This window comes from Ochlerotatus camptorhynchus, unplaced genomic scaffold (assembly GCF_037179485.1).
Source record: "Ochlerotatus camptorhynchus isolate MF236.1 unplaced genomic scaffold, CSIRO-AGI_Acam_v1.1 ptg000036l, whole genome shotgun sequence".
Taxonomy (NCBI): Eukaryota; Metazoa; Arthropoda; class Insecta; order Diptera; family Culicidae; genus Ochlerotatus; species Ochlerotatus camptorhynchus.
In genome coordinates, this window is record NW_027040527.1 from 852,501 (window position 1) to 972,077 (window position 119,577).

The following is a 119,577-nucleotide window of genomic DNA, read 5'->3' on the forward strand; positions in this document are numbered from 1 at the left end:
GCGAAAACAAATTGGAGGGCTAAAACCTAGGATAAAACTTTTGTTCAAACTGCACAGTTTGTTTACATTTAATTTGATTCGACATTGCGATTTCCAAATGCGGGATCAGTTTGTTTAGATGCTTAAACATACAAATAGGGGTAATCATGTATACATTGTTGCTTGACTTAGGGTGGCCAGTGACTTTTCATTTTGAAATTCCTGGGTTTTTCCCGGTTTTCCCGGTTCAAATCTTAAAAATTTCCCTTACAAAAAACGAAACAAAAACATGGCCAACTGTAAATTTTCGGAGGTTATCTGTGGAGGTTGACACAGAGTTCTAAAAGTATTCTGCCGATCAACCCTAGTGTGAAAGATTCATCACAGATCTCCAACAAAATTTGTTGCAAAACAATTGCTAATAATTAGACAGAAATTCTTTAAAATACTCCAAGGGGTTTCTAAATAAAATTTGGAACGTATTATGCTGTTTTGAATAGAGTTAATAAAAAGTTTGAATAGAATTTCAAAGAAATTAAAGTTTCCGAGGTTCAAGGGAATTCTGCGACGGACTCAAATCAAATTCTTTGAAGGGGTTTCAAGGAAATTCCAACAAGAATCGTGTGAATTTTTAATTTAAAACCCTGGAAAAGAATAGTACAGTTTCAGTTTTTGCAAATATTTGTTTCTTAAGTACAGCATCTTCAATATTTTGTTTTAAGGTCCATGCACTTTACATCTGAAATAGAAACGGCAAAAATCAATTTGAAATATTGCTGAGTGATTAAATTCTAAAACCAATAAGACGGAAAATGAAAAAAAAAAAATTAAGCAGCAAATAGAGAAAGACATTTATTTGGTAAAGAATGCTTTAATAGTTTATTCTGAAATTTCGATGTAAAAATGTATTTCTATGGCATGGTTAAATTTTTTTCCAGTCTCTCAACGAATTCCCGGGTTTTTCCCGGTTACTTTTCAAATTCCCGGATAGCGGCGCCGGTGGTGTAGTGGTAAGCGTGATTACCTTTCCCCCCATCAGGCCTGGGTTCAATCCCAGTCGGCACCGCCGGGATGTTCTGAGGCATAACATCTCTGATCACGCCTTCCTTCGGAAGGGAAGTAAAGCCGTTGGTCCCCGGTTCCCTGGTGTCGATCAAGGAAAATAAAAAAAACCGGATATTTCCTGGTATTCCCGGCTCGCTGGCAACCCTGTTGATTGCAATATAAAATAAAGTGATTTCATAACATACAATTGGATGTTAAGTGATTAAGTCCGACCAACACAATTGTGCAGCGTCGTCCCGAAAGGGCTAGTCAGTTGTGGAACTTTACCTGCAGTGATCCTAATCGCTCTCTGCCTTCTCTGTCCGTGCACGTGGAAAGCTGTGGAAAGAAAATGATGATCACAGCAAGCAATGGAAATACAACTTTAAAACATAAACATTGTAAATCACACCTTTGTGCAACATTAAAGAAAACCATGCTGTCATCGGAGGAGCAATCCGTTATCCTGAAGTGGGTATTGAATTTCCGGCTATCCTGTCCCGTCAGGAAGCTCAGCCGAGATCTAGCGGATGGAGGTAGGTTCAACCTATAGTTGTGATTAGAAATCCATCAACGTTTACTATTTCAAATTCCAGTACTGGTAGCGGAAATTCTTCATCACCTTTTTCCTCGCTTGGTGGATATGCACAACTACACCAAAGGCTTCGCCATCGTCCGGAAGCTGGACAATTGGGACACGCTGAATAGGAAAGTCCTTAAAAAGTTGGAAATACACCTTACTCCGGACGTTATACACGCGGTTGCGAATGGAGTACAGGGCGCTATTTATGACGTGCTACTGGAAGTTATGATCAAAGCAGAACAGCACGGAACAGAAAATGAGGCCTTTTCGGAAAATTAAATTGAAATTAGGAAATACATATATTTGTTCTCGATTAATAACCGTTCAGGTGTTCTTCACTTTCTTGCTATTCTTCGCTTTAGGTGAAATGAGGTTTCGTTTCTGGTCTTTCGATTTGTGCTTGGTTGATTTTTCGCAAAATGCAGTTAAGATTTTGTAAATGATGTAAGTAGAGAGTACTAGAGTGCCAGCGAAAAATGCAACCACGTCCCACATCAAGTACTGCCACCAACTGAGGTCCACCGATGTAGCCTTTAAATGTTTGGCACCCTTGTGACGAATGACGTACTCGATCCAGTGCATGGCTTCCTCCATCGGGGGGACGAGATTATCCCGGAACAGTTCGGAAGCTTTCTTCCCCAGCCGAGTGTAAGTCGGGTTCGTGAGCAGCTCATTGATTCTCGATCCCAACGTGATGGCATTAACATCGGCAAAGTTCAGCGTCAACGCGTACCCAGCCCGTTCCGCCTTCAAGGCATTACGATGCTGGTCTCCGTAGAATGGAATAAACAACATCGGCACTCCTCGGAAGATTCCTTCCTGACTACCGAACATACCACCGTGGGTTATAAACAGTACGATTTTCCGATGAGCCAAAACGTCACTTTGCGGCAACCACTTTCGGATCATCACGTTCTTCGGAACATTGACCATCGATTCGTCCTCGAATTTCCACAGAACCCTTTGCTTTAAGTTTCGAAACACTTCGAAAAATGCCTTCAGTTTGTCCTTGGGCATGTCGGAACTCTTTACGTACGATCCTAGGCTGAAGAAAATGGCTCCCTCGGTGGCACCGTCCAGGAACCGTTGGATATCCACCGGGAGCGGTTTGGCTGGCTTGATATGAGCACCTGCTACGTTTACCAGGCCGGTTATCGAAGGTCGCGGTGGTGAGGTTGACATGTGACTGTTGATTAGCATTACCGAGATGGACTTTTCCAGTTCGTACACGGAGGGGAAGGATTCTGGGCCTGGAGGGTAGACATATTTTGTCAAAAAAAAAGAAGTGATGATTATATTGCAGACCTACCTTCGATGGCGGCAAAGTACTTCTTGGCCAGTTTATCCTGCCGCGGTAGATAGTAGAACTTGCGTATCACAGCATCGGTCAGCGATAGTAGAAAATTGTAGCACCTCTGACTGAATGTCATATCATCCACGTACAGCAAGATCGGATGCGGGACGAAGGACCATGGGGTCAGCAGTCCCATCGCTCGGTCCATAAAGTCCGCATGACCTAGGGTTCCTAAAATTCGAGCCAAAGCCATTATTTACTCAAACACCTCAAACCAGGGCAAACCTATAGTCACGATGGGGGCCCGGTATTTGTGGGCAAACATCAGGAACGCCTCCTGGTAGAACTGCTCCGAAATGACCAAATCAAAGTCAGTGTCATCCTGCTCGATGAACTGCTGCACGTTGACGTTTTCCAGGGCATATTGCGTCGTGGTGAGGCCCGCCTTCCAGTAGAGCATCAGATTCGACCAGTCACTGCTGTACTTGGAGTCGAATATGTCCGATATGGGAACTGAAATACAAATTTCATTGGTTCAGCTTCAGAGAACTTTAAGCATTACGCTTGAGGCTAGGCAAACTCACAGTAGTGCGGTATGTCGTAGGGTGGATCGATCAGTATCTCCGTGTAGTTGGGATTTCGGGTTTTGGAGGGAAAGTTGGTAACGGCCGTTACCTGATGGCCACGGTGCAGCATTTCTTGGACGAAGTGATCCAACCAAAGCCAGTGGCTTGGCGCAGGAAATGGAACAAGCACCAGTATCTTGGAGCAGCTCGTGAGACGACAGCCAAATGCAAGCAATGCGAGTAGTAAATATTGAATCGGTGTGAAATGCTGCCGAAATGCAAATAATTATAATAACGGAGATAAGATATGTGACACAAGGTATGGTATGTTTAGGTCGAAGAGGGTGCCGAAGAGATATAAATGGAACCGCATGTATTGAAAGAACATTGGTTGTGAATTAGGGCAGTAATATTATCGAGTGCGTTATTGGAATCAAAGCTGTAGTTTATAATTATTCTGAAATTTAAAATTTAATCTTATAATATGGTACAGTTGAAACATTTTCGCCACTCTTTATGGATTGCCATCCTATTTATACACGTATTGCAAATTAAACTTTTAACTTTGACTATCAATAAGGTTGAATTTTTGACATTTTCTGCATATGTTTCATACAACAAATGCAACAAGGCAATTCTTAGAATGGACTGCAGCGTACAAGCAAGTTTTTCAAGAATGTATATTTTTGAAAAAAAAACCTTCATGATATGATTTTCTAGACGCAATGCCTTTGGGGACACGAAAATTAAGCTAACATAAAAAGCCATTTCCCCTATGTGCTTTCATTACAAAAAGCATGATTGCTTGTTCACAATCAGTAAGCTTTAAGACGTCCACAATCGAGGTCCCTTGTCCGCTTAGTAGAACGGAAAGGAAATTAGATCAAAAAGCCTTTTGATACATTTATCGTTAGCAACCATTAATTATGTATATAGTCCAGACTTATTGAAGGAACTAATCTTCAGATCCATGGACCAACAATAAAGAAATGTTTTACATGTTTAATTAGTTGATCCAATTTTGTCACATTTTTTGTCCCGCACGGCTTAGCTTCTGGTTATTCTAGTGTAATTATGGGAGCCGAAAATCATTTCCTCATTTAAACAATCATTGAATTTTGTCCAATAACCTAAAATGGGACCAAGCTACAATAAGTTCCATTTGAAACGCAAATTCCGTAATAAAAGAAGAAGAAACAAATCAATACACTTGCTTAAACACACTGATTTCGTTATGTTTTTATAATTTCAAAAGCGAAAGTTTGCTTGACTTGATTTCATTCATGTTAAATTCACCGCTAGCTTGAGAAATTCCTGCACAAAGTTTCATCACGACCGTAGCCAAAACATGGCGTTAGAATACAGCTCGGATTGTAAACAAAATGTCTAAAATTAAGACGACCTTCTAAAAATACATTGATTTGCAACCGCAACGGGCGTGATATAAAACTTGGCACCTTCTTCACATTGACCCCATTTCCAAGCGGTGAAACCGATTTTTATTTCACTGTCATTGTCATCGCTAACACACACTTCAGCTGCAAATCTTTTTAATCTTATCACTGCCAGAAAACTTTACCCGGTCCCTTAATTACGTACCATTTTGATGAAATTTGTTCCCGATCGCACGACGCTAAACTAAATTAAGATCACCAACGCAGCCAAACCGTTGCACTCTCTTATATAACCTAAAAAAAAAAAACAGCAGCAGCTGTGTACTTTACGGTGGCGGCGTAGACAGTTTTCGCTGATTTTGCCGGATCCGTCGCTTCAGCAGGCTCACGATGCACTGCCGCCAGTGGCGATGTCATCAAATTTATGACGATTAAGTTGCACCTTATGTTGCCGCATTCAACGGACATTTCGCATTCATCACAATGTCTGCCGGTATTTGATTTGCCTGAGCTCTAGACTGGTTTAGTAGGTTGCGATAGGTCAAGAATCAAAACTTCCACGAGCCCGTCTACCTCGCGACGATCTCGATTTGATCAGTAAACAACGCTGCGTCTCCACCGGAGAGACTACTTCCAGGCACCAACGTGCTAAAATCAATCACCCGTGCAGCGTTTTCACTGGTTAGTGATGCAAATGAGTGAAAATCACGTTCGATTGTTTCCACACGTGCCGAATTTGCTTTTGAATAATCGAAGGTTGCAGAAGCTATAGCAGTATTTAAATGTCTTAATGAGATTTGTTATCACCCACAAGCGTTCACTCTTATTAGGAGGAGGGCAAAAAAAAAAAAAATAGTTTTAAGAAGTGAGATTTTGACGATGTAAATATCCGTGGTGTTCTTCGAACGACGGTTGGCACTTGACTGTGTGCGCGGTCAGAGAAAGATATTTGCGCTTGCCGAAACGAGCGATGTGGTTCTGGGATGATAGCGATCTAAATCGAAAAGGTTTGCATTCGGTAGAGAGCTGTTCATTAAGTAAATACATTGAAATGGGAGGGCATACATTTTACCAACAGATAGACTTTTGGTGAACAAGTTCATCTCAACGAACAGGCTATTCCGAATGAAAACTGTTCAAGTTATAAAATGGACATAAACTTTAAGTCCTATCTTTTTTATTGGACTACTAGCTTAACGCTTTCTTCGGCAGGTTTTAAGCTCCACTTGTTACAAACAACGTTTTAATTGACTTTCTTTTCGCTTCGAAAAGATCGATTCAAATCGGCTTGGAATCGAAACAGCAATATTCGAGCACTTTTTTTGGATCAGTAGCGCCTCTGGTGGTCAATGTAAGTACCACTATACATGCCTATCAAAATGCATTCCTATAAGGACAGTTATCTTAAGTGAGGAGCACCAAATTTTAGACTGATAAGGGAACTCGCGTCGATTCTAGTGTAAGATGACTCTGCAGAAGTAAAACCCCAATCAATAGGTCCTTTCCAAGTCAGACAGCAACCCATGCGGACGTAGCCCCAAATTGAACAAAAAAAAGAAGCGATATCGAGGAAGAGTTGCTAGCGGTTGGAGTTCATTAGTACACCGTTACAGAATTTGGAAAATTTTATTGAATAGTGTAGAATTAGATTAGGCCCAGTGTACGGAAACAAGAATTTTCGAAGTAAGTCAATCACACAGGTAATTGAAGGAAGAAAGGGTGATTGATTGGGTATTCGTCGGTTCGTTCGAATCTTATGTTCCCGATTTAAGTCGAGTATCGTCCTACTCGTAGGTTTATTGGTCGGATTTCGATTAGGTTTTTCTTTTTAAATTTGAAGGACTTGCCCTGAGTCTCGCCGGGTAAACAATCTTGCTGCTTCACATGCAAGCGATCTCGATCGTCTTGCTTGGCGCTAAAGTGAAGTAAGTTAAAGAAAAATCCAGAATCGGTTCCAACCTCATTTTGACCCGTTTCATACTTATAAGCAGCATAGTAAAAATAAGTTCATAAAAATGATACGCACCAACTAAAATAAATATGAATTTCGGAGAACAACGATTTTGCATTATTTTCGGTGTCATTTTTCGTTCCACGTTTACAACTTTGCGAAATTGACAATAATATCTCTACAGTTTTGATACTTCCTGTCACTAATTAGCTAAACTTACAGTATTAAAGTAATTTTTGATTTAATTATTGATTGATTGATATATGAATGAATGAATTTTTTTTTTTTACTTTTTTATTGATATTTCTATTAATTAATTAATTAATTAAATAATTAATTAATTAATTGATTAAATAATTTATTTATGTATCTATTAATTTATCTATTTATTTAGTTAGTTATTTATAGATCTATTAATCCATTTATTTATTTATTTTTTTATTTTATTTTTTCTTTGTTTATGTATCTATATATTTATTTTTTTATTTTCTTTTTATTTATTTATTTATTTACGAAAATTGGACAGACGTCAAGAAACAGCGAAGTTGCTGCGATCGTTTAAAATTAAAAAAAAAAATCATAGTTGAAGATGCTTAGTTTCAAATAACAGACTTAAAGCGGTCATTTTATACTATCGATGAGGAGACGAAGGTATAGAGTTGATAGTTCCGTTAGAGTTCGGCAGTGTGAAAATTGTATACAGAGAGAGTAGAAAGCGAGCAAGGACAACTTTGAGAAAGCTACGGATCGGGTTGATGAAGTTTTATTATTGCTCATATATAAACACAAAACAATGCTGGGATTTAGAGCAGTCCTGTTAATTTTCGTATCATTCAATTGAAGATGAACCAATACAACCATTCAATCAATTAAGTGAAAACAAATTCTCACATGACCATATTTTGAAGACCCTTTTTCTCATTCGAAGCTCTTCGTCACTGTAAATTGAGTCACTCACTATCATTGGATATACAACAGTGGAGTATGGAAGAAACCCAGCAAAGGTCCCGAACAGACAAGTCGACCCGATGTTGGATCAATGTAAGGCAAATTTAAGGTCGATGTTGGCCCAATGTCGTGTTGTTGTCGGGTCAATTTTGGGTTTATGAGAATGTTCCATGCCTTCGTCAAATGACTAAGCAACTGATATCGCCCATTCGAAGGAGGTCCCTTTTGATAGCGGATAGCTGTATTTCTCATTTTCATCAAAAATGTTCAATTGATTTTGAGAATTTACAGCACTGATTTAGAGGGACCGTCAGGGCACCTGATTGAAGAGATTTGGATGGGGGAGAGTGGCAATGTCAACTCCCTGTTGATAAAATTTCGTGGATAAAGGGCGGGTTCTTCTCCCCACTCATTGGGACATCTTTCTGTTTGTTGTGCGATCATGTTGCTGGAAGGAGATTCTTTTCTGTCCCCTAGAAGAATTCGTGAAAAAATAAATGGGAATAGGGGAAATGTATGTAATGTCGGCCTAAGTGTCCCTAATTTGGGCCCATACATAAATTCAGAAATCGACTAAATTTTCAATAGCAACCAAAAATATCCATTAGTACCGCGTTCATCTAGATAAAATTGATCAATAGCAGATTTTTAGCGATGGGCCCAATGTTAGATCCATAGGTCAACATTAGAGCCATTTCCCCTAGATTGCAATTTTTTCCGAGCAATCGCCGACATTTTCGTTAAGATGCATTATCGAAGAAAAATTGTTAGATTTTAATTTGATTTTACTTTTGTTACTACCGTAACATAGGTATTAGAATCGATTTCACACTTCTTGCCGTCTGTGACCGATAGCTATCCACACAAGCTATCTCATCTGTATAAAACATTCCCAATCGATAGAACTCAGCTCGATCTGGCTAGACAGTTTGATTGCGAGACCGTAGAATCAAATTGAACATGAAAAATCGACCCGGCAAGATGAAATTTTTCAGAGACATTACCCAATCTTTAACCTTCAAATACCTTGGAGTCTGGTTTGATTCAAAATGCACTTGGGGTACCCATATTACGTATTTGAAACAAAAGTGTCAACAAAGGATCAACTTTCTACGATCAATTTCCGGGACATGGTGGGGTGCTCACCCGGAAGACCTCATTAAACTATATAAAACGACTATTCTTTCAGTTTTTGAGTATGGCTCTTTTTGCTTCCAGTCGGCAAGAAAAAGCCACCTAATCAAATTGGAACGTATTCAATATCATTGTTTACGTATTGCCCTTGGCTGTATGCATTCAACACACAATATGAGCCTAGAGGTCCTAGCGGGCGTAAAACCCCTGCAGAACCGTTTCTGGGAGCTCTCATTAAGAATATTGATTAAATGTCAGTAACAACCTTGTGATTGAAAACTTCGAAGAAATGCTCGAATTGAGCATCCAGTCTAGATTCGTGCGAATCTATCTTAATTATATGTCATCGGATATTAGCCTTCCGTGCTATAACCCCCCTCGTGTACGCTTTACTAACTACAGTTCCCCCATTGAATATGATCTCTCCTTGAAACAGGCTATTCAAGGAGTTCCAGATCAACTTCGACCTATCTCAATTCCCCGCATTTTTGCTGAAAAGTACCAACAAGTCAATTGCAATAGAAGATTTTTCACTGATGGATCACGCATTGATGGATCCACTGGCTTCGGCGTCTTCAATGAATACTCAACCGCCTTTCGGAAACTTCAGGAACCTTGTTCCGTTTATGTTGCTGAGCTAGCAGCAATCAACTTCGCATTGGGGATGATTTCCGATATGCCCATAGACCATTACTTCATCTTCTCGGATAGTCTCAGTCTCGGTCGATGAAACAAGGTAGGCACTCATCTTATTTCCTTTCAAAGGTAAGGGAGCAGATGAGTTTGCTGGTCGAAAGATCATATATGATTACCTTTGTATGGGTCCCCTCACATTGCTCAATCCCAGGCAATGAGAAGGCAGACTCTCTCGCAAAGGTGGGCGCACAACAAGGCGAGATTTATGATAGAAGAATTTCACATGATGAATTTTTGAAACATCTCTATAGAATAAACCTCGTTGACAGCAATATATGTAGGTGCAGAACCGGTTATGATGACATCGATCACGCAGTTTGGTATTGCCCGGGTAATGACGCCTCCAGAGCACAACTATTGGATATCCTAGTGGCCCGAGGTAGACAACCCTTCAGAGATGTATTGGGAACACGTGATCTTCCCTACATGCAAGCGATCTACGAATTCCTTTGTTTGTCTGATGTTAGAGTTTGATGTGACTATCCCCTCCTTTCCAAACAATTTCCCGCCATTGTGTCCCAGTCTTATTATCCTCCTGTTCCTGTGCTACTTGCCCCTGCCCAGCCAGGATTTGGTCAACCGTCCGAGAGTAGTATCTGAAGGAGGCTTCAGAAACCAGTTTCCTACCTAGATCCTTCCAATTGAAATTGTTACCTATTAACCTCGAGCCCGCCACGAGTAATTGGTACCCAATACTAACATAGAAATACTGCTATTTAAAATATAAATCAAACATTACTGATTTTGGCTCCGCAAAGTGTCACACACGACTGAGCCTAGTAAATAAACGAACTAGTAAAAAAAAAAAAAGATGAAATTTACTGATGTCTGTATGTACGTCTGTGGACGCGTTTCATCTAGGCAAGCTTTTTTTTTTCGAGATGGCTTATCCGATCAATATGGTTGATATCTCGTTTGAAAAGCCCCATTGCGCCATTGATCGCTATTGAATTTTTTTTCTCGATCTGACTTCCGGTTCTGGAGATATATAGGGCAGTAAGGTTTTAGTTAATGATTATTTTTTTTTATATCAACGGTAAACATCATCAATATGATTTTTTTCATTGTAGAAAGACCTCATCCACATCTAATTGTGAAAAAAATTTCATACCGATCTGACTTCCGGTTCCGGAAATTTACAGGGTATAATGATTTTAGTTAACGGTGTTGGAGATTCCCGCTTATTACCTTTGTTACTACCGTAACATAGGTATTAGAATCGATTTTCACACGTCTTGCCGTCTGTGACCGATAGCCATCCATGGTTGATACAAGCATGTCGTTTTACCCCGTTTTTTAAGTCAGCTTATTGTTTTGTTTGGGCGTTATCATCTGAAGAAGAAATCTCGCGTCACCTTTTAAGTAGACCAATCTACATTGATCAACTCTCGGAAAAGATCAGCTGGTATTCCCGTGGACGTCACCTACGGTAGTAGAAGCTCCACCACCGACACCGCTTCTACTGACCTTTTCGCTGACTTTTTCCGAAGTGTTTTCGAACCCGATCAAACTCCTCCACCGCAGCAATACATTGATCAGCTACCAAGATAAGACATTCACCTGCAGCAGCTCATCTTCAGTCAAGACGCTATTCTCAAAGCCCTTTGCTCAGTCAAGCCATCGAAAGGTCCAGGCCCGGACCGTATTGCACCGTCTTTCGTCACGAACTGTGCAGCATCGTTGGCCACTCCCGTTATGTCTATTTTCAATCGATCGCTTAAGGATGGCGTTTTTCCTGATGCCTGGAAGCTCGCCTCAATTACACCAATCTTGAAGTCCGGTAACATGCACAAAGTGGAAAATTACCGACCTATCTCGATCCTGAACTGCTTGGCCAAAGTTCTCGAAAGTTTTCTGCATGAGAAGTTGTATCCAGCTGTTCAACCCATAATCTCAGAGTTTCAGCATGGATTCATGAAAAAGCGCTCGACAGTCTCTAACTTGATGACTTACACGAACACTCTTATAGGTAGCATCGAGAAGCATCAGCAAGTGGACTCCGTTTACATCGACTTCTCTAAGGCTTTTGACAAAGTCCCTCACGACCTAGCCATTATGAAGCTAAACCACCTTGGTCTTCCATCGTGAATCGTTTGTTGGTTGAAATCATACTTATCATCCAGGCAAGCTTTCGTTAAGATACGTGATTCCAGATCCGAGGTATTCAATATACCATCGGGGGTTCCACAAGGGAGTCACCTCTCATTTTCGTTCTGTTTATTAACGACATGTGTGCTATGCTAAGTTCCTGTAAGTTGCTATATGCAGATGATCTTAAGCTGTACCGTGTGATCAAATCGATCGTGGATTGTTGCGCACTAAAAGCTGATATAGAGCGATGGTCATCCTCGTGTCAGATGAATGGAATGCAAGCCAATGCTGCCAAATGCAAAATGATTACCCTTACCCGCTCTCACTCTCCGATCATTTTTGATTACTCTATGAATCAATCGCCACTGGAAAGGGTTAATGCCATTAAGGATCTTGGGCTCATCTTGGACAGTAAACTACGGTTAAACGAGCAAATATCCATGACAGTTGCAAAGGCCAACTCCATGCTAGGATTTTTGCGCCGCAATACTGCACAATTCGACGACGTGTACGCCCTGAAAGCGCTGCACTGCTCTATGGTCCGCAGTGTTCTTGAATATGGAGTACAAATTTGGGCTCCATATAATGCTGTTCATGTACTGCGCATCGAGAGAATCCAGAAACAGTTTATAAAGTTTGCATTACGACGTCTGCCATGGACAAATCCAGATAGCTTACCTCCGTATGAGCATATATGTGCGCTTATTGAACTGCAAACACTAACAAATCGCCGAGTCTTTCTCCAGAGGATGTTCATATTTGAAATGATTAGTAATCATATTGACTGTAGTTGTTTGCTCGGGAACATCAATTTCCACACTCCAGCTCGCCGTCTACGCAACTATTACTTTCTGTGGACTCCCGGACATCGTACTGCTTACGGTTATAACAATCCTCTCGATAGATGTTGCAGACTGTTTAATGATGTGTGTGATGTTTTTGATTTTAATATAAGTAGACCAGTTTTTAAGAATAGGATTAAGTCACTTTAAAATGTCAAAGATGGTAGTTAAATAAATAAATACAATGATTGATTCTCTTCATAGACTTTCTCTTTAGTTAATAACTCGGCTCCAATAACATGCTTATTGTCCAATACGCTTAGTAATACTTTCTTTTAACAGGCTATATAGAAAACTAGCACGCAATATGAATGAAGGAAAGTTATTAACGAAAGAGATAGTCGATGAAGAGAATCGATCAATGTAGATTGGTCTATTTGAAAAGTGACGCGAGTAATCGTACGCATTTGTATCGTGTTGATGCCAAGAGTTTTCATGTTTACAATGTTTTTAAATAAGACCAGTTGTATTTTGTCCCTTTAAATTTGTGCACAACCGATAAGATCAACCCAAATTATAGTTCAGTTTATTCTTAATCGCAAAAAGTGCAGGAACTCACCGATAAGTTCATTATCCCCATGTTTAAAACCTCAATGACCTATTGGAAAATGAGAAAAAACATATAAAAATACCCAATATTGAGCAAACAAGATTGTAACTGACAAGATAACAAATTAACATTCGGATTCAGGTCGATGTTGTTCATTCGTCATCTTGTCAGTCCCAACTTTGTTTACTCAATTTTGGTGGATATGAGTAGATCCTACTCAAATTTGGGTTGTTTCGAAATAGCTTGCACCCGTGCATAAACTGAGCAATTTGCATAACCTCGCTAAGCAGCGGATGTTACACATGTCAGTATATTAACAATAATCGTATTCAACTTCAATTTTGACCTAGGACTACGTCTGTGATTTCTATATGGGGGTAAACTTTGTGAAAACCGAAAATGGAACATGTAACAAAATTATGAAAGATTTTGAACGTTAATAACTGAGCTGCCTCTGGACCAATTTCAATAAATCTATGACCAATCGATCAGAAATATTTCTACGCATCTGATAAGTTAAAGACTTTATCATTTTTCAAAATATCACTATCGAAAATTGCACGAATGTGCAATTGTTGCTATGAAAATAAAGATTATCACAGATTTCCTGTGAAACCCAATTTCCCTAACACAGATTTCAAAGTTGAATTCTAGCCGGTCTCACCAAACGGTTTTTATTCAATCACCGCGTGGTGAGTGGTGGTGTTCTCCAGTACATAATGAAAGGCTGCTGCAAGCAGCGAGCTGGAGCCAACATGAGCATTAATAGAAGGAGGAAGAAGCCACACCGATATTGATCGGAATCAGTAGCTCTTTGTGAGTAGCTGTGGGCCATCTATGTCAAGCGCATCATACTAAAGAGTATAAACAGAGAGAACCGCTCAAATTCCTATTCCTACGCAAAACACAAGCTCCTGCTGCAGTTAACAAATAAGATTTATTATATAAGACCACGTAGTCCTACGTCACCATTGCGTACAACCCCATAGGGCTGTTCCTGGTAGTTTTTTTTTCTCAATATTTGAAGATTGATAAAATTAATGACAGTTTAACTTTATGCCATCAATATTTTTGACAATATTTCCCTAATTTTTGTATGGATTTATTCATAAGTGTAACTAGCGCTTTGAATCTTGGTCTATACATCATCCTCATTCTTACAATCGCTATCAGAACTGGTAATTCACGAACAAAACTAATGAGACATTAGCGTGATTACCTCTCACCCCAGCAGGCCTGGGTCCAATCTCAGTCGGCGCCGCCGGGATGTTCTGAGGCATAACATCTTCGATTCGAATAGCTGGCACGTCTAAACATGGCTGCAGGGACACTTGTCTTACCAACCAGACTAAGGCCTTGATGTCTCCACTTTACTCGATCCATGACCACATGTAGCCAGCCTTGTAGTCTTCGAAGGGTCCGCAGGTCGCCTTAAACTTGGTCGATCCACCTTGCCCGCTGCGTGCCTCTTCTTTTTGTTCCTGTTGCTTTCGAGAACCATTTTTACTTTCGACGTGCCAGCCCCCCGTAGTCGCCCAATTTTTGCAGTATGGACGATGGATGACTCTCCTAGAAGCTGATGCAATTCTTGGTTCATTCGCCTTCCCACGTTCCGTCATCCATCTACACTTCACCGTACTCAGATGGTACGCAACACCTTCCGTTCGAAAACACGAGCATAGTCTATGTCTCGTGGCCGTAGACGACCACTGGTCTAAACAGCGTCTTGTAAATAGTGCACTTCATGCGGCGGCGAATTTTATTCGACCAGAGCGTCCTCCGGAGTGCAATGTAGGCACGATTCCCTGCCGCAATGCTTAATGTATCATTTTTGATCATCACTAGTGAGCCCACATACACGAACTCACACGAACTTGACCAGCTCAATTTCGACACCGTCAACCTGAGCTAGAGGTGGGAGGCTAACATGGTCTTCCCTAGAACCTCTTCCTCTCATGTATTTCGTCTTCGATGCATTGAAAGCAAGTCCAATCCGCCTAGCTTCAGTCGTCAGTCTGATGTACGTTTCCGCCATCGTCTCAAAGTTCCTTGCCATGATGTCGATGTTATCGGCGAAGTCAAGAAGCTGGATGGATTCCCTGAAGATCGTGCCACTCGTGTCTTTCCCAGCTCTTCTTATCACACCTTCTAACGCGATTTTAAAGCAGACACGAAAGTTCATCACTTTGCCCTTGCCCTTTGTCTAAGGGACCCTGATACTCGAACAATGCACTGCCCATCACTCGATCCATTGTCGCCTTGACCTATCAGGTCAGCTTATCCGGAAATCCGTACTCGTGCATAATCTGCCATAGCTGATCTCGATCGATTGTGTCGTATGCGGATTTGGTGTTCAATTGTAAATATGTGTATTAAGAAGAGAAGAAGAACACGATGAAGATCGATCATCTTAGAAGTAAGCAGGATATCACATTGGCGATCCTGCCAAATATGTATTCCCTAGGATTAGTCATGTTTAATTTACTTCCCAACTAACCATTTTAGCTGCAGATTAGCTTATACAGCCAAAAATTGGCTTATACAGTTAATTTTTGCCTGTATAAGCTAGTCTGCAACTAAAATTGTTTGTTGGGTTGTAGCTCGTAATGTTCATGAACTAGATCCAGTCCTCTATCTAGGAATAATATCAAAAAAGAGATTATACTGTTTAATAAAGGTTCTATTCACCTGCCCGGTGGATCAATATGGGTTTTTACGTAATAAACCTGCTAGGTACCAGGACGAGAATGTTCGTTCTCAACAATGATCCAACCGATTTTCACAAAACATGACTTGTATTGAAGGAGAATAGCTTTGTTCCTATGCGTTAGCTCAAAACAAAAGAAGTGCTCCTGCTGAATCCCCTTTTTCTACGTTTATCCGTAGGACGAAGAAAATCTAATGGCGTTTCAATGCGTTTGGACGGAATTGAAACTCGTAGGACGAATTTAGAATCAAGAAGCAGTATTAGATTTTAAACAATATCTCAACAATTTGTGACTCTTTATCAAATTCCACCCAAGGTATGGAAAGGTGAATAAATAAAGAAGTCGTCTTTGACAGAAATATTGCATTTTTGTTCAAACCGGTTGAAAAAAAAGGTAAAACGCGGGTTGTGCTTAGTATGACGGAAATTAGATCAAAAGCCCTACTTGTGAGGGCCCAGAAATAGAATTTTGTTTATAACATTATGATATCCCATTGACAAACCCACCAACAATAGAAGAAATTGAATGCATTCTGTATTCAACATGTGCCGATGAATATTCAATTGAGAGATTAGTAGAAATAATGCAGGATGCGTACATTAGAGCTTAGGGACCTCATAGCCTAGTCAGTAAAGGCACGGCACCACCAAGCCGGAGGCAGCGGGTTCGATTCCCGGTACGGTCAAGGGAATCTTTCGGGTTTGGAAATTTTCTCGACTTCCCAGGGCATAAAGTATCATTGTGCTTGCCACACAATATACAAAGTCATGCATTGGTATTGGCATCGAAAGCTTTCAATTAATAACTGTGGAAGTGCATTTAGAACACCAAGCTGAGAACACGCAATTAGTTAATGTGCACTGAGCAATTAGCTTGAAATGCGAATAAGAAGAAGAAGAAGAAGAAGAAGAAGAAGAAGAAGAAGAAGAAGAAGAAGCGTACATTAGAAATGAAATGACTAACGAATGGAAGAAAAAAAAACCCAAATACCAATTCCAAAGAAAGCAGGGGCATCAGAAGCAGACCAATTCAGAAGAATATCCGTAGCTTATAAAATGTATGCTAAGTGGATAACTGAGCAGCTAAGGAAATTTGCAGGTGAGCCAGGATTGCATCAGGCGGACGTTTGACGTTGTAACTAGAGACCGAGTCTACCTCTGCATTTTCCACAATTGCCACAGGAAGGATAGTTTGTTAGTGGGTTGGGTTAATTTTAAAAACAGTAGACTGTTTTTAATTTTATTTAAATCTAGTGGGGATAGAATAAGGCATAGTGAAAAATTGCAAGAAAGGGGACTGGCCTGGGATTGAACTCCCGGAACTTCTGCTCAGTGAGCAGAGACGGTAACCATAAAGCTACCGAGCCTCAAGCCGTCAAGAACCATCTCTTCATTATTAAATCAAAGAAGGAAATGCTCCTTTTTCTATCATTTGTTCAAAAAATACTTCTGTCTTTGTTAAAGTTAGTTAAAAAACATTTGTTTACGAAAGAACTAGATGCAATTAAAAGGAGGAATTACTGATTGAATATTATCTCTTAAATACCAGGTCCCTTATACCAAGTGTGCATTGTGTCAAATGTACTTATGCCAAACGAACCAGATCCCCTCGCAGGTCTCCACTTATTATAGTACTCAAGCAATCACGTGCCATTTTTTTAAAAATGTTCTTCATGCTGCGGTAGACGATTTTTTCTGACAGAACAATTTATCTTTCATTACTATAAGTATTGTTTAAGGAATATCTAGTACTTTGTAATTCGAGAATTTAACTTAGTAAGTAAGAATCAAAAATATGCTTTACCTATCGCTAAGAAAGTGTTCATTAATAAAAGGGAATATTCCCTTCCTTGGATCTCGAATACAGAAGGGAATATTACTGTTTGTGAATTGGCTTCAAATATAGCGGCGTTATCAACACCTGTAACTGCGAATGGACGACTTTGGATGACCCTTGACGCTGGTAGCTGTCCAATTTTCTGTTGTGCAAGGACCGGACGATGACGTGAGCAGCGGAAACAGTTCCTGATGATGCTTTTGACCAGATTTCTGCCATTGAGAGGCCAGTATTCCTCGCGTATCGTGGACAACAGCAGACGCCCGTCACCGTGGAGAAGTTGACGGTGGTAATGCTCACCGATCAGCCGGGAGAACGGATGATTCTTAGGGAGGAGGGCAGGGTGTTTCGATTGGTAGGGAAGCTGCGAAAGATTGAGCCGACCACCAACGCGCATGATTCCCATTGGCGTCGAGTGAACGAATGCTTTGAAACGGGATTTCCTCGTTGGAGCTCCCTGATTTCTTCCTTCAACGCATCTTGTTGGGCCAAACCGACAAGAAGTGTATTGGCATTGGCAAGCTCTTGAACGGTAAGCATTTCTGGGCTAATGTGGCTCTCTTGGGGGGATGCAAGTGGCTGGGTTATGGCTTTAGAACAAGTTCTGCTTGCGAAGCGAAGGCAGTAACCGATTGTGTGTAACAGCCGTGTGTACGTTGACCACCGCAGAAACCATGGATTAATGCTGGGTATGGTTTGAACTAATACGACAGCGACATTTTCTTCCAATTCTTCCTCAGGTGCGGTGACTGCATCCGAAATTGGCCAAGTTTGCTGAGGATGCGCCAACCAGGCTGGGCCATGCTTCCAAACTTCGCTGCTGATAAATTCATCGACTGACATCCCACGAGACACTAGATCGGCCGGGTTTTCCGTTCCAGATATGTGATGCCATCTTCCTCCATGGGTATAGTGCTGTACTTCAGACACTCTATTCGCGACAAATGTCTTCCATGTGCTCGGTGGTGCGCGAAGCCAGTACAGACACACCGCTGAGTCGGACCAGAAGTACGATGCCGACACGTGTACGCCGATAGACTCCTTCACGCGATGATGTAAATGCGCCGCTAATACGCAAGCATATAGTTCTAGCCAGGCGATGGACAGCCGTTTCAAAGGAGCGACCTTGCTTTTCGAAGCTAGTAATCTTATTTTCACTGTTCCCTGGGTGTTTGTACAGCGAACGTAAACGCATGCTCCATAGGCAGTTGTCGAGGCATCAGCGAAGGTGTGTAGTTCCACGCTGGCGTCTGGTAGGAATGCACAACGGTCAACTCTGTAGACGGAGATCTTCGGTAGCTCGTTCCGAAACTGTTCCCACTTCACTCGAATGGCATTTGGCACCGGATCATCCCACTCACAGGCAAGCGACCACAACTCCTGCATGAGAATTTTTGCTTTGACGACGACTGGTGCAATTAGACCAACAGGATCGAACAATCTGGCGATGTCAGATAGGATGGATCGTTTCGTGGGAGGGTCGTCGCGTGTCTGCACTTGAGAATCGAAGCGAAGTTGATCCATCTCAGGTTCCCAACGAATGCCCAGTGTCTTGATGGTTTCGTTTGGGCTGAATTGCAGACTTGATTGCGTTCCGATCTGGTTGCTTTCGAGGCCTTGAAGAACTTCCAAAGGATTTGAGGTCCACTTCCTCAGTTCTAATCCTCCTTTGTTGAGTAGTTAGATAGCTCCCCCTTCTTCTTCTTCTTCGCATTTTAAGCTTATTGCATATCGCATATTGGATTATTGCGTGCTCTCAACTTAGTGTTCTAGATGCACTTCCACAGTTATTAATTGAGAGCTTTCGATGCCTGTACCATTTTTGCATTGACATGATTGTGTGGCAAGTCCAATCATACTTCTATGCCCAGGGAAGTCGAGAAATTTTCCAACCCGAAAAGTTCCTAGACCGGACCGGGAATCGAACCCAGCCGCCTCCAGCATGGTCTTGCTTTGTAGCTGCGCCTTTACCAACTGAGCTAAGGGAAGCTCCCCCCGAAGCTGGATAGCTTCTTCGACCGTATTAGCACCTCCGATGAAGTCATCAACATAGAAGTTCTTGCGCAGCGATGGGCCACCCAACGTATCGCATGGCCTTCGTCCATTGCGAGCTGTTGGAGCGTACGGGTTGCCAGAAAGGAGGATGGAGCTAAGCCGTAGGTTACGGTTCGCAATTCGAACGTTTGGACGGGAGTATTCTTGTCAAAACGGAACAGTATGAGCTGTAAAGGACAATCTTGGGGATGCAGCAGCATTTGTCTATACATCTTTGCGATGTCTCCAACGAGTGCCACAGGATAGGTAAAAAATCGCAAAATAATTGAAAGAAGGTCATCTTAGACCACCGGACCCACACATAGGGCTTCGTTCAATGAGAAGCCAGTCGAAGTACGAGCCGAACCGCCAAAAACGACTCTGACCTTGGTGGTCCTGCTTTCTTCTTTTATAACGGGGTGGTGGGGTAGATAGTAAATGTGTGAGCTAGATCCGTCGTCCGTCTCGACCAGTCGCGTATTGCCGAGGGAGAGGTACTCTTTCATGAAACTGTGGTACTCTTCTTTCAACTGTGGATCACTGTCACCTAACGAGTCTTTTCCATCTTGTCAGCCAACGCAAGTAGGTAATCAAAAATGGCCGATACATCTTCCCATCTGAACTGGTTGATCATCCGTGATCACAACGCTTTCTTGCTGAAGCGCCGAAACATCAATAAGCCGTTCAGCACGATACGAACACTTCTTTATAGGAGGCCAACAACCTGATCAACCTGAGTTCGTACCGCTACAGCGGACTGGTTCACAAGAAGACCCTAGGAGTCGTCCCGGCCGATAAGAGTGTCCAAGTTGTGTACAAGCGACCAAAGTACCAGAAGAAACAATTGGACAGCTAATCACCTGCTGCCCGATAGATCGAGTCTTGTATGTATTCAATCCGCCGCCAGCAGTATGGCGGGAGCAAAATGGCAGCGCCCAGTAGATCGTCCCACGTGCTTCGACGGATGCTGGATCCGGGACGGTGTCGACGATCCTGGTCACGGCACCATTATGATCGCGCACGGGTGGGATCCCTACGTTGTGTTTTGATACGGATAAGTACGGATAAATGAAATGAAACACACCGATGTGCTTGGCCGTCCTGCCATGGCGGAGGCATACGAACTATATTGTTTTCTATATTTCTGGATCGTTCAGACCACCCCGATAGGGTACTTATTTTACAACGGCTTTCTTTCGGTTATAAAACAAACATTTTTTAAACCTAGGAGCCAATTTATATTCAAGTTGTATTCATGATGTCTATAGGGCTTGGAACTATCCATTTAGTTAAACAACATTTGAATTTATCACTGAATTTGGTATCATTAGTGATGATTTTCTTAAGATATCCGTCTTGCTCTTCATAGTTTTGAATTCGTACCACCTACGATATTGTACAACTTGTTCGATGCTAATGCTAATGCTAAATTAGTGATGATTTTCTTAAGATGATCAAACTTTCCCACTTTCCCCTATTCGTATGTATATCATCCTACTGTTCAAAGCTTCTTCTTCTTTTCTGTCTCCTTATCAGAATCTTGTTTGAGACCGCATATTTTAATAAAGACTTGTGCTTGGCCGTCCTGCCATGGCGGAGGCATACGAACTATATTGTTTTCTATATTTCTGGATCGTTCAGACCACCCCGATAGGGTACTTATTTTACAACGGCTTTCTTTCGGTTATAAAACAAACATTTTTTAAACCTAGGAGCCAATTTATATTCAAGTTGTATTCATGATGTCTATAGGGCTTGGAACTATCCATTTAGTTAAACAACATTTGAATTTATCACTGAATTTGGTATCATTAGTGATGATTTTCTTAAGATATCCGTCTTGCTCTTCATAGTTTTGAATTCGTACCACCTACGATATTGTACAACTTGTTCGATGCTAATGCTAATGCTAAATTAGTGATGATTTTCTTAAGATGATCAAACTTTCCCACTTTCCCCTATTCGTATGTATATCATCCTACTGTTCAAAGCTTCTTCTTCTTTTCTGTCTCCTTATCAGAATCTTGTTTGAGACCGCATATTTTAATAAAGACGCATTTTAAAAGCCACGCAATAGCATATAAAACAACAACCGCTACAGCCACCACATCCAACAGCAGATATTGATACCATGGCATCCTCACCGCAGCCGACTTCAGATGACTGGCCCCGTGATGTCGAATGATGTACTCGATCCAGAAAACGGCTTCCTCCAGCGGATCGGTTGGATTGTCCCTAAACAACCGTGACAGTCGATTCGCACTGTGCTGGAAGCTGGGATTCTCCACAATTTCCCGTACCTTTCCCTGAAACTCGTCGACCGTCACGTTCGCAATGTTCATCGTCAGTCCAACTCCGGCCTTTTGCAGTTTCAGCGCATTCCCATGCTGATCGCCGTAGAAGGGAACAAACAGCATCGGACGGGCCCAGTAGACGGCTTCCTGGGCACCGAATATGCCACCATGGGTGACGAAAAGCTTCACGTTCGGGTGGACGAGGACGTCATTTTGCGGTATCCACTTCCGCAGAAGGACGTTCGGGGGAAGATCTGGCAATTGATCAGTTTCCCATTTCCAGAGGAAGTTGTACTGTGGAAGATTTAGAAATACCTGAAGGAATACGTCCAGTGTTTCCCGTGGCATTGCCGAACTGCGGAGGAACGTTCCAAAGTTAATGTAGATGGTTCCGGATGGGGACGAGTCGAGGAATTTCTAAAATTTATGGATGGAAAATTATTGGAAATTTCAAACATTACATTCAAAGCTACCTGTATGTCTTGCGGCAAACCATTCGGTGGTCTTATATGGAGTCCAGCAATGTCAACCATTCCGATCATCTTCGGTCTTGGCCTGAACGACGTGATGTGATTATTGGACAAAATCACGCTCACATTCCGATCCAGTTCTTCCACTGAAGGAAAAGCTATCGATGGATTTTTCCGATCGCTAAAGTACTGCCTTGCCATGGAATTGTGTTTCGGTAGGTACACGAACTTCCGATAGGCCCAATCATAAATCGTCAGTACCACGTTGAAGCAGCGTTCGTAAAAGTTCATTTCATCGGTGAGCTCCGTGAAGAAATGGGGCACGAATGACAACGGCGTTATCATCCCAAACGAACGGTCAATGTAATCGGTGTAACCTAACGTGTCTGTAATGAAATAAAAGTGAACGTCTTGAATGCATTTGGCATTGGAGCATTCACACTTACTAATGGTGACGATCGGAGCCTTGTACTTATGACCGAACATCAGAAAAGCCTCCTGGGCAAACTGCTCGGCAATCACCAAATCGAAACTCAAGCCATCCTCACGCATGAACCGTTGCACGTTTTCACTCTCGAAAGCATGTCGAGTCGTTGCCAGTCCAAGCCACCACAGAATCTTCAGTTTGTAAAATGGATTCGTAAAAGACGACGTACGATAGTACGACTCCATCGGAAGATCAGTTTCGAAATCGAACATCGGTTCGATCAGCACCTCCCGGTAACGATCGGTGTGATTCGAGTTCTGAAGCCGGTAGTTTGTTATAGCGGTGATTTCGTGTCCCCGTTCGAGCAGTTCATTCACCACATGTTCGAACGTCAACCAGTGGCTCATCCCGGGGAAGGAAGAGACGAGCAAAATTCTGGCACCATCGACGCTGGGGGCCTTTCCAAGAAGTGCAACGATTACAGCCGTAAGCGTCGGCCATAAGGGCTTCTAAAATTGAACGTTTGTTACTTTCTTCATAGTAAAAGAGTCTATCGATAAACTTACCATTCTGGTAGGACGGAATGCTTATGAATTAAACCACAGTTGATTGACCGAAATCTGCACTGCAACTGACCTGCAGCTGCTAATACGCTTTGATTGATGAACGAGCGAAATCGCAATGGCTAGAAAAGAGTGGTTTCTTCGTTCTTTCCTTTCGATCGTCTTTTGGCTGTTCATTGTCTGAAACATATGTTTCAAGATGTGTATTAGTGGTAGTTGATGATCAATGATCACTTCGTCTGTGTTGAACCGGCTTTATGCTGCCGTCGCTCTATGATGGTGTGTTTCTACAAGAAACTAGCGATGTTCATGTACCTTTAGATAACAAGATCTAGTTCGGAAGAGAAGGATGAATAAAGTTTCGAGAGGAGTAATAACGGATGTTCAATAAAAAATTAGAATTTCTTCAGTCATATAGCCAGTAGAAACAATTTTTTTTTCAAAGAATTCAGTATTTTTTATTAAAAACATAATGTTTATTCTTCAAAAAAACGTCAATGAATATTGGAGAAGGGGCTCTGGTCAGCGGTACGACGCTACTTTAATTACTTTAATAACTTTAATTACATAAAGGTATTGAAATCATTCTCATTTCTTATTAAACACCCGTTATTTCAAAAGTATGAAGACAAAATTATAAAAAAAAATGTATTAATGCTATTAATTCGGGTTTCTTACCTTTCATAAAAAGGAGTTGCCAATGAACGTATGGCAAAAATGTTACCATCGAATAATCCAAATCGACCATATAAAATGTTTATTGAATCGAAAGGCCCTGTGCCAAATTTGGGCTCAATCGGATGCCGCAAACAGTGATACCATATTTTTCATCTGTATTTTCGGCTCTCCATAAATATTTTATATGTTCAGCCTCAAAAATCTGCATAAGTCTGTATCACTGCGAATTTGTGAAAGTTTGAGTTTTTTGATAATCGAAAAATCACTCAAAGGGGAAGGAGAGGTTTACATGAAATTTCGGATTATGATTTATTGTTATGCCAAATAACTTTTTGACGTCTGTGATTTATATATGGGGGTACACTTTATGAAAACCAAAAATGGAACATGTAACGAAATTTTGAAAGATTTGGAACGTTAATAACTCAGCTGCCCCTGGACCAATTTCAATAATTTTATCACCAATCAATCAGTAATATAGTAGACATACATACACATCGGTTATAATTTTTTGAATTATCACTATTGAAAATTGCACGAATGTGCAACTGATGCTATTATAATTAAAATTATTACCGATTGACTGCGAAAAGCGATTTCTCTAACACAGATTTCAAAGTTGAATTCCATCCGGTCTCACCAAACAGTGTTTATTCAATCACCGCGTGATGAGTGGTGTTGTTCTAGAGTACACAACAAATGGCTCCCCGCAAGCAGCCAGCTATCAAGGCTGCCCTCAACCGCTGATCGGATTCAGTTCCAATCACCGTGTGTGGTCGTCGGCATCAGCAGCAGCAGTGCTTTCGGTGCGTGGCGTTGAACATTTCTCTCCAGTACACAACGAAAGGCTACCTGCAAGCAGCGAGCTGCAGCCCACATGAGCATCTATAGAAGGAGGAAGAAGCCGCACCGCCATTGATCGGAATCAGTAGCTCTTCGTGAGCCGCTGTGGGCCATCTATGCTAAGCGCGTCACCCTCATTCCAAACAACAATCAGCTCACCAGCCTCATCTGTGTTCAACACCCTAATAGCTCAGCATTATCATCTTTTTAGTACCAGCATACATTTGTTCAAGAGTAGTTTTTAGGCATTTGTCAAGGTCATCAATCGGATGTCAGTTCCCCTATGTTTAAATCTAACATACTATGGATAGCAGACCCAACTCATAGCGTTATACTTATAAGGGTCGAATTCTTCCATAACCCTCGTCAGTCATCGGTCCATTGCACTGGTATGTCACAATTAGACGTTGTACTACAAAACAAAAGAATCATATTTCAGAGTCATTATACTCATAGACTTAGTCAGAGGGGGGCAGTGGGGGTGGAACTGACTCCCCGCTAAACTCAGCAACACAAAAGCTTTCGGTGAAATGGCATTCGGTAAAATTTTCCATAGTAATTTTTTTCGCCCCTCCCTAGCTCGAAACCTGGCTACGCCCTTGATTATACTATGGCTGTTCCAAACCCACCGGCAGCGCATTAATGCTGACTGTGAAGTCTCTCCCATAACCCATCGTTTGGTTATTGGTTAATTAATACATAAAACTTCAAGTGCCTCCAAAATGGTACCTTAGGATAAGTTAACCAAATGAAATAAAGCGCACTCTCATTCTAACCGTCACGTATGGTGTATCGTAAATCTAATGACAATCAGTGACAGGGATCGTAAAACATTTCGATGAACAAAATAGTATTACAAAGGTTTTTATTCAATCACCGCGTGGTGCGTGGTGCTGTTCTCCAGTACCCAACGATAGGCTTCCCGCCAAGCAGCTAGCTATCAAGGCTGTTCTCAACTGCCGTCAACTGCCCAACTAAAATCCATATCAAAAGATTCATTTTAGGGCAATCATAGGCCGCATACTAAAAAGTATAAACAGAGAGAACCTCGCTCAAATTCCTATTCCTACACAAAATACAAGCTTCTGCTGCAGTTAACAAATAACATTTATTATATAAGACAACATAGTCTTATGTCACCCAACGATGGCGAGTTCACTATGTTATATTTTCATTTTATTTCAGCAACCTTATCTTTCAGCAGATGATCCGGACAGCAATTTCAACATTAATAAAAAAAAACTACATATGCCAGCAACACTGACTGGGTGTATCCTATGGCTTACCTTCCCTACTAACATAATTCCTAAATTCCCGAGACATTTATGAGGGGTCGTAGAGTTCTCTGCATCTCTCTTAAGTAAATGTTGGACTAACATACCTTTCCTATCCCTACCAGTTGTAAGGACGTGGCCAGGACAATCCTTAACTGTTGGAGCGGGATATGTCTTTATCTGGGAGATAGTAATTACTTCCTACTTACTATCTGTCCAGTAATAGATATCCGTCTTGCTCTTAATAGTTTTGAATTCGTACCACCTACGATATTGTGCAACTTGTTCGATGCTAATGCTAATGCTAATGCTAAGACAACATAGTCTTATGTCACCATTGCGTACAACCCCATAGGGCTGTTCTTGTTGTTTTTTTTATTTATTGTTCGTTTATTGGGAAGGCTCAATCGCGTTAGCTTTACGGAACCAATAATTAATTGTTCATTATTTTTAACAAAATTCACGCTAGACATTCACTAGACATATATAGTAGTAGTTGGGCCGAATTATCGGCAGTACGAACGGTATTGGGGTTCTAGATTTGTCTGGAATTCGACCGGTCATGGTGACCAGTGGACGACGATGAGCCGCATCGAGATGGGAGGACAAGACAAATAAAAACTGAAGAGAGACAAAATACAAAAGAATTAAATTTGTATACCTACTAGACATTTGCAAAACACATAAATCGACTGCATATAGCAGAGCTTGCGAGTTCCCAACACGTCTTTGAAAGGGAGGGCCTTGTGCCTCGAGTGTATTCAAAAGTCGCTCATTATATTGCCAAACTGCTTGATCTATGTCATCGGAACTGTTTCCACACCGACAGATGTCGCTGTCCAAGAGGTTTATTCTATGGAGATATGCATCTAACGAGAAGTGGTTGGACATAAGTCTACTCCCATGCTAATTGACTTATAAATGCATGATACGTTCGAGATATGATGTTACCTAGAAACTGAAAATACTGCTTTAATTTGGTTTCTGCCATTGTAAAGCCAATAGTTTCACAATGCTTCTCGAATGACTCCCCATCGCAAGCAGAAATTGAGCGAGCCGCCGTGATGTGTCAACCGACGTCGTAAACATGGATGTTTTGCCGTAGATGTACAAATGGTTCTCTCTGTGATGAGTAAAACCAAATCATCAGTTTCACCAGGTCCGAGCGTTATTCCATCTGGTGCTCCGATATCTTAGCTGCTCCGTTGTCCTTGCTCTTCAACCTGTCACTTCGTCAGCGGAAATTTCCCGCACTATGGGAACGCTCTACTATGTTCCCTGTTTTCAAGAAAGGAGACAAACGCAATGTGGAAAACTACTGTGGGATTACCTCGCTTGAGGTTGAATCTAGGTTATTTGAGGCGCTGATAAATGAGAGATTGTTTGCTTCCTGCAAACATGTCAACATGGCTTCTTTCCTGGTGGCTCCGTGGGAACGAATGTAGTCAGCTTTACGTCGTTCTGTATGGAAAATGTATGCAAGAAACTTCAAGTGGATGCCATATATTTACACTGATCTTAAAGCTGCGTTTTATAGGTTTGTGTATGACGTTCTACTAGCAAAGCTCTAAAAAATTGGATGTTCTGCTTCCTTCTGTAGCTGGCTTAGATCGTATCTCGTGCAACGTGAAGTTACTGAATGCATTGGAAACTCCGCATCGTACTGTTTCTCGAACAGATCAGGAGTTCCACAGGGTAGCACTTTGGGACCACTGCTCTTCTCTTTATTTGTGAACGATGTAACTGCGTGGAGGTAAATTGTTTTTTGCCGATGACTTGAAGTTTTACCTAGTTGTTCGAGGCTATGCTGACTGTTTAGAACTACAAAACCTTCTTGAAATCTTTAATGATTGGTGTGAACGTAATTTTATGGTCCTGTGCGTCTCAAAGTGCTGCGTAATTAGTTTCCGTCGAACTATGACTGTCGTTTTGTTTGATTATAACGTCGCTGGGACTGCAGTTCAACGTGACGATCACGTCAAAGACCTCGTTTTTATGTTGGATGAAAAGCTCACATACACTCGCCACTTCTCAACCACGATTGACAAAGCAAATCGTCAGCTTGGATTCATGTTCAAGATTTCTAAGGAATTTCGTGATTCTCTGTGTTTTAAAGCCCTTTACTGTTCATTGGTACGCTCCCTACTGGAATTCGCGTGTGTTGTCTGGAATCCCTACCAAGCAGTATGGAGTGGACGATTCGAAGCTGTTCAACGCAAATTCGTTAGATACACACTGCGCAATTTTCCTTGGAGTGACCCGCTGAATTTACCACCGTATGCTGACCGCTGTCATTTACTGGGTTTGGATACTCTTTCTGAGCGACGAAACGTATCACAGCTCGTCTTCGTTGCTAAAGTCTTGTTGGGATGAGTTTACCAACTCTTTATAGCTAGACTTCGTGGGTTGTGTGTTTGATAGCTTAAAGCTGCAATTTAGAGTTTATTTCAGTAAAGATGCGTAACTTATTAATTTTATTATTAAGACTTACAAATTTGGTGTACTTGCTCTGGAAGTGGTATGGCTCGAATTCCCACTCTACTTCTTCAATTTAGACCGTACAATAATTTTAATTTAATACTAGCGTTAAATTCAATTTCCGTTAATTTCATCCGTACTTACAGTGTTTATAATTTATGATTAGATTTAAGCACTATACGGCACATAATGTGAATATTAGATAAGTAGAATAATATAATAAGGATAATAATAGATCAACAACTATGTCAACTTTTGTTCTTCGTGTTTGTTTTTCCTCTTTTCGTTTGACGTTATTCTAAGTTCCACCGGTGACGTTTCCCACTGTCATTTGATTCACCGTAAATGCAGGGCCGTAGCATTTGGAGCGCCGCCGCGATGAGGGGTCTCGTCGTGACATACCCCCGCCCGTAAACCTTGGTGAGGGTTCGAAAGGTCTGGGGTACCGAACCCGGGTTTACTGTTAAACTCGACGTCCAATACAGCTAACTTCACTGCTGGTCTACGTAGAATCCCCGAAGATGTCCGGACCAACGCTTGCCATACTCTGCCGTCCCGTCCTGGGAAGACCTGCTCGATCCTTCCCCGTATCCACTGGTTCCTCGCCGTTCCATCAACCACCAACACCAAGTCGCCTACCGCCAAATCCTTCACGTCCTTAAACCACTTGCTTTTTCGCGTGGTTACGGGAAGGTATTCCTTGAGCCACCTGTGCCAGAAATCCTCGGTGATGTACCTTGCCAACTTCCAGCTGCTTCGAAGCGTTGAGCTGCTATCCAGCTGCTCGGTGGATAGGAATTTTTTCCCTGAAGAATTTCCCAGCAAAAAATGGTTGGGTGTCAAGGCCTCCTCATCCGCAGACTCCAATGGGATAAAGGTAAGTGGTCTGGAGTTGATCATTCCCTCCGCTTCCAAGAGAATAGTCTCTAATGTCTTGTCGTTTGGTTTTCGCGGACCGCCTAGAACTGCTTCAATCGCCACCTTCACCGAACGTACGAGTCGCTCCCACGCACCTCCCATGTGTGGTGCCGCTGGTGGGATGAATTTCCAAGTGGTTTCCGCGGTAGTGAACTTTTCGGAGAGAGCTTTGTGTGTTGCTTTCCTTTCGCCTTCAACTCGTTGCTGGTGCCTTGAAAACAGGTGGCGTTGTCGGTCCAGAACTCCCTCGGTATGCCTCTACGTTCCACGAAGCGTTGCACTGCCATAATACACGATTCAGTACTTAGTGAGTGAACTACCTCCATATGCACCGCTCTAATCGTGAGGCATGTGAAGAGGGCCACCCAGCGTTTTACGTTGCTTCTGCCCACCTTTACGAGCACTGGCCCGAAGTAGTCCAACCCAGTGAATGTGAAGGGTTGGATGAAAGCTGTCAATCGCATCTCGGGAAGCGGAACCATTGCTGGTGGTCTTGGAATCGCCTTCGTTAGGTGGCAGAATGCACACGCTCGTTCGACTTTATCCAACAGTCGTCTCAGTGCAGAGATCTCGAAGCGTTGGCGAATCTTGTTGAAGATGGTCTCTCGGTTGGCGTGACGGAAGCGGCGATGATACCAGTCTACAATGAGGAAAGTAATTAGGTGTTGATTGGGAAGAATGATCGGAAACTTACCTTCGGTTGGTGCTTATGGTGCAGCACTGATTCGGCCACGGCTGCGCAGAATGTCGTTCTCATCCAGGAACGGACACTTAGTGTAGATAGAGCTGGATTTATCCACTATGGCACGGCGATTCTCTGGTGGTCCTTGAGTCTTGACGAGTATGGCGATTTCTTCTGCATACAACTCGCTTTGACCCGTCTTCAGAAGTGCCCTTTCGGCCCGTTGGAGTTCGTCGCTGGTTGCCGAGTTCCATATTATCTTTCGTTCGACGTCTGCGGAAGTTCTCGATGCAGCGAAAGACATACGCTGCTACGCGATGCATTATAGTACATCGATCGAATCTTTTGAACACCATAGCTGGAGCAAAGTGGACGGCGTGGAAATGGGTAGGACGGAGTTCTTCTTCAGTTGGAGTAACCGTTCGCTGCTTAGGCCAATGTTCTTCCGGCTCGTATAGGAAGGCCGGTCCTCGGAACCAGGGATTCTCCATTGTCATCTGCGGACCATTGTTCCACTTGGTGGCAAGATCTGCAACGTTATGCATAGACGGTACCCACCGCCACTCCGACTGTTGTGTAGATGACAGGATCTCGCCAACCCGAACGGCAACAAACTTGTGGTAACGACGATGGTCGGTTGAGCGCACCCACGCGAGAACCGTGTTTGCATCACTCCAGAAGTAGCGCCGACTGACCGTGTGCGTGTGATACCTCTGGATAGTTTCCATCAAACGGATGCCCAGAACCGCTGCTTTCAGCTCGAGTCGAGGAATTGAGAGTGTCTTCAGCGATGCTACCTTCGTTTTAGCTCCAACAAACGCCACCTCTGCACCACGATCGGTTTCCAAACGGAAGTATACTGCACAAGCATAGGCAGTTTCGCTTGCATCGACGAAGAGGTGGATTTGCAGACGAGCGTAGTCCTTCGATGAATGGAAATAGCATCGCGGTATGCGTAGTAGATCTAGCTGCTGAAGTAAGTCAGCCCATTGTCGCCAGTGTTCGTTGATGTTGTGGGGAATTTCTTGGCCCCACCCTATTCCTATCGCCCAGAGCTCCTGGATCAGAATATTACCATGGACCAGAAAGAAGGCGATGAGGCCGAGCGGATCGAAAAGACTCATGACCACCCACGCTACCGCATGCGTGGTAGGAACATGGTCGTTGTTCAGAATGCACTGCAGATCTTCTCGCATACCGAAGGCATAGATGAATACGTCCTCGTTTGGAATCCATTTCATCCCCAATACCGACTCGGACTTCCCATCACGTTCCAGATGTAGATTTTTAACTTCAACTTCAGCCTCCTCACCTATTCCTTGAAGGACTTCAGGTTCGTTAGACAGGAAGCGCCGGAGAGTGAAACCTCCTTTGGAGTGTACCAGTTTAACCTCGTTCACCACTGCAATCGCCTCTTCGATCATCTCAAAGTTGTCCAAGTAGTCATCGACATAATGTTTGTTTTTGATGGCTGCTGCAGCTCTCGGATACTCGTGGACGAACTGCGCACTGCGCCGATGCCGGTGAGCAGTACGATCCAAATGTGGTGACATCCATGACGTAGACTTGTGGTAGGTCTGTTGGGCGAGGACGGAATACGAAGCGTTGCGACTGGCAATCAGGTGAACGCATTTTGAGTTGGTGGAACATTTCCATGACATCGCCACTGACCGCCACTGGATATTGACGGAACTGGTATAAGATTGTCGGAAGCGGAGTCAGTAGATCGGGTCCCTTCAGGAGTCGGGAGTTGAAAGAGACTTCACCCACCTTGGCTGCCGCATCCCAGATCAACCGAACTTTCCCAGGCTTTCTGAGGTTGGTCACAACACCACACTCGGCTTGCCTCAACAGAAGTCAATTCGGCCAAACTCGCCCGGTGTGCATAACCTTTCCTTTCACATTCCAGGAGCCTGCTCACGTACACGATCTTGTAGCTTTGGTTCTCGTTGAAGCCGACGCTCTAGTGACTCCAGACGTCGGACAGCCATGGGATAACTGTCGGGAAACCCAAAAAACAATTTGAGTTGATCAACAGCTGAATAAGCAATTTTTTAGCTGAAGAAGCTTGTTTTTGCTTGAATAAGCTCTTATTCAACATTCAATGTTTGTTGGGAAGTTAGGGTTGTCAGTGTTCCATAACAGGCCGGTTTCGAAGTTCGAGCCGGCAGGCGTGCGTCGGGTTGTCTCCTTAAGCAGTTGGATTGCACGCTTCTCGTCAGTCGACTCAGGAACTTGACGTGGCTCAGCTACTCCAGCATCCTCGAGGGTGAAATAGTCACGAAGCTGTTCGTTTAACTCGCGTTCACGATCGGATACAGTTCCGATGTGGAAGCCGACAATCGTTGATTGGGTCGATTGGTTTGGAACGTAGCCATAGATGCTCCACCCCAGCCAAAATTTTGCACCGACAGGATGGGATGGCCCTCCTTCTCGTAGCTTTAGAGGGGCGCATAATCTCAGGTTGTCAAGACCAATGAGTAATTTGGGCTCGATCGACTCGTAGCCGTCGAGTGGGAGACCACGTAAATGAGGAAAACGTTTTGAATGGTCCAGATACTTCATGCTTTGCGTAGGCAGAATGAAATAGCTAACCGTACGAGCATTGTGAAGTGTGTGTCGGGCATTGGTACTTTTGCCGGAGATGTCGAGTTGTACACATTGTGACTTTGGCTCGACTCGTGTCACGTTTCCGGTCCACTTCAGAGTGAGTGTTTCTGATTTCCCGCCGACACAAAACCGTCTCGCAACAGATTCGTCCAAGAGAGTGTAAGACGACCCTTCGTCGATGAAGGCGTAGATTGTATGGGAGGTATCTTTGCCATGTAGAATGACAGGAAGAATGCGGGAAAGGGGCCACCGCAAATCACCGGATGTTACGTGGCTAGAAGAAACATTCATCCGCTCGGAAGGTGTGGTGGAGTGCAGTAGAGTATGGTGCTTCTGACGACAACCGCTGACACCGCAACCGCTCCAGGATCTACATGGCCACTTGCCGTGACTGTTGAGGCATGTTCTGCAGAGTCCTTTTTGTTGAACTAGCTTCCAACGATCATCCACACTGGCACCATTGAACTGATGACATTCAGCCACTCGATGGCCCGCTCGTCCACACGATACACATTGCCTTCCTGGTTGAGTGTTAGTGGGGGTACTGGTTGACGTGGGACTTGGAGTTTAATCTGCGGAGTGAGCTTGATTAGCTATGTTTCCATCCTTCTGTTTGTTGCTCCGGGTTTCCGTGAATATGACAGACCTTTGAGTGGAGCTTAATCCTGGGAGGGTGAAGGAAACTTCGTTTGCTGCTGTCACCAATCTTGACATAAACTCACCAAAGGTGTCGAGTGTTGCGGGCTGATTCTGGTTTTTGTAGATTGCCCAATCGAGTCGCAGCGAACCTGGCAGTTTCTCTACCAGTTTTTGCATAAGTACCGGATTCGCAAGGTGGTTGAACTGCTGTGCTGCTTTGAGATGGTTGACCAGGTTTTGCACTGCAAGACCAAAGTGCATGATTGTTTCTAGCCGGTCGTGTCTCGGTTGAGGGATTTGAACGATTTTGCCCAATAACGACCTAATGAGGAGATCCGGTCTTCCGAATAGAGTACGCAGGGTCTGGACGACGTGCGGTACTCTTGCTGGCAAGAGCAATCGGCTTCTCACTGACTCCATGGCGTTTCCTTTCAAGCACCGTTGAAGGCGAACCAGATTTTCTGCATCCGAGTAACCACAGCTGTGGCCGTAGACTGCTCAAAGTTACTGATGAAAATGGGCCAGTCTTCCGGATTTCCACTGAAAACCGGCAGATCTTTTCCTAAAACCTGTCTCGCTGCGATTTGTGTTTGCGACAGTGTTCAAACGGAGGAAACGGGAAGTGTCGGCGCAGGCCGTAGCGTTTGCAGCGCCGCCGCGATGAGGGGTCTCGTCGTGACAGTCTTGCTCGCAGAATTTGATGTTCCTGAGTTACTGGTCAAAATTAATCTGTATGCTCCTGCCCGAACAGTCCGTCCGAGAGCCTTGCTACAACCAATTATGCTACAAACAGTTCGTTTGTTGCCATGATTCATCAATTCAACGAAGTATCTGACCTATTTGACTTTGACATCAATGCCTCAATATTTCGTCATCGTTTGCTGTCAGTCAGATTTAAGTGTTTTATTGAGACTATCAATTAGGGTTTTATGAGGGTTCTGTAGACTATGCATTAGACTTGTAGCATGCTTTAAAACCGTGATAAAACTTGCAATGTTAAACTTGGGTTGAAGAAAAATTAATTCGATTTCGCAGTTGCTGAGAAACGATTTCACAAATATGAAATTTCCAATGGGTAAAATGGATATATGTTCAAGTTTTTTTTTGTTTTAAAGTGTGTAGAAATATCAGCTTGTATTGATAGAAGGATTTAAAATTTCATTCATTTTCAATTTCAAGCAACCATGGACGCGAAAATGGAGCATGCCATAAATCTTTATAAATTCGTGTGTTATCTTCTAGAAACTGAAATCTCTTAGAAAGAATGAAACATTTTTTTTTGTATCACTGTATAGGTTAAAAGGAACCATGCGTGAAAAATCTGTTCAATATCAGAGCCTAGACGCATCGCTGGAACCCAAAAGTACTGGAACCAAAACGTGCGTGCCAGCTGTGGTTCATTTTCGTGACAAATCTGACTGGTAATTAAAGGTAAAAGGTGAGAGCTCCAAATATTCGCGTAAAAAGTGACATCACAGTAATTCATCACACTTCACTCGATACCAGCTTGAGCTATTTAGCTTGATTTCGTTCATCCCAACTATCGATACGAATGGGGAAGGATTATCCCACTTCATCACACAATTTTCACCAAATGCGCATGCCTGACAGATGCCTTTCCCGTCAACTCGGCCAAACGGTTCATCCCGATCTTCAGTCGTAGCAGATCGGTCGGATCGAACGGACGCGCTTAAACCCAAAAACGAATATCCGAATTGTACTCAAGCGAGCGGAACCGGCGGCATTCCTCCTCCTCCATCGACCTCCAGCCCACGCGCGGTTCTTTGAAAAGTGTTTTTGTTGTGCTCTCGGTCCTTTTCTGGTGCACGCGGTTCGTGATCGATTTTTCCCGGGGAACCCGTCCCGTTCGCGCCCGTTGACTTACTGGCTGACTAAGCCGGCTTAGTTAAGTGAGTGTCGCGAGGGGAGCGCGTCACGCACGACTGCACACCGTCATCGAGATATGTGCGTGTGCGGTTTTATGAACGGCGGCGGCTGGGTGCACTATTGAAAATTATTGCAGGAATAGTTTCCCGTTAATGTGTGTGTGTGTGAGTGTGTAATGTGCTGCATCAGAAAGGCAAGGCAATTTGTTGGTGAAATGTTATGAAAATGTGATTGAAGGTGAAATTGAAAATGAGTCAAAAGGAAGTTTCAATCAATTTTACAGTGCTCTCGAGTGCTTCCTGGCTGCGCGCACACAGTTCCCCTTCAATAAATGCGAAGAAGCGCCAATGTGTAGTACACACATGATTCCATCATCACCGGATTTTTATGAATAAGAAAAACGAAGAAAATAAACATCACCACACTGCTGTTTGCTGCTGCTACTGCTGGGAAGGAGCCAACGAACGGTCCTGCAGGGGGAGTTGATCGATAGACTGATCCAAGAAAAAAAGAAAGAAACATTGAATTTATCAACCTGTGATGGAGATCAGACCTTCACAACTGATTTGTATGGGGATTAAAGTGATCGGCGAATGTGGCAAACCAATGTACACACACACTCACGCGCCAAAAAATCATTCCAGCTTAATACTTATAAAAACCCCTCAAACGTCAATAAATACTATGCACTGATGAAAAAACAATAACGCCAAAATATAATCATTGCATTGTGTTATGAACTTGAAAACTCATCGGTGATTTTTGAGTTTTGGTCCTATTTGATACGATAGCCCCATTTGATCTTTCTATTAAATATAACAAAAATATGCACAGCATTTAAATGAATTTTTAGAAGAATAGATGGAGATCTTTTGAATACTTCCTGATCAATCTACCATTTACGAATATCAAAGAGTCGACATTTAAATGTTTTGACGGTTTAAGATTTTCAGCATAATGTTTGTAAAATAACCTACAATATGGGTATTTTCAGAACAGAGATGACCAATTAAGTTTTGTCTAAAACTAATGGCCTCACATCTTGGATTTAAAAATTGCAACGGATATCGATTTTCGGCCTATACACATCATCCTGGTTCCAAGAATATCCATAATGTAGGGTATTTGACAGTTTTGCTGAAACCAACGGCCGCCATCTACATGTCATCCCAGTTTGTAAAATATCCATATTGTAGGGTATTTAACCTCGAGAACAACTTTGCGAAAGTCAGCAAGTTCCTAGATTTCGAGATACATTACACCGAAATTTTGATCATATCAGTGGAATTGATAATCTCTGATCCCAGATGTACACTGATCATGATTCCATTTACTAGTGTATTTATCGTCGGTAAGGATCTGAGTAGGGTAGAGAACTACTTCGGCCTAATCGCCCATTTTGGGCCTATCGAGCGGCAAACTTCAAATAAGTCCATGATTTCAGAGTAAACAAGTCAATTATGCGTTTGGTACGATACTTTAGCTAATAAGCTATCAGAGTCAATGAGAACGCGTGGTATGAAGGTTTGCCCCCATTATTCCCAAAAACAAAAGAAGCGCTCCGACCGAATCATGTTTCATCTTCATCCGATACGCCGAAGTGAGTTCATTGGCGTTTCAGTGTGTTAGGCCGAGTTTAGAATCCATAGGCCGAATTCGGCATCAAGAAGCAGTGTTAGACTTTTGACAATATCTCAACGATTGGTTTCTCTTTATCAAATCTTACGGTACATACGGAAAGGTAAATAAATTTGAAAGCCATCAGTAATAATAACATTCCGTTTGGTGCTAAACTGCGCTAGATTAAGAAAGACTTAGTGCGGGTTGTGCGTAGTAGGCCAGAAATGGGGTAGTTAACCCTATAGGATTTTCTTGATTCCCTGGATATGACACGACATTTGAATGTTTGAACAGTTGCAGGTATTCCTCTTTCAGTCTTGAGAAATATCTACAGGACATTATTGATATCCTATCGTAAATCCGTGAATATCAATGTAATTATCTAAAATTCTACGAAGTTTCTTGTATTTCTACGAAAGATCCTAATCTTCCACAAATTTTCTTGAGCTTATAGTCAGGGTCATGAATTCAAACGAAGTGCTTCGAGAATCTTTCCAATCCGAAGCTTCCGTAGCTTCTATGAAATTTCTTCAACTCGTGAATAGTGTCACGATTTTTTGGGAATTCCCATCAACTTCTACGAAGTTCCCTGAACTTCTACGAAGTTCCCTGAACTTCTACGATTGATTCATGGTTCATACAAAGTTTCTCACATTTCTTGGAAGTTCACTGAATTTAAATCAAGTTTATTAAATTGAAAAACTTTCTATTGCTAATACAATTTTTTCAGAACAGCAACCAAATTCCATTAACTTCTAGAAAACTTTTCCCAACATCTGCAAAGGTGCATGAACTTATTTCATGTTCCATAATTATTGTTTTGTAAGTTTTCTTAAGATCTATCTGAACATCTTTGAACCATTTCAAAACTTTCGGAATGATTCTCATCATTTTTACGTATATCTGGAAAGTTATCTGGAGTTTCACGAAGTTCCCAAAACTTCCGAAAATTTCATTGAGCTTTTCTGAACTACGATCTCTGACAAACTGCTACGACGTTCTTTAAACTGATGCAAAGATCTCTGAAATTCTAAGAAGCTTGGTGACCTTTACGAAATTTGTTTTGCATTGCATCAATATTTTTCCAGATCCTCCAGAATAAACTCTGCTTCTCCTTTAAATTTATTAATGTATTCCTATTTACGGCTGGAAGATTGACATCATGTTTTATTTATGTTTTTGCTACACGTCTTCTTCTTCTTCTTCGCTTTTTCAAGCTTATTGCATATCGCATATTAGCTTATTGCGTGCTCTCAACTTAGTGTTCTAGATGCACTTCCACAGTTATTAATTGAGAGCTTTCGATGCCTGTACCATTTTTGCATTGGTATAATTGTGTGACAAGTCCAATCATACTTCTATGCCCAGGGAAGTCGAGAAATTTTCCAACCCGAAAAATTCCTATACCGGACCAGGAATTGAACCCAGCCACCTCCAGCATGGTCTTGCTTTGTAGCTGCGCCTTTACCGACTGAGCTAAGGGAGGCCCCCGCTACACGTTCACATCTCATAAACAGGTTGATTCCACGGGGGTAACAATGGAAAAATTTCATCGTAGCTCTCTTCAATGTGATGCATACAGGAGGTAGAATGACTGCAAGAGACTACTCTCTCTAGCATTCAACACTGCAATGCAAGTGTGAAAGAGTAAAGGCTCACGCACATTAGATCCGGATCGGACACGTTGCGGCAAAGTGACAGCTAAATCTATCGTCTAACTGTCAAATTTACATCAACGCAACGCAAACGGATCTAATGTGGGTGGCCCTTAAGAAGTTTTGCTCTGGCATAGTTTCGTCAGTTTGTCCAAAAGTGTCAGATTGCTCAAAAATGTCAAAATTTTGTGAGCTATGGTGCATCTATATGTAGTTGACAGGGATTGAGTCTCCCTGGTTAATTACCTTCAGTGTAGAAACGATACACGTTGATGATGTTGTTTGTTGAAATTTATAAATGTGAGTACCATAACTTTGATATCTTCGAATTAAGTGCAAGGTTGATAGAAACCACATATGATTGCTATCATGATTGATTTAACAAGGCAAATCAGCCATATCAATGGCTATCTTTGGATTCCATCAACCTTGTCCTTAAGCCGTAACTGTTTATCGCGCTTCCTATTGGGAGGATTTGAAATACTATTATTTAGTAATTTTAGAATTTAAGTTTTAATGGCACCAGTGGTGTAGTGGTAAGCGTAATTACCTCTCACTCCAAAGGGCCTGGGTTCAATCCCAGTCGGCATCTCCGGGATTTTCTGAGGCATAACATCTCCATGAGTTGATTGATGGGTCGATAGGTAGGGTCCAGGTGTGGGAGCTGCCTCCCTGACGTCGATAGCATTGGTGCTCAGCACGGAAAACAAGGTCGACGGATAACAGTCCGCATCGTGCTCTCTTGCCGTGCGGATCTATTTGCTTTTTGCTTAAGGAAGTGTTACTACTACCTAAAGCTACAACAAATTTAAACAGCACTTTTCAGTGCTCAACCTGTAAAAATTTTCTACCTTGTTCAACTCCTCTTATTCCTCTTCGATCCTTGTTTGGACCCTACCCGAGGTAATCCTTCTTGGATATCGATTTGGAAAATTCCTCTTCGATCCTTCAGATTCTTATAGTAATCTGCTTGGAAGTCGATTTGGATAAAAAATTTACTGCCGCCATGGCGCCTAAACGCAAAAGAAAGGGGCAAACTCTTGACCCCCCTTCTGAAGAAATTAATTTGAGTAATCAATTTGATTTGCTCACGGATGATGAGAATGATCCATCATCCAAGAAAAATTCAAGTAAACTTTCCCGGCTTAATGCCAAGAAGGAAAATATTCCCCCTATTGTGATAACCACTACCGATTTCCATGCTCTTCGCATGGAACTTTTGAATTTCGTGAAAGTTAAGTTTTCACTACAAATTGGACGTCGGGGTGAATGCCGTGTATTGGCTGAAACCTTGGACGGATTTAAATGTCTTCTCAAGTATCTTACTGAGAAGAAGCACAAATTTTTTACTTACGACACCAAAACTGAACGTGTGTTCAAGGTTGTCATGAAAGGACTGCCCAGTGGTGAATCCCTGGATCAGATCAAAGATGAACTGGCAAAATTACTTGGAGTTGTGCCACTCCAAGTAATCAAAATGAAAATGAAATCCCGTCCTGGCGATTCGCGCAACGGGATTTCTAATGATTTTTATTTAGTTCACTTCAAGTCTAGTGAACTAAACAACCTTAAGGCCTTAGAAAAAGCTAGCCTTATGCTCCATGTCCGAGTGAAGTGGGAACACTTCAGGAAGACTGGAGGAAATTTCCAAAACCTCACTCAGTGCCGTAAGTGCCAGGGATGGGGTCACGGAACTAAAAATTGCTACATGCCAGCTAAATGCATGAATTGTGGTGATTCCTCTCACGCAAAGGACGACTGTCCTGTGAAGGAAGATCCTAAGAAATTTAAATGTTCAAATTGTGGTGAAAACCACAAATCCAATTTTTGGGAATGTAAGACTCGCAAAGCGATCCTACAATCTCGTTCTAACCGACAGGTAGGAAACGCTCCACGTTTTCGACCAGGTACAAATTCCTCTGCTGTTAACAACGGTCAGCGAGGAACAAATTCTACATTCGTACCTGTAGGTACAAATATCACCCCTGCTTCAAATGTTTCATCTGTACCTACTCCCCTCGCTGCTAACAATGTTCAGCGAGTTAATGGAGCTACCTATGCTGCTATTGCAGCGGGTAGAAATCAAAATACTAACCAACGTTCTAACGGAAATTTTGACAATTTTGACTTAGGAAGCATTACTGCCCCTAAAATGGAATTTTTACAGAATTCATTAATTGACATGATTTCTGATATGCTTAAATCTAACTCCATGTTTGATGCTATTCAAACTGGAGTAAAATTTGCTAATAATATTGTCATGACTTTAAAATTCAGTAATGGATTTTAAAGCATTAAACATTTTAAATTGGAATGCTCAATCTCTTAAAGATAATGAAGACGAGCTATTTAATTTTTTGAGAGTTCATAACGTGCATATTGCCGTTATAACTGAAACGTTCCTTAAACCTGGCCATAAGGTTAAGAAGGACGCAAATTACTTGATTTATAGAAATGATCGTCTTGATGGACCCTGTGGTGGCGTTGCCATCATTATTCATAGACGAATCAAGCATAAAATTCTTTCTTCATTTGAAACCAAAGTTTTTGAAGCTTTGGGAGTTTCTGTTGAAACAAAATTTGGACAACTTACGTTTATAGCTGCCTATTTGCCATTCCAATGCGTAGGCCAGCAAAAGAATTTTCTCAAGGGTGACCTCCAGAAACTTACCCGTCATAGGTCTAAATTCTTCATTATTGGTGATTTTAATGCAAAACACCGCTCATGGAATAATGCTCAAAGCAATTCCAATGGTAATATTCTGTTTGATGATTGTTCTGCAGGTTATTACACTATTCAATATCCAAACAGCCCAACATGCTTTTCTTCTGCAAGAAATCCCTCAACTATTGATTTGGTCTTAACTGATTCATGTCATCTTTGTAGCCAATTGGTTACCCATGCTGACTTCGGTTCTGATCACCTTCCAGTAACTTTTGAAATATCCCAAGAAATAATTTCTAATCCCAACAGCTTTACTTTCAATTACCATAGGGCTGATTGGGAGCAATATCGAACATTTATGGAATATAACTTCGATCCAAACATTCCTTTGCAAACCAAAGATGAAATTAATTATGCTCTTGAATCTCTGACTACTTCTATAGTTGAAGCAAGAGCTGCCTCAGTACCAAAATGCGAGGTTAAATTCGATTCAATTATAATAGACGATGATCTTCAGCTCTTGATCCGTCTTAAAAATGTCCGTAGGAGACAATTTCATAGAACACGTGATCCTGCCATGAAAGTTATCTGGTGGGATTTGCAAAAAACAAATTAAAAAGTGATTCTCTGCCCTGAGGAACAAAACTTTTGAAAATAATGTTTCTAAATTAGACCCGAGTTCCAAACCCTTTTGGAAACTCACAAAAGTTTTGAAAAAACCTCAAAAGCCAATTCCAGCGCTTAAAGAAGGTGGTAAAATTTTGATCACAAATTTGGAAAAAGCTCAGAAACTTGCTAAGCAATTCGAGAGTTCCCATAATTTCAGTTTGGGTCTTACTAGTCCTATTGAGAATCAGGTTGCTCGGGATTTTCGGAATATTTTCTCTCGGGAAAATATTTTTGATGATTCCTGGGGGACTGATTTGGACGAAGTAAGGTCTATAACTAAAAAAATTCAAAATATGAAAGCTCCAGGTGATGATGGAATTTTCTATATCCTCATCAAAAAACTCCCAGAGAGTACCTTGTCTTTCCTGGTAAAATTATTTAACAGATGTTTCCATTTGGCATACTTTCCTGATAAATGGAAAAATGCAAAAGTTGTTCCAATTTTGAAGCCGGATAAAAATCCAGCTGAAGCTTCTAGCTACCGTCCAATAAGTTTGCTTTCTTCAATAAGTAAACTTTTTGAAAAAATAATTTTGAATAGAATGATGCTTCACATCAATACGAACTCAAAAGTTTTTAGACCGGCCATGCTTTACGCTGTGCCAATATGGTCTAGTTGTTGCACTACCAGGAAAAAAGCACTTCAAAGGATTCAGAACAAAATTCTGAAGATGATTTTGAAGTTGCCTCCCTGGTACAGTACTTCCGAAGTACATAGAATTTCAAATGTTGAGACTTTAGCACAAATGTCCAACAAAATAATTAATAATTTCCGGCAAAAATCGTTACAATCCTCAAATGCAATGATAAATTCCCTTTATACTTAGATAAGATTTAGTTTTAGTTATTTAGTTTTAAGCTATCAATTGTTATACTGACATGCAGGTTTAAAAAACCTGTTTAAAATACTGAATTGCCAAGACAGGAACAATGTAAAAACACTTAGATATATATCATAACAATTAAGGCTGGTAAGTTACTGTAGTAACTGGAGCACCTAGGTTAAAAATGAAATGTAATTTATTTTGAATTTGGAACAAATAAAGAGTTAAAAATTCTACCGACCTGGTTGTCGTTCAGATCTCTCTCTATAATAACAGTCGACTATGTACACTTTTTATCTACGTTTCATAAAAATGTTCATGGATAAAAGCCGGAGATTTGAAGTTACCGGGAAAAATCCGGGAGAAACCCGTAAATTTCAATGACAAATCATGGAAAATATAGTTCATCCTCTTTTAGAAAAATAAATCAGATATTGGGCATTGCAATATTTCAAGACCAGTCTTGGGCATATCCAGCGAGGCATCTTTCATATTGCTCGAAATCTCCGACACCGGCGAGAGACCAGTAGCCGAGCACTTTTGCAAGCGGAAAACTTGCTAATTCACGGCAACGTCGGCCACCGAATCACCACCAAAACACGCGACGGGCACATTATCAACACGTTCCCGGGCTAATTCACCAACCGCATGGAGTTCAAACTCGCCCACGGCGACGAATCTTCCAATAGCACAAAACTACACACCGAAAGTGTGGCATCTGAACTCGGAGAACCGGACTCCCGGGAGATAATGAAAACCGACACCGAACAATGGAACTGAAGCCGCGTCTTAGATTTTGGAGGTTAGATTCACGGTCAACCGAGTCACTCAAGGCAAACACAGGCAAAACACGATATGCCACTAAATGATAGCTTTGTGAACAATTTAAACTAAATTTCAGCACACAAATTAACAAATTGAAAGCAAACAATGTTTAGTTCGCTGACATCAGCTTTCAAGCGCGGCTTACTGCGATTCCTGAGCATGTAAAATATATTTGTGGGAAAACTAAAATTATATAACTCATAAACGAGTCATCGTAGAATAAATTATTTTGCGTAAAAATAAATTACATTTTCTCAGGATTCCGGCAAAAACTGACATATAGACATATTTTTTCCATAAATCGTTGGTAAAACTTGTAACAGTAAATGAATGAAGTAATTCCCCTCCAAATGGTTTATGTCTTGTCAGCTAGGGCCATGGCTCGCCCTCAGGCCAACATCCTAGTTATGGCCTATGATATGATTTAAAGATTCATCCTTATTATGAAATACCAGTTCAGTTATCGAAATAATAGCAACCGATGGAAACTGGCGATTTTAAATTGGCTCACTACTTGACTAGCCTATTGGTCCCAAGCAAATCGATTAACGTACCCCATTCTAGTATAAATTCTACTACTACACTATGTTTGTTTTGATTCACTATGAAAGTTTGACAGATAAAATGAGGGGTTCGTAGACTTTCCTATGTTTCGAGGGGTGCATCGATTAGCTTAGGACCAAAGATAGTACCAGAGCTGAGCCAAAAAGTTGAGCACATTTCTTCGGGACCTTCTAGTCTTAGAGTTACCTCTTTGATAATATCTTCCAAACTGTTTTATAGTCCGACGTTCAGTCGCAGCCGAATAAAATAGTTTGAAATGTTTGATAGAGCTAAATTCAACGCAACTTCCAACTTTCTGATCCAGCCTAACGTTTATCCCCCTCACGGGACGACACGCACAGTACCGTTTTTTGCTCTCTGGTTCTCTGCGTCGACGGGGGAAAAGCTAGCTGAAACACACCAACCTCAACGTGTACGATGTGGCTACGGAAAGAACATCGCTACGAGCGAGCGGGCGCAATATCTACTTAAGATTAAGTGGAAAACTGCGGGCGCGTCGCCAGTCGTTCTTCGCTCGACGACGGCACTTATAGTGAATTTATTTTTGTCCCCCTACAGTAGTGGCGAGGATCGTGGTTCGTGGTGAATGAGCATATGAATTCTGACCAGTGAAGGTGAAATTGGTCGCCGATTGTGATAGGGATAAATCGTGTTTTCCCCGATGCTCGAACTAAGTTCCAAGAAGGGAAAGCGTCATCCAAATAGGACAAAATGCTGCCCACGAAAATAGATCTTTAAAGGCAAGGCAGACAAAAACCAAGTGAAGGAGCATTATGAATCATATCGTGTGGAGCAGGAAAATGAGAATGTGAAATTGAAGCGTAGTCTGTGACAAATTTTGCAGATCAAAAAGAGAGGCACTTACTGTGAAGAAGGCGTATTGTGAAGCTCAGTTCGTGCGGTTGAAAGAGCTGTTAGTGTATTGGCACAGTATGACACACATGATGGGTTTTGTTTTGTCGTCGTTGGAAGGGAAATTTCTGTTGAAGAAGATGGGATTTACGAAAAAAATAATAATAATTACCCGATCACATAAAATGGTAATAGCACAGATAAACAGATATAGCTCTTCGGAAGCTGTTCATCGTTCACTAATTTAACGGTTGGTTGCTGTGGAGTTTGATGTTTGAACACTACCGTCATCTGTTGAGTGCTGTACCCACTAGAGTGTGGCCAAAAGATGGTGATGGTGATTTACGGACGATGCCTTACATTCAATATTATTCGCATAGTTATGGCTGTTTGCCTGTGTTAAGAGGGTAGCGCTCTAACCTATGTCACAATATTCACGTAAGAATTGATAATTTGGATTTCAGTGCGCTGACTATTCTCAAGAATATGCAGTCAGGGAGGGATCTTACATTGTGAATTGTTTGTTGTTGCTGCATTTCTTAATGCTGACGCACCGGTAATAACGATGCTCACAACCAGGACTGTGGAGTCGGAGAGGATTTTAGGCTAAAAAGATTCGGAAAAGAGTACCGACTCCGACTATTATGAACAATAAAGTTAGACCAGGACGTTGAGTTTATCTAAGTGAAATTTTGGGCTCACGCCATTGTGAGCATTTTTAATAAAAAAAAGTAGAAGGGGCACGAACGAAAACTTGTCGTAGGACCGCTAGTGGACGGAACAAATGTGAACATTTAGTTCTTTTAATTGATCAATCATCAATTATCTTAACTCTTTCCGTTTTTATTTGTAAGCGTATCAAATTTGTAGTTGTTATTTCAAAGAGAAAGTTGATGAAGAGACTCCAAGGGACTATCAACTAGAGTATTTTCGATTCATCTACCCGACTTTAAAAGGTGTATTTTGATTTTTTTGTGTTTTGTTTTTTTCACCCCTCATAGGATTTCCTTTCGAATTATATGAATGGGGCCTTGGTGGAAGGTATCGTTTGTGCAGAATATGTAAAAAAAGGAGGCACTTCGAGAAATTGAACTCGTGAGAGCTAATTTTCTCACAAATTAGATTTTATTGGCTTGCTGGGGACTGAATATACACCCAAAGCGAATTATTCCCACTTCTCTCAAATTCTATATGGATTTTTAACACTTCCTACCAGCGTGTTCTGGAAAATGGCGGACGATGATTAATCTCACCAATACATTCGGGCCTACAATTCCACACCTTATATAGAGACCAGGTTGAGCCTTGATAGCTAGCTGCTTGCGGGAACTGATGACATTGACAAATGTCCAAATAATACTCTTAATAAATTTATGGAGGTCCTGAAACGGACCATTTTGAAGTGATGGTTGAGTAATGCTGAGCTGAGCACGACGAGCTACTGATTCCGATCCTAAATAGCCTAGCGGTGGAACTTCTTCACCCTTCCCTATGGTTGCTCATATGAGCTCTGCAGCTCGCTGCTTGCAGGCAGCCTTTCGTTTCATATGTAAGCGCTGATTGAAACAATCTTTTCGACGTCACTACAAGGGTGATTGATTAAACGAAAGAAACGAATCGTGTGGAATGAAAGTCGAGGAAAAATTAATTGCACCAAAATATTCAGGCCTACAATTCCACACCTTCTATAGACAGGTTGAGTCTTGATAGCTAGCTGCTTGCGGGAACTGATGACCTTGATCAATGTCCAAATAATACTCTTTAACAAATTTTGGTGGCCCTGAAAAGGACCGTTTTGTAGTGATGGTTGATTAATTCTGAGCTGGGAGTTCAACACGGATGAGGCTGTCGAGCTGTATGTCGTTTGGAGTGAGGGTGACACGCTTGGCATAGATGACCGACCCGCAGCGACTCACGAAGAGCTACTCATTCCTATCCATAGCATAGCGGTGCAGCTTCTTCCTCCTTTGATGGTTGCTGATGTGGGCTCTGTAGCTCGCTGCTTGCAGGCAGTCTTCCATTGTTACTGGAGAACAATTTTCAACGCCACACGCCGGAAGCACTGCTACTGCTGCTACTAATTTCGACGACCGAACACCACCACACAGTGGTGTGGTCGTTGAGAGCGTGTGGTTCTGAATATGGCGATGAGTGTGCAAAATATTACGCAATTCCATCCTCCCTATTCGCACGCGCCCGAGGATCGAAGGCGAATGCCACTTCAACTTGTTTCGTCTACTTACTACTCTCTGACGACTGTGCTGGGGAAGCAGCATATGCATGTAGGTAATTGGTGGATTTGTTAGTTAATTCGACGTTTTTGGACAATGCTGGACATTTACCAGTTTTTCAATAGTTTCTTGTTGAAAATCAACACTCGGAAGCATTGTTATCGATGCGTAGCCATTTTTCTGATCGATTGGTTATAAAATTATTGAAATTGGACCAAGGGCAGCTGAGTTATTAACGTTCAAAATCTTTCTTAATTTGTTACATGTTCCATTTTCGGTATTCACAAAGTGTACCCCCATATAGAAATCACAGACGTAGTCCTACGTAAAAAAAAATACAAATGTTCTTTTGTCTTTTATTTTTTGTATATGAGAGTGGGTGACTTCGCGTTATTTGACATTATAACTGTTCTCCGGCTTTGAAAACGTATATATAAACATTTCACACCGCTGTACTTTACATCCACGCTAGCGCCACATAGTTAGACAATTGTGAACTAATCTTACATCCGAAAGGTCTTGATCTACTGAATAACTTTCCCGAAGATAGTAACCTTCTATATGACAAGGATCACGAGATATTTCACGTTGGAACCAATGAAGTCTAATTCTCATGGGCATTAGACTGATGCAAAATTTGAAATTTCCACTCCAAAGTGTTCAATCAATTCCAAATCGGGTCCTGATTAACCTCCGAAAATTTAAAATCATTTTGTAATAAACTGACTTGGCACAAACCATTTGAAGTTTATATGAAAATGTCTTTGGGAAAACCTAACTTTTTAAACATTGCATTCTTGCCTTTTACAAGTTTCATAGCTATTCTTATGGTAAATTTTCTCAGCTACAACTATGCAGAAGATCGTTTTTCATCCAAACGTCAAATTAAATAGTTATTAATTGTTTAAGGGGGAAAGTACAATTAGAATTTTCGAAAAAAAATTTGTTGGCTTAATTTACTCTATATGTATCTGGGAATAAGCCTTTAAAAGCAAATCGCAAAATCGCCATTATTTATTTATTGACTTGGTTAAAATAACAACAAGTGAAATTAGTATCAAACAAGATCAATTATTCTCAAATAAAATTATTTTGCGCTATGCAAAGCTATACACTCTCCATTAAACCAACTTTAAAACTAATTGGTTTCATTCGAGGTTTTATAGAAATCTTGAATAAGAAGACCCAGCACGGCGTGAGCAGCAGTTTGACAGCTGTTTATTTACGTTTGTACCTGTACGAAACTTTTTCTACGCGTCGTCAGTTTTCTTCATTCAACCAGGTAATATTTCAGTTATTAATGAGTTCCAGCGAACACTAACTATGTTTCTTTGTTCAAATGATGCCTTTCAAGGTTGTGCAAATACCCGAAAAGAGTTGTGAGAGACATTTTCCGATACCTTGATGCCAATATTGGCCATCTCCATAAGGTAGAACAGAAACTTCCTGAGGAGATTGAAGGAGTGTTCTAAGAACTCTTTCACTGATTCCAGCGGTTCATCCTCAAACATCTGCCACTGGCACTGGTCGGAATGATTATCGAATAAGGGGCTGTCCATAAACTACGTAGACAGATTTTTCTCCATTTCCAACACCCCCCTCCCCCCGTAGACAACCGTAGATATTTAGCAACTCCCCCCCCCCCCCCCCCTACCTGTCTACGTGGTTTTTTCCAATACTCCTAAATACGCTGAAAACCGAAAAAATAGAATTCTTCTGAAAAACAACAATTCAAATTTTTATTTTTATACGTACATATAACTAAAATATAACAAGAAGAAAAACTCAAGAGTAAAGTAAGAAGTAAAGAAATATAAAAAAAAACCCTAATAGTGACTCTCCATATAGTCTTCAACAAAAGGTTGCTCAAACCAAACGTTGGAATTGTCAATCACCGGGAACTCCATGTCTGAATTATTGAACAACATTTTATCAGGAGGCAACTCAACAGAAACGTTATCCAGCCAGACAACTTCCATGACATCTGCTGGGCCTGCAACCACACAAAGCACTTCCTCCGATCGCTAATTCAATATTTTAGGTGGCCGTGCCTTGAATTGACTGCCAATCAGTTTGTGGAAGTTTTTAATGTGAGCTGCCACATTGCTCTTTGATGCAAAGTATAGGCCATATACAGTGCACACGCGTCCTGGAAAAAGGTAAACATTAAGAAAATAATCGATACCGATTGTCGTTTGGGCAAATCCAGACCAATGAGCTAAAATCGGAATTTCAGACTCGACCCTTTCAGATTACCGTGAAACTTTGCAAATTGTTCAATAAATCAATAAATCATTAATAGTCCCGATAAAAAATTTGGGGGTACCCCCCAAATAACATACCATTTAACGTAAAATTTCCATAGTTGAAGATGCTAATTTCAAATAACAGACTGTAGTGGTAATTTTTATACGATAGATGGAGTAGATGAAAGCATAGAGTTGATAGTTCCGTTAGAGTACGGCAGTGTGGAGATTGCATATAGATATTAGAATAGCGAGCTAGAACAACTTTTAAGGAAGGTACAAATCGGTTTTTCATCTCTCTTTACCAAACTCCCCCTTTGGAGAGGGATGGTGGGGGGTGTCCCCCCCGCCACCACTGGCAAAAAGAGATGAAAACCGACCCGCTCAAGTACCAACTGTGTGTTTGAAACAGTTCTACCGATTTTTACCGCACTTCAGTTGTTATTTGAAGGAAGACATCCAGTCGTAGGTTTGGAAATTGCAACTATTGTTTACCCCTACCACGATATGTGGACACCCCTCACCATCCCTCTCCAAAGGGGGAGTTTGGTAAATAGAGATGAAAAAACCGATTTGTACCTTCCTTAAAAGTTGTCCTAGCTCGCTATTCTAATATCTATATGCAATCTCCACACTGCCGTACTCTAACGGAACTATCAACTCTATGCTTTCATCTACTCCATCTATCGTATAAAAATTACCACTACAGTCTGTTATTTGAAATTAGCATCTTCAGCTATGTAAATCGTTGACTTCACGTAGAAGTAATACTAAAACATATAGTCAAAGTAAAATTTCCATTTTCTGTGTGAAATTTGAAAGATATGGAATGAAATTTACTTCGTAAGTATTTGGATCCATAAGTTTTGTAAAATAAAACTTCACCTAAAGTTACATTTTCCCAAATTCACATTGAACAATCATGACTGATTTTCTCAGAATTTGGTTGGCCAAATTTTGAAATTAAAGTGGTAGTAGCACCCTTATTGTATACCAATCAAGCACCGTTCATGATTTTTTTATTTTGAAAATATTTTAAATAATTAAAATAGTTAATTATATATAATTAATATAATTATAAATATGTCATCGCTCACAAGTTTGGAGTCACCATAAAAAAACTGAATACCTCGTACTTTGATAATTTATAACTCATTGTAGGAATGACGTTGTATAGAGAAATGATAAGAAAATTATTTCATCAATACATTCAAATAGCAATCTATCTATCTGAAAAATGTTTTCAACGGCATTTATCACAGTGGAGGAAAATCGAAAGAAAAATCAGGAAAATCCTTCGCCAGGTTTATGAAAATTTTCTTATGGTTTAATACATCCTTGAATACTTCTTATCTTTCAGTGGTAATACTAACGACCGGCCATAGGATCTCTAAGAAAACTATCATTTTCTTGTTTAATGATTTTCTTAAAATGGCCCATAATCGTCCATTAATTTTTCCGATAATTACTTTAAAACGGTAAAATATACCAGAAATTTGCAGCAGTAAAAGATAAGAAGTAATGTACACCGGGGCAAGTTGAAACGGTATTTTGAAACTTGAACTTTAAGCCTCTCTGGAACAGTAATTAATTTAGATACACCAGATGTTTTTACACCAACAGTTTCATGAAAGAGTTTTCCAGAAGCATATTTGTTAAGCAATTAATAATAGTGTGTATTATTTCATGTTACCCCATATAGTGGGGTTAGTTGAAACACTTATTATACAGCAGTTTATCGATGAAAATTGTAAAAAAAAATCCTTAAAACACGTTTATTCATGTATAAAATAACCCTTTGCGGATATTATAAACCCCTGGCGGGATTAAAAGTATCTCCCAAAGTGCACGGTTTATTTTTTTCCTCGTCGGGTATTTCCATCACTGCGACCATTTTTCTGATCTATTGTGATATATTCCCCATTTTTTTTTTCTTTAGCTATATATAGATGCCGTATCACTATTATTAGGAGTGATCGCCATCGCTTGACTAATAGCATTATCCCAGCACGGCATTATACTTCGAATAAAGTGCACTGCTGTACTGGGAGTTGTTCCCCAAATGTCAAAGGGTTTTATCAGCCCCTTGCCGAAGAACTTACGCCTTTTATTGAAAATTGCCGGACAGTGACATAGCAAATGTTCCGAGTTTTCTTTTTCTATGCCACAGAAGCGACATACATCATCTTGAAGTTTTCCAATCAGCTTCAAGTGATAACGGCTCGGACAATGACCTGTTATAAGACCTGCATATATACTAAGATCTTTCTTAGAAAGTTTCAGGATTTTGTGGGTCACAGAAATGTTTGGATTAATGAATCGCTTCGAATGCCTAGCAATAGAAGTGTTCTTCCAGTTTTCCTCCACTTTTGAAGATTCCTACGCTTTTAGCCCCATTCTAAGAGATGCAGCCGATAAGCCACAAAAGGGCTCTGGCCCGATGAACTTATGAGAAGATCCGAGTCTTGCTAGTGCATCAGCTCTTTCATTTCCCTCAATCCCACAATGACCAGGAACCTTCATTATGACAAGACAATTTTTGAAGTGATTTAACACACTCCCAGACAAGCTTTGATGTACATGTCGCCAACTTTAATGCATTTAGAGCAGCTTGACTGTCGGACATGACGCATATATTTGAACTCTTATAGTTTCTACGCAAACAGTGGAACACTCTAAAATTGCTTGGATTTCAGCTTAGAACACAGTTGGCCATCTGCCCATAGGAACCATATTTCTATCCCTGGGCCAGTTACTCCTGCTTCCACTTGATTGTTCAATCTTGAACCATCTGTTTAAAAAACAATCGATCCTGGACAAAGAACTGGGCCACCAAATTACCATGAATTACGCCCAGGGTCAACTACTTGAAAAAGTCGATTGAAATTGTATCTTTTCTCCATCCAGTCTTCGTTGTTCCTTACAAGAGAGTTGATACTAACAGTTTTTAGAATCCTAAGATGTCCTCTAAGGTCTCCTTCAAAGAGTTTCACTGACCTTGTAATCCTTAGAGCACACCTTTCGGCTTCTAATTGTACAAATTGATGCAATGGTAGTATATAAAGCAAAGCATCCAATGCCTTCGATGGTGTACTTCTCATTGCACCTGTTATTGAGAGAGTGGCTAACCGGTGGAGTTTTTCTAACTTTCTCTGAGCAACACAGATATTCGGTGAAAAATTACAGGTAATCTGTGAAAAATCACCGAACTGTTTACCGAACGTTCAGCTGTTGAGATTTCGGTGAAATAATCTTAGTGTGTAGGATATTATAAAATCGCAACTTACATAAAACCAATATTACTCAATCAAAACCGCCCGTGCACGTTATATTTTCAATTCTTACAGAAATCAACTATAAAAATAGAATAAATCAAATTAGCTTTGGGAATGTTACTTGGGTATTGCCTGCTAAACAGTTGATTGAGCATTTTCATAAGACATTACTGACTTGATTCGTTAATAACTTTTGTTCTTTATGAAGTAATGAAATTGGGTTGTTAGCGGAATGCTTAAATAAATAGGGTTGTCTTTCATTTAATTCCACATTAATAATTTTGGTATCCATGACAGATACGTATTTCAGATACAATGTGCAGTCTTCATCAGTGTCATACCCACTAAAGACTTATTATTTAAGTGGAATTAAATGGAAGATAACCCTCTTTTGCAGTTTTATTTTGTTTACTTTTAATCTAAATGTGAGCTTGAACAATGTTGTAGCTGAAAAAATTCATACAAGTGAAAAACAAAGTGATGTGGTGAATTTTGAGATAGATATGAACTTAAAAATGTGTTTTCCTATAGTAATTTCCATATCAAGTTCATAATTTTTGTGTCAAGTCAGTTTATTAATAAATTAATTTTAGTTTTGGGAGGCTAATCAGAACCCAATTAGGATTTGTTTGAGCACCGTGAAGCGAAAATTTCAAAATTTGCATCAGTCTAATGGGCATGTACCACTTTTCCTCGCAACGCAAGAGCCATTGTGTTAAGTACCAAAAATAAATTGTTCATAACAGTTACTAGTTGATGCCCTGTATGCAAAATAAAAATCAAAATTAATAAAAATGGATTATGTGCCACATTCGCTCGCAACGGTTCAATTGAACCAATAGTTTACCTTTTATTAATTGTATTTGACCTGTGTGTGCATTATGCGTGAATGTATGGTATTTTGATTTTTTTTTTTATTAAAAAAATGTTCAGCGTTTTCTTAATATCATCCGGTAATCCTTACATACTGTTTATAACACTCCTTAACCTACGAAATGGCGATCATGAGTTCACATACAACACGAACAACAAATAATGGAACCGTTAGGGAGCACCTAGATCTAGCCACAGTATGCCCAATAGGTAGTAAACCTTGAGGGCACTCTCAACTTGCTCTCTCCTGGTCCTATATTTAGCGACAAACAAGGAGACACACGTCCGTCGTTAAAGTCGTGTTGGAGATCGTTGCACTCATGATGCACCCATGCTCTTGTAAGTTTTCCATCGGCTGCAGATGTGGATTCGTTCAATTAATACGAAAATTTCCACATTCAATGCTCGTTTGCAGATGATGATTGAGATGATTGAAGAATTTGTCCATTACCGTGCGAACGTTGACGGGATCGGATCAATCACGGTGAACAAGTGTTCCCTTATGGAGCAGTGGAAGGAAATTCCCCTCAGACATGAAATATTACTCTGACACAGTTGTGGTTCGTCGTGACTGATATAAACCTAAAAACCTCCCAGGCAATTTCGGAAAACGTCAATCTTCGCCTCGTCTTTCACGTGTCACTGCTGCGGAACATGGTAAACACGGTTTGATTTGTGGCGGAAGTGCAAAATAGCACGTGTGTGACTACGATGGCACTCAAAAAAAAAATGGTGAAAATGAATCATGCTCTTGTGTGGTATAGATACGAGCAGCTAATGGTCAAAGCCCCAAGAACATGGAATTGGGACGCTACTGATGGAAACAAAACAATGACAGTATTTTTCTTAGTCACTCAAATGTGACGACAAGAAACCTTTTTTGATCGTGCTTATTGTTTTCAGCTGCATATGAAAATGGAGCATGACATGAAATACTATTCTCATTTACCTTTTGTAGTGAATAAAACACCCTATGCTTTTAAAATCTAATAATTTAGTTACCTAATTTTGTAGCAAGACTTAAATCAAGATCATAACTCACAAGCTACAAAAAAAGAAGCCCTTACACATGTTGCAAGTAAGTTGACGACGATGACTCCGGTAGCGACAGAGCAGACAGTGAAGGGATAAGAATCTACGGAGATTCTCCCGCCGCGTGCGCGCAGCACGTTTATGAAAGATTAGTGAACACACATAATCACGTTGTTTGTTTATGCTGTGCTCTGAGCACCATCAACGAATGCAAACCAGTAGGTGTGGCTGACTGGCGAAAACAAACGGAAGGCGGCTACTCAAGAAAAGAAGAACAAGAGTGTTGTGACCAGAATGCGACAGTGGGTGATTAAGGTCGTGGATTGATCGGTAAACAGAGAATTTTTCTTGCTTCGTGCGACAGTCTAGCCCCATTCCGAGATGACAAATGATCGGAGCTTATGTGGGTTTTAATTGATTTATATTCGTGTCTGTGTGATTCCAGTGGCAGCATTGTTCCGTCAAGTGTGATCGGGGAAAAGTATGACGAGAACGATAAAATGCAAACGGAAACCACGAGATGATTACAGTTCAGTGCAATTGGACGGTGAAGTGTGGAAGAAAAGTGAAATTAACCGTTGCGGGCGGAAGATAATCGCAGAATAAGTATAGTTAACTCAATTGACACGCCAAAGATCATCATAACCAAAGATGGATAAATTTAATGGACGACTCTGGGCGATCATCACGCTCGGTTTGTTTCTCACAGTCATCGATGCCGTTAAGGGTAAGTGTGTTTCGTTTATTATATTAGAGAGGGTCTTTAGAGGTGAATTTGTACCAGAATTTACACCGGCTTTGAACATGAAACATCTATTTGAATATTAATGAAGCTCATTTGTTGTCTATTTGAGAGAGATTATCTCACCAAATCACTGCTGGAGTTAATCTGTTAGTTTCTTTTATAATATGGTCAGTTTAACACTCTTGCGTCATTTGTGTCTTGTCGATGATATTTGAAATCGTAACTTTGTCGTGAGAGGTATGAATGTTAACCACTACGCCGCATAGTGGCCAGAGCCTGAACAAAACTTCTTTTTTTTTCCTTGATATGTTTTCCGTCGATCTTGTTTTGCGTGCTGAACACCAATGCTACCGACGCGCCAGGAAGGTAGCTCCCACACCTGGACCCTACCATTGACCCATCAACTCTTGAACCGGGGACCAATGGCTTTACTTCCCTTCCGAAGGAAGCCGTTAATCAGAGATGTTATGCCTCAGAACATCCCGGCAGCACCGACTGGGATTGAACCCAGGCCTGCTACACAACTTTTGATAATTATCTTTTTATTTCTGTTATTTACATTTTGTATAGGTTTCCCACACATTGAATAACGTTTTTTTTATTTTGTGATTATTGGATAAGATTTAGATTTTTGACAACACTTCGAAAGTTTGAAAGTTTTTGATGGCAAACATACTTTTGAATATACAAACCAATAAAACTTACCAAACACCCAAATGATCCGAAAAACCCAGATGAAAAATCCCTAGAAATGTGTAAATTATCCGTAAAAAATATAAGTATGATCCATTTTGATTATGATTATGTATGATTATGTAAAATTTAGCAACACAATTGTAAAAAATGTACTGCTAAATTTCTAAAGAATGGTCATTGAAATTGTACGAATTATCCATAAAATATTGCAAATGATCCATAAAACATTCAGCAATGAAACTTAAACTGAAGAAAGTGATCCATAGAAAACCAAGTTTGCGCACTTAGGCATGATCCATAAATTAAACGTATGTACATTATTAGTTTTTATAATTCTATTTTTTTTTAATTTGATCCATAAATCTTGGAAAATTTCTGCGTAGCTACTTAGATATACTGTCCTGCTCATGTCTTTTTTAAGTAGTGGTGCGGAGCGACGGGCAAGCTTCTAGAATTAGCTTCAAAAAGAAGCTTCTATAATAATCCGCAGATTCCTTTGGATCTTTTAGAAGCTTGTTTTACAATCTTCCTAAGAAGCTTATACTAACTTAACGACTAACTTATATGCATTCCCTTAAAATACATATAAGTTAGTCGGTAAAAAAATGGGTTTGTACAAGCACACATTTAATTTTTTTTTTTTTTTATTTGTTTTCAGCACATCAAAATATATTCAAGTGTATATCAAACAATTTGAAGACATATGGTAACAAAACTGCTGAAATATTCTTATTGGAAGTTAGTTATTTTTGTATTTCTTTAGAACATGACATTTTTAATCCAGCTTGGTCATACACACGAAATACATCTTGTGAGTCTTTACCTCAAATTTCATAGTTGAAGATGCTTATTTCAAATAACAGACTAAAGTAGTAATTTTTATACGATAGATGGAGGAGATGAAAGTCTAGAGTTGATATAGTTCCGTTAGAGTACGGCAGTGTGAACATTGCATATAGATAGAAGATAGCGAGCTAGGACAACTTTTAAGGAAGGTACAAATCGGTTTTTTTCATCTCTCTTTACCAAACTCCCCCTTTGGAGAGGGATGGTGAGGGGTGTCTATCCTATAAAAATTACCACTTTAGTCTGTTATTTGATAGCATCTTCAACTATGTAAATCGTTGACTTCACGCAGAAGTAATACTAAACATATAGTCAAAGTACATAACTCTGGATGGGAGCATACCATCAATTACTGTCATTGGTCGAAAGGTACAGTAGCAGCATCTACCCCACCCGTGTCCTCTCGAGATCGTCAAGTCGACGATGACAGGTGCACATACCGTGGTAGGGGTAAAAAATAGCTGCAATTTCAAAACCTACGACTGGATGCCTTCCTTCAAATAACAACTGAAGTGCGGTAAAAATCGGTAGAACTGTTTCAAACACATATTTGGTAATTGAGCGGGTCGGCGTTCATCTCTTTTTGCCAGTGGTGGCGGGGGGCACCCCTCACCATCCCTCCCTAAGGGGGGAGTTAGGTAAAGAGAGATGAAAAAAATCGATTTGTACCTTCCTTAAAAGTTGTCCTAGCTCGCTATCTACTATCTATATGCAATTTTCACACTGCCGTACTCTAACGGAACTATCAACTCTAGACTTTCATCGCCTCTATCTATCGTTTAAAAATTAGCACTTTAGTCTGTTATTTGAAATAAGCATCTTCAACTAGGGGAATTTACGTATTCTCGGCAACCTAAGCAGCGACCTTCTTTCTATAGCCTTTTTCTCTAAGGAACGCACACATATGCAGTATTGGTTTGTTTACAATCTTTTGCTGCCAGCTGGTCTAACAATTTCAGTCGAAAGAATTGTCAAAAACTGTTTTGAAACGCTTTTACAAAACTCCAATCTTCTCTAGTGAGAGCGAGTATTGTCGGCAACCAGTTTTTCTTCGGCAACCGTTCCATTTGAACTGCATGTAAATCTGCTGTTCTATTATCGGCAACTCGAAATCAGCTACAATTTGTAGTGCGTGTGTTGCATTTCAAGAAAACCTTGCTAGATTGCTTTTTCTCAGTGGTAAAATTATAGTCAAATTGAAGCTGAAAGCATAAAGAATCGATTGCATGCATTCAACGAAGTGTTTTCGTAAGAAAATCCAGTGAAAATAGTGTTTCAATTTGGGTTGCCGAAAATAGTCTTTCATGCCGAAGCCGTCATTTCCCCTATGTAAATCATTGACTTCACGTAGAAGTAATACTAAACATATAGTCAAAGCTCAAATTTTAGCCAATTTGGTCCATTCAGTTCTGAGATATCGTGGGACCCGTAAATCAATGCCGATTACCTTTATGTCAATCCATATTTAGAACTCAATTATTTACAAACAGCAACATCGTCACAGCGAAGCAAAAATTCGTTATATCTAGACCAAAAATTGAAATAGGCGGTACAGCAAAACGTAAACAATGGCTTTACACACAAAATTCTCGAGAATCAAAACACTCCCACACAGCAAAAAATTCTGAATTTTAATTGTTATGTAAACATTTATACACGTAAACTTGTGTTTCATTAAACGCAAACGAGCAATTTGTATACAATGTTGTTTACAAAGATGGGCTTTTGTATACAATATGTGCAACATTTCATGAAATGTCTCTGAACTTTACACGATTTATAATGTAAACTTATATGATATTTGACTAATAAAGCCATTCGATAAAGGAAGTTTGTGCTATCAGATGATGGTGTTAGATTTCTTGGATGTGCATTGAGTTTCGAGAAATTTGCGTTTAAAGCCATTGTTTACGTTAGGTTGTTCCGTTGCCGTTGACCAACATCTAGCGCGTATGGCACAATTAAATATGCGGTTGCAATGTGTAGTATTGAATGAAAGGTATTGGGTCATTGCTTAAATTGGTAACCGCGTGACACTAAGCAGTCGGTAACGCCACTGAATATAAAACTATGATCTATTCAATTTTAAGCAATCTAAGTAATCAGTATGTGAAACACATTTTGATGCGTTTAATTAAGAAAAAAACGTAAGCATAATCGCAGGTGGTCGGCAGTGTAGAAGAGATCTTCCAACGAACTCACTATGGCGATTTCTGCTAAACTGTGGGTATCGGACAGGAGTTATGATCTGCGAAGTCACATATACCGGTTACAGTATTGACCAGAATTTGTCTGCCTCTGCACACATCAGCCTTATCGGTAAATCATTTTAATTTTGCCGTAATTCCAAATCTTTCTCATGCCTTTCTCTCTGTGCTATAAGACCACTGAAAAAGAGCGTGGGTTTCAAAGTGTAGTATAAAATATTTTCAGAAAGGGAGCCTGCATTACTAATCCAAGGAAATACTAGCAGTGCATTTGCACTGCAAATTTTTCTCTGGATCTACATAGGGTGTAAATAAATAAAATGTCTTAAGAAACAAGATTCACAATATAAGACATTGGGGTGGGAGGGGGGTTTTATCCCAGCATATTGAGGTTCATAGCTCCAAAACTAAAGTCACAATTTAAAATCTCATAAATTACGAATGATCCAAGACTGTTAAAGTGACTATAATAAAACAAAAAATGGGTTGTTTTTACAGGTTCTATATCCATTTGTCAATAAAAAATAGCGTGATTCGCTTTCGCGATGGATGTACATTACAGTATCTTCCCGTTTTTGGTAACGCATAATTTTCGAATTTTTTTACTTTTTTAGAAAATCCGTCTTATGTTAAATTCGTATTATGATTTCACTTGACCATTCTTTGTGGATCCTTTCTTGTGCAACATATGGGAATCTGTGGTGTCTGGGCAGAAATGTCTCCGAATTTGTTGCTTACAGATAGAGTTCATAGTTTTGTGTACGAAAATAAATTTAAAAAAAATCGGGGTTTTTAATTTTCCCGAAAGTTTTCGTTGAAGTTCACGTACATTGAAAATTCATGACTAATGATCCAATAATCGTAGAATGAATGTTATGTAAAAATATAGATAAGTTATGTCAGCAATCCATAAAAGAGTGGCGCCGATGGTGTAGTGGTAAGCGTGATTACCTCTCACCCCAGCAGGCCTGGGTTCAATCCCAGTCGGCGCCGCCGGAATGCTCTGATCACGCCTTCCTTCGGAAGGGAAGTAATGCCGTTGGTCCCCGGTTCATGAGTTGATGGGTCGATAGGTAGGGTCCAGGAGTGGGAGCTGCCTCTCTGGCGTCGGTAGCATTGGTGCTCAGCACGGAAAACAAGATCGACAGAAAACAAATCAAAGAAAAACAAAAAACAATCCATAAAAAAATATAATAAAAAAAAAATCAACGAAAATTTTCATAGTATATGAAAATAACAAGAAAAATAAGGAAAATCCATAGTCAGGGTGATAAAAATGTGTCAAATGATTTTTTTCATGGAGTAAAACTTCTGACCTTTCAATGGTGAAAATTTCAGAGTGGTGTTTTTGACAGGCCATTAGTTTTTCGATAATTACTTCATCAACTTTTAGGCAAATTACCTTCTGCCAAAATTTTGCCCCATTATTTCAGCGCCTCTGTGGATTAACGGAGGCAGAGTATTCTGGGAGATTTTCAGACCGCACCTTCCCATTCTGGATACCTTATGGGAAAGTTGTGCTCCGTTACAATTTGCAACGTACCCAGGAGCACATCACTCCTAGGGGTGTCCGCGGCACTTATATTCTTTTTTTAAATTCCATGATTCGTCTTGCTCATATCGCCAACTCGTAGCACTCGCCGCGAGTATTAAACTTACTCACCATGAACGCTCATTGAGGCCTGCACTATTATCCGATCACACCAGTTCGTAAAGAACGATGAGAATGAAACGAGAGTCAATGGACGGCAGCACGAATACTCTTCGCACACAGGTCAATCACGAAGACTCACGTTAATGGCATCGTTCGGTTCGTTTAGGAATGTATGCTTTGCTTTCGTTGTTCCAAACGCGTTCGGAGACGGTAAGCGCTTTTGAGTCGTACGATGCGAGTATCAGTAACCTTGATGCGAATACGTGTTTACTGATGCAAATACTAACACGTGTTTACTAATACGACAATTTTTGACAAATTTGAGTAAAACGGCTCTAAAAGCACAAGTTAAAAAGATACGTCTTTGAGTTTTTGGCAGTTGACTCAGAATACATTTATCAATTATTGGCTCAGTGTTGAGCATGTTTGGTTGAGTGTACAGAAAGTTAGAGCAATAAAAAAAAAGCATTTTTCTTGGAAATCCTTTTTTTAATAAAATGATCGTAACTTCTTGAAACTGCTCATTTAAGGCTCTAATAAAGATCATTCAAATGCCACTAATTTTACTAAAATTCGTTCCATAGGTTAAAAGTTAAACATCGAGCGTTTTACTAAAACAAATCTTACTTCATAATGGCTCTTCTAATAAAGACCAAAACAATAGCAATAAATCACGATTTAAAAAAATATATCTATTCACCATGTTTCAAAAAATTGTCCACAAGGGTGTAATTCCTTGATTTTTTTTAGAAGCTTCTTTTAGAAGCATCTTTTAAACCATTTAAGATGCTTTTTCTAGACGATCACCCATCGCTCCAGTCTTCTAGCAAAAAACAAAAAATCAAGGTAAAACAGTAAACCTGAATAGCTACGCAGTAATGGATAAATTTTCCATGGTATATGGATCAACTTTAAAAAAAAAGTGCTCAAAACATGAAAAATATATGCATATTGTATTAGACTAGCCCACATTTATGGGGGAAATTTTTTATTTTTTATCATTTTTTTCAACGGACCAACCCCTAGATTTGTAAAAAAAAACACTTTTTGAAAATCTTAGCTCATTTGGATGTAACACGAGCTGGCGCTTTTGATTTAAAATTTATATGGGGATATTGATTGAAATTTATGGAGAAATAATATTCCTTCACTCTTTCGCGCATAGAATTGGTTCAGCAAACTCGCTCAAACTCTCAGTGATTAAGCACAAAATTTCAGCACATGTAGCTTAAACCATAAGGAACAAGTTTGCCGAAGACAGCATCACGATTCAAGCTAGTATTACGGAGATATTAATTAATTATGTGCATTATGCTCGTATACTGCAACAAAATACAGGCTGCTTATGCAACGTATCAACTAGATTTCCACTAAAAAATACAAGTTCATATTTTCCACAGGCCAACATCCAGTTTCGTGTCAGTAGGTGAGATAAGCACTATCTGAATGTTTCAGCTCTTTTTGACGCTACACGGGCTGGTGTTTTGGGTTTAATGTTCATATAGGAGATTTGGTTGAAATTTTAATACACAAAATGCTCATGTACATTCAAATGCGTATATCTCAATAAGACTAACTGGATTCACGACGCAATCTTCAGGAAAGTTATTACTCATAAACTGAACTACAAGTTTTTAAAATCTGAATCAAAACGGGAATAAGGAAACTTTTTTATGATCGATAGCGTCTAGGAGTGTCATTTTGTCATGTATTTTATCAAAATTCCCCATACAAAGTTAAAATTAAAAGCACCAGCCAGGTCCCAACAAAGTCACTTTCAATCGAAAATCGTCAAGCGACGACGAAGGTGTCAACCATCACTTTCAATTGAAAGTCATTCTGTCTTCTCTTCGAGCAGATCCTCTTCAACATCAACAGAACCGCTTGCGATCAGTTTTCATGCTGTTTGTGTTGGCTTGATTCGTGTTCATTTAGTCTTTCATTGTCAAACGAACTTGCTTTCGCATTGAAGCGAAGCTATTCGATCCAAAGCAGTTTTTCTTACTTTTGTTTATGGTTCACTCGGGTCATTTAAGCACATGCGCATTGATCTGTGCACGTAGGCGTCAAATTCATCATCATAGGGTGGTTTGTTTACCTATAAATATGGGTATTTTTGGAATCGGAGTTACGTCTTGAGGCCGGAAATCGATGACCGACGCCATTTTGAAATCCAAGATGGTGGCATCATATTTCAGACAAAGTGGGAAATACTGACAGCAACCCGATCAATATTGGTATTTTTGGAATGGGAATGACGCCTAAAGATTGAAAATCGATTTGTGACGCAATTTTAAAATACGGCGGCTTGCAGTTAAAAAAATGAGGGAAATACTGTCAAATACTCATTAATATAGGTATTTTTCGAAACTGGATGACGCCTAGACTGAAAATCGATATCCGATGCTATTTTGAAATCCAAGATGGTTGCTTTCGATTTCAGATCTACGACGCGTCTCCGTTCCGAAAATACCCATATCTTAGGGTATTTGAAACCTTTTGTGAAACCCGATGGCCGCCATATTGTAATGGCGTTGGATATAGATTTTTGGCATCTTCAGAAAATGTCCATATTTTAGGGTATTTGACACTTTTTTCTTGATTCCGATGGCAGCCATCTTGGATTCCAAAATGGCGTCGAACATCGATTTTCGGCACCTCCGCGTCGTCACCGTTCCTAAAATACCAATATTGTAGAATATTTGAGACTTTCCTGAGCCCGATGGGCACCATCTTGGAGTCCAGAAAGGCCTCGTTAGTTTAATATTCGTTTAATATAAAATATAATTTTGTTACTACATATAATCCGGATGCCATGCCTATCGGCCACCGATATTGTGCGGATACTATCCGGTTACTATATGTTGATGCCTGACGACGCGACGTGTGACAAGTCAAATGAGCCCCGAATTGAAGTGAAAGCGGAAAAAACGAAGGAAGCAGTTTTCGAGTCATTCATTGCATCAATTGAAACAAGTTTTTGCTTCAAATGAAATGAAGCGATATTCGAGTCATGTTTGACAGGAGGAATGTTCATCGTGACTCGATTGAAAGAAACACAATGACTTACACGAAAATGATATTGTTCGAAATGAAGCGATTATGCGGAGTGTTCATTTTCTTTTCTTTGTTTCGAAAATGTAGAACCCTGGCGCCAGCTCCTCTTAGCACCAAATGTGCTGAAACTTTCGGTTAATGGTTTTCTCACCTAAAGGCACAAATCTAGGGGTTGGCCCGTGGAAAATAAGAACTTTTATTTTTGTGAGCCAGTCTGATAGTGTATGGATCATATCTAGGATAGGAGTACCAGTTATGGCTAGACGTTCCTTTTAATGGTGTGTTCCATAGGTCATAATTGGATAATAGGAATGTATAGCCATCTACCCTATATTTTAAGGTGCGCAAGTTTGATTTTCTACGGAGCAACTTCGTTAGTCTATGGTCCATTATTGAATATTTGATGGATCATATGCAATATGTTTATGATTATGACTATTTATGACCAGTGTTTTATGGATCATTTGGGTGTTTTCAAGGAGCGTTTTTCAATGGATCATTTTATTGATTTTAAAGGTGCATGCTTAGAACTGCCGATTTTGATGATTTGTGTATTCAAAAACCAAAAAATTAAGGCTCGCTCAATATACCTGTTACACATTGAATTTTGAATCAATTTGATAACAATAGGTTTAAATTTGATGGTGAGTAAATAGATTTGTCTCGGTTGCTCTAAACTACGAAAAAAAAATAATGATATATGTTAAGTGGTGATGGACAAACCAATATTCTTTTTGTTAATGTAAACTGCAGTATTATTTTTGTAAATGCCATTTAATCATTTCTGAACCGATTTTGATGAAATAACTTCAAATCTAGTTGGAATTGATTCTAGTTCTTGTATTTCTAAACAACAGTTTTAACCCCACGTATTTCTCAAATATGGTTGATACTCGGCCAGAATTATGATCTAATATTACAACATTAAAAACTTGAACCAATTCCTAACCTATTGAAAGCTGTGTTATATAAATCGGTCAAATCTATTTTGAATATTTTGACCCAAAATGATCATATTTTAATTATTTTAAATTGAAGAATGTTGATTGCACTAAATTTTCACGGAAAAATATGAAAACATATTGCGCCCTCTGTCTTCAAACCATGAAAACCATGAAAAACCAATATAATCAATGTTTTCATCATTATTATTTTGTTCTAAACCTTTTAATATATACCTATATATATATATATATATATATATATATATATTTTATATTTTAAATCGGTACAGTGATTCAAAAGTTAATAATGTTTTTAAAAAGTGATTTTTGAAAAAAAAAATGTTTTTTGTACCTCCCTTACATGGAAATGACTAATGACAAAATAACAGTTCAAATGTTTTGCGATAAAGAATAAAACTACCTATTCTTACGAAATTCTGAGAATCACTATATTGTTTTGCTATGGAATGGCTATATAAGAGTACTCAGTATTTTTTGCCAGTTTGAGATAGATTGATAAATGTGCACACGTGTATTTAGTCTCAACACTATAATTTGGATGCTACGATGAATTTTATAATTTTGTTTCTAATAAAATTACGCTATTCAAATAGCTACATTGGAGTACTTCATTTTGAAAAATGTGATGAATTTGTGATAGGTCACCATCCAGTTCGATTCATGACCCCAAAATATGAGCCTCGGCAAAAAATCGTAAATATTGATGATGGATTAGAGGTCGTGCAAATTATTTGAAGTTTAAAGTTTGCATCTCTCTTTTTAAAAATGTCTTTTTAAAAATGAAATATCTATGAATATTAAACAAGGAGTTATTTAGATGTTGAACACTATTTTGATTTTTTTAATGTATTGAAAAAAAAAATGCAGTGTGTATGTTTTCCTAGAAATACTTTATGTTTCTCTACAACTTTGTTTGAGACGTCATTTCGACTAGCAGTGACATTTTCATACTACGATTTATTGAAAAATGTCAAACATTCTAAACCTTTCACCCATCACTGTTAAAAATGAACTGAATCATTCCGTTCATTCATCTCCCCCTCTACAGTGAACGATGAAGCCTTCCATCAGGCGGTGGCGTACTCTTAAAACCATCGTAAACAACATAGCAGAGAAGTGCGATACACAAGTCAATAAGCAGAATAAAAATAAACAAGCAGCCAGCAATAGCTAGGTTATGGGGGAGAGAGAACCAACTCTCTGCCTTTGAATGAGCGTAGTGTAGGAAAATGAAAAATATGAATACAGATCCTCCGGCATCAATGCGGTCTGCGTTATGCTAGAGCAGTTTTTCGGCGCGATCTCAATGGTGAGGATGATGCATTCGTACTGTGGTAGTATGATACAAATTGATTGTCGACGATTTTTTTTATGGTCTATACCATATGTGTTCTACAATTAAGGCGGTGGCTTAAGTTCATGTTCGCCGGTTGTAAACGTTAATAACGCTGGTGGGTCGCCCCTCTGCAGAGATCTCTTGATTGCTATGGTATTTTTAAAGGCTTACACATTTCGGTAATGGCCTCAGTCCCGCAAGAAATTTCAACCATTCGATGAATCATGGCGACGGATGCTTTCGAGAAGGAATGGTGATCCCCTTTGGATTGGTCCAAGGCGTCGTCGTCGTTGTCGGATGGAATTTGGTGTTTTGTTTTCGGAACGCGACCAATCACCGCACGTGACTTGGCAGAACGAATTCCAAGCAGATGCTACATTTGCCACTAATCCAGAATTTATTTGCCGTTGATGTGCGTAAACCTTGGAAAAAGCTAATTTGTTTTCCCGTTCTTCCGTTTCTTTTGCAGTCTCATTTTACGGTGCTAGTCATATAGCGATGCCGCTGCAGGAAGCCAAAATATCCACAAACATTCGGTTGCGATTCCGATCGCGGCAAGACGATGCACTGCTGCTGCTGACGGCTGGACGAACGGATTACTCGCTGCTCAGCATCGATGGCGGACGGATTCGATTCAGCTTCAAGATTGATGAGTACCACACCGATGTATGGGTATTTGGGTGATAGCCGTTGATTGTCATTACAGAGGTTTGGTCTTAATTTTAGCTATGGTCACCGGTGACACTGAAGTTCAACGATCTACAGTGGCACGACATCTCGATATCGAGGTACGCAGCGAATTTAACCATGCAGATTGACGAGTACTTTGCAACCAAGACCTTACCGGATAATGTTGCGGAGTTGAACGTGCACTTTGGGGTGTTTATCGGTGGGGTTGGAGCGTACTCGGCCTCATACTTGGGGACGATGGACAACTTTAGAGGATGTATCGCTGATGTAAGCTGCGGCTAATGGTGGATTGTTCGGTAGTTTAATAAAAAGCTTTCGTCAATTTCAGATCTTCTACAACAACATCAACATCTTCAAGCGAGCCAGGGAACGCACCGGTCATGTGACGAACGAGCGGGTCTCGTGGATCTGTGCACCGGAGTTTGACGCGGACGTCAGCACGCCGATAAGTTTCCTGGACGACGAAAGCTACGTAATACTGCAGAAGGCACCGTCGCGATCCGGTGATCGCTGGAGTATGGAATTTCGAACGAACGAACCTTACGGAATGTTGCTGAGCAACATTCCCACGAGTGCGAGGTACGACTTCATGGCACTGGAGATCGTCGAGAGCCAGGTGCGGTTGCTGGTCGGAAAGGGATCGAATGCCGTGGAGTTGATACCGGACCGTAACGTGTCTGATGGCAAGTGGCACAACGTTTCCGTGACCTACACTCCGATGCTGGTGGATGTAAGTGTGTTGTGGGAGGGGGGGGGGGGGGGCAACATGGTTGGTTAATGTCATTAAATGCTGCTGAAAGCTTAAGACTGCCAGAAAAAGCAGGAACAGTTCGCTTTGGAAGAATACTGCAGAAATTTAGGGAAAGCTTTTGGAGAGCTTCAAAGGACTTTCTGGATAAATTGGGATTAATTTCAAACCTGGTCAACGATGTTCCACGGTATATTTTGGTTATTAAAAGGACAATTCCAACTAATTTTGCATGCATGTTCAAAAGAGGTTAACAAATGTTCTAAAGGATTTCCATAAAGTTTGCAGAGTAATTATTTGGAATTTGAGCTCTCGTAAGTAGTGTTAAGAAAATATTTTAAGATCAAATCTCATCAATGAACATGATCTCAAAAAATCAACAACAACCTGGAGCTGCATCAGAAGTTCCGGATTTTTTTTTTAATAATTCGTTTATTTTTCCAGGCTCATTTGTTGTAGCTTTGCGGAGCCATGCGAAGCCATGCGAAGAAGAAGAAGAAGAATAAAAGAGAAAAAAAGAAGAAGGAACTATGTAGATGTTCATCGAACATTCCATTAGTTCTGAAAATTCATGTCCAGGAGACAGAAAGTTTATATAAGCTATGGATAATTTATCCAAGAAGTTTGGGGAGCTTTTTGAAGTTCACAGCTCTTTTTCAAAGTTTGTGAAACTGCGCTTCGGATATGCTCAATGGATTCGAAAAAAGTTCAGGGAGCTTATTTTGAAATCAAGAAACTTTATGGAAGAACAAGAACCTACATAGAATTTTAGAGAACTTTGTTGATACACAAGGATTTTCGATAAGATTAAAAAAAACTCCTCTTGATATTTTTAAATACATTATTATTATTCTAAAGATCGACAATTTATCGAAAATTTATATATAGCTTCTCAGATGTTATTCCAATACGCCAGGTTGATTTAGACGTATTCGAAAGATCTCCAGTTGACAAAATAATTCTCGATATTTTCCCAAGACTATCAAGAACTCAAGGTATTGAAACATTTATATGTGGTCTCTTAAATATTCTCCAAAGTTGGCAGGTTGACCAGGGAGTACTGAAAATATTTCCAGCTGATCGAAGGATTTTTTCTGGATATCTTTTCAATTCTTCAGGTTGATCGTGTATTATTAAACTTTTGAAAAATTGAAACGATGGCACTCAGATATTCTCCCAAGATTTAGAAGTATTCAAATTGCAAAGTTCAGCAAATTTCTGTGCATTTTCAGGTCAATCAAGTACCAACATTTCCAAGAAGGAGCATAAAATACGAACTCAAAATTGTCATTTCGATAAAAAAATACTTCACATATCTGCTGAAAATTTAAGAAAATCCTTAAGAAGTCTTCTTCGATTTCAAAATGTCTGCGGAAAATAATATCTTCACAAAATTTCAAATGTCTTCAAAATTAAGACATCTCTTCAAATCAGGCATCCCTGCTCTATGCCCAGAGAAGTTGAGTTTTCCCCTTTAAAAGTTCCTAGACTGGACCGGGCATCGAACCCAGCTGGTCTTGCTATTTACCTGCGCGTTTACCGACTGAGGTAAGGCAGGTAAGGCCAGAACTTCTAGATTTCCAGCACCCATTTGAAGCAGAGCTGTCAAGTCGACAGAGTCGAATGCGTTTTTCAAACATGTGGAGTCTAAATCAGTAGTATTTCTATCGTTGTACCGACAACAATATTTCAACTCTGACTCCGAGCACGGTTACAACCCAAATTTCCTCCAGCTCGTAGCCCTGCTTGGAGCTCTAAAGATTTTCACGGAATTAGAAATTCTTAAAAAAAAAAATAAACCTTCCATGACTTGACGAACTTATGAAAATCCTAAATTTAAAGATCTACAAGAAATACATGAATTTATTTAATTCCAGTAGCGTTCGGAGCTGCCAGGATATTCAGATGAAATTACTCTAAACACATGAAATTCTTGAAACTGTTGAAATTCCTGAAGTCCCTGAGAGCTTTAAGCAGGACTTCAGGAACCTCTCAATCTAACAAAAATTTAACTCTTGGGAATATCACACACATTCAAGTTCTCCACCCACATTAGCTCCGGATCTGACGCGTTGCGACAAAGTGACAGCTAAATCTGTCCTTTAACTGTCAAATTCACTTCAACGCTACGCAAAGGGATCTTATGTAGGTGGCCCTTCAGAACTTCTTCAATCTCTGAGACTTCAGCTAATCATTGGAGCTCTGGTTTATTTTTCCTTTGGTTTGTTTTTTTCCGTCGATCTTGTTTTCCGTGCTGAGCACCAATGCTACCGACGTGCCAGGAAGGCAGCTCCCACACCTAGACACTACCTATCGACCCATCAACTCATGAACCGGGGACCAACGGCTTTACTTCCCATCCGAAGGAAGGCGTGATTAGAGATGTTATGCCTCAGAACATCCCGGCGGCGCCGACTGGGATTGAACCCAGGTCTGCTGGGGTGAGAGGTAATCACGCTTACCACTACACCACCGGCGCCGTTAGGAGCTCTGGTTCACTGAGAACTTTCAAACGTTCTTAAGAACTCCCGTAATATTAAAAACCGTAAGAACTCTTAAGACCACCAAGGTCTCCTGAAAATCCAGTAGCTCTTTAACATTTTTGGAACTTCAATAAACTCCGACTTTTTGGAACTTTGAAAATTTTCTAAACATTCACAAACACAAGATCTGTAGGATTCCAAGCAGTAGGAAAGCAACGCCTTTCAATGCTCAAGAAATTTTACGAACTCCAGCAATCGATAGAGCTCCTGAAAACCAAAAATAAAAACTTTCAAAACATCCAGTGACTGTTAGAAGTTCAATCTTAACATCCCTAGAACTGTTATGAACTTTAAGAAATTTTAGTACTCTACGAATACAAGAACAGAAGCTTCTGGAACTTCAGAAACTCTCATGGCAAGAAGTCTCAGAACATCAGGAGCCTCCGCAACTTCAGCAACCCTAAGAACTTATGATAACTCTGGTACACTGAGAACTTCAAAAACTTTCTATAGAACTTCCGGAATATTCCGAATCACAAGAACTTTTTGAACTCCAGGAACTTCAAGAGCTCGAGCAATCCGTTAATTATTCAAGAATCTCCAAAACTCTTTGAATTAAAAAAAATCCAGCAACTCTTAGAAATCAAAGAATTTCTGGACCTTCAGAGACCGTTTGAGCTTTAGGAACTCCAGCAATCCATTGAACTACTGAGATATTAGTGAACTTTCAAAACAGCGATCATTTATACTCTTGGAAGTTTCAAGAAATTGTAGCTGTTCGGACCCTTCAAGAACGCACCTTGGACACCCGTTTTGCTGCAAACTTCTGTTTCGGACTTCGGTATAAAGTCTCGCTTATGGCCGTGGAATTGTCGAGAAACGTTATTGAAAGAAAACACTCGCGAAACTGTATTGTTATAATTTTACGGCAACGGTGACCGATCGACTTGGCGTTTTTATTGGTACTGACTTAGGCAAAAAACCTATCAACTAAAAATACAATATGTGTGTAGATCTAATTGAGAAGCGTTACAATTCAGTATCAATAGCTTTCCCGTGTAGACATCCAAGAGAGACAACCGAAAGCAAGAGAAGTTATGCTACTCGAGGGGCGCTCGGAAGGAACGCATCTGAAGGTTTTTTGTAATGTACCTAAATTCTGTTAAGGGATTTATGAATCCAAAAATCTTAACTAAGCTGCTTAAGATTAAAGATGCTGGAAGTTTCACGATATGATACTGTATTCTTCTCAGGAACTACGTTGCACTTTCCGGGCTTGCAGCGTTTACATCCTTCGGGGTTGCACCTGACGGTTGAGAATAGCAGGTGTTGGTGGGCTGCCCAGTCAAGGCCTTCTCGAATGGCAGCAAACAGATACGTGACGCCTGTCGTTTGTAGATGGCACCGTTCGGTGTGCGTACCTTCACTACCCTGATTACACCGTCGGGACCGGGATAGAATTCAATGATTCGGGCTAGAGGCCACTCGATGGCTGCGGATCCATCCTCCTTCAGGACCACCATTTGACCCACCTTCAGCAGGGTTGCTTGAGGGAATCGTTGATTCTGGTTGTGCAACTGTGAGATGTACTCTCGCCTCCATCGCTTCCAATGCTGCTGTACTAGTTGTTGTAGTTCCTGGTAGTGCTGTAACCGGTTCGTAGGAACCTCCGTGTAGTCTGGATCGGGAATCGCCAGCAACGATGAGCTGGTTAAAAAATGTCCGGGAGTGAGCACGTCTAGCTCATCAGGATCTTCCGACAGTGGCGTAAGCGGACGAGAATTCATGGCCGCTTCTATCTGGGTGAGGATGGTGGTCATATCTTCGAACGACAATTTTCGTTGGCCCAAGACTCGGAGCAATGACGTCTTGGCAGATTTCACGGCGGCTTCCCAAAGGCCACCAAAGTTTGGTGCTCTTGGTGGGATAAATTTCCAAACGATGCCACGCTTAGAAGTTTCATTAGCGATTTCTGAGGTTGCAACTGGATCGGATAGAAGGTCGTAAAGCTCTCGTAGATGGTTGCTAGCCCCTTGGAAGTTCAGACCATTGTCCGAGTGGATCTCAGTAGGTAACCCTCGACGGGATACAAATCGTCGCAGCGCAGCCATGAAAGCAGCCGTGGTGAGGTCCCCTACCAGCTCGAGATGGACCGCTTTCGTGCTAAAACACACGAAAACTGCGATGTTGGCTTTCAGCGCAGCTGCTCGACGATGTGCGGGCTTTAGGTAGACTGGACCACAATAATCCACACCAGTGACCGCAAATGCACGAGTGGGAGTTGTACGAGGTTTTGGGAGTTGACCAGGTGGTTGGGATATAGGGACAGGGTTGCTTCGAAAGCAGCGAATGCAGTTTCGGAAAGTATAAGTTGCCAGTTCCTTACCCCGTAGGGGCCAAAATTCTTGCCGTATTTGAACGAGCGTCATTCGGGGGCCAGAATGGAGCGATAGGTTATGGTATGCGACAGCTACCTGCCGCAAGAAATAGTGGTTACTAGGAATAATCATGGGGTGTCGGACGGCGTATGATTCATCGGCGAGATTTAGCCGGCCACCAACGCGAATTATGCCTTGTTGATCTAGGAACGGATGGAGCAGCTTCAAGGGTGAGTGAGCAGGTTTGGTAATGGCTTGGACCACCCAGCAAGCGGAACAACGAGACCACTAAGAACTTCAGGAGCATCAGCAACTTCAAGCAACCCTAAGAGCTCATGACAACTGCGGTACTCTGAGAACTTCAAATACTTTCTTCAAGACACCAGGAAAATTATGAATCACGAGAACTTACGGAACTCCAAACGCAAACCTTTAATAATTCAGGAAACTTCGAAACTCCGAGATCTATAAACATCTATAGCAATTCCAAGAAATCAAAAAAAAAAAAAAACTTCTGCTACTTCAGAGAGCGTTTTAACTCTTTGGAACTCCAAGAAATGCCGTAATTCTGAAAATGTTCATAACATCCACAAGTACCAGAATTCCTATACTTTAAAATCTACAAGAATTTTCAAAATACTAGGCACGTCATGAGGACTACGAGAACTTTCTAAACCGTCAGTGGGTTCTTATTCATCGAAATTGTCAATATTTGAGAAATTATGGGACTTTAAGATAACAAGTACTTCAGAAGCATCAAGAATGTCAGCAATCCTTAGAGGTCTAGGAACTCTGTTAAATACGTAAAACTAAAGAACTATCGGAACACCACGAATCGCACGAATTTTCAGAACACTAGGAACTTAGAATTTATGGTACTCTGTGAACTTCTAAATCGCCCTACAATTCTCAGATCATCAAGAATGTCTAAATCTTCAAGCGCTGTAGAACTTAATGAAAATTAAGAAATTTCTCACAGTTAAATACTGAGGCCTTGTACCACAAAGCATTCTTGAGATTCAGTAACGTGTTCCACATGTCAATTCTATGGACTTTCCAAGTAACCAGCAGGCACAATAAAGTTTGAACCTTAAATTTCAAAAAGGAAGATGAGTGGGCTATTAGCATAGAGGTAACTCTAAGACTAGTAGGTCCCGAAGAAACGTGTTCAACTTTTTGGCTCAGCTCTGGTACTATCTTTGGTCCCAAGTTAATCGATGCACCCCTCGAAACATGGGAAAATCCACGAACCCCTCATTTTATCTGTCATACTTTCATAGCGAATCAAAACAAACATAGTGTAGTACTAGAATTCCGACTAGAATGGGATACGTTAATCGTTTGCTTGGGACCAATAGGCTAGTCAAGAAGTGAGCCAATTTCAAATCGATAGTTTCGTATTGATTGTTGCTATTAGTGGGTTTGGTGGGATTACGTGGGTTTGAGCAACTCTTGTGGGTTTATCCAACAACAACTGAAACATCTATAAATTGCCTATGTAGCTTATGTACAGCCCCTAACTTCTTTGCACTTGTCCTTCAAGTATGTTGTATTAGATTTGGCACTCAAAAATCTCACAAAATGCGAAATCTACAAAATGAATTCAGTAGACACACCACATCACAATTCCTTTGGTAGCCTTTCAACTTCCTTTAACTTACCTTTGTACAGAGGTCAACCAACCCATTCATCCACGTTGCTCAGACATCGAACCCCGCTAAATCATCTATATCGAACCACCCTCAAACCACCTCCACCATTGCAGATAACGATCGACGAAGTGACGAGCAGTGCAACGTTTGCCAACGGAAGCAGCCAGGTGATCGAACTGGAAGAGGAATTTTTCATCGGTGGATTCGATCATCGGAAGAAGCGTAAGGCCTTCCTGAAGGGAGCCCGTGCTACGGAATCCAGCCTGAAGGGTTGCATTCGGGACATCGTTCTGGACGACCACACGGTTGGGTTTCCCAACTTCAAAGTCACCCAAGGAGTGACCGTCGACTGCGTCTGGCGGTATCCCTGCATCGAGAAGCAGCCTTGCATTCCTTCGGGCCAATGCCACCATCAGGGTATCAATGACTTCATTTGCTATTGTGATCAAGCTTTTTGCATCAAAGCGGACTACTCGGACAGCTACAAGCTCTTCTCGCGGTCAGATCTGGTAATCGAGAAGGAGTTGATGCTGATTAGTCCTCTGGAGGTGCTGGAGGGAGGGATTGCCTTTCTTGCTCCGAAGCACATTGAAGTGCTTTTCGATTATAGCAAGTTGGGCGTTCAGGAAGCTGGAGTAATTTTTCACGTGGTCCAGCCACCGAAGCATGGCAAGATCACTATCCATTCGTACGGCGCGGAAGGCAATTCTTCGGCCACGCAGATGAAGTTCTTCTCGCACATAGATCTCACCACGGATAAGGTCAAGTATACCCACAATGGAGCGGAGAACTCCAACGATCACATGACGATCGATATGCATTTGGTGCCATCTTCTCGGAACACCCTTCCAAAATATCTCGAGGGAAAGCACCGCTTTGTGCTCCACGTGAATGTAACTCCGGTGAACGATCCTCCCGTGCTAAAATTGCCACAAACCAAACTTCTTCGCGTAACACAAGGCATACCGAGGGTGATTGGTCCGGACTTTCTACAAGCGGAAGACTCAGACAGTGCACCCGATGCGTTGATCTACACGGTACTGATCAGCCCCAATTCGGCGGAAGCTCAACAGGGTCGTATCGAGTTGGGAGGAAGAGCCGTCGCAACCTTCTCCCAGTCGGATGTCAACGCTGAATTGGTGACCTACCTGATCAACAGCAAAGGGACGGATGACTATTTGGAGTTGAACGTTCAAGTCTCCGATGGAATGGAAACAAGTCCAGCCAGCTCGATACGGGTTTCCGTGCTTCCACTACAGCTCCGTATGATGAACAATACGGGCTTGGTGTTGATCCATAAGTCATCGGCGTTGATCACACCGTACAATCTGTCGTTTGTGCCGAACTCTGACGAGGAGAATGTGGATATGAGGTGAGCATCTTCGTATATTTTATAACACTACTCTCTGAAATGCTTGTCTTTCACAGATTCGATGTAGTTCAGTCACCTGCCTATGGCAGTCTTCAAAAGCTGCGATCCGTAGATTCTTCATGGATTTCGGTCGACTCCTTCAGCAGTAATCAGCTTCTGCTAGGGCAGATAAGGTACCTGCACTCATCAGAGCTACCACTTCATGACGAATTCAAGGTAAGCTTTCCCATCCCAGCATTGGATCGCACTAATTTTCCCCTTCATTTTCAGTTCACGGTTACCCTCGGACCCGTGACCACCCCAACGTACGACTTCCGCATTTCTTTCACCAAGCTGCGCATCGGAACTATCCGACAGAACAACATTTACACCAACACTAAAGATAACGTCATCCGCGCAGACTACCTGTTCCATCAAACCACTCCGATTGCAACCTTCGCTCGGAACATCATCTACACCGTTGTGAAGCCGCCCAAATTCGGAATTATCTACGTCGATGGCCACCCGGAATACGCCAAACCCGGTGATTCCTTTACCCAACAGGAAGTCGACAAGAATCTGATCAAGTACCGCACTTACCAATCGTCATACGGAAACTTCATCGACACGTTCGAGTTCATCGTCTCCGTCCCGGAGTGCGAGGACGTTCAGGGTAAAATCGACTTCATCTATTCACCACCGGACTACCTGGCTAAGCAGATCATCTACCAGAAGCGGGAGAAAGTCTACGTTCACGAAGGCAACAAGACCGCCCTGTCGAGGACCAACTTTGAAGTGCTGTTCAACAAGTTCAACTCGTTGACGTTCAATCTGACGCACTTTCCCAAGCACGGATCGCTCTGCAAGGTGAATCCTCGGACGTTCGAGGCGAAGGACATATCTTCGTTCACGTTGCAGTACCTGTACCTGGGGGATATTCACTACTGCCACGATGACTCGGAATCGACGGAGGATAACTTCCGGTTGTTGATTCTGTCGGATAACGAGACGGACTTCCAATTTGTCTGTGAGATTCAGGTGGAGATTACACTGTTAAATGACAACGGGCCGTATCGGGTGTTTGACAAAGTGTTTCATATTGTGAGAGACGAGACGAAGCTGCTGACGTCGGGAGATTTGAAGTACGCTGATCCGGATATTGAGACGAGAAATTTGGATATCGAGTACAGGTCGGTGACCTGTACGAATGGGGAGCTGCTGAGGAATGGAAAGTACGTGGACTTTTTTACGCAGGAAGATCTGGACAGTAGAAGGTTGTTGTTCCAGCACAATGGAACGGACCAAGGCAGGCTATCGTTCATTGTGACGGACGGGTTATACGAAGTTCCGGGATCACTGGAGATCGAGGCTTCCGATCCGTTTCTTAAGATACGCGAAAGCAATGCATCGATCGTACAGGAAGGTCGAGCGGTGCTGTTGACGCTGAACGATCTGAACGTAGACACGAACTTGAATGCTAAACCGGAGGAGATCGAGTACCGGGTGTTGAATGAACCTAGCAATGGGGTATTGAAGTTGTTCCGAAGCAGATTTAATGCTACGCAGTTACACAAACTAAGCAATGCAACTACCACGATGAACTTCACCCAAGCGGATATAGTAGGGGAGCGGTTGGTCTATTGGAATAGGGATGTGGCTTCCATGGACAAGGTTAAGTACCGGGTCACGACAAAGGGCGTATGGGCGGAAGGGGAGATCATGGTTCGGATCTACCCACCGGCTTACTGGGAGCCGCTGAGGATTCGACGCAATCAAACGTTGTTTGTTGAAGAGTCTACGAGTGTGATCATATCCAGGGATATCTTGGAGGTAAGGCGATGGAGCTCATCCGTGATGCATTCATAATTCAAAAAATTCTTGTTACAGATCGTTCACCCTAACATCTCACCAGGGGACATAACGTACCTAGTAACAACTCAACCCCAACACGGCTATTTGGAAATCCAATCGATCACCTCCGATGACGAGTATAATTCTAAGGTGTTCGATCAGTCCACGATCAACTCGGAGAAGATGTTTTACATCCAGGCCGGGGTGAACCAATCGTCCGATTACTTCACGTTCGATGTGACCAATGGGATTACATGGTTGCGAGACTTGATCATGCGCATCGTCATCATTCCGGAACATCTATACATTCGGACGAACGTCATCGTTGTGGAAGAAGGTTTGACTCTTGATCTCATTGGCTCGGATAAAAAACCAAGTGATGATTGTTTGAACTTTATTTCAGGAAAAAGCGTCAAGATACATCCAACCGACATGGTACCTTATTCCGAGTACTACACCGGAAAAATTCTAGAGTACAAGATCCTCGAGCATCCTCAACATGGAAGCATCAAATCCGGGAAGTCTTCCAAGGTGAACCGATTCACACAGAAACAGTTGGAGGCCGAGGTGATCACCTACGTTCACAATGGAAGTGAGAATTCTACGGACACCATCCGATTGGTAGCTCTAGGACGGAACAAGGAAAGCGTTCCCTTCAATCTACAGATTCAGATTCTGCCGATCAACGACGAAGTTCCACAGGTGGTGACCAATACTGGGATGCACATGTGGATCGGTGGAAAGAGTATGATCCAGAGTTCGGATCTTAGTAAGTGTGTTAAACTTCTCTTCTGGTGATCGTCTTATTGATCGTGACTTTTTTTTTCAGTGGTTCAAGACTATGATACTTCCCCGGAGAATCTCACTTTCCACATCCAGCAGATGATTGGAGGCTACGTGGCTTTGAAGGACGCCTACAGCAAAAAGCTTCATACCTTCACCCAGCAGGATATCAACCACAATTTGGTGTACTTCATCCATGACAGTAGCAATCAGAATGGAAAGATCGCTTTCTATGTAAGTGATGGACTTCACAATACTACGGAGCAAGTGCTGCACATCGTTACCAATCCCGTTGCATTGGAGCTTGTGAAAAATGAAATTCTACATGTATTTCCTCTGACTAGAAAGCAGATCCTTCCGGAGCAACTGTTCTACAAGTGTTCCGATGATGATCGAGACGTGAAATACGTCGTGACCATTCCTCCTCAGACGGGAAAACTGATCTTCGAACACGTAGAGTATGGTTACATGAATGAAATCACTGAATTTACGCAGCATGATGTGGAGAACGGTAGAATCTTCTACGAGCATACCCATCACATGGTGGAGCTGAAAACGAACGATTCATTCTACTTCGACGTGACAGCCCCATTGTCGAACAGTCTTGTGGATCAGATCTTCAACATTGACGTGTCTGTTTCGTCTGGGGGTTTGTTGAGGTTCCTTCCGGTTCCTCGAATCAACCTGGATGAAGGTGATTCCGGTACAATCAAATTGGATTTATCCAAAGTGCTGGAGTACCTGGAAACTCGAGCTGGCATTCAGAACCCAGAGCTGTTCATTGATGTTCACCCTCCGGCTCACGGAACTGTTGAGCTGGAAGATTCGAATACGAGTGCCAATCGATTTTCGTTGAACGATTTCTACGAGAATAAGGTATTCTACAAGCATGATCACTCGGACACGCTGGAAGACAAGATCGCGCTGGCCGTTTACTTGGTACCGGGGAATTTGTTTCTGTGCAACATCACCATTCCGGTGACGATCAATCCCGTCAACGATCAACCCTTCCAGCTGGTGACGGCCTCTCCCCATATCTCGGTGATCGAAGGCGAGAATCAGACGATCACTTCATCCCACCTACTCACGGAGGACGCGGATACGGATCCCAAGGATATCATCTACGACGTTATCAGTGGACCTAACTTGGGAGTTTTGCTTAAGATTTCCGATGAGGGTTACCCTCAGGACATTATAACCTACGGAAATCAGTTCACTCAGGCAGATATCAACGAAAATCGGATCATCTACACGCACTCGGGTAATCCACAGTCAACGACGTTCTACTTCAAGGTGTCCGACGGAAAGTTCAAGCCAGCTTACGAAATTTTTAACATCAAGGTTCTCCCGATTACGATCCTACCCGGATTCAACAGTCAATCGATCATGGTTCAACAAGGTACCAATCTTGGCGTGTTGGAACCAAAGCATGTATCGGTTGAGACAAATGTCCAGAAGAGTCGAATTGTTTACAATGTGACCAAGAATCCGATGGGAGGGATCATCATCTCCAACAACAAGCCTGTTTTGAAATTTACGCAGCGTCAACTGGACGACGGGAAGATCAATTACATGCAGACGGACATGACACGATCCAATGACAGTTTTCAATTGGACGCATTCATCCCGGACACAACTTCCGCTTGCATTATCGAAGTCAACGTGATCGTGCAACCGTTCATCATAATCAATCCGATCACGATCACCCCTGGGGAACGAATAAGGTTGAGTTCAACGTTTATCTTTGATAACCCTGCCCAGTTGAAACTCAATCGGTATAATCCGAAGATCACGATTACTCGCAGGCCGAAGTATGGCCGCTTGCGGAAGATCGTCCGCAGCTCGGGACTTGACTACATTGAGCAACCTAGCGATAAAGACATTATCACATTCACCTACAAGGAACTGAAAAGTGGTGTGATCTACTACGTGGCTCGAAAGTTCAATCAGGACTTCCAATCCATCAATGATAACTTCGAGTACGTACTGTCAACCAAGACTGCCCAGCCCGGTCAGGGCACCGTTCCAATTGAAATCTACTCTCCGTCGCGGGGCTCTCACGGTAGCAACGACGTAGATATTGTAACGGCTGACAGTGGACTTCCACTAGAGTACTTGATCGCTGCCTGCGCTGCTGCCGCGATCATCGTCATTCTCCTCATGACAATCATCCTACTCAAGTGCCGATCGAACAGTTCCCACAAAGACCACCCGGATAAGGATCATCCTCCATCCCTTCCACGACCTCCGGACTTTATGACCCTAAACAACCGGATGTACACTCCGTCCGAGAACGAGTCTCTTCCGGTGACGACGGCCTCAACTCCCCTCCCCATCATCAGCAGTATTCCACACTGCAAAGTCATCCCCATCGGTTTGGATAACTCACTGCAGTTGGACTCCGAAACCGAAGAGGACATGATGGACATGCATGGGGATCTGCTTCAAAACCCCAACAACTTGAACTACCCGTACGGGGATGAGGGTGACGAATGGAGTTCCAGCTGTGAGGTAGGCCCGGATGTAAACTACTCAACCATCGCCCAATCGCACCATCAGCAGCAAGCTCAACAGCAGCAACAACTTTTGCCACATCAGCTGTCAACGCTTCAACAACCGAAAGCAAACCCTTTGCTCCGAAGGAATCAGTATTGGGTGTGAGGGTCCAGGGAATTTCCCATTACTCCTAGTTACTTAAAGGAATACGAGCTTTTGTACAGGTTCCGTGTGATGTAGTACTTGATTTTAATCTGTCTTAAACCTACTTAGTCTATCGTTTCATAAATTTACTTAAATCCAATGCTCTTACTTTGATCATTTTTTTTACTGATTAAGATTCACTTGTTGCTTAGATAATCAATATTTACAGGCTTGATAAAACTACGGATCGATTCGAATTGCCATGCAATTTTACGTGTATTGCCAATAATAGACTAAAGAAGGTAATCAAATACCACAAAGTTAGTGCCATGTGTGCGAATGATGTAGACGAATAAATGGGTGAGAAGGTTTGTCCTAAATAATATCTAATTCGAGTTGAGTTTGTTTTAATACTTCTTTCCATCTGGACAATAAATACGTTTGTAAGGAACGATCTCGTCTCTCTGTGTATTAAGTAAGTGGTCCGAAATGTTTCAATTTGGGAACGGAAGCTGCCGCCGCTGGTTCATCTTAGCTTCCACGTACTCGTAGGTATTTTCCGTGGGAGTGATGGCCAGTCCCCCGTTGTCGTAGGCATGGTTCATCCGCCAGTCTTCGGCCGGGTAGCGTGCACTAATGGGCGTGGTGACAGTTTGAACCGAAGAAGCTCCATCGGAACCCATGTAGGTGCTGGGAGGGCCAATTGTGGACACCTGCGGCAACGGTGGGAGGCCTGTGCTGTTGCTTCCGGCTCGGGTGCTTAGTTTTGGACTCTTGGTATGCGGGTTTTCGTGGGTGTATTCCATCGTGGGTGGGTTGGATTTTTCACGTGCTATGAGACGCTTCAGAAAGGACCACGAGAAATGGCTGCTTTTGCGGCACCACCGAACGATGATTACCACCACCGTCAGGGCTAGCAGAAGGAGAATGATGGCGAATATAATGATCGTGGTGTAGAGGTTGTTCTCCAGGGTTGCGATCCTCTGCAGGATGAGGTAATCTGAAATGGGAATTGGAGTACATAGTGATTCATTAGAATGTCTGATATGTAACTGGGGGAAGTTTGCAATTGCTTGTAGAAAGTTTTAACAGTACATTATGCTCAGATTGTGAAATGCGATAACTTAAAAAAAAAGTGCTCAAGTTACATTGTAAGTTTTATCAAGGTTTTAACGCAGTCTTCAACTCTAAATCATTGTCTACAAAGCCCCCATAAAACCCACGAGTCTCGATGACGGTAGCTAGCTTGATGGTGGGAAACGGTGAGGCTGATGAAGACTCGGTGAGAGCGTCTGGCGACGCCGGTCGGTGAGCACAATGACGGACTTTGGCGAACTTGGCTCCACCGAGTGTTTTTGGTTCCAGGCCTGGATATGGCGGACTTGGATTTTACGGGTGTGTGGAGAACTGCTCGGTACAATTTGGGGTGGAACTCGAATCCTAATCTTCAAGCTTCCAACCCTTTGGTCGGGAAACTACGACCGGTATAGCGCAACCACGCGGGATAATTAAACAATCACTCCAAAACGAAGAGACGGTCTTAGGCCAGATTGTGACATGTGGCCACTTCAATCCCTATTCCATACCTGATTCTCTCTCCCTGATACTACAACACTCTTACTTTACTTCACTTTACTTTTAACGGTTTCAGCTTATATTACTGCTCTCGTTTAAGTTTACTTGGCCAGTGGCGGATGAGGTTTCTGTGCTACTCGCCGTTCCCTTTCCCTGTACTTATCGTACTTATTCTCCTGTTTTCCACTGAACTCAACTTGTTGGCTCATCACCTATTCCAGCAGTTGGTAGTGTACTGTGGTATTGTATAGTGTTAAACTAGGAGTATCTTTATAGCAATTATAAATTGAATTTAAACGGAGACATGCAAAATTCGATAAACTAACATAAATACAACAACAGATGTTACAAACGGTAACAAGGTAACAATTTGATGCTTAACAAGTGTTGTACAATCGATTTTAATTCAGCCTTAGTTTGAATAATTGTTGTACATAGACCACGTTAATGTTTGTACACCTTTTAAACATCTAAATCTGGTGATTTAAATCAGCCAAAAGCTTAACAGTTATATAAATTATAAGCTTTTTAAAGCATTTTATAACAGTCTTCTCCACCTCTTGTTCAGCATTCGAGTTTCATTTAGAAAATAATAATAATAGAAGACCGCTTAATATCTTTTATATTTAAATGGGACTACAAGGTGCTGAATAATTGGATTTACATATTTATTTGTTATTATAAGTCTAAAAATTATCTCTGCATTTCGGAATTCGAACCGACAGTCACTAATTCACAGGCATCAACCATAACTACTGGACCACTTAAGCATATGTGTGGCAAAAGGTATGATCATCAACTTGAAACACGTCAAATTTAAGTTGAATTACAGCTACCGGAAGAGTATCAAACAGCAATGCAGAATTGTAAACAACAACTGGTGATAGTAAAACATTTCTATCACTATCAAGCGTAGTTAACACAATGTGGACACAAGTGCACGATTGATTTCGATGGTCATGTGGAAGCTATTTTAGTGCCATAATTGAGTTATATTTTTGGAATTCTATCTGAAATTTCAGCTCATAATAGCAGTCAAAACACAAAAATACAAATGTTAATACTTCTGACGTCATCGCAGCTCACTTATACCTGAAGCTATTCCTAAAACGCTCCTCTACCTTGTCTCTACTGCTGCCGTTGCTTAGGATTAGAAAGGTAGGCAGTAAATTTAGAAGAACTAAAACGTCGGAAATGCAACGAGTGACACTAATTACATTTAACAAATCAGGCTATCAGAATATTTGTAGTGCATTGCTGATTTGTGGAGCAGTGTTACGCTAAAATAAGGCTTGTTCAATCTTTAGATCAGCTAATTTATTGAGGTTGAATTATGGGGACACAATTATCTGCATGCACTGCTAATCAACTATATATTCAGTCTGCTGTTAATCAGCTTTGTACACCTTAAATCAACCACTAATCAGCATATGTTCTTACTGTTCAGCTTGAATTGTTACTTGGGAGTGTAGATCAAAGAACTTCAAGGCAGTTTTAGGGTTGCTTCCACTCACTTGATATAAAAATTGTAGATGTTATAATGTTACAAAAAGGAGTTGCACAGTATATATTTGACTCAGGTTTTAGTCAATTTATTTACCTGTAATGATTTGTGAGCGTTCATTCATTATAAAATCGCTGTTTATGACTCTCTGAAAGAGTGGTTCCATACTTATTCGCTAATCCATCGCTAAATTAAATCAAGCCTTATTTTTTTTGGACAGGGCCTATAATATCTGTCCCATGAGGACAAAATAATCGCATATCAGTCCCATCCTAAAATTCAATCGTTCATAGTTCAAGTTAAAGTTCTGCTTTTTAAATTGCCATATTTTTCGCTGATATGACAAAACATACAAGCTTCATTTCAACTGATTTTATCTTGAATATATTATCAACAAATTTAATATGATTTTTCAAATATTTACATGACTTCAACGGTCATTTTCTCAATGCCTACTTTTCCATATGGGGCTGATTTGCGATTATAGGCAGTGTAGAAGACATTAAGCTTATGTTCGGAAAACTGTTATTCGAAAATGGTTTGTCCGATCGGTTTGGTTCCTTGAGCAATGTTATAGGTAATGGTTGGAACTATTTAAAAAAATATGTACACCCTAAAAAAAATTGTGCCATATACAAACAAAACCTTAAATTTTTTTTCCTAAAAAACTGATAGGGTAGAGAACTACTTCGGCCTAAGCGCCCATTTTGGGCCTATCAAGCAGAAAACATCAAATAAATCCATGATTTCGGCGTCAACAGGTAAATTATGCGTTTGGTACGATACTTTAGTTCAAATGCTACCGAACGAAGTCAATAAGAACGCGTGATATGAAGGTTTGCACCCAATATTCTCAAATACAAATGTAGTGCTCCGACCGAAAAAAATCTTTATCTTCATCCGATAGGCCGAAGTGGTTTCATATGCGTTTCAATGCGTTAGGCCGAATTTAGAATCCGTAAACCGAGTTTGGCGTCAAGAAGCAGTGTTAGACTTTTAATATTATCTCAACAATTTGTTTCTCTTTATCAAATCTTACGGTACGTACGGAAAGGTAAATAAATTTAAAAGCCATCAGTAATCATAACATTCCGTTTGGTGCTAAACTACGCAAGATTAAGAAATAATAATTGCGGGTTGTATTTAATAGGCTGAAAATGGGTAGTTAGCATTATTCCAAATTTGATTTTTTTTATATGTTTTTGTGGATAAAAAATACCATCTTTTGCATTATAGGTCATAGTAAAAAAATGATACACAAAAAAGTTACGGTTTCTTGAAAATCTTACGTTTTTGCAAAAATATAAAAAATGACATATTTTTCTGTCGATTTGATATAATGACAAGTATTTTAAATTTACAGTAAAAAAGCTTCTGTATAAATTATTTATAAGTTGCACCGCTTTCGAGATTTATTTATTTATTTATTTACGATCACCGCCTTCGACTAAGTCGCACAGACTGAACTACTTAATACTATTTTCTAGACTTAATTCCTAATCCTATGTGAAAATACAGTTTTGGACATGTTAAAATCGAATTTGTCGTCAACTTCATTAAAAGCCCAGAGACACGAATCAAGTCGATTGTGATGTCCATAGTTCGTCCTGTGGTACGGAATTGCCAGTAGAGGTGAACTTCGGAAGCGACGTGGAGGAATGTTGATCGGTATCTGCTCAAGAAGTGCAGGACAGTCAATACCTCTTGTGATGACATCAAACACGAACATACGCTGCATTTTAATTCGCCTCGATGACAGACTTTTTAAGATAACACTAAGATAAAACTTTGAATTCTATTTTATTTTAAATGTTGACAATATTTGGCATTTTAAAAATGTGGTCCGCGACTACAAGAATATTTTTTTTCAAAGATCAATTTTTTTTAATGGTATGATCAAAATAATCCGACCCATGTGTATATTTCTAAACAATGGGATTTAATTTTATTCAAACTCTTTTTTCGATGGATAATACATACAAAAAAAAAATATTGGGATCTTTTGAAAATTATTTGATTTAGCTGTTATTTTACTTCAAACTGATACAAACAATTTTATTTCCACCATGACAGTTAAAAAAAATGTCAATCTACAATCTGATTTGTGGAAATAGGAATATATAAGTAGTATTTTGTGTCAACTTTTGCGTTTGGTTCGTTAAGTTCTTGATTTTAAATGTCATATTCTTCATTAGTTGCATCAGGCAAACATACTTTTGAATATAAAATCCAATAAATGATCCATAAAAAATTGGAAAACGTTCTATATTTTATGTAAAATTTAGCAATAAAAATGTAAAAATGTACCGCTAAACTTCTAAAGAATGAGAATTGAAATTGAAGCAATTACTCATAAACATATTGAAATTGATCCATAACACATTCAGCAGTGAACCTTAAACTAAATAAAGTGATCCATAGAAAATCAAGTTTGCGCACTTAAAATTATAGCCATTTTCGGATTAATGAAAGCAACTTCCTCAGAGCAGTCTCGTTTTGAGCAGCTTGAAGCTGAAATAGGTCTTATTAAACAAATATAAAATCAAAACCAATCTTAATGCTTATAATAAAACCTATTTCCGCTTCAAGCTGCCCAAAATGAGACTGCTCTGAGGAAGATGCATTCATTAATCCGAACATTCTTGAAGAACAACATCGGATATAATCTAAAAATGTCAGAGGGATCAACACCACCGTTGAGTGAAGAACTGAACAGCGATCGAAACTGTACGCTTTGTGAAGGCCACGTAGATGATATGGTCCAGTGTGATGTCTGCGATTTCCGGACCCATAATAGTTGTGCTGGTAAGACAACAGCTGTAAAGAAGGTTCCGTAGACGTGCTCGAAGTGCAAAAATATGCTGAAGGTGCCAAAAGGATCCGAATCTGGAAAAGTATGTACCAATGAGGTCAGCCTGGAGGAATCCCTAGACCAGTTGCAGCAGTAGAAAAGCGCAAAGGAGAAAGCGCTGGAAGAAGACACGAAAAGCGATAGGAGGCCGAACACGAGGGGGCGACACATCTAAATCTCAAGTTTAGATGTTCAACAAATCTCACGCTAACGAATCAATCTTCGAAAAATCTTCTTTTATTTGTCGCATCTACTTGCATCGCGCATCATCTTTTTGCAGGAAATCTTCAGAATCGTTATCAATCTACTTTCTATCTACTCAGCGAGCGCGCAGCTAGCCACAGCAAAACACAATCTTCTCTGCATTGTAGATAGAGTCGTCCCCATCGGCCGAACAAGAGATTTTTCAAACCGAGCGTTATCTTCCGTCATTCTTTCAACAAAGATTTTGCTAGATTTCAGATTTAGGTATTCAAATATTATTTTAGTTAGGCACGCCAACGATGTAGAATGAGCTACTTACTAGTTACTTAAGGTTAATCATGTATATAGCGTTTAGGAACAAATTGTAGGTTACCAGATTTTAGGATCAAATTGTAGTATCTAGATTAAGCAAATATATGGTTATTAAATTCAATACTTTCACGAATTTCACCTCCAACTAACGTACTTCAGTAGCTAGTTCACTACAAATCACTACAATTTAATTAAACGATAGGTATTGCAGCAAATTCAGGCAATTAACTTAATTAAGCAGTAAAACGTGTGCTAGATGGTTTGGAATTGTATCTTCTTTTCCTCTTTTTTTTTTCGTTCTTACTCCGACCCTGGGATGCCAGATGATTTTTCAAAAGTCTGTATGAGTGTCAAAGAATATGTCTGTATTCATTTGTGCACTAGAAAAATCGCCTCATATCGCCATATATTTTCACATGTATTTTGGCTATTAAATTACTCGCCACACACTAAACTGAATAAATAAGTATTTTTGTACTTAAAATAGTGCGGTTATGTGTTTATTTTTAATTTTTATTCCTAATACAAAAAATACGAAGTCGAAACTTAAAAAGCATTTTGCTGTTGAAAATCACGAGATTTAAAAAGATAAATATCTCATTCGAGATCCATGTAACGAACTATCGGAATAAAGTAAAAACTTAAAAAAGTAACAAGTGGATAAAGCTATAAAAAAAGCAAATCTATTGTTTTAAATAATAGTAAATGAGAAACGATCAGAACTTACCGAACAGATGTTATTATTTAGTCTTACATGCTGCTTTAAACAAAGTCAAAAAAGTAGTCTGTATTGGGTCTGTACGAGACTTCAAAAATTTGTATAAATACAGACATATCTGTTTATCTGGCACCACAGCTAAACTCAAAGTTCCGTTGAAACAAACCTGACGTCTGTCATTTCTGACAGCGACCCGTACCATAGCTCTCCGAATCTCCCACAAGGTTGTTGCTGGGCTTGAAGATATTCCGAACAGATTAATTAGACGTATATTATTCACGTTTCGGACACTATATTATTAATTTTGATACATAAGACATGAAAAATTGCTCAATTACTGCGTAACTACTTAGATTTACTGTCTTGCCGTGTTTTTAGGTAGAGGTGCAGAGTGATGGTCAAGCGTGTAGAATCAGCTTCCAAAAGAAGCTTCTATAATAATTTTCCTAAGAAAATAAGAAAAATAAATGTTAATTTTATGGATCATACCTAGTGTAGGCGTTCCAATTATTGGAAGACGTTCCTATTATGGTGTGTTAGAATTATAGTACTGTACTGTTTTGCCCCTGTTTTTTTTTGTCAGAAGAGCGGAACGATGGGCGAGCGTCTAGAATAAACTTCTTAAAGAAGTTCCTAAATGAAACTTCCATAGGAAGCTTCTTAAGAATATTATTATAGAATCTTCTTTTGGAAGCTAATTCTAGACGCTTGCCCGTCACTTCGTACCTTTACCTAAAATACACGGGCAGAACAATAAATCTAAGTAGATATGCAGTAGAGCAATTTTTTAAGGCTTATGGATCAAAATTAAAAAAAAAATAGTGTCCTAAACATGAATAATTTACGTCTAATTTATGGATCATGCCAATATTTTTAAGTGTACAATCTTGATTTTTTATGGATCACTTCCTTTAGTTTAAGGTTCATTCCTGAATGTTTTATGGATCAATTGCAATATGTTTATGGGTAATTCGTACAATGTTAATGCTCATTATTAAGAAATTTAGCGGTACGTTTTTACAATTTTATTGCTAAATTTTACATAAAATATTGATAATATTGATATTTTTTATGGATCATCCACACTTTTTAAGGGATTTTCTCCGATGTTTTATGGATCATTTGAATGTTTTTAATGGAACGTTTTTGAATATTTTATGGATCGATTTTATCAATTCTAAAGGTGCATACTTAGGGCTGCCGTTGCATAACAAAAGAAAACTTTAGTTAGTTTTATTTTTTCCTTGATTTGTTTTCCGTGTTGAGCACCAATGCTACCGACGCCAGGGAGGCAGCTTCCACACTTGGACCCTATTTATCGACCTATCCAACTTATGAACCGGGGACCAATGGCTTTACTTCCCTTCCAAAGGGGAAGGCGTGATCAGAGATGTTATGTCTCAGGACATCCCGGCGGCGCTGACTGGGATTGAACCCAGACCTGCTGGGGTGAGAGGTAATCACGCTTACCACTACATCACCGGCACCGCTTCCTTGAGTTAGCTGTTCCTCGTTTCCGATCTGAGTCCAATCGTATAGTTTCGATGCATTTTTGATCAGATATTCAGGTTCTCTAGCTAGACTTGCTTTAGAAGCCATACGGTTCAGTATTCCTCTTATAACATTGGTCCATTTCCATGTGATGTTGTGAAGATATGCCATTCAACAAGCAATATTGAATGGTTTTATGTCTCATACAAATACGTTGCATCCTAGCCTAGCAACTTATGATTACTAATTTTCATCATAATCTCTAATGAATTCATAATTCCGAAAGGAATTTTTAATTCCCATGTGAGTGAAAAATTGCAGGAACTTTCAAGGTGTTCCAAGAAAATATAAGATAGGGGAAGTGGATGTAATGTGGATAATAATTTGGGCCAATTTATAAATTCAGCAACCAACTAAATTTTCAATAGCGACCAAAAATATCAATTACACAAAATTTATAAATAGCAGATTTTTAGCGATGCGGCCCAATCTTAGATCCACAGGCAAACATTAGAGCCATTTCCCTTATTCCGATAATTTCAGGAATGTTCAGAAACCTTCAGGAACATTGTGGAATCCACAAGGGAGTTTTAGGTATATCAGCAAAACACAACATTAGAAACTATAGGCAAGTTCAAAGAAGTACCACAAATTTCAGGGAAATCCAGAAAAGTTCAAGAAAAATAAGAGATTTTACGGGAAGTTCGGCAAGTTTTAACACAGGGAAATAACAGGAGCTTTAAAAAAATACTGATAAATTCAGGAAAGTCTAGCGAACTTAGCTAAGTTCAAATATCTATTGGGTAGTTCCAGAATTAATCCAGAAAGCACGTTAAACATCAGGAAAGTTAACTTCATTGAAAACCTAACAACTACATTAATTATTTCGTTCTTATTTCAGGAAAATTATGGAAGTCCAAATTACTCCAGGGAAATAATAAAACTTCAGGAAAACTTGAGAACTTCAGAGCAATACAGAAAACTGTAAGAAAACTTCTGGAACTTCATTGAAATTCAGAAAACGTTGTGGAATATTCGAGAACTGCAGAGAGAATTTATGGACAGTTTCATTAACATTAGGAAAATGTAAAATTTTATATTAAGTGCCGTTGAGAGAGCGTCAGGGAAGATCATTGCAGTTTAATTAATTTCTGAAAAATTGCGAAATTTTTTGAGAGGTTCCCAAATTTCCTAGAAATCTGGATTTTTCAAGGAAGTTTAGGAACTCTTAGGATAGTACCAAGAGTTTCAGTAGAATTGGAAAATTTTAAAGAATGTTAGAATAAAACAGGGACGATCAAAAAACCCAAGGCACTTCCATTTACTTCAGGGAAATTTCGAAAAATTTGAAGAAGTTCAAAGATCTTCTGAACATTGTTAAAGCTTCAAGAGTTTCCTAGGATTCTAGAAAATGTCAGGGACTCTGAAGTGAGCCATGATCGTTATGAAAATGGAGAGAACTTTAGGAAGGTTCAGAGAAGTTCAGGGAAGTACAAATGTTTTAAGGGAAGTTTTGTGAGCATCGAGGTAATTTTAAAAACTTCAAAAAAACTTCAAGGCAGTCCGATTAACTTCAAGAAAATTGCAGCATCTTTGAGAAGAGAATTTTATGGCAGCAATTTTTAGTCCAAGGTTGCTTCTACTTCTTCTTCTTCTTCTTCTTCTTCTTCTTCTTCTTCCTCCAATTTCAAGGTTTTTACTGATCGCCAATTAGCTTATTGCGTGCTCTAAACTTAGTGCATCTAGAACTTCCACAGTTATTAATTAATCATATCGTCCGGCCATTTTCCACAGAGATGGCGCTGTTCCGCTGGTATGAAGTGATAAAATTCTCCATATAGAAATATTCAGGTTAAAAAAGTGAACGACAGCCTAAAGAAATCATTCATGGGCTTTGTCCTTTACTTAGTTTCCGGAAATTATTGTTCAACAAGCTAAAATTAAATAAAAATTATTTTTCTCCATACAGTTTTACCACCTTTATGACCAGTCCCCTAAAGAACTGAAAAAAAAAAATAATTTGAGAGAAAATTCACTCTCACGAGCTCAATCTATCAGCATGCCATGTATATTGATGAAGCTGTATTTGTGATTTCTCTCTCACAGACTACAAAATAGAGTACCTATCACTACAAAACATGTTTTGTACCTCTATTTATGCATTTCGATTAGTCCGAAGTCCCACTTTTTTTACTTATTCTGCACAAAATATACTTTCTGCCCCACCCTATTCATAGAAAATGGCGGGAAATCCTGTCAGGGGCGGGACTTAGAAGGTATTTTTTGTGCAGAATAAATATGTAAAAAGGAGGGGCTTCGGATTTTAATCCAACTGAATATATAGAGCCACCATACAGGAACTAAGTGTATGGGTAATTTCGGATAGATGTTACCATAAAGAACAGCAGTGACATCTGATGGAAAGTTAACGCAGAAGCATGGTAACATGATTAATTGAGAGCTTTCGATGGCTGTACCATTTTTGCATCAGTATAGTTGTGTGGCAAGTGCAGTCATACTCTATGCCCAGGAAAGCCGACAAACTTTCCAACCCAAAAATTGGGAATCGAACCCAGCCACCTTCAGTATGGTCTTACTTTGTAGCTGCGCCTTTGATGACTGAGCTAAGGGAGGCCCCAATTTTAAAATCTCTCTGCAGCATTTTTTTGTTCATTAATTTATTTGATAAGGCTCAATCTCATTAACTTTACAGAGCCGAGGATTCTTGTTCACTATACAATACATCTTGAAACTATAGTGAAAAGGTACAACACAATAAACGCTTTATCTTTCGCTATCCAATAAGCCTCCTCCATCAGAACAGGATCCACTTCTAGTAGTTCCATTGTATGGCAGTATCACCAACGAGGAGCAGAGTGCTTCGATTCCAGCAATGGACGCAAACGTGGTCAGCACTCACACACTCATCACTAAACGATTGATTTCCTAAATCGGCGATGCATCGACCGAAAGAACTGCTTATGAAGAACAATGAAGAGGACCACACAATGGTTGCTGTCGATCGCATGACACACATCGAGAGTGGCCTGCTTCTGTCGACAGCCGATTGAACACTGGCTTTGCAGTATTTGAAAGGCAATGAATTGATCTTAATTCGCTGCTTTGTGATTAATGATATGATTCAATTAATTTATACTGAAATTCCAAGCAAACTTACAGCAGTGACAAACCATACTGTGAGGTGACCCCACACTTTTGATCGTCTTCAAAAATAATTTGATTGATTTAGAGCATATTCTTTATTTCTCAACCAATCTTTCACAAACGTATCTCGATGGAGTTCTCCTACCGCTTTCATTGCAAATACTATTCAAATGCCACGACAATTTTATTAGGATCCTATAGTGTCGTCCATGTTCATCTAACATAATTATTATTTATGTTGCCAAGTGGGTGTTATATTTAATTAAAAATGGAACGTCCAGATTAAAAGACTGTCAGGTATTCGGTGCATTACGGTACATGTATTTTGAGAGTGACCCCAATTTTATGATTGGGTGTGTAAATCTCCTGTGACCATGAATTGATTCATTTTGGTATTGAAACAATGTTGCTCTGAGGATAATTTAATTGTTAAAAGGAAATTGTTTATCTTTGCGTCAGACTACTATTCAATTGGACGTGAAGTAAATAAATAAATAAGTGAGTATTTAAACGTTAACTGCAGTAAGGCCTTATTTCTTAGAGTATCACAGCAACATTGTTGCAATCATTTACATATTTCCAAATGAATGCGAATCATGCGATAACAGGTTTCCGAAAAAAAAACCTATGCCCCTCGATGCCACACAGTCCTCGTAACGTTTTATTGTCCTACTGATAACGGTTCACTGTCCTGTCGGTTGACTCGTAAATTTCAATTTTATTTCAATCCATCATCAGTTGAGTCCGTGCCTTGTCGAAGATGAGTTCGAAAGCCTTCGTTGGTCTGCTGCTGATCGTTATACTCGGTATGACAACAACGGTCAGTAGTTACAGTGTACTATTCTTGATCCCATTTCCCGGTTCGAGTCATTGGCTAATGTTCAAGCACTTTATACGGGAGTTGACCCAAAGAGGACACAAAGTTACAGCTATCACAAGTTACAAGTTTGGCGAACCGATCGATAACTACACCGAAGTGCTGATCGATCCGAGCTATCCGATTCTGGAGAAATGTGAGAATATGTGAGGATAAAAAGTTCCGATTTGTGAATGATAAGTTTTTTCGCAGTTCCGATTTCAGCCATTTACAGTTCGCAGGACTACCAGAATGATTTCAAAAACTTGTTTCTGTACTGGCGTTTGGGTTTGGAAACGAGTCGCTACGCTTTGGAGAACAAAAATGTTCAACAGTTTATCAAACGACAAGACTTGCATTTCGATCTAATCGTTAGCGAGCAATTCTTCCAGGAAAGTTTGCTCATGTTTGCCCACAAGTTCAAGGCACCGATTGTAACCATCAGCACCATAGGTTATTCGGACTACATGGACCGAGCGATGGGACTACTGACCCCGTGGTCTTTCGTTCCCCACATGCTGCTAGACTACGAAGATCGGATGAACGTCTTCCAGCGATCGTACAATGCTCTTCTCTCGACGTTTGATTACATCGGACGAGAGTTCCACTATCTTCCAGAGCAGAATAAACTGGCGAAGGAAATATTCAACGATCTTGGTCCCCTTCCCACCATTCAATCATTGGAAAAATCCATTTCAGCTATATTGGTCAACAGTCATCCAACACTAGCCAAACCACGCCCGTCCATGGTTGGACTTGTGAACATCGCCGGTGCTCACATCAAACCACCGAAACCTCTATCGGAAGATCTACAACGGTTTATGGATGGAGCCAATCATGGAGTCGTCTACTTTTCTCTTGGAGCGTATCTGCAAAGCTCTCAAATGCCCGCGGAGAAACGATCCATTCTGCTGAAGGTCTTTGGAAAACTCAAACAACGTGTAATTTGGAAGTTCGAAACCGATGACCTAACGGACGTTCCAGAGAATGTAATGATTCGCAAGTGGGCTCCCCAGAATGACATCCTGGCTCATGGAAATGTAGTTCTATTCATTTCGCATGGTGGTCTGTTCGGGACATTTGAATCGATGCACCACGGAGTGCCTACGTTGTTCATACCGTTTTTCGCCGATCAGCCACGGAATGCAGCACGAGGAGTCCGAAGTGGCTACGCTCGGCAACTGCTGTTCAAGGATATCACTGAGGATTCATTCCTGGCGAATATTGAGGAGATGGTTCAGAACAGTAGCTATTCGAAGAAGGCAAGGGAAATTTCCGTAGTGTTTCGCGATCGGCTGACGGATCCGATGAACGAATCGATCTACTGGATGGAGTACGTCATGCGCCACAGGGGAGCGAAACATTTGAAGTCCAATGCAGTCGATCTTTCGGTGGTTCAGTATATGATGCTGGATGTGGTAGGTATTGCGATGGCAGGCGTTATGGTGTTTGGGGTGCTGCTGAATATTTTCTGCTGCAGAATACTTTCGATAAAGGGGACAAAGCTAAAGCGAAGTTGAGCTGTGTCTGGTGGTAGTTCTGAGTGAATAAATAGTAATGCTAATGTTTTTTTCTTTTTTTACTTTATTGGAGAGATTAACCCAAAGATATCCCAATCTTTCATTTACTAAATCGATCGAACTGATCACGCCTTCCTTCGGAAGAGAAGTAACTCCGTTGGTCCCCAGTTCATGAGTTGATGGGTTGATAGGTAGGGTCCAGGCGTGGGAGCTACCTCCCTGGCGTCGGTAGCATTGGTGCTCAGCACGGAAAACAAATCAAGGGAAACATACATTTACGATGTATTTGCAATGGTGTGGTATACCATCATTAATTTACTGCCACTACTTACCACTACTGCATACAATAATGCATCAATAATAGACCTGTTCATTTTAAACGAAATGTTCGGAATGTAACGGGTCAACCGTGATTACTGTTCGTCATGTTAATTTGTACTTCTGTGTAAATTTTCAGCAAAATCGGTGATGATTTTGAGGTGCTTCAAGTTAATTTTATGTTTTTAAGGTAATTTACGGCTTACAATATTTGTATCTCGAGACTGGAATAACGAAAACTGCTGTAACAACTTTCATAGCAAAGTTTAATGTGTCATGTATCAACTTTGTGACCAAAGGTTGACTATTAGAAGTGATTTTATTGAAGTTTGACTTAGTTTCATGTTCGAAGATATCTTAAAAAGTGAAGAATTTTAAAGTATTTGTTCTACGAATTTTCCACCCGTATGATATAAAAATGTGTAGTGTACGGCATAATGTTCCTCATATTGTTCTAAAAGTTTCATTCCAACATAGTTTTCGTGTTTATTTCATAGATTGAGAGATAAAAATCAGAAAAGAGGCCGTTTTAGCTAAAATTCACAAGACAACAGAACCAATAAAAGTCAATTAGATTGACAGAACATAGTTGCATTGCTTTTCAATGACGACCGATGACTGTTTCATTGATATATGATTTTTTCATAAATATGAATCCTCAGTAGACGTGTTTTTTTTTATCAAAGGTAAGTGTCACTCGAGCCATTCAAAATATTCGTTATTTTATAAATTGCTGTTATGGTTCGAGTGACACTTGCCTTTGATAAAAAAACACGTCTACTGAGGATTCATATTTATGAAAAAATCATATATCAATGAAACAGTCATCGGTCGTCATTGAAAAGCAATGCAACTATGTTCTGTCAATCTAATTGACTTTTATTGGTTCTGTTGTCTTGTGAATTTTAGCTAAAACGGCCTCTTTTCTGATTTTTATCTCTCAATCTATGAAATAAACACGGAAACTATGTTGGAATGAAACTTCTAGAACAATATGAGGAACATTATGCCGTACACTACACATTTTTATATCATACGGGTGGAAAATTCGTAGAACAAATACTTTAAAATTCTTCACTTTTTAAGATATCTTCGAACATGAAACTAAGTCAAACTTCAATAAAATCACTTCTAATAGTCAACCTTTGGTCACAAAGTTGATACATGACACATTAAACTTTGCTATGAAAGTTGTTACAGCAGTTTTCGTTATTCCAGTCTCGAGATACAAATATTGTAAGCCGTAAATTACCTTAAAAACATAAAATTAACTTGAAGCACCTCAAAATCATCACCGATTTTGCTGAAAATTTACACAGAAGTACAAATTAACATGACGAACAGTAATCACGGTTGACCCGTTACATTCCGAACATTTCGTTTAAAATGAACAGGTCTAATCAATAATAACATTTTTTTTTTTAAATGGAAGCAATTTGACCCTTATGATTTTACATATTTGTTGAAATAGGTAAGATTTCTAGAAATGAACTATGTCAAAAGATTTATATTCCTTGTAAAGGGCAGACAGAGGCGTAATGAGAGTTTGTTACGCTCTCGGCAAACCGTGAAAATGACGCCCTTCCTTACTTATTAAATATTGCTGATGATGACGATGATCCTGCCACTTACCCCATACAAAGGTTTGAGCTAGATGATTCATCGTTATGTTAATATATATTTCAAAACATCCATTTCAGTTTTGCAGAAAAACAAACTACTGAACTACATCTACAGATATAACTTGTTCAATTGCTTCACAGTGACATAAGTGTAATAAATGTGAAAAGCTGCTATTATAAAAGACAAAATTGATAAGTCCTACAAAAATGTTGTCAAAGGATGATTTGTAGGAAAATATTAAAAAAAAAGGTATTTCTATTCTGAAAATAAAAACTACTATAACATTTTAAATTGAGTTTTCTCAAAAACTTCTCCGAAGCAAGGCGTGATCAGAGGCTTTATGCCACAGAAAATCCCAGCGGCGCCAACTGAGATTGAACCATACTCTAACTTTTGTGGACTCCTTTTTTTTTGCCCTGGTTTCAAACAAAGAAGGGTATTTTTTGGATTCTCAATAGCTTCACTTTTGAGATTTTAAGTTTCAGCTTTAGCTTTAGTTAGTATCCTAAACATTATTTCAATGCTGGTTTTTGAATTGAAGTTCACTTTAGAATTTCTTTGGAAAGTCTCGAATCACCTTAAATGTGTTAAAGAGATTATAAAACATAAAAAATGATCCTTTGGAATCATCAAATGCAGATTCCTGTAGAAATCCCTTGGAATTCCTGTGAGGATGCTTTAAATGTTTTTGAAAAATTTCTTGGCATACTCATTAGAATTTCTTTGGAATTATAAGCAGAATTATTTCTTAAATTCTGGTCGAAATTTCAAAATTTTTGCTAAAATTTTCTATGAAATTCAGTTTCAAATATTTATGAAATTCTACTTATAACTTCTACCTACTATCCCTTGAATTCTCACCAAGAGTCCAAACTAGGGGCGTTTCTTATTTCATATTGAATGCTAGAAATTGTTCTGAGAAAATTTCCAAGGGAGTTTTGGGAAGAACTCTAAGAGAGTTTTAACTAGAATTTGAAGTTTAAAAGTGAGTTTAAAGTATAATTGTTAAGAAGTTCTGTAAAAAAAATCCATGATGATTGTGAACAGGATTTCAGGATCCACAAAAATAATTAAAGGAATCGAATTTTGAGTGGACATTTCCAAACGAGTTCTCATAGGATAATTTGTCGCATAGTCGAGCAGTTTTGGAACTACTTTCTACCAGAGATTATAATAAAATTAGGCACCTAATAGCTGATATTTTAAGGAGAAAACAAAATCTCAATATAATGTTGCAAGGCAAAATTAGAGTGGTAAGATACGCCATGTTAAATTGCATTGCAAGGTCATCTCAATAATAATTTCCAGACTATTCTAAGGAGAATTCCAAGAAAATTTTCTAAATAATTTAAAAAAGAACATAGCCATAAGTCAGAGAAAAATGTCTATGAGCTTTATTTATTCATTTATTATTTAGGCGTATGTTGACTAGAAGCGAGTTTCAACAAGAATTATTGAATGAAGCTTCTGTGAACTTCTGTAATAATCATGAAATAATTGATGAGAATCTTAGGATGAACTTCATCATTTCTTGTAGTGTTGTGTAGACTGTTATGTAGAGATAAAGGGACTCCCAGAGAGAATCTTCAATATATATTAGAAAAATTAAAAAAAAAAACGCTGTGAAGGGGGATGAATTAAAAGAAAACTCTTAAGAACATTTCAATACAATATTGTAAAGAGTTCCTAGCTAATTTTCAAAGTAACTAAAACTTAGGAAAATTTAGAGGACCGAATGCAGAAATAAATTCAGTACCCTGGAAAAATATAACTATGTCTGTAAGATTTCTTTCCTATGGCTTTCTCATTCTAGGGTAATCCAAACGGTCAGTTATGCATTGTCCGGCGTTTCGGCCGTTTATTGTGGCCTTTTTCAAGGGTAAAACAAACCACCCTTTTTGACGTAGGATTACGTCTTTCGGCAACATATTCAGAGTGCAATTTAAAAAAGCCAAAATCGACCGCATTACGAAAAGAGGTCAGGTTTTGACCACATATAACTCTGTCAATAGCAGATGGATTTTAATTCTTAACAAGCCAATCGATTGGAAATTTATCTAGCAATCTGTTAAAATTAATACTTTATTAATTTTCATTAGGTTGCTATTGAAAAATACGCACATGTGCAAGTGTTGCAATGGTGATCAAAATTATCACCGATTGCCTGCAAACAGCGGATTCCCTAACACAGATTTAAAAATCGAATTCGAGTCTGTCTCACTGAACGGTGCTCATTCAATCACCGTGTGTGGTGATGTCCGGTCGTCGGTGTCGGCAGCAGCAGCATCAGCAGTGCTTTCAGCGTGTGGCGTTAACGTTGTTCTCCAGTACACCACGAAAGGCAGCCTGCAAGCAGTGAGCTGCAGAGCCCATATGAGCAAGAGGAGCCGATCGAAATAAGTTTCTTCGTGAGTCGCTGACCCTTGCTCCAAATAACATACAGCTCACCAGCCTCATCTTTGTTGAACACCCTAATAGGTCAGCATTAGTCAACCATCACGATAAAACGGTCCTTTTAAGGACCACCATAAATTATTGTTGTTTTAGAGGTAATTTTCATTGAACGGTATTAGGTATTAACGAACGGTAGCCCATATCGCCCCGTATGGTCTGCTTGCCCCCATCCCCCCATACATACAAAGAATTATTCTCGTAATGACCGAGTACCACATGACCATGTCAATTAACCAGAGACACTCCGTAAGGTTTTCTCCAGGAAGCTAGAAAAAGCAAAAAAACTCGAATTTATATGATTGATCGCGATTGGAAAAAATTAAACAAGAAAATCCTCCAATCAATATTTGGTTTTTTTAATTATCTATTGAGTAAAACAAAAATTCCGTTTGTTTTGTGCACGTAAAAGTGGTTTCCCTAACACAGTCGCCGAATATTTATAACAAGGACTGAGCATACCAGACGGTACCGATCTTTATGCCTTTTGGTGTAAATTTCAAGCCCCTCCTATTAAGAGCATTATGCCAAAAAATAACCTTGCCGAATTCTCTTAATACAAGGGGCTTAAAATATGCATCAAAAAGTATAAACGAAAGTAGGCTTATATTCTGTGATTGATATGTTCTCCCTATTAGGGGAAATGGCTCTAATTTTGGCTTATGGATCTAAGACCCATCGCTAAAAAACTGCTATTTTCAACTTTATCTAGATGAACGCGTCATTGGGACGGTACTAATGGATATTTTTGGTATCCATTGAAAATTTAGTCGATTGCTGAATTTATGTATGGGCCATTTAGGCCGACATTACTTTCATTTCCCCTAAATATTTCATTTCCGCACTGCTATCATTTCCAAAAAGTAGAAGGGTCTGTGCCTAGGGGCACGAACGGAAGCTCGACGTAGGACCGCTAGTGGACGAAACAAATATGTTGATCATTTAATTCTTCACTTTTCCCGTTTAAGAGATGAACTAGCCTATGGCTAAAAATCTCTATAATAAAGAAAAAAAAAAAAAAAAAAAAAAAAAAAACTTTTCCCGTTTTTGATTTAGTGGCCCTGAAAAGGGCCGGTTGTTTTACAAAAGGTGGCCACACCAGTGCAAGTCGATGCCGACCGAATGATGGTGGCCTTGTCATCCTATTGCGGGAAGGCATTCCTCCGGTCGATGTGAGTGCTTTCTTCGTCGTCTTCGTATTGGTGCGGTGCGTGCTGTTCCACTCATACGTCGTTCTCCTCCCTTCCTTTCATTGGTGAAATGGTGAGCGGTGGTCAACCGACCATTAAGTACGCTCATGTGAGCATGTGCAATGTGTTCGACTTGCGCTCTATCGTTGCGTCCGTGTTTGGGATTTTTGGTTACATGTCCGAATTTTGATTTTTTAATGTGACCCGCAGTATAAAAATTATTCCTATGTCAAAACATCGTGGAAAAATTTTCACAGCATTGTTCTTAACTAGCCTCCAAGCTTCCAACCCATCGGTCATTTTCAGGACCAAAAATGACTAATAAAAGAGTAAACTAAAGAGTAAGAGAATGAATCCAATACATATCGACCAGGATTGGCTTGTACTACATGAAAATCCACAGAGCACCTCACAAACAGGACTCTCAAATTGCTTCCGTATTTCAACCTATCGAAATTTTTCACTGATAACGAGCTAAGAAATCAATTGAATATTTACTATACTTTTGCTATGACATCATAACTACCTTTCGTAATCCTACGTCAAATCTGCGGTCGTTTTTTGGATACAACCTCTTACTTTTTTGTTAAAAATTTGTTTGTTGCCACAATAACAACAAACAAACAAACAAAATTTAACAACAAATGGTAGACTGTTTTACCCTTGAAAAAAGCCACAAAAACGGCTGAACCGTCGTGAAATGTATAACTGACCGTTTGCATTACTCTAGACTGAGAAATCTAATAAAAAGAAATCTCCCTACATATCAGTCGAACAACCTAATAAATGTCTTCGAGCAGTCCAAGTACAAAAAGTTGAAGGACAAAAGGTCGAGTCATAAACAACTAATAGGACAAGAGGTTGAAAGAACAAAAGATCGAAGGACCGATGGTCGAAGGAACAAAAAGTTGAATCTTCTAAAAACTAATAAGACAAAAGGTCGAAAGGACACATGGTAGAACCATAAAAAAACAGTACGACAAAATGTCGAAGGGACAAAAGGTTGAAAGTAAATAAAGTTTAAGGACAATAGGCTGAACCATCAAAAACCAGTTGGACAAAATGTCCAAGGGACGAAAGGTCGAAGAAACAAAAGGTCGAAGGAAAAACGGTTGACAGTAGAAAACGTCGAAACGAAAAAGGATGAAATTGTAAAGCATTAAAGGCAAAAACAATTCGTGTAATTTGGAGCAATCAATCTTATCCGTTAAAATATGTTTCTCTCTCTTGGAGTTGACTCATTCTTGCAAACCTGAGAAGTTCTGTGAAAGATAAAATCAAACGAACAATTGAATCCTCAAAGAGTTGACTCCTTCTTTTAAACAAGAGCAGCTCTTATTTGATTTCCATGGCGAATCACTTCACTGTGACTGACAAGTTGTCTCTTTACTTTACACCCATAATAGGGCCTTAGTTTCATCTTAGTTGTTTCACTTTTGGATCGATTCGACCTTTTGTCCATTCGACTTTTTTGTCTTTTCGACCTTTGTCCCTTCGACCTTTTGTCATTTCGACCTTTTGTCCTATTGGTTTTTACATGATTTGACCTTTTTTCCTTTTGACCTTTTGTACCTTCAACCATATATAACAGAACATATGCAGGATCTCGATCATCAAAAATCGACCTCATTTCAGTGATTTTAAGTGGTATAGCAGGGCATCAATCTGTCAAACTGATTATACCAGCTGTTAAATGAGAAAGGAGATCAAGGGGGTAGTCAAATAATAACAACGTGGTTTTTGATTCTATGTCTTCTTAGCACTCTTGGACTGATGTCTTTGTATTGCCTTAATCATTTACGTTATTTATTTATAATTATAAAGCTAGCTTTAACAAATGCATAATCTTGCTTCGCACAGCCAATTTTTTAAGCGATGATCTGCCCTCTTAAAAATGTAATTCTAAGCTGCCATGTTTTAACTGTTTTCAATTCAGTTTTGAAAGCGATACGTATTGCTTTTTCGTAATGATGACCAAAACTGGAGAAACTCCAAGCGAATACTTGTTTATTTCTTTAAATTTGCTTGGGTGAATTTTTTCAACTTTCTTTCTCAATGATAAACTTAGATAACAAATATAACCACATTTTTTTTTCATTCAATAGCTGTGGTGGAATTTCTTCTTCTTGAAATTAAGACGTTAAACAGACATACATCCCTGGATATTGTGTTTTGAGCTGATTTTGCATGCTGACTTTCCATTCACAAGAATTTTGTAGGAAGGACAAATGAAATCAAGTGCATCTAAGGTTCAACCCTCTCTATGTTACTCAATTGCGTACAATTGAATGTTTCTGCTCAAATCCCAACACAAAGATCTACTGACTGGTTGTCTACTATATGACTGGTTTACAACGTGCTTGATTGACTTCTAACCAACTTGAAGACATGCGTTAATAAATCCTTTGATCAGCCCCCTGTGCCATAAAGCTAGTCTAAACAAGAATGACCGCATTATCTTGACAATTCGCCTTTTTTGTCACTCTGTAACTTTTTACTTCTATGGTAAAATGCAAACGTCAGTCTGTGCGTGAAACATGTTAGACATATCCTTAACTTTTCACTTCAGTGAAAAATCCAGGAGGCTGGCATCCACACCTCAATCCTATACGTTTGACAGTAGGCAACATTACGGGCCTTATTTAAATACGGCCCGCCTGCTACTTATACGTTATTAAAAAAAAATCTCAAATTTGAGAAGAATCCTCGCAGATCGGTCACACTGAACCTACTCAAAAATGGGTAAACTATGTTTGGAGTGACAAGTTGACAAATGGACAACATTGGTATGGACCCGACCGACGTTGTTCATTTGTTAACCTGTCACTCCCAACATTGTTTACCAGTTGTTTTTGATAGGTTCAGTTATGACCTATCAGGGTGGATTTTACTCAAGATTCGCTCCACAGTGTTCAAACGGTTTCAAATCGGGTCCTGATTAGCCTCCGAAAGTTTATACTCACTTGATAAGAAACTGACTTGGCGCAAACCATTTGAAGTTTATATGGAAATTACTATGGGAAAACCAAACTTTTTGTTCATTGTCTTCTAGTCTTTTTCCATATTGTACTGATAACATGTTCTATTGCCATTCTTATGAGAATTTGTATCGGCTACAACTTTGCAGAAAACTGTTTTCAGCCAAACGTCAAATAAAATAGTTATTAATTGTTTAAGAGATTGATAATCTTATGGCAAGTTTAAGCAACTGTATTGTGGGCAACACTGAATTCTGCAATGTGACATAGTAGCCATGATATTTGTCCTCTATTCTACGTGCCATAAACACCAATGTTGCCTGCTGAACAGTTTTTTTTTCCTTTGGTTTGTTTTTTCCGTCGATCTTGTTTTCCGTGCTGAGCACCAATGCTACCGACGTGCCAGGAAAGCAGCTCCCACACCTGGACCCTACCTATCGACCCATCAACTTCATGAACCGGGGACCAACGGCTTTACTTCCCATCCGAAGGAAGGCGTGATCAGAGATGTTATGCCTCAGAACATCCCGGTGGCGCCGACTGGGATTGAACCCAGGCCAGCTGGGGTGAAAGGTAATCACGCTTACCACTACACCACCGGCGCCGTTATCCTGCTGAACAGTTGATTGAGCATAATCATAAGACATCAGCGACTTGAATCATTAATAATTTTTGTTCCTTACATTTGATTGAAAAGTGGTTTTCAACAAAGTTGTAGCTGAGAAAATTTTCAACAAGCTCAGCTATAATTTTCTAAAGTAGAGTGAACTGGTGAATTTAGAGATAAATATCAACCGAAATTATAGTTTCCCCATAGCAATTTCCATATAAACTTCAAATGGTTTGTGCCAAGTCAGGTTCTAATTAAAGGAGTTCATATTCTGGGACGATAATCAAAACACAATTTGGAACCATTTGAGCACTGTGGAGTGAAAATTTCAAATTTTGCATCAGTCTACTGAGCATGCAACCAAATATCTGCTTTTCTTTTATAAGGGCCAATGTCACAAACGTAAACACTGACTTTTCCACGATTTTCTTGAGAATGGTTGTGTATAGGAAAAGTCCCCAGAATTGCTGGGTACATGGATTGGCTTTGAATTACAAGATATTTACGAAAGAAACCATTGCTTACGTTTATGACATTGGCCCACATGAACGCTCAGTGTCGAATCACGAAAATTTAATTTTGACAAATCGATGTCCAGTTATACCACTGAGGCAACACAAAAAAGGGGTCAACTTTTAGTCAGCAGTTTTTCATGAAGTTTCACATAAGTTATGGGCTTTAACCTTTTGTCTTTTCGCACTTTTGCTCTTTTGTTTTTTTTACGATTCGACCTTTTTTCCCTTAGACCTTGTGTCCTATTGATTTTTTAATGGTTAAACATTTTGTCCCTTCGACATTTTGTCTCTTCGACCTTTTGTCTTTTCGAACTTTTGTCCTATTGGTTTTTATCTGATTCAACCTTTTGTCATGCCTTTTTCAATACGAGCTTTTGTCCTTTCAACCTTTTGCCCTATTGTTTTTTCATGATTCGACCTTTTGCCCTTTCGACTTTTTTCATAGATTCCTTTTAATGCTCCTTCAGTTGAATCGCATGGGATTTTATATATAATTTAAATATCCACCTCGCATTTCCAAAATTACGTTCAATCCCGTTTTTTTTTTCACAAAAAGAGAGCTATACAAAATTTTCTTGTGCTCTTCAACATAGGGAGAGATCGAAATAAATAGAAGTTAAGACGAATTAATGTACCGATCCTGGGCCATTATTAGGCCGAATGGTTATGTCAGGAGGAAGAAGAAGAAGAGAAAACTACTATAGAATTTTGCATTTCTAGCTGGACTGCTCAAAAAAGCGGAATCGCTAATGAAAGTGCGCTTTACGTTGTATCGTCTTGGTGTCTTGTGCGCACTTTTTCGTTATGAGCCAAGGAATAAGTGCTCTCTCATAATAATCTCTAAACTTCCCTATGTTGCCGAACAAGCAATTTTGTAAGCAAAGAAGCCTTTTATAAGCTGCATACGGCTGATCTGCAGCTGTTTGGTAGGTTATAAGTTTTTTGTGCTTCCCTGAAGTTCCTTAAATTTTGAAAAAGGTAAATGGTCCGGCAATTTTTCAGATATTTATGGAACTTACCTGACAGCCACGCCAATTCCGGAAATTTTGGGAGTTTTTCTGATTTTTTTTGGAATTTCCCATAATTTCTTGAGGCTTTATGATGGCTATTGAAATTTTCCTAAAATTAATGGAAGTGCTTTGATGTTCCTTGATCTCACTGGAAGTTTTTGAAACTTTCCTAAATATAGAGAAACTTCCGAAAATCTTTAAATTTGAAGTTTTTTGAATTCCCTGAAGATCTAGAAAATTCTGAATGACTCTTTTGTTTTTTTTTTCTGAAATATAGTAGACTGAAATATATTAGTTTTCGGAACTTCCACATGTAAATTGAAATTTGTACGCCCACTAAGAATTGGTTTGAAAGAAACAGTGTTCGGAGCTGGTTACTCATGGAGTAACCATGAGAAGCTACCATGACAGGCCTGGAGGGAAATGGAAATAGAGCAAGAGTACTGGTTGAGCAGCAGCGTCAGTGGAGTGGGAGCGCGAGAAGGATTAGAGTGTAGATGAGGTGAAATCCGTTGTTAGCTTTGTTTGCCTTTGCAATATTACTAAGTCACAATTTTAAATTGAAAATTATTTTTAGACGTCTATGACTAAAATGCGCCCGATTGCGTCAATATGAGGATTAGACCGTACAAAAAGGGGTTTCCAAGACCTTTCTAAATATCTGGACCACTTTTTGCTCAAGTTTGTGCTTCAATGTTAAATATTATTTCTAAGAAGGTTTATTTGAGAGGCGCCCTAGGGTTTCAATAATGTCTTGATCTAGAGTACAAAAAATGTTTAATGATATTAAAAAAAATCTAGACGACAACACAAAAAAGACTCAATTTTTATGGGCAGCCCTAAGTTTGTACCTTTAGAATTGATAAAACGATCCATAAAATATTGAAAAACGTTCCATAAAAAACATCCAAATGATCCATAAAACATCGAAGAAAATCCCTAAAAAAGTGTGGATGATCCATAAAAAATATCAATATTATCAATATTTTATGTGAAATTTAGCAACACAATTGTAAAAATGTACCACTAAATTTCTAAATAATGAGCATTGGAATTGTACGAATTACCCATAAACATATTGCAATTGATCCATAAAACATTCAGCAATGAACCTTAAACTAAAGAAAGTGATCCATAAAAAATCAAGTTTGCACACTTAAAAATATAGGCATGATCCATAAATTAGACGTATATTATTCATGTTTAGGACACTATTTTTTTAAATTTTGATCCATAAACCTTGAAAAATTGCTCCACTGCTTATCTACTTAGATTTACCAACAATCAATATGAAACTAACGATTTTAAATTGGCTTACCACGTTAGTAGCCTATTGGTCCCAAGCAAACGATTAACGTACCCTATTCTAGTCGAAATTCTAGTACTACGCAATGTTTGTTTTGATTCGCTATGAAAGTTTGACAGATAAAATGAGGGGTTATTGGTTTTTCCTATGTTTCGAGGGGTGATTCGACAAGCTTGGGACCGAAGATAGTACCAGAGGTGAGCCAAAAAGTTGAGCACGTTTCTTCGGGACCTACTTGTCTTAGAGTTACTTCTATGGATTTACTGTCCTGCCCGTGTATTTAAGGTAGATGTGCGAAGCGACGGGCAAGCGTCTAGAATTAGCTTCCAAAAGAAGATTCTATAATAATATTCTTAAGAAGCTTCCTATGGAAGCTTCATTTAGAAACTTTTTAAGAAACTTATTCTAGACGCTCGCCCATCGTTCTGCTCTTCTGACAAAAAAAAACGGGCAGAACAGTAAACCTGAGTAGCTACGCAGTAATGTAGAAATTTTCCAAGGTTTATTGATCAAATTAAAAAACATATGTATATAGACCGAGGGGGGCGATTCTAGCTACGATCCAGGAAAAATTGTGTTTTGTTTCGGCTAGCTGCGCGCACGCCGAGTAAATAGAAAGAAGATTAATGACGATTCTGAAGATTACCTGTAAGAATATGAGGCGCGATGCAAGTAGATGCGAGAAATGAAAGAATATTTTTCGAAGATTGATTCGCTAGTGGTAGATCTGTTGAGCATCTAGAACTGAGATTTGGATGTGTTGCCCCCCTCGATATAGACTATAATTGGAACACACCAAAATAAGCACGTGTACCAACAACTGTAACACCTACCCTAGGTATGATCCATAAAATTAACATTTATTTATCATTTTTTCTTAAGAAGATTATTACAGAAGCTTCTTTTGGAAGCTAATTCTAGACGCTTGACCATCGATAAAATCTACCTAAAAACACGGCAGGACAGTAAATTTAAGTAGTTAAGCAGTAATGGAGCTATTTTTCATGGTTTATGGATCAAAATTAATAATACAGTGTCCAAAACGTGAATAATATACGTCTAATTTATGGATCATGGCTGTTCTGAATATCGGGATAACCCTGTACCGCCAAACCCAGTGACAACCCTGTGGGAGATTCAGAGAGCTAGAGCTATACGGTAACGGTCGCTGTCAGAAATGACAGACGTCAGGTTTGGTTCAACGGAACTGTGAACTCACAGTTCCGTTGAGCCAAACCTTAGATAGGTCGGAGTATGAACGAGAAAAAAGAGGAAAAGAAGATACAATTCCAAACCATCTAAAAAACGTTTTATAGCTAAATTATTTTTATTGCCTAAATTTGTTAATATACCTATCGTTTAATTAAATTGTAGTTATTTGTAGTGACCTAGCTACCAACAATCAATACGAAACTAACGATTTTAAATTGGCTCACTACTTGACTTGCCTATTGGTCCCAAGCAAATCGATTAACGTACCCCATTCTAGTCAAAATTCTAGTACTACACAATGTTTGTTTTGATTCGCTATGAAAGTTTGACAGGTAAAATGAGGGGTTCGTGGATTTTCTTGTGTTTTATAGGGGTGCATCGATAAGCTTGGGACCGAAGATAGTAGCCAAAAAGTTGAGCACATTTCTTCGGGACCTTCTGGTCTTAAAGTTACCTCTTATGTAGCTACTGAAGCAGGTTAGTTGGAGGTGGAATTCGTGCAAATATTGAATTTAATAACCCTATATTTGCTTAATATAGATACTAAAATTTGATCCTAAAATCTGGTAACCTACAATTTGTTCCTAAACGCTATATACATGATTTACCCTAAGTAACTAGTAAGTAGCGCATTCTACATCGTTTGCGTGCTTAACTAAAATAATAATTGAATCCCTAAATGCTAAATCTAGCCAAATCTTTGTTGAAAGAGTGACGGAAGATAACTGTCGGTTTGAAAATCTCCCGCTCAGCCTCCTATCGCTTTTCATGGAGGAATTTCTCTTCCTCCAGCGCTTTCTTATTTGCGCTTTACTCCTGCAGCAACTGGTCTAGGGATTCTTCCAGGCTGACCTCATTGGTACTTCCTTTCCCAGATTCGGTTGCGGCATCACTCCTCGCTCTATTATTTCTGCTAGGTGGTTTCTTTGAGACAGACTTCTTGGTTCCTTTTGCCACCTTCAGCATATTTGTGCACTTAGAGCACGTCTACGGAACCTCCTTTACAGCTGTTGTCTTACCAGCACAACTATAATGGGTCCAGAAATCGCAGACATCACACTGAACCATATCATCTACGTGGTCATGGCCTTCACAAAGCGTACAGTTTCAATCGCTGTTCTGTTCTTCACTCAACGGTGGTGTTGATCCCTCTGACATTTTGAGGTTATATCCGATGTTGTTCTTCAAGAATGTTCGGATTAATGAAAGCAACTTCCTCAGAGCAGTCTCGTTTTGAGCAGCTTGAAGCTGAAATAGGTTTTATTATAAGCATTAAGATTGGTTTTGATTTTATATTAGTTTAATAAAACCTATTTCAACTTCAAGCTGTCCAAAACGAGACTGCTCTGAGGAAGTTGCTTTCATTAATACGAACATGGGTATATTTTTAAGTGCGCAAACATGATTTTCTATGGATCACTTTCTTTAGTTTAAGGTTCACTGCTGAATGTATTATGGATCAATTGCAATATGTTTATGGGTAATCCGTACAATTTCAATGCTCATTCCTTAGAAATTTAGCGGTACATTTTTACAATTGTGTTGCTAAATTTTACATTAAATATGGATCATATTGATATTTTTTATGGATCATTCACACTTTTTTAAGGATTTTCTCCGAAGTTTCATGGATCATTTGGATGTTTTTTATGGAACGTTTTCCAATATTTTATGGATCATTTATTGGTTTTTATGTTCAAAAGTATTTTTGCCATTTTTATGTTTAGCTTTATATGATATTTGCAATAAAAACCCCATAATATAATTTTTATTTCACCCTTAAAATATGTTTAAATACATCATGTTGAACGTAAATGTGGATTTTTTATTCGTTGTCGGGTATTTTCATCACTGCGACCATTTTTCTGATCTATTGTGATATATTTCCCATTTTTTTTCTTTAGCTATCATTATTATTAGGTGTGATCGCCAACGTTTGACTAATAGCATAATCCCAGCACGGCGTTATACTTCGAATAAAGTGCACTGCCGTATTGGGAGTTGTTCTCCAAATGTCAAAGGGTTCTATCAGCCCCTTGTCGCAGAACTTTTACCTTTTATTGAAAATTGCCCGACAGTGGCATAGCAAATGTTCCGAGTCTTCCTTTTCTATGCCACAGAAGCGACATACATCATCTTGAAGTTTTACAATCAGCTTCAAGTGATAAGGGCTCGGAAAATGACCTGTAATAAGACCTGCATATATACTTAGATCTTCCTTAGAAAGTTCCACGATTTTGTGGGTCACAGAAATGTTTGGATTAATGAATCGCTTCGACTGCCTAGCAATAGAAGTGTTCTTCCAGTTTTCCTCCACTTTTGAAGATTCCCACGCTTTTAGCTCCATTCTAAGAGATGCAGCCGATAAGTCACAAAAGGGCTCTGGCCCGATGAACTTATGAGAAGATCCGAGTCTTGCTAGTGCATCAGCTCTTTCATTTCCCTCAATCCCGCAATGACCAGCAACCCAATATAAGTTGACTTGATTATGACAAGATAATTTTTGAAGTGATTGAACACACCAGACAAGTTTTGATGTACATGTCACCGACTTTAAAGCATTTAGAGCAGCTTGACTGTCGGACATGACGCATATATTTGAACTCTTATAGTTTCTACACAGACATATAAAGGGTGATACGGTCAAAATTTGGTCAAGGGAAAACGCGTGTAAATCGGTGAAATCGTTTATTTAAAAAATCAAATTAAATTTCTTTTTCAAGTTCAATTAGTATAAAATTCAGGAAAAATATTCAGTTAGGCTTCCGCTTTTCCAAATCCGAATTGCCGGGCCTTACGCTTGACCCCTGCCATCAGATTTTGTACAGCCACCTTGTCCACCTTCTTCGCCGCAGAAAGCCAGTTTGCCTTGAACTGCTGCTCGCCCTTAGCAGTTTTTTTGGTCTTCTTTAGGTTCCGCTTGACAATAGCCCAGTATTTCTCAATTGGGCGGAGCTCTGGCGTGTTGGGAGGGTTCTTGTCCTTGGGAACCACCTGCACGTTGTTGGCGGCGTACCACTCCATGGCCTTTTTACCGTAATGGCAAAATGCCAAATCCGGCCAAAACAGTACGGAACAACCGTGTTTCTTCAGGAAAGGCAGCAGACGTTTATTCAAACACTCTTTCACGTAAATTTCTTGGTTGACAGTCCCGGAAGCTATGAAAATGCTGCTTTTCAAGCCACAGGTACAGATGGCTTGCCAAACCAGATATTTCTTTGCGAACTTTGACAGTTTCATGTGCTTGAAAACATCTGCTACCTTTCCCCTTCCTTTTGCCGTATAAAACTCCTGTCCCGGAAGCTGCTTGTAGTCGGCTTTGACGTAGGTTTCGTCGTCCATTACCACGCAGTCAAACTTCGTCAGCATCGTCGTGTACAGCCTCCGGGATCGCGCTTTGGCCGTCGTATTTTGTTTATCATCGCGATTTGGAGTCACTACCTTCTTGTAAGTCGATAGTCCGGCTCGTTTTTTGGCTCGATGCACGGTTGTAGACGATACACCCAGCTTATTTGCGGCATCTCGGAGAGAGAGGTTAGGGTTTCGCTTGAAACTACCGGCAACTCTCTTTGTCGTCTCAGCGGCTTCCGGTTTTCGATTTCCCCCCGATCCAGACTTCCTGGCTGTCGACAAACGTTCCCCAAACACTTTAATTACATTTGTAACGGTTGATTTGGCAACTTTTAGCGATTTTGCCAACTTTGCGTGCGAGTAGCTCGGATTTTCGCGATGCGCGAGCAAAATTTTGATACGCTGCTCTTCTTGCTTGGACGGCATTTTGACAACTGAAGAGTGAATTCCAAAATCAAAATAGGAGCAACATTCTACACACACACACCTTCAAAATGAGGGGTGTTCAGGTTTTTTAAATGCAAAATTGAAAGAAATACGTCAAGTTGATATTGACCAAATTTTGACCGTATCACCCTTTAATGGAACACTCTAAAATTGCTTGGATTTCAGCTTGGACACAGTTGGCCATCTGCCCATAGGAACCGATATTTCTATCCCTGGGCCAGTTGCTCCTGCTCCCACTTGATTGTTCAATCTTGAACCATCTTTATAAAAAACAGTCGATCCTGGACGAAGAACCGGGCCACCAAATTGTCATAAATTACGCCCAGGGTCAAATACTTGAAAAAGTCGATTGAAATTGTATATTTCTCCATCCAGTCTTCGTTATTTCTTACTAGAGAGTTTTTTTTTCTTGGTTTGTTTTCCGTCGATCTTGTTCTCCGTGCTGAGCACCAATCCAACCGACGCCAGGAAAGCAGCTCCCACACCTGGACCCTACCTATCGACCCATCAACTCATGAACCGGGGACCAACGGCTTTACTTCCCGTGATCAGAGATGTTATGCCTCAGAACATCCCGGCAGCGCCGACTGGGATTGAACCCAGGCCTGCTGGGGTGAGAGGTAATCACGCTTACCACTACACCACCGGCGCCGCTATACTAGAGAGTTGATACTAACAGTTTTTAGAATCCTAAGATGTCCTCTAAGGTCTCCTTCAAGGAGAGCACACTTTTTGGCTTCTAATTGTACAAATTGATGCAATGGTAGCATATAAAGCAAAGCATCATATCCGTTGTGAAGTAATGAACCCATTGGTAATAGAAAACTTTGAGAAGCTGCTCGACATTTTATTTTAATTTATGTGTTTTTAAAACGGATAGATCTGAGGATTTAGTAGTTAGTGTCATCTTGTGTTCTCTCAAGTTGTTAGGTCTCCATCGGTGTACCCCCATGTTTGTCTTTTTCTCCAGTATGTCGCTTAGTTCTAGATCAAGAGCACATTGCTCTAAAAAACCTTGTGTTCTCAATCCCTACCTTGCCACCCGTTTGTTACAATTTGTTACCCCTAACCTCGAGATAGCCGCGAGTAATTGGCACACGCTTTACTAACGTTAGTTTTAAGTGATTTTGTGACCCAAACGATGAATATCGGCTTCACAAAGCTACGGCAAATGAGCCTGGAAAAATAAACGAATTAAAAAAAAAAAGCGAAGCATCCAATGCTTTCGATGGTGTACTTCTCATTGCACCTGTTATTGAGAGAGTTGCTAATCTTTTGGAGTTTTTCTAACTTTCTCTGAGCAACACTCTCTTTTGTTTTTGGCCACCAGACCAATGCACCATAAGTAATCCTGGATTTCACAATTGCCGAGTAAATCCAATGGATTATTTTCGGTTTCAGTCCCCACAGTTTTGGGAATGTTCTTTTGTATATCCATAGAGCATAAGTAGCTTGGTTTATTGCCTGCTCTAGATGCATATTCCAATTAAGTTTACTATCAAGGATTACTCCAAGATATTTGTCCGTGCAACTACCATAAACCGGACTAGTTCATGTTGATTTTTGTCAAGTTTCGTCTACAATTTGGACTTCTACATCAACACATGTCAGGCAGCCTTCAATTGGTTCAATTGGCTAAACTTGGTGAGTTCGTTCAATTTTGTAAATTTTTTATCTTTTCAAACCAGTAACGTTGGAAAATCACCTTTTTGTGATGCGTTACTGGTATAAGATCTACCACCGAACCCTAGTCGTGACAACTTCAAACTAGGGAATCAGAATTTTCTAGGAATCAAAGGATCACATTTTAGTCCTTGTTACTTTTTATGACTTGATAATAGTGACAAGACTCGGGTAGTGACCACCGCGCCGTTATGCATTTCTATATTGTATATTTCAAATCAAAAATATTGCTTATGTTCATAGATTTCACATAATCCTTTTCCCTTTGTCCTTCTCCTTTTCCTTTCCATCTTCTCTTTTCAGAAAGCGCGTAACCCGAGCAAAGCTGAAGATCAAATTGAAATCAAAATTTGCTGTTATGATGTAACTTATTTTGAATACTCCAGTTGATCTCATTTTGGTTGACTTAACGGTTAACACAGCAAAAATTAGAGCAAAATTTTACACTGTTGAAGCAAACGGAAAACTAATCCTGCTTTCAATGAAATCAATTTGATTACTGATTTTGCATTCATAATGTTTAACTGAATACGGGCCTAGAGTAAATGGTTACCATTCATGTTTCTCAAGCTGAAAGACTTAGGCTCCAATCTCACCGCGGGTCACGAATGACCTAATATGTGTTAAACAAATCAGATAAACGATAATCATTAGTTCAACGACAGATGAATTTCAATTAAATTTTAAACATGACGTTAACAGCAGAACTTCAAGTTAAGTTGCTTTCATTTAAAACGTCTTGACTGCATAATGAAAGCACAATATGATATCAGACTTATGTCGCAACATTTGAAATCAAAATGAGTTTTCATTATGATAGGAACTGCACACTTTAATATCGATTTGCTTTCATTTTGTTAACCGACTTTGCTCGGGAATGGCGCTAAAGCCATAAGCCATAAAAGGCTAGGACAAGAGTTAGTGCTCATGCCCCAACCGTCAGAAGAAAATGGAGCATCACTTAACCTTTCTTGCTTTGATGCTTCCAACGACCAACCAATCTTATAATTACCAAAATCGGAACGTACGGTACGAGATGTCCACGTTTCTTCCATTAATTGGATTCTGAAGCATCGTGTTTAAGTCTTCGATTTAAACAGGCCCGATGTATTCTGAATCATCTTGCCCCTTATATGCTGCACAGTAGGCCTGGCCGTTTTGATATGTGTGACGCATCTTCGATGTGAAACATATATTAAATAGACAATAGCTAAGATAAGATAAGGATTACTCCAAGACATTTGACATCATTTGAAAGTTCTAAAAGTTGAATTGAAATGCACCAATCTTATGTTGTCTAATGAAAATTTCTTCCTTCGCGTAAATGGCACAATAGTAGTTTTTAAGTATGCTCAATCCTTCCCTATCACACCATGATGGGACAACATTTATGGCAATTTGCTTTCTGTTAGCGATAATGCAATCATATTTTCCACGTACAATTATAACTATATCATCTGCGAAGCCAATTATTTCGAAGTCTTGGGCTATTAAGTTTTTGAGAAGATCATCAATTATTAAAGACCACAATAGAGGTGATAACACGCCTTATGCGGGCATCCTTTGGTTGCTCTTACACTGATGAGTAAGCTTCTAAGGTTTGTTGATATTTCTCTTTTTGATAACATCTCATTGATCCAATTTCCAATGGTTTGATCGAAGCCACGTTTCATCATAGCTGTAGTCATTGAATCGTGAGATGAATTATCGAATGCACCTTCAATGTCAATGAATGCAGCAAGTGAAATTTCTTTTGCTTCAAAGGATCTTTCTAGTTTTGTATGCAAACTGATATTTGCTCAGAAGATTTGTAACTGGATATGATGACTTTATGTGTTCATCTATTGTTTTTTTTTTCTTTATTTTTAGCAAAATAGACGATAAGCTTATTGGCCTGAAGGAATTTGGTGAAGTTTTATCCTTTTTATTAGCCTTGAGGATAAAAATAACCCACCCTTGTCGCCACACTGCCGGTATATATCTTAAATATAAATGTGGATTCAGGAGTATCAATCTATATAGAAGGAATGTTGGTTATGTATATTATGTCGCCAGCACTAAATTAAAGTTCGAAAGTCTAACCTCCGACTTCCGAACCTAGTTCCTGCCTTACTTCCGGTTTTTCAGAAATCATGATTTTCACATTTAGTTTTTGTTAGCCTATTGGACAATTTTTTTGATGTGCTACCAGTGCCATCGAAAGTAAATTCACAATATGTAACCCCGTAAAGCCTCGTTTAACATAGAATTGTTCTCGATCGAAACATACCTTTGCACTTTTTACTGCAATCCACTCGTGTCATAACACTGGAACAAATTTCGCTGCATGGGGAACAGGAAAAGCTGTGTTGATCACAATACTCATCCTCCGGACAGGGTTTATCATCATGACAGGAAGCTTGTTCCGACGCTACCGGCACTACCAGCAGGGTCAGTATCGCTACCAAAGCTCCACACCATACAAATTTCGTTACCATGATTGAAGCCACCGTTCTACGTCTCACTTGCGCAAAGCAGAAATCACGCTTCCTAGCACGCTCTCATGTGTAGCCACCCAATGGAACTAGTTTTTATACAACGTCATAAGATCGAAATGTTACCACAAGATTATTTCCGTGGCACTCAGGCTCCAAAAAAAAAAATATTATAAGGGCAATTTGGAGAGCCACCGATGACTCATCACCACATCATTATCTCACCACCTTTTGAATCCGGATATCAAAACAACCGCAGTGGAATGAATTCTGTTTGCACTTCCGCGAATCACTTTTATCTTAAACAAGCCAAAACAAAAATATCCCCAAATTCACACGACACGTCGATCTGCAACTGTTTGACTGGATTCTTCACCGTCAGCTTCACTTTAACGCCAGCATAATTGACCGCGCAGATCACTCCGGGAGATGAAAAATTCCTCTAATGTTGTATAGAAGTCACCTCCGGTCGGGATGGACCAATACTATTGATACATAAATTCCCGAGCCCAAGCACAGAGAAGGGTTCCTCTCTTCACTGATCGCTTGCTGGCTGGCTGCAAGTTGGTATATACATAATACAACTTATCCAAATAACATCCAACCAGCACGTACGAATGTACGATCATCGTCACGGATAGAGCAGTCATCGCAGTCATGTGCGGAAAGGTGGGTTTTGTTCAGCGGTACTGGTGTTGGTGAACGAGAGATAGAGCACACGCAAACAACCTGTGGCACAGGTAAACAACAGGTAAAGTGGCACTACCAACGTAGATACAGAGCACTCCCGCGACTGGGGCAGGTAGGTGAACAGGTGTAGCGTGATTTTAGCACCGGTTGGAATTGGAGAATTTACGATTGCGAATGTGAGATCAATTCAAGATGATTGACTAGTTTGAGGCTCCAAAATAAAAAGTCAAATATTGGACTTAATAGATTTTAGAGACTTTGGAACTTTACGGAAATTCAGACATTGACCTTCGACTTAATCAAACATCTTTCAAACAAAATTAAGACATTTGAAAATTTATAAGATGCAGACAAACAGGGCCACAAAGCGATTTGATATTCATTTATTCGGTATCTGTGCAAAAAGTTTTTATTTTTTATACTGTAGGCCTAGTGCTCCGCGCATACCTACAAGCTTATATGCACGCCAGTAGGTATGCACGAAGCACATGGCCATAATAATAATAATAATAATAAAACAAATTTTTGCACGGACGTCGAATCGATTTATGGTCTTGTACGAAGTTGTGCTGTATAGTTTTTTCAACCTAAGTTCCAGGTTAGGTAAAAATAGAGCAATTTTTTTTTAATTGTTGAATAACAGCTGAACAGTGCCGGGCCGTTTCCCATGCATAGTTTCCATGCTCTCCCGCAAAACTAGATCGTAACCAAATAAAGTCTTTCCGATTTAAATGAAACTTTGTCTTTGTTTTCGACAGGGGAGTATGAATTTTCCATAGCTATTGCGATCATTTCGACTCAAGCGTCATCTTTCCATAAACGGCGTATGTATTTTCATGAGCACTATGTTACGTATGTCAAAAACTATTGATTGTGCTGAAATGGTGTTTAAGGACGAGTTGTGGAGCATTGATTTTAAACCGTTTAAAAATATAGTGAAACATTAATTAGTCATTTTTCCAATTCATTAGAAAAACTTCAATCCAAATTATGAAAAAAAAAAAGATTTTTTTTCATACAAAAATTGAAGTCTATTAGAGATTTTCGTAAATAATTCTAAGATGGTGCGAAATGTATTTATATTGAGGAAATGGATGTAATGTCGGCCTAAATACCCCTAATTTGGGCCCATACATAAATTCAGCAATCGACTAAATTTCCAATAGCGACTAAAAATATCCATTAGTACCACCCGAATGACGCGTTCATCTAGATAAAATTGATAAATAGTAGATTTTTAGCGGTGGGCCAACATGAGAGCCGTTTCCTTTATTAAGGGAAAGTTTTCCGTTCTGAAAAAAAAAAATTACGTTTAGATTTTTTTTAAAAACATTGGAGAAAGATATCAACAATCTAAAAAATCACAATTTTTCTAATTTTCTAGCGAAAGTTCACGTGCAAAAAAATGTTTTGTACATTTAAGTACATTACAGGTCTTGTGTAAAACAAGATTTAAGGAAAACAAATCAAGGGAAAAAAAACGTTCTCATTATATATCATCTAAAGTTCTGAAACATTTCATGCAATGTAGCAAATATTGTATACAAAAGCACATCTTTGTAAACAACATTGTTTGCAAGTTGCTTGGTTGCGTGAAATGAAATACAAGTCTACGTGAATGAATATTTACATCACAATTAAAATTCAGAATTTTTATCTGTGAATCTATAATCGTGAATCTATAACAAATCCTTCTCAAGAGTTGTTTTTATCGTCATCTGTGACGTCGCTGATAGGATCGAAATCTAGTAACAGCAAGTTGAACAGGAGCTTGGTAGTAATTGTTTTGTGAAATAAGGAGCTCGGTGGCCTTGTGGCGACCGATTTCGCTTACTGAGCAAAATCATGGATTCAATTCCAAGCTCCTGCACATCATAGAGTTATACTTTAAATCGTCTTTCTTTCAGATTATGATTAAAAGTGTCATGGAATTCGATTGGAGGAACGGGTACTTAAAAGATGATCGGATACTTTATCGTAATTGTTTTGTGAAATGGGGAGCTCGGTGGCCTAGTGGCGATCAATTTTGCTTATTGTGCAGAAAACCAAGTGTTCAAACCCAAGCTTCTTCGAGCTATTGCATCGTTTGGACATCAGTTCAGCAAATTGTTTACCAAAACGAATCCTGCTGCAATTCTAACCCGTTTATCCAACATCCCAGTAATTCCTCGATTTTGGAAGTGCAGGGGTGTTCTCAGCTTTCATTAAAGCGGGTATTTCGTTAACATATTCCATTTGGACGTGACCAGCGCTGGTATTGCCTGGATTTAGGTCACCAGTATTTACACATTGAGAATGATTGCTAGTCTCAAGCAACGTTGATTGGTTTTCTGTGTAGCTACAGCTGATTTGGAAATAACGGAGTTGCATCCTTGGCCGGTAAATCATGCATATCCTCATGCTCATAACCTAAAAATCACTTATCTTCATTAAAGTTCTCTACACGGAAACAAATCCGGTTCCATTTTCTTGAATAAAAAATCATGAAATGAAAAAAAAACTTGCCATTCCATGAAATCGTAACAATGATTCATGATTTCGTCATGGAAATTCATGATTTCATAATGCAGTGGAATCAAGACCGCTACAAGCGTTACACGTACTTGGCAAACCGTGTTCATAAACCGCACTACACAGGTATCTCTTATACGCCTTTTGTCTTTCATTTAATACAAATACTGATACACCGAGGCAAAA

At 39.9% G+C, this 119,577-nt stretch overlaps 7 protein-coding genes across 7 annotated transcripts; 3 read left to right on the top strand and 4 right to left on the bottom strand.

The window, feature by feature from the left end:
- The first annotated feature begins 1,459 nt into the window (after positions 1-1,459).
- Positions 1,460-1,885, top strand: LOC135709778 (sperm flagellar protein 1-like). Its single transcript, XM_065232171.1, has 2 exons — positions 1,460-1,559; positions 1,620-1,885. The coding sequence occupies exons 1-2, from the start codon at positions 1,460-1,462 to the stop codon at positions 1,883-1,885; spliced, it is 366 nt and encodes a 121-aa protein (XP_065088243.1).
- Positions 1,886-1,908: 23 nt separating this feature from the next.
- Positions 1,909-5,751, bottom strand: LOC135709962 (UDP-glycosyltransferase UGT5-like). Its single transcript, XM_065232419.1, has 5 exons — positions 5,066-5,751; positions 3,485-3,734; positions 3,186-3,413; positions 2,916-3,131; positions 1,909-2,856 (listed from the first exon to the last, which is right to left on the bottom strand). The coding sequence occupies exons 1-5, from the start codon at positions 5,066-5,068 to the stop codon at positions 1,931-1,933; spliced, it is 1,623 nt and encodes a 540-aa protein (XP_065088491.1). The 5' UTR covers positions 5,069-5,751; the 3' UTR covers positions 1,909-1,930.
- A 15,884-nt stretch (positions 5,752-21,635) lies between these two features.
- Positions 21,636-23,470, bottom strand: LOC135709968 (UDP-glycosyltransferase UGT5-like). Its single transcript, XM_065232424.1, has 4 exons — positions 23,408-23,470; positions 22,861-23,350; positions 22,418-22,800; positions 21,636-22,361 (listed from the first exon to the last, which is right to left on the bottom strand). Exons 1-4 carry the CDS (start codon positions 23,408-23,410, stop codon positions 21,636-21,638), a joined length of 1,602 nt encoding a protein of 533 aa, XP_065088496.1. The 5' UTR covers positions 23,411-23,470.
- A 6,832-nt stretch (positions 23,471-30,302) lies between these two features.
- LOC135709786 (uncharacterized) lies at positions 30,303-31,938 on the bottom strand. The gene is made up of 2 exons (XM_065232180.1): positions 30,609-31,938; positions 30,303-30,550 (listed from the first exon to the last, which is right to left on the bottom strand). Exons 1-2 carry the CDS (start codon positions 31,936-31,938, stop codon positions 30,303-30,305), a joined length of 1,578 nt encoding a protein of 525 aa, XP_065088252.1.
- Positions 31,939-35,197: 3,259 nt separating this feature from the next.
- Positions 35,198-81,277, top strand: LOC135710201 (chondroitin sulfate proteoglycan 4-like). The gene is made up of 11 exons (XM_065232716.1): positions 35,198-35,436; positions 54,727-55,471; positions 66,720-66,916; positions 66,977-67,207; positions 67,269-67,670; positions 74,315-75,573; positions 75,630-75,789; positions 75,844-77,382; positions 77,440-77,740; positions 77,807-78,172; positions 78,233-81,277. The coding sequence occupies exons 2-11, from the start codon at positions 55,396-55,398 to the stop codon at positions 80,845-80,847; spliced, it is 7,146 nt and encodes a 2,381-aa protein (XP_065088788.1). The 5' UTR covers positions 35,198-35,436; positions 54,727-55,395; the 3' UTR covers positions 80,848-81,277.
- LOC135710471 (protein grindelwald-like) lies at positions 81,164-116,736 on the bottom strand. The gene is made up of 2 exons (XM_065233062.1): positions 115,986-116,736; positions 81,164-81,826 (listed from the first exon to the last, which is right to left on the bottom strand). Exons 1-2 carry the CDS (start codon positions 116,191-116,193, stop codon positions 81,321-81,323), a joined length of 714 nt encoding a protein of 237 aa, XP_065089134.1. The 5' UTR covers positions 116,194-116,736; the 3' UTR covers positions 81,164-81,320.
- LOC135709664 (UDP-glycosyltransferase UGT5-like) lies at positions 93,390-95,022 on the top strand. The gene is made up of 2 exons (XM_065232055.1): positions 93,390-93,659; positions 93,716-95,022. Exons 1-2 carry the CDS (start codon positions 93,407-93,409, stop codon positions 95,020-95,022), a joined length of 1,560 nt encoding a protein of 519 aa, XP_065088127.1. The 5' UTR covers positions 93,390-93,406.
- Positions 116,737-119,577: the final 2,841 nt, after the last annotated feature.

Excerpts from the sequence above, each read along its gene's own strand:
- LOC135709778 (XM_065232171.1), top strand. The coding sequence starts at position 1,460 with ATGCTGTCATCGGAGGAGCAATCCGTTATCCTGAAGTGGGTATTGAAT. Across the intron at positions 1,560-1,619 it reads CCGAGATCTAGCGGATGGAG|TACTGGTAGCGGAAATTCTT; the intron begins GTAGGTTCAACC and ends TTCAAATTCCAG.
- LOC135709962 (XM_065232419.1), bottom strand. Across the intron at positions 3,414-3,484 it reads CTACGACATACCGCACTACT|TTCCCATATCGGACATATTC; the intron begins GTGAGTTTGCCT and ends TTTGTATTTCAG. Across the intron at positions 3,132-3,185 it reads GGCCCCCATCGTGACTATAG|GAACCCTAGGTCATGCGGAC; the intron begins GTTTGCCCTGGT and ends CTCGAATTTTAG.
- LOC135709968 (XM_065232424.1), bottom strand. Across the intron at positions 22,801-22,860 it reads GGCTCCGATCGTCACCATTA|ACACGTTAGGTTACACCGAT; the intron begins GTAAGTGTGAAT and ends ATTTCATTACAG. Across the intron at positions 22,362-22,417 it reads GTTTGCCGCAAGACATACAG|AAATTCCTCGACTCGTCCCC; the intron begins GTAGCTTTGAAT and ends CATAAATTTTAG.
- LOC135709786 (XM_065232180.1), bottom strand. The coding sequence starts at position 31,938 with ATGTCATGGAAATGTTCCACCAACTCAAAATGCGTTCACCTGATTGCC. Across the intron at positions 30,551-30,608 it reads GTTCAAAAGATTCGATCGAT|ACGTCGAACGAAAGATAATA; the intron begins GTACTATAATGC and ends GAACTTCCGCAG.
- LOC135710201 (XM_065232716.1), top strand. The coding sequence starts at position 55,396 with ATGGATAAATTTAATGGACGACTCTGGGCGATCATCACGCTCGGTTTG. Across the intron at positions 67,671-74,314 it reads ACACTCCGATGCTGGTGGAT|ATAACGATCGACGAAGTGAC; the intron begins GTAAGTGTGTTG and ends CCACCATTGCAG. Across the intron at positions 78,173-78,232 it reads GATCCAGAGTTCGGATCTTA|TGGTTCAAGACTATGATACT; the intron begins GTAAGTGTGTTA and ends TTTTTTTTTCAG.
- LOC135709664 (XM_065232055.1), top strand. The coding sequence starts at position 93,407 with ATGAGTTCGAAAGCCTTCGTTGGTCTGCTGCTGATCGTTATACTCGGT. Across the intron at positions 93,660-93,715 it reads CTATCCGATTCTGGAGAAAT|TTCCGATTTCAGCCATTTAC; the intron begins GTGAGAATATGT and ends GTTTTTTCGCAG.
- LOC135710471 (XM_065233062.1), bottom strand. The coding sequence starts at position 116,193 with ATGGTAACGAAATTTGTATGGTGTGGAGCTTTGGTAGCGATACTGACC. Across the intron at positions 81,827-115,985 it reads TTGCAGTAAAAAGTGCAAAG|ATTACCTCATCCTGCAGAGG; the intron begins GTATGTTTCGAT and ends TTCCCATTTCAG.